Below are 113,068 nucleotides of genomic sequence, written 5' to 3'. Positions count from 1 at the left end.
TTTTAGAGGCAGAGTCTGGCTATGTTGCCCAGGCTGGCCTTGAACTCCTGGGCTCAAGCAATCCTCGTGTCTTGACCTTGACCTCACAAAATGCTGGGATTACAGGTGCGAGCCACTGCATCTGGTGAATTAAGCCTTTTTTATATACTCAACTCTGAGGTATTCTGTTCATACCAATATGTTCCTTTGTATCTTCTTGCCATAGCACGTTGTAACATCCTTTTGTATCTCCTTTCAAATGTCAAATAAATACATTGTGTATATAGTAGTAAAGGATGTTGATTGGCTTGAAAGCAACTATGAAGTTCTTGTTGATATAGAAGACAAAAAGACAATTTTAAAATAACATCCTGGGCCAGGCTCTGTGACTCATGCCTGTAATCTCAACACTTTGGGAGGCCAAGGAGGGAGGATCACTTGAGGCCAGGAGTTTGAGATCAGCCTGGGCAACATAATGACACCCTGTATCCAAAAAATTGTGGTGGCATGCACCCATAGTCCTAGCTACTTGGGAGACTGAGGTGGGAGGATCACTTGAGCCCAGGAGTCTGATGTTACAATGAGCTATGATTGCGCCACTACACTCTGCTTAGGAGACAGAGGGAGACTTGTCTCTTTAAAAAATAAAGAACACTATGTTCATTAAACATTAATCTTACTGATTGTGATTTTTTGTTTGTTTTTTTGAGACGGAGTCTTGCTCTGTTGCCCAGGGTGGAGTGCAATGGCGTGATCTTGGCTCACTGCAACCTCCACCTCCCAGGTTCAAGTGATTCTCCTGCTTTAGCCTCCCAAGTAGCTGTGATATTTCAGCTAATTTTTTCATTTTTACTGGAGATGGCGTTTCGCCATGTTGGCCAGGCTGGTCTCGAATTCCTGACCTCATGTGGTCTGCCTGCCTCGGCCTCCCAAAGTGCTGGGATTACAGGCATTGAGCCACTGTGCCTGGCCTGATTATGATTTTTTAAAGTCCCCCCCCAAATTATTGTTTGTGCAATAAATGGCAAAAAAACATTCTAAGAAAACAGTAGTCTTAAAAGTTGATACGGTGTCAGAATTGTAACAGTCCTTATTTTAAGAGAGAGGGTCTTGGCTGAAAAACCTTTTTAGAAAAAATTGCTCCCTACAAAAAAGGAGGCCTTTTCTACCTTTTCTCACATTTGTTTCTTTTTATAGGAGGCATTTGAGAAGACCAAACCTCTTCCAAGTTAAGCTTTTTTTTTTTTTGGGACGAAGTGTAGTGGCGTGATCTCGGCTCACTGCAACCTCCGCCCCCCGGGTTCAAGTGATTCTCCTGCCTCAGCCTCTAGAGTAGCTAGGATTACAGGGGTCCACCACCACACCTGGCTAATTTTTGTATTTTTAGTAGAGACGGGGTTTCACCATGTTGGCCAGGCTGGTCTCGAACTCCTGACCTCAGGTGACCCACCTGCTTCGGCCTCCCAAAGTGCTGGGATTAAAGGTGTGAGCCACTGCGCCCGGCCGTTTTTTTTTTTGTTGTTTGTTTGTTTTGAGACAGTCTCTCACTCCAGGTTGGAGTGCAGTGACACTATCTCGGCTCACTGCAAACTCTGCCTCCCAAGGTCAAATGAGTCTCCTGCCTCAGCCTCCCAGTAGCTGGAATTACAGGCGCATACCACCATGCATAGCTAATTTTTTGTATTTTTAGTAGAGACGGGGTTTCACCATGCTAGCCTTGAACTCCTGACCTCGTGATCCGCCTGCCTCGGCCTCCCAAAGTGCTGGGATTACAGACATGAGCCACCATGCCTGCCAAATTTTTGTATTTTCAGTAGAGATGGGGTTTTGCCATGTTAGCCAGGCTGGTCTCAAACTCCTGACCTCAGGTGATCCACTCGCCTCGGCCTCCCAAAGTGCTGGGATTACAGGTGTGAGTCACTACACTCAGTAGATTTTTAACAGCGCTGAGAGACCACTCCAAGAAAGCAGAGAAATAATAGTTCTATTCTCAGTTGTCAAACAGCAAACAAAAAACCCTTGGCTGGAGGGTGGTGGCTCACCCCTGTAATCCCAGCACTTTGGGAGGCTGAGGTGGGTGGATCACTTGAGGCCAGGAGTTCAAGACCAACCTGGGCAACATGGCGCAACCCTGTCTTAACTAAAAATACAAACATTAGCCAGGCATCATGGCGCGTGCCTGTTAATTCCAGCTGCTCGAGAGGCTGAGGCATGAGAATTACTTGAACCTGGGAGGTGGAGGTTGCAGTGAGCCGAGATCCCACCACTGCACTCCAGCCTGGGTGACAGAGTGAGACTTTGTACTTATTTTCAGGTAATGTAATGGGAAAAAAGAATTTATTATTTATATGAATATTAGTTCTTTATTGAGAATCAGAAATATTTTAAATTTACTAAATTCAGAGGTAGTCATGGCCTCTCCCCAATAAACTTTACAGTCTTAGACAATTTGTGCATTTTAATAAATTCTTAGTTATAGTATTAAAGAAAGTGGCTGGGCGCGGGGGCTCACGCCTGTAATCCCAGCACTTTGGGAGACCCAGGCAGAGGCAGGCAGATCATGAGGTCAGGAGATCGAGACCATCCTGGCTAACACGGTGAAACCCCGTCTCTACTAAAAATACAAAAAATTAGCCGGGTGTGGTGGCAGGCACCGGTAGTCCCAGGTACTCAGGAGGCTGAGGCAGGAGAATCGCTTCAACCTGGGAGGCAGAGGTTGCAGGGAGCCGAGATCACGGCACTGCACTCCAGCCTGGCCGTTAGGGCGAGACTCCGTCTCAAAAAAAAAAAAAAAAGAAAAAAGTTACCAGGAAAACTGGTAAAGTCAGCTATAAAACATCTATAAAAGGCTATGGAGTAGTTCATATGCAAACGTATGATAAAATGGTGAGCAATACTGTACAGTATCTGCTTATTAGTTGATATAATGTAAAGTCTGTAACAAACCCAAACTTCTACTTTAGCTACAGTACTGTGGGCTTTCAATGCTCTTTAACTAGTCTGGTCATCCTAATTTTCTCCCCCTTCCCCCTTCTAAAGTCATGAGGAAAATATAAAGGATCTATCATAAAATATACATCAACTGTATTGTTACCATATAGAATAACAACCAGACTTCTCAATAAGCAACTTATCTGTTGCAATAAAACAATATACTATGCTTATCTTTCTGGATTCCCCAGGAAGAGATACTTCCAATCTAACATCAGATATTTTTACTTTCTAAACAGAGCTAACTTACACCATTTTTAGAAACAGATCACAAATGCAAATTTTCTTCTGGAACAAAACATAACATTGATTTCTTGGAAAGACTTTTGGAAATGTTGAGAAAAAGCTTTTAACATTTCTGATACATCCAACAGTTCAAGTCTGAATGTAATTAAATTAAGCATCCAAATCAACACTGTCATTTATCTGCAGGGACTTAATGTTTTTCTAAAATGCTCTTTGCCATTTAGATTGTCATGTCAATATTTACCAACATTTGAGTAGGTATACTCTTTAAGAAGGTATATTATACTGCCTTCAAAATAGTTATTACCTGAGTGTTAACTATCTTTCCTCCACCTGAACAAGCACCAAAAATGTAGCATCTCTTACCACTGTTTCTAACAGTCACAGAATCACCGTTCAGCGGCGGCGGGGGGCGGGGGGGGGATGTCTCCATTTTACAGATAAACTGAATGTGTGGTGGATTTGAATCCAGGGCTTCTGAGTGTGTGGTGGATTTGAATCCAGGGCTTCTGCCTTTTTTTCTTTTTTGAGACGGAGGTTCGCTCTGTCACCCAGGCTGGAGTGCAGTGCAGTGATGTGATCTTGGCTCACTGCAACCTCCGCCTTCTGGGTTCAGGCGATTTCTCCTGCCTCAGCCTCCCAAGTAGCTGAGATTACAGGTGCCTGCCACCACACCCGGCTAATTTTTGTAGTTTTTTTTAGTAGAGATGGGGTTTCACCATGTTGGCCAGGCTGGTCTCGAGCTCCTGACCTCAAGTGATCCGCCTGCCTCAGCCTCCCAAAGTGCTGGGATTACAAGCATGAGCCACCGTGCCTGACTGCTGCTTTCTAAATATGATTTCACTCCCACATTTTTCTCCCATCATGAAAGTGTGTATCAGGTTGGTTTCTCTATAAAAGGAATTATAGCTGAACTAGACCTGGAGGAGCATAACCACCAGCCCAAGAGGGAGGGGAAAAGCAGGAAAGGTGTTGGGCAGGGAGGTGGTTTGCGTACCTGGTTTGACCACAGTTAGAATACCATGATTGTGTTTTGTTAGTCTTTAAATGATTTTGAGTCTGATACTAAATTCTGATTTTAAAAACATTATTTCAGCAAGAGATTTACATTAAGGCTCATGAACTAATTCAGATTTTAGTTTGTGTCCCTTCAAAAATTGCTATCTTAGAAAAGTTAGAATTCAATGCCCAGTTGAAAAATTGCTTGGGGCTTGATAGCAAATCAAGTTTCATCTTACATTCTTTTATTTGTAATATACCAAAGTCATTTTTGCAATATTATATTATGTACTTTCAAGTATATAATTACTGCTTTAAATAAAAATGATCAAGATATTCAGATTATTATGAGATTTTTTTTGGTTATCTATTGCTGCTGCACAAATTACCAGATTTTATAAGTGGTTTAAAGAAGCCTCCAAATTTTGTTTATATCAACATGTATGATTTTGTGCATGTAGAATAAGCTTGGCATAGAAATGGCCTAAATGCTCCTGTAGCTCTTCATTCCTTTGTGGTTCTCACTCTCCATGCCAGTATGTTTCATTTCTAGATCCCATAGAACTTTCAATTGAAAGTAAGAACCAAGGCAACTCACTTTCCATGAGTAATACACCACACTTCTAGAAATCGGCCTATATTACTATCACACTGGGGATTAAGAAAAAAAAGAGAAAGAAGGATGGGAAGGGGAGGGAAGGGGAGGGGAGGGGAGGAAAGAAGAAAAGGAAGGGAAGGGGAGGGAAAGGGAGAGAAGGGGAGGAGAGGGAAAGAAAGGAGGGAGGAAAGTAGGAAGAGGAGAAGGAAGGAAGGAAGGGAGGAAATTGGGAAGAGGAGAAGGAAGGAAGGAAGGAAGGAAGGAAATCGCTCACCAGAGTTGCTATTTTTTTTTCTTTTCTGTTTAGTGCTTTACCCCTTAATTCTTATAGGTAACGGTTTAATACAGGGTAACTCTCATAGTAGAGAACTTGAGAAGCATTAGTACTTCAAATTGAGTCCTAATGGTAAAATTTTTTTCTGATAAAAAAAGGTAGTTTGTAGTGCTGTTAAGAGGTAATATAATACCTTTACTACCAACCTTAGGATCAATTCAAGGTCCAGTAAAAGGAATGTATCTGGAATTCTTGATTATAGACATGAAAACACTCTTCTGTCAGTGTTCATAGTGAGCTGGAGGTTGCCTACACATAAGACCTAGCTTCATAAAATGACTCAAAGCCCTAGGCAGTTTCTGGGAAGACTGGGAGTAGCGGTCTCCTGGCACCCCTTGTTCATTCATTCATTCATTCAGTACCTACTATGTGCTAGGCTTTGAGGATATAACAATGAATTTTTCAAACAAATTAAATAGACCTTGGCCTCAAAGAGCTCACATTCTACTAGAGAAGGCACACATGGAAGCAGAAGATTATAATACAATGTTGTAAATCCAATACTAGAGATAACCAGTTTATTTTGGGGAGCAAACAGAAAGGGTCCCTAACCCCAGACTGCCTGCGAAGAGGTGGAATGGAATTGAATGGGATTATGGTCAGCCAAGGCTTCCTAGTGGAGCTGCTACCTGAACTGAGTTTTAAGAGGGGTAGGAAAGAAAAAATGTAGTGGGTCATAATAGCATTCCAGATACAGGGGACACAAACAGCTCTGCGTTTAGGAACTACAGCCAGTTGTTGACTTTTGTTTCAAGTGGCTCCTCTTCCCCAGTGCTGTGTGGAGGATGGACTGAAGAGGAGAAGGCTGGGAGCAAGGGACCAGTAAAGCTGTTGCAGCAGTGCAGGTGAGCTATGAGGCCTCAACGCTGCAGTGTTGACAACCATGGAGAGCAGAGAGCAGAATTCATCGATATTTATCAGCACCAGTTTTTTTTTTTTTAAGACAGAGTCTCACTTCTTCACCCAGGCTGGAGTACAATGGCACAATCGCGGCTCACTGCAACCTCTGCCTCCCGGGTTCAAGTGAGTCTCCTGCCTCAGCCTTCCCAGTAGCTGGGATTACAGGCACACACCACCAGGCCCGACTAATTTTTTTTTTTTTTTTTTTTTTTTTTTTTTTTTTTTAGTAGAGATGGGGTTTCACCATGTTGGCCAGGCTGGTCTCGAGCTCCTGACCTCAAGTGATCTGCCTGCCTTGGCCTCCCAAAATGCTGGGATTACAGGCATGAGCCACCATGCCCGGCCAACACCAACCTTTAGTTACTTGCTGAATACACGGGATTAAGGAGGAAGAGAAAGTATCAAGGATGACTCCCAGGTTCCTAGCTTGGTGGTCCAAGTAATTGAGAGAGAGAATGCAGCAGGAGCAGCTCTAGGGGGAACAGGATGAGTATCTCCACATGATGGGTTTGAGGTACCTGTGAGTCACATCCAGTTGGATGTGTCCTGGGGGCAGTGGGACATGAGTCTGAAGCTCAGGCAAGAGGCTAGAGTTACATGTTTGGAGTCATCAGCCTAATGGAGGACTGTGGCATCCAGGTGCCAAAAGCTAGGGAAACTTGGCTCTGGAGGGAGAGGGGCTTACTTAATTGACCTGTATGCTTTGAACCTCTATAGAGACACAATCTTACCCCTTCAGACCTGTATTTTCTTGGGCCACTAAGATGTGGTTACATATTCTCTCTCACATCTCCTAGAACGTTTGCAAAACAATTCCCAGTCCTATGATCATTTCTCCCTTCTTCTGAGAATTATATATGGCACTTAATATCTATTCACATATAGCACTCATGGTGAGGTGTTTGTTTTGTTTTGTTTTGTTTTTTGAGACAGAGTCTTACTCTGTTGCCCAAGCTGGAGTACAACGGCGCTGTCTCGGCTCACTGCAACCTCCACCTCTAGGGTTCAAGCGATTATCCTGTCTCAGCCTCCCAAAAGGCTGCAATTACAGTTGCCCACCACCACGCCCTGCTAATATTTAGTAGAGACAGGGTTTCACCATGTTGGTCAGGCTGGTTTTGAACTCCTGACCTCAGGGTGATCCGCCCACCTTGGCCTCCCAAAGTGCTGGGATTACAAGGTGTGAGCCACTGCTCCTGGCCTTATGGTGAAGTCTTGTATGTAGAAGATCAATAAATGTTCATCTTCATTTGCTTATATTCATCTGGTTTTCTGTATACAAAATGATCTTCTTTTTGCAGGCATTTTTTTGCTTTTCAAGTTTTAACTTCTTACGCATTTTAAGACTACTTCAAGATTAATTTCAGTGTAAATGAGCAGTATTTGTTAGGTAAGTGTCTTCCATTCATCGTCAAGACTGAATCATTCTTTTCATTATCACCACATATTGCTTATTGTGGAATTTGGAAACATCCATTTCTCTTCTTCAGGAAGATGATGGAGTTTCTCCAGTCAAGGTCCCACTAGAGTGAGTTAGGGTTGCAGTAACCTGCAATGAGCAATCCCTGATTCCAGGTGGTGATGTGGGTTGAGTTTCACATTTTACTTTATTTGAAGAATATGTGCAAAAGACTCACTAAAAATAAGAACAAACTAGGCTTTGTTGCAGCTGAGTGGTCTGGCAAATTTCTGTATAGAGGAATCATTGGGCATGAAGGATTTGATACTGGGATAGAATCCAATTGCCCTTGGAATGGAAGTAGAATATCCTTTTTAAGAGCACTGAAGTTCTGGGATTTCTCTGGAATAATCACCTTTGTGAGGTGTGGATCATATCCAGGGACTGTAATCTGAGAAAAAACAAGAGACAATTATATGAGTGACTTAAGATGTTTTGTGGTGCCCACACTGAAAACACTGATATCCACCACTAAAATGCAGCCTTTGTGCAATGCATGTAACAATCTGCCAGACCTCTGGGCCAGCAACAGATTTGGTCCTGCAGGCTGAGTTATCCAATGCCTGTTGACAGAGACCAGCGTTGTGAATGCTGTTGCCAAGAATTACAAAATGAAATAAGGACAGATGGGTACTTTATCTGGCAATGTAAGTCAAGAGAAGGAAGCAGCAGATGTTTCTGCCACCATCCTTTTCATGGGGCACAAGGGTAAAGAGTTAACTGTTTCCCTTTGTCCCAAGTGTGTATTTAACATCCTCCTTGGATATCAAGATTATTTACAAGTAGAATTATTTTCTCAACTTACTAATTTCTTTTCAGCTGACCTACAAGCCTATTGCTTCCTTTAAAAGCTTTTCTTTCTTTCTTTTCTTTTTTCTTCTTTTTTTTTTGAGATAGAGTCTTGCTCTGTCACCCAGCCTGGAGTACAGTGGCTCAATCTTGGCTCATTGCAACCTCTGCCTCCCGGGTTCAAGTGATTCTCCTACCTCAGCCTCCCATGTAGCTGGGATCACAGGCGCATACCAGGTAATTTTTTGTATTTTTAGTAGAGACGGGGTTTCACCACGTTGGCCAGGCTGGTCTTGAACTCCTGACCTCAAGTGATCCACCTGCCTCTCAGCCTCCCAAAGTGCTGAGATTACAGTCATGAGCCACCACACCCACCCTCCTTTAAAAGCTTTGATTTTACCTGGTTTTGTTCATATCAGCCTGAATCTTTGGTTAGGGTTTTTTTTGTTTTTTGTTTTTTTTTTAGTGGAGGAAATGATCAGGACAAGACAAATGCTAAACTAACTAACTACAGGCAATGTCTACTGGGAAATGCTTTTATTATATATGGTGGAGAAGGGAAAAAATGGGGAATGACATTTACATAACCACTCATTGGTATGTATTTTACACATTCATTTCAATGTCCAGAGTCTTACCTTCAAATATTGTCCTAGAACTATTATCTAGAGTCAATGTGTACTGTGTTAGTCTAACTAATGGGAAATGAACAATTCATAACTTTATTCTAAAGTTGTGGCTTATTTATGAGGTTGCATACAAGTAATTAGATTCACTACAGGGAAAATCATATTTTTAAATAGAATAGAAACATCACAGTAAATAGGAGAAAAATAAAGGGCCTTTTTAGACAAAGATTCACAGTGAGTTCAGATTTTTCAAGCTCTATCCATTTTCTCGGCAGGAGTAGAAATTCCTAAAAGGATTAGCAATTGATAAGCCTCACATCTAGGCACCTTGGGGAGAACCCATGGAGCATGGAGGCTCTGAATTCTATAGTTTTATAAACTAAAAACCATGTTTTTTCCATGATGTCCTCAGGATGAAATAATAAAATACCAACTCAGTTTTCACTACAGAAGAGACGACTACCTTCTCCCAGGATTAGCTCTATATAGAATGACTGCTATGGTTGGCATGAGACCCACTAAGCAAAATAGAAGAATCCTGAATTTCTCAGAGAAATTCACATCAAAGAGAAAGACGCAAAATCTGGCCAACTATATCAATACTTATTCATTTAGTTCTTTCACATAAATCCACTCAGGCTCAAATTAGTCCATGCCTTCCTGTCTTAGGATAAAATGACTCAGAAATATATATTTTATGGAATTAAAGACTGAAATTTTACTTGCATCGATTGAAAAAAGGGCTGCAAAATATGTTTATCATTTGCTGAATATAGTGTCAAAATTTGTGGATCAGATTTCACTTATAAAATGAATTCTAAGGAACTTTTCCCAATTCATTTTTTATAGTAGAAAGTGTATGCCATGGAATGGGTGTTATATCGTATCCCAGGAAACTATAAACTACCTTTGCTACATTGCTTATTCTTTATTATTAATCAGGTTACATTTTAATCATAAAACATATCACAAGAAATAGGATTTGGCTTCTATTTTTAAAAAATTGCCATCAGGGAAAACATATGAATTTTTCTGTTTTTTTTCGTATAGTTTCCACCTCTTCCACCTCCTGCCAATTCCAAGTCTGACACTATCCTTTCTTTCTGTCTTGATGGATCTACTTTTGAACTTCCTAGACTTACTTTGGATTCCTTCTGGGTTAATAAGTATTATGAGTTCTATAATATTTTAATAACAATAACTAGCATTGCATACTTACATTTATTATATAGGACCCAGGCAAGAGAAGAAGATAATACTCTCCATATTTGTTGGTTCTATAGGGGCAGATATGTTTTCTGTCTTGGACTTCCACAATTACATTGGGTAATGGATTTCCATTCTGATCAAAAACTTGACCCTTTACACCTGCAAGACAAAAATAAAATTAAATATTAATACCATATTTTATGGCATATAAAAATTATTATAAATAAGAACAATATATGCAATATTTATTAGCTTACTCAATGTTGTGAGTTAATATTAAGTGTTAGAGAGGGAAAAGAAAACTTATTTTTGATGTAACTTAAAATAGTCAAAATTACTAATCTTGGCTGGGTGCGGTGGCTCACTCCTGTAATCCCAGCACTTTGGGAGGCCAAGGTGGGTGGATCACGAAGTCAGGAGATCGAGACCATCCTGGCTAACACAGTGAAACCCCGTCTCTACTAAAAATACAAAAAAAAATTAGCCAGGCGTGGTGGTGGGCGCCTGTAGTCCCAGCTACTTGGGAGGCTGAGGCAGGAGAATGGCGTGAACCCGGCAGGTGGAGCTTGCAGTGAGCTGAGATCACGCCACTGCACTCCAGCATGGGTGACAAAGTGAAACTCTGTCTCAAAAAGAAAAAAAAAAATTACTAATCTGATTTATAGCTTAAATTTGTTTGTTGTTGAATAGCCCATTTATATTAGTACATATTATCACAGTGAGAGAACACAGATGACAACCTAAGATCCATTCCTGTCACTTCCAAGTTATTTACTCAATCACCAAACTGTACTACAAGCATTGGTGGATTCCATAAAATCCTAAATAAAAATGGTGTCAATGTATTAGTTACAACAAAATTATTTACATGTGCAAGGGACTCAATAGTTTTGTCTTGTAATCCAACTACATGGGAAGCAAAATTATAATCACAAGGCTTCTTGGAAGCATGGAATCGATTGACCAGTAACAACAGCCAATATTTATTGAGCACTTAGTATATTTCAGGCTCTGTACTAACTGCTAAATGTGCATTTTCGCATTAAATTCTCATATCAGCTGTGTCATCAATTATTATCATGATTTTACAGATGAAAAAAACTAAGGCTCTGGCTTATTAAAATAACTTCCTCAAACTCACACAGCCAACGAAGTGGACCAGCCTAGCCATCAACCCATGATAGTCTCGAGAGCCCCTCTCAAAATTTCAGGAGTACAATTTTTAAAAGGCCATTTATATTTTAAGACCTTTCTTATTTTAGATCCTACATGTCACATCTGGTTTGTTTACTCCAGCGTCAAATCATATTACCTTAAGGTGAAGCTGCCTAAGTCCCCAATAACATAAATGAGAATGAAGAGCTACAATAACAAGATGATCTTGAACTCTCCCCAAACAGTTCAAATAATAATTATTTATTAGGGCAGAAAAATATGAGGCACACGTAACAGTTTCCCCCCAGAAACGGTTAAAGTGAAAAATAAAAATTTTGGCATTTAGCAAAACAATGTTTATCTTGAACTTCAACAAACTTCTGTCTGACCTAGGTTGCCTTTTATTATACTTTCTGTCCTATTTAATTCCTGACTCTTCATTTTTTGTCTCCTGAGGAGGAAAATGCCATATTTCCTTCTCCCTTTCTCTATACAACTATGTAAACTTCTATTTTCACGTCGTGTGTTCCTCTTTGGCCTCTCTTTTTTAAACACAGTTCCATTTATATTTATTCCTACTGCTTGATACATATCCTTTTGATGTTTAGGTAGTACCCAATCATAAATTGGTAATAATTTGGTAACCTGATTATGCATTTATTCCTTGGGTTTCAGTGGCATTATTTTGCTTTATTTAATTAATTTACATTTTGTAGAGATGGGGTTTCACCATGTTGCCCAGGCTTGTCTTGAACTCCTGGGCTCAAGCAATCCACCTGCCTAAGCTTCCCAAAGTGCTGGGATTACAGGTGTGAGGCACCACACTCAGCCTCAGTGGCATTATTTTGAAGAGCTATTTACACTGTGCTCCCCTTAGGAGGTCCTTTGATATGTGATAAATATAGCGTATACCCATCATCATAGCTTGGTGTGACAGAAAGAACCTAGTCAGGTTTTGATTTGAATTCTAGTTCTCAAGTCACTAAACATTCCCAAGCCTCAATTTTATCACCTATGAAATGGGGATAATATACCACCACCCAGGATGGTTGTGAAGATTAAATGTAAGTAACACAGAAAAGGAAGATCAACAAACATTAATTCTTTCTTTCCTTTCTTCTTCTTTTTTTTTTTTTTTAGATAGAGTCTTGCTCTGTCACCCAGGCTGGAGTGCAGTGGTGTGATCAGGGCTTACTGCAGCCTTGACTTCCCATGCTCAAGCAGTCCTCCCACCTCAGCCTCCCAAGTAGGTGGGACCACAAGCATATACCACCACACCTGGCTAATTTTTGTATTTTTTTGTAGAGGTGGGGTTTCGCCATGTTGCACAGGCTAGTCTTGAACTCCTGAGCTCACATGATCTACCTTGGCCTCCCAAAGTGCTGGAGTGCTGGGATTATAGGTGTGAGCCACCAGGCCTGGCTTTTTTTCCTTTCCTCTTATTTGGATTAAGAAAAACTATGCGGTGTGGCGGGGGGAGAATATATTAGATGAATTTCTGGAGTCTTAATTCAACTTTATTCCACAAAGCAGGAATATGTGAGGGAAGAAGCTATGCATATTATTTCCTTCTCCAGGGCTCTGAGCTAGTTTACAGTCTTCCTGCCACTTAGAAAATCCATGCGTTTCAGCAAGGTAACTTGTGCTGGATGGTGTTGTGTCTATTGGCATCTTTTGTATTTTTCGTTGACTTCCCCCAAACCAACCAAATCGAAGAAAATCAAGTGCATAAAAAATGAAGCAGAGCTATCATTGAAACTGACATTACACAATTTTTTGGTTTTTTTTTGAGATGGAGTTTTGCTGTTGTTGCCCAGGCTGCAATGGTGCGATCTCAGCTCACCGCAACCTCCGCCTCCTGGGTTTAAGCAATCTCCTGCCTCAGCCTCCTAAGTGGCTGGGATTACAGGCATGCGCCACCACGCCCATCTTATTTCGTATTTTTAGTAGAGACAGGGTTTCTCCATGTTGGTCAGGCTGGTCTTGAACTCCTGACCTCAAATGACCCGCCCGCCTCAGCCTCCCAAAGTGCTGGGATTACAGGCGTGAGCCATCGCGCCCGGCTAACATTACACCATTCTTTAACATTGGAGATAATGTTGAAATAGAATTCAGGGTACTAGTAATGAGTAGTTGGCAGAAGACACCAAAAAAAAAAAAAAAAAGTCATGGTACCCTTTAAAAAAAGGCAGCAAATTTCTTCTTGGCTAGAAGCAGTTACACTTTAATAGAACAGATTTGACTTTTTTGACAGTCACATGACGGTGATTTTGGACGGCCTCAGGGACTTGAACAACACCTATGTATCAGTGTGTGCTGCAGCTGAATCAAGGCTCCAGTCAACCTGCGGTCTGCCTACCCTCAAAGATAGAAAAAGGAAGAAAAATTTGCATTTGGAGAAATGTCTGAAAGTCTTCATATTCCAGTTTGACCCTCATTCATCATCCCCTAATAACCCAAAGATTCACTTTCTTTTTTTTTGAATTGAAGTCTCCCTCTGTTGCCCAGGCTGGAGCACAGTGGCACCAGTTCGGCTCACTGCAACTTTCATCTCCCGGGTTCAAGCAATTCTCCTGCCTCAGCACCCCAAGTAGCTTGGATTACAGGTGCCCACCACCACACCTGGCTAACTTTTGTATTTTTAGTAGAGATGGGTTTCACCACGTTGGCCAGGATGGTCTCGAACTCCTGATCTCAAGTGATCCGCCCACCTTGGCCTCCCAAAGTGCTGGGATTACAGGCCCAAAGACTCACTTTCATATGACTCTTACCTAAACCTAAAGATGGTTCTTCCAGCTATGGAAGCCTGGGGTATGTGAATATCACTGTTACTGGGCAAATACAGACCATGCTTATGTGTGGAATTTATATTCAAAGGAAAACCCTTCCCACCAGCCAAATAAAAGCGTGCTTTAGCTTGTATATGTCTTTACAATATTTTGTCTACATACCACCAAACCTTTCACTTAAGAGGGAAGTAATTGTTTTACCAGAAAATGTGATTTATTTCTATATGCTGAAGTTGAAACATTGAAAAAAAGACTGGTAGACCCTAAGAGACGCAGAGAGAGCCAACACTATATTTAAAAAAAAAAAAAGGAAAATTTGAAAAACGCTCAGATACAATACAAATGAGAAGACATAAAATCTGAGACATAAATTCTGTGGCCAGATGGGGAGATACATGGGAGAAATGTAAAGCTCTTTTTCCCTTGGAAATGGATTAGAGCTTCATGAATGAAAAGTCTTGGCTGGGCAAGAACTAGAATTCTGCATCTGTTGGCCACGATTGGAGTCGGAGCTGGGACAGTACTTAGGAGACTGCTTGTTTGTGCCCATGTCCCCACTGCATGGTCACAGTTGCCTCCTATTTTGGATGTGATGACAGATCCACATCTGTGGCCCACAGGCTTCTGGAACTCAGCACATACCAGATTCTTTTATGCCCAGGTTGCTTAGGTTTCTGGATGCTGTGAGCCATTCCCTTGCTCTCTGGGTTCAGATCTGCTTTGAGGAGTCCAGGGGAAAGACAGGGCCGCAGCAGGCAGGTAACACCGTGTCTGGCTCATCTTTGCTTCTCCTCAGAGACAGGGACAAGCAAGACATTTTAAGCCTCTAGAATTCAGACTTGCCCTCCTTTGCTACCTTGGTTTTAATGTCTGACGACACCCTCATCTCAACTAGAACCTAGTAAATCATCCTCTAAGCAGGACAACACGGCACCAAGGGGCCCGAGTTTCAGTTGAGGTCTGCAGTGACTTCTAATTGAAAGAATAACACCACTGAAGCCTTAGAACAGGCTGGTGGGAGGCAAGGCTGATGCTACGACTCTCAACTTTCTGTTGACTACACTGAGATTCAGACAAGTGCTTGCTCAAGATTGCAAACATCTCCAGATGACAAAACAGCTTGGGCTCTACCTAAGCCTCTACCCTCTTGGCAAGGCCCTTCCACTAAAGCAGAAGGCCTTTCCTTCCCAGACAAGGTGGCTCAAAGACTTCCAGATGGGTCAAAACCTCAGAAACTCAGAAGCATCCTAGCAATTGGTAAAATAGAACCAGTAAATGCAATGCAGTTTGACAAATATCAATAATGTCTTCAAACCAGAGCAATACCAATAAAGGGGTGTTTGCTGCCATTCTTCACAAACAAAATATTCATTAGTTTCTTATTGGGCACTAGTAGGGAGAGAACCTTTCTATTAAGTAGTAATAACCACACTGTATTGGTATTTTGAAATATGGTTTCATTATTAAACCATGTTATGCATCTGTCTTAAACCACAAGGGGGCAGGGTTGATGTGCCAATATATGTATTTTTTGAGTGAGTTACTTGCATCTGATTATAGAGACAGGCAGACAAACATTCTTTGTAAAACCTAGTGCAAATGGGCTGGGCATGGTGGCTCATGCCTGTAATCCCAGCACTTTGGGAGGCCAAGGCCGGCGGATCACCTGAGGTCAGGAGTTCAAGACCAGCCTGGCCAATATGGCGAAACCCTGTCTCTTCAAAAATACAAAATTAGCCGGGCATGATGGTGGGTGCCTGTAATTCCAGCAAATTGGGAGGCTGAGTGGGAGAATCACATGAACCCGGGAGGCGGAGGTTACAGTGAGCCGAGATCATCACACCATTGCACTCCAGCCTAGATGACAGAGCAAGACTCCGTCTCCAAACAAACAAACAAAACCTAGTGCAAATGGACTGGTAAGCCTTCCAAATTATTAAAAATAATAACAATAGGTATGCTGCAATTTGTATTGCCCTTTCCCTGGCAATATTACATCAACATGATACTTCAAAGCCCACCTTAATTCAGTGCTTGGTAAATAATCTTTACAGCCAGATTGAGGTTCTGAAAATAGTAGTGCAGTTACATAGAGCATATTTGATGTTCACTTGCATGCCCATACCCATGTTGATACTGGTGAAGAATGAATTTCAGAAAAGAATAGGCAAAGCCAGTCACGGTGGCTCGCACCTGGGATCCCAGCACTTTGGGAGGCTGAGGCAGAAGGATCGCTTGAGTCCAGGAGTTTGGGACTCACCTGGACAACATAGCAAGATTCTGTCTCTATACAAAATTTTTTAAAAAATTAGCTGGACGTGGTGGTGTGCACCTGTAGTCCTACTTACTTGGGAGGCTGAGGCAGAAGGATCACTTGAGCCCAGGAGTTCAAGGTTACAGTGGGCAATGACTGCACCACTGTACTCCAGCCTGGGTGACAGTGAGACCCTGTCTCTAAAATAATGATAATGATAATAATAGTAATAGATTAACAAACTACAGGATCAACAGAGGTAGAAATACAATAGAAATGTTAGATTAATACGTGACATGCCTCATGAGGAAAATCTAGTGGAGAAAGAATTACCAGAATACTAAGCAAGAGAGAACCCAAGACAATGTCTGATGACATAATGAAGAAGGTAAAAGTCCCAATAATAAATTTATAATCTTTATTAAGATGCTGGTGAGAAAGAACGATATTTCATAACATCCCCTATCATAGGGAGTCAACCTAGTCCATGAACGACTCAGCCAGTTAGACATAGCCCTGTGAGTTTACCAGTAATCTTTGTGTACTTCTCTTCAGGTCAGGGGATGGAGGCTGGGGATACAGGTATGAAAGAGGGCAGGGGCATCCCTTTCAGGGATGTGTGGCCAAGGAAGGGTCCTAATCATCCTTGCACTCAGCCCTCTGGCCCTGTGCTACCTTCCCTCATCCTTCTCCATCTTCTTTGTAGCAGGAGGAAAGCTTTGCTGTGAATCATGCAGAAAATTCCAGGAATTATGCAATTACGCAGTAGGTCCATGCAGCAAACTTTTTCAGCACACACACACACACACACACACACTCTCTCTCTCTCTCTCTCTCTCTTTCTCTCTCTCTTTCTCTCTCTCTCTCTCGCTCTCTATGTGGTATCATAGCTATTATGCCAATTCCTGATATGTTTCTCTCCCCAAGCCATTCCGAATGGAGAAAGATAACTTCACCTCTGTAAATATAGAAGAGGCTTCCACACCTTGCCCAAAGAGACACCACCTGGTTAATAAACTTGAACTGTACAAGATTCCATCATCATCTCAAGCAGTGTGTTTCTCTAGTGCAATGGCTTTCTAAGTATAGCCGCTGGACCAGCAGTATCAGCATCACGTGGTAAGGTGGTTCAAACAGAAACTCCGGGTTGGGGCCTGGCAATCTGTTTTAGCAAGCGCTCCTGGTGAGTCCGCTGCACATTTGAAAGCTACCACTCTCTGCCACATTTAGTCTGTCTATCTGTGATAAGGGCCAGCCAGCCTTCAGCAAACAGGCTGGCAAGATTCCTAGCACCAGGACATCTGGCAGAGTTCAGAGGTGAGAGGGGTTGAAGGTAATGGTGCTAGCTCACCATCCCAATTCTGGAAAAAATGCAAAGTGGTATGTCCAGTGTTCTCAGGGTCCTTGGTACTGCACGGTGAGTGACAAGCAAACATAGTATTTTTCTAAATGGGAGATAATGTAACAGAGTAGCAGCTTGTTTTCCTGATATTTGGCCAGATTTCTAGATCATTCAACATATAAAATTAGGGGGACTCTGGATGTTTGTTTGTTTGTTTGTTTGTTTTTGAGATGGAGTCTTACTCTGTCACCTAGGCTGGAGTACAGTGGCACCATCTCGGCTCCTCGGCAGAGGGAGCAACCTCCACTTCCCGAGTTCAAGTGATTCTCCTGCCTCAGCCTCCCAAGTAGCTGGGACTACAGGCGTGAGCCACCATGCCTGGCTAATTATTGTATTTTCAGTAGAGATGAGGTTTTGCCTTGTTGGCCAGGCTGGTCTCGAACTCCTGACCTCAGATGATACACCTGCCTCGGCCTCCCAAAGTGCTGGGATTACAGGCGTGAGCCACCATGGCTGGCTGGTACTCTGGATTTTTATACCCTCATATGAAAGGAACATGCATCATGCTTCCTTTTCTATGAATGAGTGGGCACTGCATTTCTCACACACTGCAGATACTCATGCAGAGAGAATTCTTAACCATCAGATCTGGCACTGAAATGAGGCTATAACTACAAAGCATAAATAAAGGCTTGCATTTACTCAACCCAGAGGTCTTGCTAGATGCTCTATTTTGCATTAATAGGGAATTAATAAGAAGATTTTACAAACCTAGGTGCACCTGCTTTATATATTCAATTAACGAGGCTTTGTTATTATTCCAAAAGGATGGAAGCTTCTCCTCACGAGGATATTTACAGCATGACAGCTCCAACGTAATTTCAAAACACTGGGCCCAGATGTAGTTGTAATCTTGCATTCCACCTAAACACAAGCATATTTAATTTTTGTTAGGGTCTAAAACTGGAGTGGAGCCAAGTATCACGTGCCTTGGGGACAAGTGAATCAGACAGCTACATGTAAACAGGAAAAGATGAATTTGACATATTAGCTTGTAAAATCAGGGCTTGACATTCTATTACCCAGGCATGACTAGACAATCCTAAATATTCCCATATGGGTAACTGGATCAGAGCTGACTGAAGTTCAACTGCGCATCCAAATTAAGTGAGGGGTGAAGGAAGGGTCCTTTTTTGTTTTTATTTTTTGAAATCTTACATTACAAAAATGATTCTTTGAATTTCATTTCTTTCTTAAATTACATTTTAAATGGATATAAGCTAGAATAAGATTCCTTTAAAAATATTTCTACAAATCATTTATAAATACACTTACTAAGTAAAGCTAAGCACACTAATTTGGGGGAATCATGGCCACCATTCACTATTGCCAGGTACCATATGAAGTGCTTTGTATCAGCTCATTTAATCCTCACAGCAATTGCCCCTGCTTTACAGATGAGGAAACGTGATCACAGATATTAAAGAAAAGTGTCCAGGGGTTTCGGCCAGTAAATGACAGACACTGGAGTGCAGGCCACCTTCCGCCAGCAGCTGTGGGCTTCCCCAATATGCCAGAGTGCTCCTGGGGATCAAAGAAAGAATGCTGCACTGCCTCTCAGAGGTGAAAGGCCCGGCCCCCCGTGGAGCCCAGGCTGCCACTGCTCATGCTGACTTTCCAGTTCTCTCCTCTGGTCCCCTACTTTCAAAGGGTTATAATCATTTCATACTTTCTTTTTCTTTTTTTCCTTTTTATTTTTTTGAGACAGAGTTTCACTCTTGTTGCCCAGGCTGGAGTGCAATGGTGTGATCTCAGCCCACTGCAACCTCCATCTCCCAGGTTCAAGTGATTCTCCTGCCTCAGCCTCCCAAGTAGCTGGGATTACAGGCATGTGCCAACACGCCCAGCTAATTTTGTATTTTTAGTAGAGACAGGGTTTCTTCACGTTGGTCAGGTTGTTCTCGAACTCCCGACCTCAAGTGATCCACCCGCCTCAGCCTCCCAAAGTGCTGGGATTACAGGTGTGAGCCACCGTGCCTGGCTTTTTTTTTTTTTTTTTTTTTTTAATAGAGATATGGTCTCACTCCATCACTCAGGCTGGAATGCAGTGGTGCAATCACAGCTCACTGTAGCTTCAAACTTCTGGGCTGAAGTGATCCTCCTGCCTCAGCCTCCCAAGTAGCTGAGACTACAGATGTGTGCCACCACACCTGGCTATTTTTGCTTGTTTGTTTTGAGACAGGGTCTTGCTCTGTCGCCCAGGCTGGAGTGCAGTGGCACAAACACAGATCACTGCAACCTCGATCTCCTGAGCTCAAGTGATCCTCCTGCCTCAGCCTCCCAAGTAGTTGGGACTACAGATGTGCACCATCACACCCGGCTAATTTTTTATTTTTTGGTAGAGATGAGGTTTTGCCATGTTGCGGAGACTAGTAATTTTTTAAAAATTTTTTGTGGAGATGGAGTCTTCCTATGTTGCCCAGGCTGGTCTCAAGCCCCAGGCTTTAAGTGATCCTTGTGGCTTGGCCTCCCAAAGTGCTGGGATTATAGGCATGAGCCACTGTGCCTGGCTTTCATTTTACATTTTCTAAGATGCAACAATTTTTTTTTTTTTTGAGACGGAGTCTTGCTTTGTCGCCCAGGCTGGAGTGCAGTGGCGCAATCTCGGCTCACTGCAAGCTCAACCTCCCATGTTCACGCCATTCTCCTGCTTCAGCCTCCCGAGTAGCTGGGACTACAGGCGCCCGCCACCACACCTGGCTAATTTTTTGTATTTTTAGTAGAGACGGGGTTTCACCGTGTTAGCCAATTTTTTTTTTTTTTTTTTTTTTTGAGATGGAGTCTTGCTCTGTCACACAGGCTGGAGCACAGTGGCACGATCTCAGCTCACTGTAACCTCTGCCTCCTGGGTTCAAGCAATTCTCATGCCTCAGCCTCCCAAGTAGCTGGGACTACAGGCGTGCACCACCATGCCCGGCTAATGTTTTTTATTTTGGTAGAGACAGGGTTTCACCATGTTGCCCAGATTGGTCTTGAACTCCTGAGCTCGGGCAATGTGCCCACCTTGGCCTCCCAAAGTGCTGGGATTACAGGTGTGAGCTGCTGCACCTGGCCTAAGATGCAACATATTTTATATTTTAATATCTCTGAATTGGGATGTGTCTTAAACATTTTATGGCTAAAACGTCATGTCTTTAGTTTAACTGAAAATATTTTCTTTTCTTTCTTGGTGGTACACTGGGTTTTATGATCAACAGTATCTTGGATTTGATGAAATATAGTAACTTTTAAGGAAGTCGTTTCTGACATTTTAATTTGTTACACTTGATATCTGCCCAATAAAATACGTATTCTCAGTTTCATCAGGATATTTTGGAAGTACTGAAGTAGAAAAAAATTTTAGGCCAGGTACTGTGGCTCATGCCTGTAATCCAAACACTCTGGGAGGCCAAGGTGGGAGGCTTGCTTGAGGCTACGAGTTCAAAACCAGCCTGGACAACATGACAAGACCCCATATCTAAAAATGAAATAAAAATAAAAAAGCCTTTTTCTTTAAAAAAAAATTTAATGGCAAGAAAGCGGTCAAAATATGATATAAAAATATTATTTAAATATTAAGCAATATCTATGTAGGCTAATATGTAGGCCCAGATTCCAGCCAGGAAGAATTTCTCTGGCCTATTTCCTTTACTTACCTTGCAGGTTTTGTATTTCTCTCTGACCTCATTTTCACCAAGAAATAGTAGAAGGAAAAAGAAGAGAGGAAAAAAAACAAGACAAAGCCTGTGGCTGGATATGTCTCAGGTGGAAAAAATTTAAATAGCAAAACAGGCGTGCATTACAGATCCCTAGCAAATAACCAGGACTGAGAATGCCAAGCGTAGAGGGTGCAGTTCTGGATAAGGCGGGTCAGGCCTGGCCAACAAAACATCCAGGCCAGGCCAGGCATATTCTTCTGGGCTCCTCAAGGCAGCTGACTTCACCTGTTTTTTGTCTGAGAAGGATACACAGCTCACACACAGGCACGCTTGGGAACAATTCCCAGCAGCAACCGTTTCTAATTTCCTACACATCTGGATTTGCCTTCGAAAGTTAGACAGTGAACATGAAGCTGCCACTGGACAGGATGGGCCCTTTCTTAGCTACAAATCGTGGAGAGCAGGGACGATGCAGAAGTCCTAAGGTAGGAGAGGGGCTGTATCTTGGACACGAGAGAGAGGTTTGGAATGCTGCCTGGACCTGCTGCCTATCAGTTGTGGTCTATGCTTATTTATATTACCTGGAAAACTGACAGAGAGCCACCCAGGCATAAAAATACCAGCTTGTGCAAGATTACCTGAAAGCCTGTGCATCCAAAGTGACAATTAGGGAAGGCACCTTTGGAAGTGGCCTGTATGCAGAAATGCATGCTGCAGCTTGCTATTGGCGGGGTCAGGCTAACGAGTCTAAAAGGGAATGTTTTCCCCTGAGGCATGGAAATCCAGTTCCAGTCCACCGTCTCTCCTCCTGTCCCTCCACCCTAGTCCCTCCTACCCCGCGTTTCTGTTTATATTATTCCCTCTAATAAGAATATCTCTCCTTCCATGTTGCCTACATGGCAATCTCATCCTGTCCCTTACCCGGCTGTCTTATTCCAAGAGTGGAGAACTGGGGGCCCTCCTCCCACTGTATCCTGTCTGAAGAGCTCTTTTGTTGAGCTCACAAAATGGCTTTAAAATCATGATACTTCGTGTACAAATTCAGCTTCTTTTTACAAACTGCAGGATCTGGCAGTATTGGCTCCCCAAGGCTGCATGGCAATAATTAGCTAGATCTAGTGGCAGCTGTCCCTGTTAGATGGGATGTAAGCATCATATTTCTCCAAGCTCTTCACTACTCCCTATTGTATTTTGGCTCTGTGCACCCTTGGGGTACACTGTACCTTCTCTAAATCTGTTTTTATTCTAATTACACTGCTATCACAATTACTTATCTGCGTGTCTGTCTCCCCTATTCAACTCCAGGGTGAGGTGTGTGTCTTGTTCATCTTTCAGTTCCTGGCTCACAGTAGGCAGACACAGAATAAGTACCCGAATGAATGAAGAAGGCCCTTGGTAATGAGGAATATGTCTGAGCATCTCTCAATCAGTCAGTCATCTCCACTGCTCTTATGACATTAGCTGATAAGGACAGAGGGAAGGGCCTATTGTGCCTAAAGTTCTTTTAACAACTGCTGGATCAAAATAAACCAGCTGGCACTTCTGGGTGAAGGCAGTAAGGCGAATGGAAGAAATGAAGAGAAACTCACCTTGGAGTGGATACCAAGAGTATCCATTTGTAACACCATTAGGAAAGTTCATTTTGTTTTTACACTCATCTCCTTTCTTCATGTTGGGATTTCTTGAAGCATAGGTATGTGCAAGATATTGAAAAACATCGTCATCAGGCGTTAAGCTTCGGGAGTATAATGCCCCAGTTGCTGCATTTAAAAGATGAACCAAGACCTTTAAACCGACTTTAGAGTAAGAGGAAACACAAACGCCATATTAGCAAAGACATGATCATAGCACACACACATGCTCCAATTTCCCTAGAGAGAAATCCTTCATCCACCTCCTCTATTCTTCTTTCTACTTTATAATAAATATATGCAAGGTGATAGCCCCCAAATAAGTCAGATACAAATCCAAACTCCTATTTCAGCTTAAAAATTAAGTGTCCTCTTAGTCACTCTTGCTAATTTCTGGAGGTAAGGACAATTTCGTTAGGTATTATAGGGGTGAATAAAACTACTGTAATATTTTGGGTCCTCATCCCACAGAGTTTTAAGAAGAGTCAACAATTATTGTTCATATGTGATTAGCAAAAAAAAAGTGAGTTGTTCCAGTTTTATGTTATTTTAGCCATGTTGTCTCTTGTCAGAGAATCAAAATCTATTTAGATCGTATTTTCTAGAATCTAAATTTCACTAATTCACTGATGCATGTCCAGCTGTGGGTTGTCAGTTCAGCCACACTGCCCATCTGCTGTTGAAGAATTACAGGAAGGGTGGCTAGAGTCGGGAACATGAAGCTCTTTTCACCCTGCCAGAGAAGTTAAGCGGGGAAGGGAGAGCTGATCCTCATCCAGAGGCAGAGAGTTTTCAGCCCCACTCTGGACTTAAGAAGCCAGAACCGGGCCCGCACCTGCTTACCTTGAACACCATTATCAAATGGGTAACTGGCCACGAGGGCACCACCATGGAGGTTTGCAGAGAGGACAAACGTCTCTGTTTTCAGCCACTTCATGACTGCCACAGTTTCAGGCTGCCTTGAGACATTATTATATTCAAAAGCATCGGGGAAATTTCGATTCAAGTCATACTGGTTATAATTTTCCCTTTAAAAGAAAGAATATTTTAGGGCTTATTGATAGGGCATGAGAGAGTGGATTCTTACAACGTCTTGCCCTTTGGTTTAGGCTCCAGGTGTCTTTCCAAATGTGAGTATGGGTGTGGTGGATGGCTGCCCTGGTGGCCTGCCATGACCCACACCTGGCACTTACACCCCATGGCATCCCCTCCCTTGTGATCTGCTCTCACCAATGAGATACTAGCTATCGTGATGCAAGCAGAGGTTTGATAAGTGTTTGTATTTTGGGACTTCTGCTCTTAGATGCTCCCTTTTAGGACCCTGAGATCCCAATGGTTGCCACGTGGGGAGTCCATGGAGAGTTCATGGCTCCAGGTAAATTGTCTCAGAAAGACCAGAGCTGAGCCCCAGACCTGTGGCACAGAGAGTAGCCATCCTGCTCTGCCCTGCCCAAATTCCTGACCTACGGAATCAACAGTAAATAAAAAGGCTGTTGCTTTAAGTCGCTAATTTTGGGGTGGTTCGTTAAGTAGCAACTGATAACAAACAACAGTAAACACATTACACAAAAGTATTTGTGAAACGTGGAACAGCCATGTTTAAATTTGCTAGAAAAACTTAAAATTGGAGGGAATCAAGTGGTGAGATTTTGTTCAGCTTTGGTAAAGCAAACACATACATGTAAATTGTATACATATGAATGTATATTAGACATCTGAGAAATTCCAAACCTCCCAAGGCAGCTTGAAACAAAATCAACTGTTTAAATCAGAGCTCCTTCAAGACCAGCTCTTGGTTATGGTTAGTTCTTGGACTACTGGCCTAATAAATCAACCAGTCATTACCAAGGGCCTGGGTGCTCTGCCAGGCACTGGGGATCTAACAACAACAAACACAACGGACAGGATTCCTGCCTGCAGGTAGCTTGCAGTGTAGTGGGGAGAGAGACACAAAGCAAGAAATTAGATATTAAAAGTTGTGCTCTGACACTAAAGTGCCAGGTGATCTGAGAGTTTATCAGGGGATCTAGTGTATGACAGGTCGGGAGAGTCTTGGAGGAAATGCTATTTAGGCAGGGGGAGGAAATGGTGTGTGTAAAACGCTGAGGTGAGAAAGCACCTGGTAGTTCCATGAAGGAGGCCTAGAGGAGAAGAGCCAGGGGAGGGAGAGGGAGTGGCAAATGAAGATGGAGAGGCTAGCTGGGCACCGGTGCAAAGTAGTCTTATTTGCATTTCTTCCTGCAAGCCGGGGGCAGCCCTGATGTGCCTTGAGCTTTGGCATATCAGCGACATGACACCGGCTCTGAGGGCCCTCACCATGACACATCTCCTCTTGCCAAGGCCAACAGGTGCCTGTCGGGGGCCTTTGTGTTGTGTTGTTTGTTTTCAAGTAAAGGTAGACCAGCCCCTCTTTACCTTCCGATGCTGTAATAACAGTCAGGCTTTTTGACGGCTTCGAATCCATCTGGGTTCATGGAAGGCATGATGTGTATCCGGGTACTATTGATCAGATTTGTGATTTCAGGGTCTTTGCCATCACTGGTTACGAGATAGTCAATCAGATGGAGCAGCAGCTCCCGCCCAACAGTCTATATGTGTTAAAGAGAAAAGAGGACATTATTAGGTCAGAGGCAATAAGGAAAGCACTCCCTACAGTACGAATCCCCCAGTAGGGGTCGCTACACATGATATCTCAGACCCAAACTAGTTTTTAAGACCACTCTTTCTCAAGCATGCTTATGCTCTGCCAAGTGGCAATCAGGTGGCGATCAGTCATGGGGTGTGCTGAAAAATGCTAGTAAGAGTGAAAGTACCTATTTGCAAATAGTTTATACATTGCAAAAACGAATTAGAGTGGAATAATGCTGCTGCTGCGTCTGCTGCTGCTGCTTCTTCCTTTTTTTTTTTTGAGACAGTCTCAACTCAGTCACCCAGGCTGGAGTGCAGTGGCGCGATCTTGGCTCATTGCAACCTCTGCCTCCTGGGTTCAAGCGATTCTCTTGCCTCAGCTTCCTGGGTAGCTGGGATTACAGGCACTTGCCACCACGCCCAGCTAATTTTTGTATTTTTAGTAGAGACAGGGTTTCACTACGTTGGCCAGGCTGGTCTCGAACTCCTAACCTCTAGTGATCCACCTGCTTCAGACTCCCAAAGTGCTGGGATTACAGGCATGAGACACTGCGCCTGGCCGGAATAATGATTCTTATTATAACATTTTTCATTTGGTTGCCTTCCAAAGTATGTTCTGGAGTGGTAGAGCAAGAGGTCGAGTTACAGAGAAGCACAGGAATCACGTATTTCCATGAGAATGCATGTGCATTGTGCATATGAAGCTTATCATGTATGTATTGGTGGATAACAGACTTAAAATCATCGCATTGTAGATTTTTTTTTTTTTTTAAGACAGAGTCTCGCTATGTTGCTAAGGCTGGCTTCCAACTCCTGAGAAACTTCATATCATTATCACTTTTCTAGATATATATTTCTAATATACATTAAGTAAAAGCATGACTATTAAAATGTTAAAAACTGTCATATCCACCTAAATTAGCTTACATATCAGTAAGGCCTGGGAAACTGAAGGCTTGTGAGAGATCTTGCTTTATAATTCCTCCCCAGGAGAGAGATTCGTTATTTTTCTTATTTAAAAAAAGTAATTTAAATGTCAGCCTTATCATAGGAAGATCTGCTTAGACTACATAAGTTCTCCCTATCATTCTAGGTTCAAGGAATCTGCTTCAGAAGAATGGATGCTGTTGAGGGGTTAGTAAATGAGAACTCAGAGGCAGCAGGAGAGAAAATCAGGAGGGTGCTGCCGGCACATTCATGTAGACACTGTGCAAGAAAAGATTTCATGGAGCCTCAGAAGAATTTCCAGTCATGATTTCACTGTAGGACTTCAACATTGTGACAAAGGATAAGTGAACCTTGGATGACCACTTCTCACTTGATTCCCTCACTGGCACATAAAGAGACCACATTTTAAACATTTGTTATCCTAATGAACATAGAATAATTGAAATTGGGACTAAGAAAATTTGGGGCTGGTGGCAGTGGCTCATGCCTGTAATCTCAGCACTTTGGGAGGCTAAGGCAGAGCCCAGGAGTTTGAGACCAGCCTGGGCAATGTAGCGAGATCCCATCACTACATAAAATAAGAAATCAGCCAGGCATGGTGACACAGACCTGTGGCCCCAACTACTCAGGAGGCTGAGGTAGGAGGATCGCTTGTGCTGCCCAGGAGGTTGAGGCAGCAGTGAGAAGGGATCGCACCACTGCTTTCCACCATGGGTGACAGAGTGAGACCCTGTCTCAAAAAGAAAAAAAAAAAAGAAAGAAATAAAATTTGAGATATATGAATTATAGATTCAGAGGCAACCATAAAATTTAGAGTCAGATTATGTCCAATCCTGACTTCAACTTTTTATCCTACTCATTTTTTATCTTCCTCTTCCACTACCTTGATTTTTTTTTGAGACAGAGTCTCACTCTGTCACCCAGGCTGGAGTGCAGTGGCACCGTGTTGGCTCACTGCAACCTCCGTCTCCTGGATTCAAGCAATTCTCCTGCCTCACCCTCCCAAGTAGCTGAGATTACAGGTGCCCACCAGCATGTCTGGCTAATTTTGATATTTTTAGTAGAGACAGGGTTTCACCATGTTGGCCAGGCTGGTCTCAAACTCCTGACCTCAGGTGATCTGCCCGCCTCAGCCTCCCAAAGTGCTGGGATTACAGGTGTGAGCCACTGCGCCTGGCCAGATTTTTGTTTTTATAGTCAAAATTGTCACTGGAAAAAGTCCTTACAAGCTAATAACCAAAAAAGTCACTCATACCCCTACACTGGGTTCCAATTTTAAGATATAATAGGTTTTTGAAGGTCCAGCACCTTTGGAAGTAACCTCAATGAGCTACTTATGACCTGCCCTAAAGCCAGCAGGGAGGAGCTGGTAACATAAAACTGTGACAGTAACTTTAAATGTGAAAAGGGGCCGGGCATGGAGGCTCACACCTGTAATCCCAGCACTTTGGGAGGCCAAGGTGGGTAGATCACCCGAAGTCAGGAGTTGGAGACCAGCCTGGCCAACATGGTGAAACCCCATCTCTACTAAAAATACAAAAATTAGCTGGGCGTGGTGGTGGGTGCCTGTAATCCCCACTACTCAGGAGGCTGAGACACAAGAATCGCTTGAACCTAGGAGGCGGAGGTTGCAATGAGCCGAGATCGCGCCACCAGCTTGGGTGACAGAGTGAGACACCATCTCAAAAAAAAAACCAAAAAAATGTGAAAAAGATAGTTGGTTTAAGAAGCTTTCTCAGAAGGGTTTGGGAAGGAATAGGTACAGGAAGGTGAGGAGGAAGTGACCAGGAGTCACATAGTTCCTTAAATGCCTAAATGCTGGTTAGAGGCCATAGTATGGTTCAGTCGGCAAAAATCCCTGGCCTATCTGAGTCCCAAGTCAAGAACAGAGAGGAAGTGATATCAGAATCCCCATGTGACTCTAAATGTGAATTTGTCTCTTAGCTATCTGAACCATACATTCTCCAGCATGCAAACAATCAAGACACGAGTTGGCAATGAAATTCACCCAACCGAAAGAAAGTGAAAAGGAAGAGTAAAGAAGCCATGATTAGGAGGCTAGGTTGAGTTGGTATTCTGTTAGATACAGAATTAGATTAAGCAGTCTTGGTAGTATGGGTACAGAACAAAATATAAAAGTTGAGGCCAGGCACGGTGGCTCATGCCTGTAATCCTAGCACTTTGGGAGGCTGAGGTGGGCAGATCACCTGAGGTCAGGAGTTCGAGACCAGCCTAGCCAACATGGTGAAACCTCGTCTCTCCTAAAAATACAAAAATTAGCCAGGCATGGTGGTAGGCACCTGTAGTCCCAGCTACTCGGGAGGCTGAGGCAGGAGAATCACTTGAACCCGGGAAGCAGAGGTTGCAGTGAGCTAAGATTGTGCCATTGCACTCCATCCAGCCTGGGCGACAGAGCAGGACTCCACCTCAAAAAAAAAGGTTGAGGGAGAAATTTTCAAAGTGTTAATTACTTCACATTTCATAGTAAGGGGTCATAAAATACTATCAAAAGTTAAAATAAATTCATATAAAATGTCTACAATTTCAAAGTTTTTAATAATCTTTTTTCTTAACTTTAGAAAAATCTGATCATCAAGCTGGGTGCGGTGGCTCATTCCTATAATCCCAGCACTTTGGGAGGCTGAGGCAGGCAGATCGCCTGAGGTCGGGAGTTCGAGACCAGCCTGGCCAGCATGGTGAAACCCTGTCTCTACTAAAAATATAAAAATTAGCCAGGTGTAGTGGCGGGTGCCTGTAATCCCAGCTACTCGGGAGGCTGAGGCAGGAGAATCGCTTGAACCTGGGAGTTGGAGGTTGCAGTGAGCCAAGATTATACCACTGCACTCCAGCCTGGGCAACAGCAAGACTCCGTTTCAAAAAAAAAAAAAAAAAAAAGAAAGACGAATGTGATAATCAATTTCTTATTTTGAGAAAGTATCAATTTCACCAATTATTTTAGTTTCACTTCAGTTTTATTCTTCCGTTAATTCAAATAAAATAAAATTTCATACAATATAACATATGACACATTTTATTTTATATTCTTTTAATTCCTCTCATTCTCTTACTACAGAAATACATAGATGTCTAGAATGATGTCTGGCAAATATTAATGATGGCTATTTCTGGGTACAGTATTCTGAATGATTTTTATTTCCTCTTATTCTTTTTAAATTAAAGAAAACCTATGTCATTTTTACAAAAATAATAAAATCATGATTCTTTCAGGGAAACAAATATGTAACCAAAGTATTTTCTGTGTGTCTCAATAGCCCACAACAGACCGCAAGTTCTCAATTGCAAGGGTAAATAAAAATCTTGAAAATAAGATAAAGAACCAACTTAGCGTCAGATAATTTTTAAAGGCTGAGGTAAACAGATGAAATTTCAGAGGCAGTTAAACAAAATCCTCCTTTCTTTTTGGGCCATCTTTTCCTGCCTCTGTAACAGCACAGATTTATGCCAAATATTATTCAAATTAATTCTTCCCAACCTTAATATAAATGTTTCAAACACTCATTCATGTTTTATGTATAAACCTCCCTTCATTGGAAATTAAGTCTTTGACAGGAAACCCTGGAGAATCCAAATTTTAAAAAAGAATGTGTTCAAAAGAGTCTCCAATTGCCCAGGCGGCCTTTCACCCAGCATGCTGGCTTCCTTCCTGTGAGAGCACAGACTTCAGGGAGAAGCCCTCATGAAGAAACAGGGGCCTGACGGACACACCGGCCTCCGGAGACTCTCACTCCATCTCCTTCATCCGGTGGTTAAAATGGCAATCACCCAGAAAGCAGAAAACACATTCTCTATCAGCTGCAGTTCAATTCAGTCAAGTTGGAATTTGCCACACAGATACAAATGAGTGTTCTGGTTCTTCACAGAACGTTTATTAAAAAAAATAGAAAAAAATTTTTGAAGGAACAATCCACAACCCAGGCAGTGTTGTGTGGTGTGTGTGTGCGCGTGTGTGTGTGTGTGTGTGTGTGTGAGAGAGAGAGAGAGAGAGAGAATCTTCAGCTATCCTAACAATGGAATCTGTTTTTGAAATGCTACCCTGTGATGCAGCTTCTGTGGGGAATGTCATCGGGCTGTGGGGCTCCACAGTGGTGTGTGTGTTACAGATTTAAGTTATTTGTCTGACCTGCCTAGCTAATCCTTCTTCTTCAAATATCAGCCTAAACATGACATTTATCTAGCATACTTTTCTTGGCCTCCCAAGTCTGGGTTCACCATGACACCTGTGTTATCTAATGCGCGTCACACACGTTACAATCACTTGGCTGACCTTGACCGACCTCCCTTTCTCCAACTCCACCATCGAAACCCCGAAGTCAGGGACCCTCACGGTTTTTCTCTGTATCCCTGTGTTCTTGGTGTAGCTTGTCCAGCTCCTGGTATATCACGTATTCAATAAATAATTGCTAAAAAACTACTGTTGAAAATTCATTATAAGGTCAAGACTATCCTGAGGAAGAACTTTCTGAAATTCACATGAGGACTTAAGGTGCTTTGTAAGGGGAGATGTACAAATGATCAAGCTATTTTATCTGAAGGATTTTTAAATACCGAACAAATTTTATAGAGGTACACGCTAACAATTCTGCTCATGACAGGGACTCGGGATATCTGGTCACCCTGGCTCAGCCTCACCAAAAAGTTAATTAATTTAAAACATGCTTAAAATGAATTAGACATTTCACCTGGAAAACAATGAGCTCTGCCTAAATCAAAAAAGAAAATTTAATTATGCAAACCACATAGTGTTACTGAGGACATTTTGCTATCACCTGGGATAGTGGTAGAAAAAGGAGCTTGGGAAGTGGCATTTAGAAAGACAAGCTTTAACGTTGTGTTTTGGTTTAATGATAAGTTGGGAACCTCTACTGCATGTTGATTATACATCCCAGATTTTCCAGAACGGCCATAATTTCAGATACTGTGTCCCACTGTCTGTGTAAACCATTAAAATACCCCCTAAGTAAAACATCTAGACATGCAAACTACATCTCATAAACTGTCTCTTATACCTAGAAGGCATGTGAAAATCATTTATCCTTTATCTCTTTATTTTTAGGTTGACAAATATGGCCACTATTACCCAGGGAATGTTTTTTCTTTTCAACCTATATTTCTGGAATACAGTAAACTATAAACCAATGCTGCAATCGTAAAATTCTAAATGTGATGTGAATTTTTCAAAAGTGAAACTGCCTTTGCAAAAATCATAACAGTGAGAAAATTATGGCAGTGAAAGAGATCTGATGAAACCAACTCCATCTTGCGTCTAACCTTCAAGCTGTCCTTGTTCATTCCTGGGCATAGGCTAAACTAACACAGTTCATAGTTTAACTTTGAAACAAACATGATAATAGCCTTTTCCTGAATGTAGGACTAACGAATTAGCCACAAGATTAGAAATTATGGCTTAGGGGTTATGCAGCCAGAGGCCACAAGATTCCAAGCCTCCCCAATTGCTCGGAGGGATAATATCACTATTGTAAAACCTAAGATACTTTTTAGACCCTGCACTGGATGGATCTGCTGGCACCACCCACATCGATAAACTGGCTCATCTGGTCTTGTGGCCCCCACCCAGGAACTGACTCAGCACAAGAGGACAGCTTTGACACCCTATGATTTCGTCTCCGACCTGACCAATCACCACACCCCACTGTCTCTCTCCCAACCCACAAAATTATCCTTAAAAACTCCCAGTCTCTGAATTTTTGGGGAGACTGACTTGAGTAATAATAAAACTCTGGTCTCCTGTTCAGTTGGCTTTGCATGAATTAAACTCTTTCTCTATCGCAATTCCCCTGTCTTGATAAATCTGCTCTATCTGGGCAACAGGCAAAATGAACCTGTTGGGCAGTTACAAAAGCCCATATTAAGTCTATCTTAGTAAAAATACTTCATTGCTCTTTAAGAAATTAAAGCTTAAAAAAATTCCTACCCCCCACCTCCCAAAAAAGCAGAATTGCAATTTAGGCTGGGTGCAATGGCTCAAGCCTGTGATCTCAACACTTTGGAAGGCCAAGGCCAGAGGATCGCTTGAGACCAGGAGCTTGGGAACAGCCTGGGCAACACTGTGGGACCCCAGCTCTACAAAAAATAAAAAACTTAGCCTGGTGTGGTGGCACACACCTCTAGACCTAGCTATGTGGGAGGCTGAGGCAGGAGGACTGCTTGGACCCAGGTGTTTGAGGTTACAGTGAGCCATGATCACACCAATGCATTCTAGCCTGGGTTACAGAGCGAGATCCCAACTCTAAAATAAAAAATAATTGCAATTTAGTTAAATTATTTTACAAGCATATTCAACAGTTACTCCTACAGTACAGTATTTAAGACAATTGGCCCTGAGGTCAAGGAAACCTGGGTTTGAACCCAGGCTCTGACCTATGATACTTTGCTTAATGTTACTAGGGTTGGCTTAAAACTCTAGGCACTCAATTCTTTTTTTTAAGACAGGGTCTTGCTTTGTCACCCAGGCTGAAGTACAGTGGTGTGATCATGGCTCACTGCAGCCTCGACCTCCCAGGCTCAAGCAATCCTTCCACCTCAGCCTCCTGAGTAGCTGGGACCACAGGTATGCACCACCCCACCTGGCTAATTAAAAATTTTTTTTTTACAGACAAGGTCTTACTATGTTTCCCAGGCTAGTCTTGAACTCCTGGCCTCAAGCAATCTCCCCAGCTTGACCTCCCAAAGTGATGGAATTATAAGTATGAGCCACCATGCCTGGCCTGGGCACCCAATTCTTTAAGCACACAGTCATGCCTTGCTTCAATATTTCCATTAGGCAAGAATTAAAGATGTCTTACCAACCTAGAGATTACCCAAGAAAAGTATTTTTTCTGCAAAATTTGAAAAACATGGGATAGAAGATAAGCACAAAACAAAGAGTAGGGAGGGCTGGGGAAGACTTTCCCAGGCTTCTCTTCTGCATCCACATTTAGGCTGAGGATGTTAGATGCTCCTGGTTTCAGGGCATGGTCCCAGTTTTCAGTATAGCTCTGATTTTAGAGTATTGGTTATAGTTTACTACACAGCAAGCCAGGAGCAGAATGAGGTGATGGGGGAAGGTGAGGAGACAAGGATCCTGTTCCCAGGCAATCTGAATATCTGTAGCATACGGGAATGGCAGAGAACCCCATTCAGCCTGCACTGGCATCAACCCTTCCAATTAAAAAAAAAAAAAGATTCAACTGTAGGTATGCCAAGTGATGTCAATTAGGAGCTTGCGTAAATTAAACCTAGAATTGAGGCTTCAATCCAACATGCCAATATGTGTGCAAATAATGTGTGTGCCTGGATGAATCAGAAAAACACCTACTAGTCTTATTAAAATGAGAAAGAACCCCAGAAATGTTTCTCCCATGCTGCTCCGAAAAATGAATAAACATCGATGACAAAGGCTCACCATGAGTGCTTTGTCTGTTAGCTCCCCAGCAGTTAAGGAGAGAGAAGTGAAGAGTAGGGGAAAGAAAGGGACAGGTAGGTGACTGTCCCTCTAAGAGCTTGCTACTCTTTTACATAACAGCAAGCCCAAATCCTCTCACCAAATGGTGCTGGAACAACTTAGTATCCATCCAAGTGAAATTAATTTGAGATAGGTCATAGATCTATACTTAATAACGAAAACCATAAAACAGAACATTTTAAAAACAGAGAAGAAGAGAGTGAAAGAGTGGATCCACAGCTGGGCAAGCCTTGGTGTTCAGGCTCTGGGTTCCCACAGCTGGTGACCAAGCACAAACCTGGGCCCCCTTCATGGTACATGGGACTAATAAACATGCCTTCTGCAGAGGTGATCCAAAGAAATGAGGCCTAAAAAGCACTTATTGTCATCTGTGCTCCATAAATGTTAGCTATTGTTATTATTTTCTTGTAAAGCACTGTTTGAGGAGGCAACTTGCCAGCCTGATTACTGTGACATAGTGAGCCTGTGCCATAGAAAGCATGTGAGACAATGGAAGGTCACTGAAGACAAGAAAAATATCTACAGTATGAGCCATGATCCCAGTAGAACAATGACCTTTGCAAGAATAAGAGAATACGTGAAATTCATGCAAAATGAGGAGTGAGTTTAACTTTACTTATTTTGTAACAATACTTGGCTGAAAATGGGCCATTTTAAGTTGATTTTGCTACCCAGAGTTTGCTTTTGGCATTCCTGAGTGTAGCCAGGTGAATTAGCGTGAACCCTCAGCATCAATCAAATGAACCTATTGTCACAACTCCTAAGATGTGTATTAGCCCCATTAAATTCAACAAACCTTTAGACTTAATTTCCAGTTTGAAGTAAAGACAGGGACTAGAGGTACAACTGCAATGATACTATAAAGAAGCAAACCAAAAATCCAGAATATGTGGCATTCTACAGGGTAGACAACTGATTGGGCTCTTTATCAAGTCTAGTATCATAATAAAAAGATACTGGATTAAATGAGATCCAAGAGATCCAACATATCCACTAAATGTGATGCATGGGCCAGGACTGGATCCTGATTTGGGTAATTTTAGAGACATCTGAGGACAATTGGAGAAACTAGAAAGTGGGGGATAAGATAAAGATAGGATAAAGATTTATTGGTACAAAAAGGTAGCCAGTATTACTTAAAAGTGTTGCAAATAGCATAGTCTCTTTTGGTAAAAGTGCATGCACACACAAATATCTGGAAAAACAAATAAGAAATTAGGAGCACTAATTTTGGAAGGTCACTATACAATGTTTTGTTTATACTTTTTATAACACGAACATATGTTGATTTTGTAATAATTTTTTTTTTTTTTTTTTTTTTGAGACAGTCTCACTCTGTCGCCCAGGCTGGAGTGCAGTGGCGCAATCTCGGCTCACTGCAACCTCTGCCTTCTGGGTTCAAGTGATTCTCCTGCCTTAGCCTCCCAAGTAGCTGGGATTACAGGCGCCCACCACTGCGCCCAGCTAATTTTTGTATTTTTAGTAGAGACAGGGTTTCACAATGTTGGCCAGGCTGGTCTTGAACTCCTAAACTCAAGTGATCCACCCACCTCAGCCTCCCAAAATGCTGGGATTACAGGTGTGAGCCACCACACCCGGCCTACTGTTTTTTGTTTGTTTGTTTGTTTTGTTTTTTTAACATTTTAGTTTCAGGGGTACAAGTGCAGATTGGTTCTACAGGTAAATTTTGTGTTGTGGGGATTTGGTGTATGGATTATTTCATCACCCAGGTAATAAGCATGGTATCTAATAGGTAGGTTTTTGATCCTCACCCTCCTCCCACCCTCCATCCTCAAGTAGGCGCTGCTATCTATTCCCTTCTTTGTGCCCATGTGTATTCAATGTTTAGTTCCTGCTTACAAGTGAGAATACATGGTGTTTGATTTTCTGTTCCTGTGTTAGTTCACTTAGGATAAGGTGAAAAGTGCATGATCTCGTTCTTTTTTTATGGCTGCATAGTATTCCATGATGTATATGTACCATGTTTTCTTTATCCAGTCTACCATTGATGGGCATCTAGACTAACCCTATGTCTTTGCTATTGGGAATAGTGCTGCAATGAACATATGTGTGCATATGTCTTTATGGCAGAACAATTTATATTCCTTTGGGTATATATTGGGATTGCTGGGTTGAATCGCAGTTCTGTTTCAAGTTCTTTGAGCAATCGCCACACTGCTTTCCACAGTGGAGGAACTAATTTACATTCCCACCAGCAGTGTATAAGTGATCCCTTTTCTCTGCAGCCTCATCAGCATCTGCTATTTTTTGACTTTTTATTAATAGCCATTCTGACTGGTATGAGATGATATCTCATTGTGGTTTTTGATTTGCATTTCTCTGATGATTAGTGTTGTTAGACACTTTTTCATATGCTTTTTGGCCACCAGACAATTTCTAATTTAAAAAAAGGCCCAATTCTAAAACAAGGCATAAATAAGTAAAATAAAAATACATGGGGGAAAACGGCAGGAGTAATCAGCAGAGCTGTCTCCCTGATGCAGCTGATGCTCCCTGTCATCTAGCCATGGTATTAAGTGTGGAAACACACACACACACACACACACACACACACACAGTGGGGGTGGGGTCCCATTTTAAAAATAGTGTGGCCAATTCTGTCCACCCTGCCACTCAGTGTGTATGTGTTCCCTGCTGGGATTCTCCACCTAAGGTCCATAAACTCCTAGGTAATCCACAGACCCTGAAGTCAGGTCAAATTTATAACAGAATAGCGAGGAATACATCCAAAAAAGGTTAAAAATCACTGCCCTAAAATGTTAGCTCTGTTGCTTCTTGAAATTGCTTTCAATTTTAAAAGATCTATGGGAGGAAAAAGGGGGTTGTTAGATCCTGTATTCAGAAGGACTTCTCTGCTCCAATGTTAAGCCATCACTTTCTTCAGCTCCTAGCGGCATGGGGAGGGCAGAATAGGTAAGGTCTCAAATTCAGAATAATAAATTTCTTACTAGCCCCACAGAGCTCCCAGACATTGCCACAAGCTGGGTCACATAAGGGGGTAAAAGTGCTTCAGATTCCCACCCCAAAATACACTGGGACTTTTCCCCGCTGCCTAGTCTCAGCCCTCAGCATTTCTCAAAGAATCAGAGTGCACTAGCGAGCCCTGATTTGAACGATACACCAACTACCCAGATAGTAAGATGCCAGAAATTTAGGAAAGTGCATGGAACGAATAAACAAATTTAGGGGTAGGTGACGGAAAGGACTCTTGCTTATCTTTGGGAGTTTCAGTTCTGAGGACTAATTTCTGAGTAGATGGCTGGAACCTCTGAAATGCCAGCAATAAATAAACTAGTAAAGACAATGAATGCCGTATGTCTCTTGTTACAAATGCATTCTGAGTCGGGCGCAGTGGCTCACACCTGTAATCCCAGCACTTTGGGAGGCGGAGGCAGGCGGATCACCTGAGGTCAGGGGTTCGGGACTAGCTTGGCCAAAATGGTGAAAACCCGTCTCTACTAAAAAAAAAAAAAATACAAAAAAAATGGCCGGGCACGGTGGCTCACGCTTGTAATCCCAGCACTTTGGGAGGCCGAGGCAGGCAGATCACGAGGTTAGGAGATCGAGACCACGCTGAAACCCCGTCTCTACTAAAAATACAAAAAATTAGCCGGGCGTGGTGGCGGGCGCCTGTAGTCCCAGCTACTCGGAGAGGCTGAGGCAGGAGAATGGCGTGAACCCGGGAGGCGGAGCTTGCAGTGAGCTGAGATCGCGCCACTGCACTCCAGCCTGGGCGACAGAGCAAGACTCCGTCTCAAAAAAAAAAAAAAAAAAATTAGCTGGGCATAGTGGTGCACGCCTGTAGTCCCAACTACTCAGGAGGTGGAGGCAGGAGAATTGCTTGAACTTTGTAGGTGGAAACCACCCGTGATACTCAAAAAGTCACAGATGGACTAAACTTGCACCTACCCCAAAATTGGGTTCAAAGACTTATTCCTTTGCTAGGGGCATGTGCTTGCATCTTAGCTGCAGCTGCAAGAAGTATCCTCTCTCAGCAGGACAGGTTGGGCAGCATGCCTGGCAAGGGCAGGCGGAGTGTACCATGAAGGGTAGATCCAGTTCCTGTAGAGACTGGGGAAGGCTAAGCCAGAACAGGAAGCTCAGCATTGATTAGAGCATGCCACTCGTACTACTGCAAATCCAGGAGTGTTTTAACAAGTCAGCAGGTAGTACTTATTGGAATATGCATGTAAATGAGAAAGTCCCTAAAGTTATAAGTTGTGTTTTACAGGGTAATATCCATATTACTGTGCAAAGTTTCCTTACTGTGATGGCTGGGGACTGTTTGATTGCTCAGTTTTATAGAGTCCTGGTAAACAGAAAATATTTCAGTTGTCATGGTCTCAAAATATTCTGAGGAAGCAGGGTGAGAAACAGAGGTGAACATCTTCAACTGCCTGGCAAGAATGGCTGGGTAGGTAACCGTGGTAAATGGTATTTTGTAGAACCTAAAAATAAAAGTAGAGTTTATCCCTGCTAAGTTGGAAAAGAGGCAAGATATTATTAAGCAATTTAAAATTGTGTTTTGTTTTAGTTTTTTGTTGTTGTTGTTGTTTGTTTTTTTTTTTTGTATTTTTTGATTATTATTATACTTTAAGTTTTAGGGTACATGTGACGAGTTTTTGTTTTTTTTTGAGATGGAGTCTCACTCTGTCGCCTAGGCTGGAGAGCAGTGGCATGATCTTGGCTCACTGCAGCCTCCACCTCCTGGGTTCAAGCAATTCTCCTGCCTCAGCCTCCCGACTAGCTGAGATTACAGGTACACACCACCACACCTGGCTAATTTTTTGTATTTTTAGTAGAGACAAGGTTTCACCATGTTGGCCAGGCTGGTCTTGAACTACTGACCTCAAGTGATCTGCCTGTCTTGGTCTCCCAAAGTGCTGGGATTATAGGCGTGAGCCACACTGCACCCAGCCAAGTGTTTGTTGAATGGTGAGTAGGAGAGAATCCTAAGTGTGATTGTCTAAACTGGAGCACTGAAGACACTGAGTATTAGATTTAAGAGAGAGTAACAAAAGCATTTGAAAAGCCAGATCTCAGGAATTTGGGTAGTTATTTGGGAGTTTCTGATGGTTGTGGGTTCGGATACAATACAGCTCCTTTGCTGGGTCACCTTCATGCTGACCAGGAGGTGGGAAAACTCAACCCAGAAAGGAGATGCGGGGATTGGCTGGCAGAAGTTCAGGGCTGGGGAACTGTTGCTCTTCTGGCCCCAAACACAAAACAAGCTCCACCTACTCTGACAGGGTGCTGGGTACACAACCATACAGCTGTGGTGGTTGTTGGACCCTGATTCCTTAACTTCCCACAGGCCTCACAGGAAGACCTCTCTGGGCCTTCCTTCTTTGCTACAATGCATGCTGGAGACTTCTCTAAGCTTCCTCGGTAGCATTTATACAGAGCTCAAGAGACCCTAGGGGAAGCTTCTCTGGTGACATTTCAGAAATTCAAGCCACATACATACCTCATCTCCATGCATATTTGCCACGTATTTGAACTCTGGAATCCCAATTCTGTGTTCCTTTGGAAACCGCCCCACAACAAGAACCCACAGGTTTCTACCTTTACAGGAAAAGAAGAAAAGATGGAAAAGTAAGTTGTCTCTTAAAATGACAAATGAACTCTGGTGAGACTAGGAAACAGGATGCTGCTTCCCCCACCTGATCGCCTGTTTCACGGTGACTTAAGTTTGTATGACTAACATCTCTGTGCTTAAAACACTCATCGTTTACTGCCAGAATTTATGGAAACCCTTTCAATTCAGCACAAATATTCCACTTATTATTTTAGAATGTGATTTTTAAAAGCTGAAGACTTATTAGGCAATGTAGATGTTACTCTTCTAAAATGTGTATATACTTTACCCTGAGATCCTGGAGTCTTTGAGATCCTGGGGCCCCCTAGGATCTTGTTAATTCATACAATTATATAAAGTTAAATTATAGTTGATGGTTGACTGGGAGGGTGTCATAACTCGCAGTACAAGGAAAGAGAAAAAACAACAGCAATAAAAGTAACTCAGGGCCAGGCGCGGTGACTCATGCCTGTAATCCCAGCACTTTGGGAGGCCGAGGTGGGCGGATCACGAGGTCAGGAGATCGAGACCATCCTGGCTAACACAGTGAAACCCTGTCTCTACTAAATATACAAAAAATTAGCCGGGCATAGTGGCGGGCGCCTGTAGTCCCAGCTACTCGGGAGGCTGAGGCAGGAGAATGGCGTGAACCCGGAAGGCGGAGCTTGCAGTGAGCCGAGATTGCGCCACTGCACTCCAGCCTGGGCGACAGAGCGAGACTCCGTCTCAAAAAATATAAATAAGTAAAATAAATAAATAAATAAAATTAAAAAAAAAACTAACTCGGGAGATTATTTTTAAAGTAGGAGATCCTGAATTCTGTATTTAAATGCTGATGTGACACAGCCCCTTGGGAGTCCTTGATATGTGTGAGTCCTGTCAGGTGAACTGGGAACCACAACCCAAAGAAAGCATCTAAGTCTTAGCTGTGTGTGATTTGGACAAGAAAGGGCAGAGACGAAAGCTCACTGAGGATTTGCTTTGTGCAGATATGATGTGTGCTGCTCTGGCTCAGGTAATCTCAAGTAATCCTTTGTCATGACCCACTGAGACGGATATTTAACCAAAATTTACAAATGAAAAAACTGATCTTCAAAAATATTAAGTAAAGGGCTTAAGCCAATCAGAGGCTGTGATTTGAGCCCCTGAGCCAAGAACTGAACTCTGGTCTATTTGACTTCAATTCTAGTGCTCCTCCCACTAACAAAAACTGCTTGTCTTTTAAGAGGCTTGGTTTTCTAACCGGTAAAAATGACGAAGTCCCTTTCAATTTTAAAACTGTCTGGCACTTTTAATACAGTTTACCTTAGAGATGTGGGTATGTTTGATATCCGTCATGTGTGTACAAAGTTTAAATATCTGTAATAATTAAGCCTCTGTGGAATTTAAGAGCCCAGGAGAGGAATTTCACAGCAACCAATGGGCAAATGTTGAGCAGGTTTCTGCAGAATTTCAGATCTAGCTCTTTAAATCAGGAGTGCCACAGACTGGGGAGCATGCAATTGCCATCAGGGACTCAGGGAACAGCAGATACTGGGCTTGTTATTTTCAACATTTATTAATAATTTATTATAACAATATTTTATGGAAATTTGTCATAAGGTGATGCTTCAAATTTAACTGCAGGAATTCTCAGAAAACACCCGCAAAATGCAGTTTATATGATTTATGTCCCCTGTTCAGTGCAGAATTCTTATTCATACATCTATTTAATGAATACTACTATATCCAGGCACTGAACGTGGGTCAGATTGCACAAATAAGCCACATGCTCTATGCCCAATGAATTTCTGATCTATCGGAGAATAGCAACACACACGCATATACTAGAGTGTGACATATCATAGATGTGTGTGTAGTTTACTGTTGTGGGCATAGAATAAAAAAAGAAATTTTTTTCCAAGGAGGGGGCCGATGAAAAGCCTTACAGATGTAGGGTTTTACAGATGATGCCTCTACACAAGGTTCTGAAGAGTGATTCCGAGTTTGCCATGTGGACAAGTACACTACATCTGGTGATTCCCCATCAGAAGCATTTGATTAACTAATTTCATTAACCTTCCATTCCCCAACGCTGTCAATTCTTTGTTGTCTGGAGCTTTACTTCTACAAAGTTACCATTTTCATATGAAACAAGGAACTTTTCATGAGCGAGCTGTTGTACCTGGCTTTTAAAGTTTGTTTCTGAGGAATTCTTTTGTGTTAATTAATTATACAGAATATGATCTAGTTCTCTTACAAGCAAGGAAAAAATTCAGTATCATCTCAATATAATATTTATCAATAGTTATTTATAACTATGCATCTGCAAGCTGGCCTATTACATAAAAGATAATATAAGATGACATAAACCTGACTTGATATGGATATCCAATATTATTTAAAGAAGGAGGGAAATCACACTGATAAAAATCTAAGTGAAGAAGTACTTTGATGAGTAACTCAATCTCAATTTTAGCACGAGTGGCCCCTAAGTGAACTGCAAGATAAGAATCTTACCTTGAACAACCTCAATGACATAGTCTGAGAATGAAAACCAACCAACAGACCCGAAGAAAACTATTCTTTGGAATGACAGGCCTCTTGAAGGGTTTTAACTGCCCTCTCCAACTTACTGGCTATCTCTGGCCTAGACCAGAGCAAATGCACAAAGGACAAACTATTTACTTTTTACAACCTGACTGTCAGAGTAAGTAAGAGTAATCTAAACAAGGTTTTGTTTTTGTTTTTGTTTTAAATCAAAGTTAGAAAGACCACCTTTATTCCCAAAAGTTCCTGCTATAACAGGTATTCTAAAGAGTTCTGAAGTACTCAGCCCCTCTCTCTCCACCATAAAGTAAATGAAGTTTGGATTCCAGATATTTCAGTATCTATATTCAGCAATTCACGCAGGGTTTAACACAAATTCTGGGGCTGTGACATGGGTGCACAACTAGGTTTGCTTGGAGGATCAGGAAAAGTTTTACAGTTTAGAAGCGTTCGCTAAGATCTCTAAGACAAGAAAGCAGACAAGTGCTACAAAATACTACAGGAGTTCTTGAGAAAGTAGAAGGAGAAGCTTGGAAAATTAAGTATAGCTTCGACAGGCAGAAATAGGTGAGGTGTCTTTCCCACATCAGAGGCACCTGGGATCCTTGTAAAAGTGCCAATTCCTGAGCCCCAGTCTCAATGAAACTCTTGGGGTAAAGCGTGAAACTGGCATTTAACAAGTTCCTTTGGTGACTGGGAGGCTCATTAAAGTTTGAAAGTTGCTGAGACGGAGGTAGGAAAATGTCCAGACAGACTTGAGAGGTAGTTGATATTTAGGTACACTCATTTCATTTTACATATAATCGTGAACATGTTTATATGTTAAGAAATATACTTCTAATCCACCTTTTTAAATGGCTGATTAATATTTTATTATATGAATGCACTACCATTTATTCAATCAATTTTCTATTGTTAGGTGTCCAATGATAAGTAATTTTATGTAAATTACAGCATGTTCACTAAAATTACGTACAGAATTTATAACATTAAAATATTTTATAATGTGGAAAAAGAATGCAAAATTATATAATTACAACCATGTAAAACAGACTTTCTTTTAAAAACCTATAGCTTCGTAGCATATAAAGCCTTAAATTAAGTAATGGATGAGGCCAGGTATGGTGGCTTATGCCAATAATCCCAGCACTTTGGGAGGCTGAGGTGGGAGGATCACTTGAGGCCAGGAGTTTAAGATCAGCCTGGGCAACATAGTATGATGCCATCTCTATAAAAGCTTTAAAAATTAGCTGGGTGTGGTGGCATGTGTCTGTAATCCTAGCTACGCAGTGTAAGATTCTCCCTGGGGCCTGAAAGCTTAAGGAGATGAATAACTCCTCCCTTCTCAGGCCCAGTCCCAAGGCTCAAGGCCACTTGCGACAGCAGCGTGTGTCAGCAAGATAGCAGAAGCAGGAAGAGAGCCGGCAGGAAGACACCTACCCTGGACGAAGCCATGTACCCCTGAAGATCGAGGAAACAGGCCATCTGGGTACAACATAGCAGTTACGTCAGACTAGGACACTTCCTGTTTACAGGAGACTATAAAACCTCTGCCCTGTCCTCACTTGGGGCTGATGCCATTTTAGGCCTCACCCCGCCTGTACCCAGGTGCTCATTAAAACAGCACGTTGCTCCACACTGCCTCGTGTTGTCTGTTGGCACACTCTCAGGGTTCCAACCAATACAAGAACCTTATGTTCAGGAGGCTGAGGTGCAAGGATCCCTTGATCCCAGGAGTTGGAGGTTACAGTGAATTATGATTGTGCCACTGCACTCCAGCCTGGGACACAGCGAGACCTGTCTCTTAAAAAATTAATAATAATGAATGCATCCCTACAGGATTGAAAATGGCACACTGTCAGGGATAAGAGGCTAAATGATAGGATGATAAAGCCGAGTAATTATTTTCACCTTTCCATCTTTCCAGTTTTTTAAATTAAAAAAAAAATACCAAACCCTATCATTCATTAAGTGCAGATATTATGTGCCAGGCACTCACCTAAGCACTTAATGTTATCTGATCTTCACAACATCTGTGAGGTGTATGATAGCCACAATGTATAGTTGAGGAAATTTAAGTGGCAGAAACAGGGTTCAAATCCAAGTCTGTCTGATTCCAAAATCTGTACAATTCTGAGGATCTAAGGCTGCCTCAATGTCCCTGAAAGTACTAGACAGGCCAAAGCCAACCCCACTCTGGGGAAAAAGTCCCCAGGCAGTTTTTTTAGCATCATGTTGCTATGGTTTGCTCCTGGAGCAAGACTGGGCTTTCTTCCTGGCTGTGACTGATTACAGAACAAGACAACTGAATCCGAGGCTATCCTACTGGGACATTCCACATTGGGTGTTAATGTCACAACTCCATCAGACTATCTCTATGTGGAGAGTCTCAATGGGACATGCCTAGGGAGAAGCAGAGACCTTGGGTGGCCCAGTCACTGGGACAAAGCTGCAGTGATGTGAAGCACATTCCAGTTTTTCGTGAGGCTTGTGTGTTTGGTCTGATACATAAAGTTCTGGTACACAGAGTAACAGATCAGCTGGTTTCCCAGGCTTGCATGTTTCTCTGTGTATCCTTACAAGTCACCTTTGACCTAAGTCCAAGCTTGAGAGAGTTTCCTCAGTGAACTGAGTTTCAGTTTCTTCCACGTAAGTGGGAAAAACAGCCTTATTGGCAAGGCTGCTGTAAGGCTGCACTGTAGTGTGAGTTCCTTTTATCTTCCCTAACAATGATCCAAAGATCTGACATCAATTTCACGTATGCACATTCCCACTATACCCCACACACAAGAAGTTTATCACACGCAGCACGCAAAGCCCACATTAAATAATGAGTGAATCCACAGAAGAGTTGAAAATCACATATTATTTAGGTCAGTTTAAACACTCAGTCTCCAAAGTTCACACACCCTCTGTACTTGAAGGAGAGGAAGAGGTACCTGGCTAAGTGGTTTATTACAAACAAAACAAATGGAGGTTAATAAACAAAACAGAGACAAAAGGCATGGGCGAAGTTTCCAGACTAGCTATGCTTCCATTTTATTATTCACGGCTCAAAGCATTTTACGTATATTCACTCATTTAACCCTAATAGCCACAAGTGGTAGATATAGGGTTATCCTTTCACACACAAGTCAACAGTCTTTGGGAACTTCATAAGGCAGAGGTTCTCAAAGTGTGGTCACGGGACCAAGTGTATGAGTATCACCTGGAAACTGGTTAGAACTGCACATCCTTGCGTTCCACCCTGGATGTGCTGAATGAGAAACTCTGGGGTTGGGGAACAGTAATCTGTGTTTTTTTTTTTTTTTTTTTGAGGCGGAGTCTCGCTTCGTTGCTTTGTCCCCAGGCTGGAGTGCAGTAGAGCAATCGTGGCTCACTGCAGCCTCCACTTCCTGGGTTCAAACGACTCTCATGTCTCAGTCTCCAGAGTAGCTGGGACTACAGATGTGCGCCTCCATGGCCAACTAATTTTTGTATTTTTAGTAGAGCTGGGGTTTCGCCATGTTGGCCAGGCTGGTCTCGAACTCCTGACCTCAAGTGATCTGCCCACCTTGGCCTCCCAAAGTGCTGGGATTACAGGCGTGAGCCACTTCATGTGGCTGGAAATCTATGTTTTAATAAGCTCTCCAGGTGATTCCCAGTCACCTGAAAGCTTAAGAACCACTGTAACAAAGGACAAGACCGGGTAGTCTATCTGTGGAGTTCCTGCTCTGTTCTTAAGCACTATGTTGCACTGCTAATCACCTCAGAGATGGAAAATGGAAAACATCAAAGAAAAAAATCAAAGAAAAACAAAAGAAATGTGAGCATGCAAGGCAAGCTTGCTGTGTACTGGCTTCTGTTGTTGAGGTTATTGTCTGTCTCCCCTCTGGGGAGAACTGGAAATGGAAGGAGGGAGTCGAGGGGCACAATGAGGATGAAGTGATGGCTATTGTTTGCTGCCTTGGTTTTGTTTGATTAGCTGGTACATCCCAAACTGCTCTCCATTTAAGGACTACAGGTGAGCCTTCGTCACTTTGCCCCAGAGCTGTGGAATGTGGAGTAGCTGCACTTCTGGGATGAGGCTGCTAGGTGTTCTCCCTGCACTCAGTTTCAATGCTAGTCAGCAAATAGGCTAAGAAAGTAGGGTAGGTAGGCCGGGCATGGTGGCTCACACCTGTAATCCCAGCACTTTGGGAGGCCGAGGCAGGCGGATCACCTGAGGTTGGGAGTTTGAGACCAGCCTGACTAACATGGCGAAACCCTGACTCTATTAAAAATACAAAATTAGCTAGGTGTGGTGGTACATGCCTATAATCCCAGCTACTCGGGAGGCTGAGGCTGGAGAATCCCTTGAACCCAGGAGGCGGAGGTTGCACCATTGCACTTCAGCCTGGGCAACAAGAGCAAAACTCTGTCTCAAAACAAACAAACAAAAAAACAAACCGAAAACAAAGTAGGGTAGGCATGTTCTCACTCCTAAGTGGGAGTTCAACAATGAGAACACATGGACACAGGGAGGGGGAACATCACTCACTGGGGCCTGTTGGAGGGTTGGGGGCAAGGGAAGGAGAGCATTAGGACAAATACCTAATGCATGCGGGGCTTAACACCTAGATGACAGGTTGATAAAGTGTAGCAAACCACCATGGCACATGTATACCTACGTAAGAAACCTGCATGTTCTGCACACGTATCCCAGAACTTAAAGTAAAATTTTAAAAAAAAATGACAAAAAAAAAAAAAAAAAAGAAAGTAGGGTGGCTGGAGTGGCAAGGGAAGGAAAGACATGGACAAAATCCATTTGCACCATACACACCCTGTCTCTGGGACACGCACCTTTTTTCATGGCAAACCACCTGGCATGCACTACGGTTTCTGTAGAGTTTCAGGTTTGGGCCAGTCCACATGAACACTCAGTCTGTTTCTGAACTTGCAAAGCTGAGAGCCTATACAGATGTGATGCCCTCTAGCCTGCCCCAGGTCAGCCACAGGATCCCAGTGAAGCTTAACTTTCATATTCTGTGTAGTGGGCTGGGAATTCCTGACTTTGTTTATGGACATGGGAACCTGTCAAGGAAGGGTCTCAGGGAGTCAGGTGTCCCAGGGGTCTTATGCTGCTGTGATAAGAGTAAGTGCTCTATTCTGCTCTGAAGTAATGAAGGGGCTGGGCTATTTCTTCTGCCTAGGTCAATTCTAAAATCTACTTAGAGCCATGAGTTTTGCAGTTCAGTTTAATATGGGAGTGAGAGGAACACAGGAGGCTTCCCTGTTCAGGCATCCCAAAGTGGAACAAGAAATAGGCAGGCATTTGACTCCAACTTCTGCTGCACTGGAATTTCCCATTGCACAGATTCTGGTGTGGGGTCTGAAATGAGGCCACCTGCTGTGTGAGTATAACCTTGGGCCTTGTTGAGGTTGTGGGACTCAGTGGTCCCCAGGGGTTCTGCGTGGATCTGGGAACCATGTCCCCTGCACTTTTCTCTCTGGCCCACCTCTTTGGGCCCAGCATTCCTGGCTCTTCTAACTGATCGCCTGGACAAGGAAGCTTTACTCAGTGGAGTATGCTAACCCTGCGATGGCACTCTGAGGGTAGGGTGTGGAGTGCTGGTTGTTACCAGGGACTACCTCATGCTCAGCAGTCTTCACAGCTGTCTTGTCCTCCACCCCACCCCTTGGCTGCACCACCACCACCACTGCCACCATATACACCCTCGTCACTCTCTAATCCTGCGTCATCTTTCTTCACAACTTTTTCACTCTTTGAGATTGTATATTTGTTTATCTATATACTGTCTGTCTCACCAAAATGTAACCCACAAGGGCACTGCCTGGTGTGTTCGCCATTTTATTTAGGTTGCTGGTTTTGTTCACTGCTAACCTAACAGTGCCTGGCACACAGTAGGTTTCAATTAGTATCTACTGTAACATTTCAAAAATTATTGGTGTATCTCCAGGACTACTTTTTCTTGATAAATATTGGCACATAACATCCAGATTCTTCCCCTGGGCATTCAGGGCCCTCCATCACCTGCCCTCCACCCGAATTTCCCACTACCTGCTAACACAAATGCGTCCACAGGAGGCGGGTTCCTTTCTGCACCCTAGTGTCCTAGGCACAGCCCCACCTTATTTTTGTTGTTTTAGCTTAAAATGGCTTCATTGGATTTTCTGCCTTTTAAAATCCTCTGAGTTCCACAGAATCCTGGTTCTAAGAAGTTTCCCCAGGCTGCTCTGACTCACCTAGGTTTTTCTCTCTTCAGAATATTTCTATAAAGTGGCATCCTAAGATTTGTCACTGTGAAGCATTCTGCCCTGAAGTTAGTTTTCTAAGGGTGTCGCGGCCAGGTGCGGTGGCTCATGCCTGTAATCCCAGCACTTTGGAAGGCTGAGGAGGGCAGATCACTTGTGGTCAGGAGGTTGCAGTGAGCCAAGATCGCGCCGCTGCACTCCAGCCTGGGTGACAGAGCGAGACTGAGTCTCAAAAAAAAAGAAAAAAAAAGTTTCACGTGGCCAAGTCTTGACTTCATAAAAATATTGTCATATTTTCCTTTTGCTCCCCTGCTGTGTCTACCAGGTAAATCATGGCCATTCCCCAAGGCCCAGGTCATCTTCCTAGTAAAGACCTCAGTGGTGGGTTGTATTATTGGTTGCCCAACATCTGGTGCCCTGATGAACTCAGGCATATCATGTGACCTGCTCTGGCCAGTGAAATGTGGGCAGAAATGATATATACCACTTCTGGGCAGAGCTTTAAGGGCCAATGCATGATTTGCCATCTCCTTTCCCTCTGACATAAGACAGGCAATGATTGGATAGAGGGTGCTCTGTCAGCTTCGGTCCTAGAGGGAAGGTGACAGGGAGCAGAGTCACAACTGTTCAATAACGGACATATGAGTGACATCTAAATCTTTATTTTTCTGTTATAAGCCATAGCAATTTGTGGGTCTTCTATTTATGCAGTACAGTCCAGTCCTTTTCATATGACACTGCTTCCATAACCAACCCAAACCAAAATGACTTTCCCTCTAGTGAATGTTCATTATACTTACTGCTGATACCTGTGCTTTTTCAGATAGGCGTTCCCAGAACCATAAAATTTTGTGGAGGTGGCCCAGAAGTAAAGAAAGCTTAGAAAATATGTTTTAGGCCAGACACAGTGGCTCATGCCAGTAATCCCAGCACTTTGGGAGGCCGAGGCAGGTGGACCATTTGAGGTCAGGAGTTCTCTGCAAAAACTACAAAAATTGGCTGGGTGTGGCGGTGTGCCATGAAGACACTCATCTCTATTTCTGACATCACTTTCACGCTTTGACAAAATGAAATCCAAATGGAAACATGCTGTTGAGTAAACTTTCCTTTGTTTGGGTGATTGATCAAATGTGAACTGGATCCCATGGCTCTAACTGCTTTTCCTTCAATGACTCCCCATGGCACTGAGATGGCACCTGATCCCCTCAGCATGCACACCAGACCTCTTGGGATCTGTCTTCTTCCTGCCTTGAGTTTCCCACCCCAATCCCATACACCAGGCCCTAGCCATTCTTCATTATGTGTAGTTCCCAAAGGAGGTAACTCCCTGCCTTGACACCTTTAATACCTGCTCTTTCTTCTGCATGGATAGTCCTTAGCCCACTCCATCAAAGCGGCCAACCTCCCCTTGCCTTTTCAAGGCTCAGCTAAAAGTCTCCTGCCATCCAACACCTTCCTGATCCTTCTGCTCAGCTCCATCCCCTACCACCCTAAGTTAGATGCTTCCTTTGAACTTTCATAGATAGTACCCCTGCAACCCCTCTCGTATCATTTATTGAAACCAAAGGTTTCCCTGCGAGCAAGGGATTTTGTATCTCTGTGCTTGCAAAATCTAGTGTAGTGTCTGGCATATACATAGCAAATGATTGATAAATGTTTGCTGAGTGAATGGATGATTGGATAAATTAACAAACAAACCTGAGGAAGTTCACTTGGAATCCGAGTCACCTCTGGTCCAGGGATTAGATGAAACTGTTTTCCCGTATTGATGGAAAAGTCCGTGGCTAGTCTATGAGGTGCCATCTTGGGTGGGCTCTGGAAAGAACCCAATTTTCTAGATCAAATCAAGAGTCAATGGACCTTATTGGAATATTTCCATGCAAGAAAGTGCCAAGATCCAAACCAAATGTCTGGTTTTAAGTTAGATTCTTCCAACATTATGGGGAGATAGAGTTGCATTTGCTTACACGTTCATCCCCATAGTATTAAAGTTTTGATATTACACCAAAGAAATGTAGATGTTAGGTTCCATTTCATTTCTTCCCGAATAGGTGAATGGGGAGGTTGGGGAATTTCAGTTCCTAAATTAGGGACAGTTACTTTTTTAATTGAAAAAAAAACAGAGGAAAAATCTGAAGCTGCATTGGGTTGCAATAAATTCTTTTTTTTTCCTTCAAGACAGTCAAGACTCCCAGAGAAACAGAACAGCTTGTCTCATTAATCACTAACCATCAACAAAAAACAGGAAGACGGTAGGAAATTCCTCTGCCTTTCTCCTCTTGCAACCCCACCTTCTCTATTCCTCCCACTCCATTCCCAGGTCAGAGGCTCATAAACCTGTCCTGCTTCCTCTAAACATTTAAATTTTTAACCTATAAATTATAAGACATTTTTAAGAATGGAGTTTTAAAAACTGGACATAATTATCATGCCTCAATCATTATAATTCTTCCATGTTCCCCTCTAGGTTTTTTTTTTTTTTTTTTTTTTCCCTTCATATAGCTACAGGGAACTTGTTTTTAAATCCCCAAAGTGAAAACCTCTAGGGACCTCATACTATAAAAAGCTGAGAACTTCCCTTTTTGGTCCCTTGGGGAAGAGGTCAAACATAATCAGATCATCTTTTTGAAGGGCAATTCAGCTGTAATAAGAGCGAGATCGAGCATTATCTTAAAGTACACATGAATACTTAAAGAGATTTCTTGGCTAAGGCGGGCAGATCACGAGGTCAGGAGTTCGAGAGCAGCCTGGCCAATATGGTGAAACCTCGTCTCTACTAAAGATACAAAAAATTAGCTGGGCATGGTGGTGTGTGCCTGTAATCCCAGCTACTCAGGAGGCTGGGGCAGGAGAATCGCCTGAACCCCGAGGCAGAGGTTGCAGTGAGTGGAGATTGTGCCATTGCACTCCAGCCTGGGCGACAGGGCGAGACTCCGTTTCAAAAAAAACCAAAAAAAGGCACAATCATTACAACTAGCACTATACAGTTATTGTCCATTTGAGGTTTCTCTTTTTACAGTATGTCATGGACATTCTGGTTCAGTGTTGAGGTTTGGTTTCTTCCTGCCCTATTGGTCTCACTCTGTCAGCCAGGCAGGAATGCAGTGGTGCAATCATGGCTCACTATAGCCTTGACCTCCCAGGGCTCAAGTCAGCCACCTCAGCCTCCTGAGTAGCTGGGACTACAAGCATGGACCACTATGCCTGGCTAATTTGTGTATTTTTTTTTGTAGAGATGGGGTTTTGCCATGCTGTCTAGGCTGGTCTTGAAATCCTGAGCTCAAGCAATCTACCGACCTCAGCCTCCCAATATGTTAGGATTATGGGCATGAGTCACTGTGCCTGGCCTGGTGTTTTTATTTCTTATGAGTGCCTGCAGGTGTCACAGAGCTGTAATTTAAGAAGAGGTTAATTCAGATCCCTTTTGACCCCAGAAAAGACAGTTTGTTGGAGGTCTGCACAGCCCTATTGTCTATTTATTGCTACCATAAGAACTCATCCTTTAGTGGCAAGGAATAATGGCAATTAATTTACTAGTTTCCCCATAAGCTACTGTGGAGAAGAAAGGCTTTTCTTTCAGTCATCCTACTTCCTCAGTTTTACCCTAAAAAGCTCTCATTCTAAAGTGAAGCAAGTGAGAGTCCAGAGTGAAGGATGCTCAGCTCCCAATAGCAGGAGAGGCCTTGAAGTTACCAAAATTAGGTTCCCTAACCGGGACATTTGGTGGATTAACAAAGGTGGACTACTTCTCACTAGTATCACTGTTTTGAGATTTAAATCTCAAAAATAGATCAGTAGTTTAGTAAAGACATCAAAACCAGCATTTGAGCAGCACATCATCTGCCTGAACACAGCATGTGAGATGAGATGATATACAGTATCCTCTTCAGGGCATCTGACATAACGATGAAATGTGCAGGTTCCAGAATCAAAGTGTCAGGGCTAAAACCCAGCTCTGTCACTTACTAGCCATGTGGTATTGGGCAAATTGCTTAATCCCTCTAAATGAATCAGTTTCCTCATCCATATTATGGGATTAACGGTACTTACCCTCATGGGGTTGTTGTGCTATCTCATTTAATTCTTACAAGCTTTAAAATAGTGCCAGAAACATTGTAAGCACGTGTTTGTTTGAGGCCTCAGGTGTACAAATTGGCTGATGACAAACTACTGGCCCTAGCAGATGATGTAGCATCAGACCAATTAAAGAGAAATTTTCAATATAAACAGTGTACATAACATAGGGATAGACTGCCAAATTGTTATGCCAAGAGACAGCAGAAATGTATGTGCCAGAAGATCTGCACATCAGGTCAAATAGACCAACATTCACTGAAGTTAAAAAGAAAATTGGAGTGTGGATTCAGAAAGTGGAAGGGGCTATTTTGAGAGAACATGTCCTTCAAAACGTATTAGCACAAAAACTGTCACAAACATTCACACCACCAAGCATCAGGTAAATTACCTTTTCAACTCCAAGGACTGAATCTCATTCAGAATTCCCAGGCCCTAACAGCAGAGAACAGTGCTGAACTGGGAAGCCACATGTTGCCATGAGGGCAGGGCAGAAAGCCAAGTCACCTCTCTTAACTGTGTTGAATCATTAACCATAAACACATCTTTCACAACATTTTCTTACATGGCCTGTTCCCAAAATTATTGAGGACATCGCGTAGGTTTTGACTGTCTCAATGTTAATGAGACTGGAAAGCATGATAAGAATTTCCAGTCTGGTGCTGTCATGGAGAGACTCCAACTCATCACTGTAAGAGGGCAAGCCAAGAGCTTGTAGACAAGGAAATGGTTCATTAGGAATCAACCAATGACATAAAATTGGTTCAAATGAATCGGTCAATGCCAAAAAAAGGCAGGGGAACTGTCCTAGATTGTGAGACTGCAGACGATGGGTGAGCCTTGCTTGATTTGATTCTGGGAACTACTGGAGAACTTTAAAAATGCAGCATGTTGTTGGATATTACTGAGTTATTATTATTTTTAGTTTAATAATGATGTGTCATGATTAGGCAGGAAGAAGTCATGCTTAGGAGATGCATATTGGTGTTTTTTGGGATGATGTGACATGCCATTTATCACTTCTAATGGTTCAGTAAAATCAATAGATGGAGCTCATGAGAGAGATAAAGCAAATGTGGCAAAATATTAACAACTGGTGGATGTATATGAAAAATGTGTGGGTGCTTATTTTACTATTTTTGTATTTTTTTCTATAGGACTGAACATTTTCTCAATAAAAAGCTGGAGGGATCAAGAGAATGAAAAGGTAAGCCACAGACTTGGAGAAAATGTTTGCAAAAGACACGTCTGATGAAAGAGTTATCCAAAATACAGAAAAACTCTGAAAACCCAACAATAAGAAAATAAACAACCCAATTAAAAAATGGACAAAAGATGGAAACAGCAGGCATTTCACCAAAGAAGATAAACAGAGGGCAAATAAGCATATGAAAAGATGTCATCGTATGTCACATCATATGTCATCAGGGAAAGGCAAATTAAAACAACAATGAGATATCAATGCTTTCCTATTAGAATGGCAAAAATTCAGAACACTGACAACACCAAATACTGGCAAGGATGTGGAGCAACAGGAACTCTCATTCATTGCTGGTGGGAATGCAAAATGGCCAATTTGGAAAGCAGTTTGCAAGTGTCTTACAAAGTAAACCTACTCTTACCATAAGATCCAGCAAACAAGCTCCTTGTTATTTAACAAAATAAACTGAAAACTTATGTCCATATAAAAACTATAGAGCTATTTACATTTTTATTTATCATTGCCAAAACTTGAAAGGAACCAAGAGGTCCTTCAGTAGGTGAGGGGATAAATAAACTGTGGTACACTCAGACAATGGAGTATGAGTTAGTGTTGAAAAGAAATGATCTATCAAGCCATGAAGATACATGGAGGAAACTTAAATGCATATTACTAAGTGAAAGAAGCCAATCTGAAAAGGCTATACTATATGAGTCCAAGCATGTGACATTTTGGAACAGGCGAAATTATGGAGACAATAAAAAGATCAGTGGTTGCCAAAGGCTAGTGAGGAGGGAGGGATGAAAAGATGGCACATAGGGTATTTAGGGCAGTGAAACTCCTCTGTATGATACTACAATGGTAGATGCATGTCATTATACATTTGTCCAAACCCCTACTTCAGTGTAGGTTTATTAGTTGTAACAAATGTACCACTCTGGTGGGGGATATTGATCATGGGAGAGGCTATGCACGTGTGGGGATAGGGACAAGGAGTATGTGGGAAATCTCTGTACCTTCCTCTCAATTTTGCTTTAGATAATTTTGCTTTTGGGTACTGGTTCTTGGGTTTTAAGTGAATATTTATATTTGTATTGACTTTGCCACATTAGGTACAGCAAATTTGCTCTAAAACTGCTCTAAGAAAATAAAATCTTAAAAAAAAGCTGGTGAGGAGGGAAAGGTTTGAAAAAGGTAAAGGTAAGAAACTATGCCCCCATGCACTGGCTCCTGTGGCTTGTAAGGGTGGGATTTAGGAGCCAGAGAGGTCAGGTTGTTCACCTGAAAGGTGAAGCCACCTGGAGGGAGAATGGAAGCCCCAAGGTGAGGAATTCACAAGCTGCTTCTCTCTGATGAAAACACAGAGCTATACTAACCATATTAGAAAGGGGTTAAGAAATTAGTATGTAAACTCTCCAAAACCTGTTCAAGCACATTAGCTTTATTAAACCTCTCTATTTGGAAAAAAAATCATTTGAAAATTTTTATTACAACTAGCAGAAGTTATAAAAATAGTTTAAAATCATACGATTTATGGGATCATTGAGACTTCTGGTCACTCAGTCATTAATCTAGCAAAGGCCAAGTGATTAACATAAGAATAAGCAGTCAGTAAAGTTTGGGTGTTGGGCAAGTTTAATCATAACCTCCATGTTTTCCTCAGGATTGGACTTTGGATGGAGTGAAGGGGAAGGAATATAAATGTTCGGACTTACTCAGTCTCAGTTAGATCACCACTCCCCTTCAGTCTCTGGGTAGAACAGAGCAAGTAGCAGAAGTATTACAGGAGAAGAAGGGGAAAGAGGAGAGGGAAGGGGAGAGGGGAGGGGACGGCACAAGGGCTGGGAAGGAGAGTATCAGAAAGAGGCACCTGTGTGTCACCCAGCCTGGGAATGCCAACTGAGGAGCTCTACTTTACTTAATATGCATCAATGCAGGACCAAACCTTTGTTGCTTTAAGAATCCTTTCAATTTATCCTTTAACAAAATCATAACACATACTTGATAAATGAGAAGCTACACGACAATCACTCAACCTTTTTCCAAGGAGAGGTAAATATGAGATTTGTTTACCTTTTTGTTTCTATTCATTTTTAAGATAGCCAAGGAGAATATGAGCATACTATCATTCTACATAATTTAAACCATGAGTGGGTACTAATTAATTTCTGTAGCAAGGTACCATGTGAAATTTGCTGTACCTGCTGTTGCAAAGTCAATACAAATATAAATATTTTACTTTAAAAAACTCCCAAGAACTAGTACCCGAGTATTCCACACACTGAAATACCATGCCTCAAGAAATTATCAACAGATTTCTTTAGCTTATCAAAGCACTTGGCAATGATGCTCTGAGCAGACCCATTAACAATGATCACTAATTGAGGGGCATAATAAGGGGATCTGCTTTAGAAATCTCTATTGGTTTTGGACTTTTCCAGTGTTTCACTGAGATTTGGGGTATTAGGATAGCAGAGGGGTGGCATATTTAAGTGATGTCATAATCATGGAATCAGAGGAAAAACTCAAAGATTTAGGGAAATCATACCTGCTTAAAATACTGATATTTTACATAATTTCCAAAGTGCTTTATCATCTAACCTTCAACAGAAACACCATGAGATAAGTAAGGCAGGTATTATTATCCTCATTTTACAAATGACGAGATGGGCTCAGACAGCCTGGGCTTTGAACTGTGTTTTTGTTTGTTTTACTCTAAGATTAATGTTTCTCCAAAGTAAAACAGACCTTCTTCTATTACTACCTCAGAGGCAACTGATGTTTACCTTTTTTAGAATAAAGAACTTGAGACATCTCACTCCCAAAATAAAGTAAGAGCTTCATCTCCCATGTCCCTCTCCCCACCCTACAAAAGTGACAAAAAGTCACAATTAACAAGTTGCTTCTCCAGTAGATGAGCATTATTTAGACTCATCGATGAGAAGATGCTTTCTGGAAGTTGTAAGTTTATTTTCTTTTGTATCTATAAGAGCTTTGAGACATTAACTGCCTACAATGTTATTGTTAACAAACGTTGGTAACAAAGTCAGCGTTACCTGCAAGTAGGCCTACATGCTCACAAAGAAACTTGAACCTATTTTGGGAGTTGCTAAATTTCTCAAGCTGTGCGTTTACAGTTGGCTGATCACATGTTTTTTCCTGAGCTGAAGACAGTAGCTTTAATAAAGCCATCTTTCTCTTTTTTTCCCCCTTTGGAACTATTGAAGTCTCAGTCAATAATGCCCTCTCATTCTGTACAATTAACTTGCATCTCAGATCAGCCCCTACCTTAAAATGTAAGTTGAGAAATGCCCATTTCAGAAGCAGCATGAGGAAATGAAGCTGTTAATAAGCCATTTGAGTTTACCCATTCATTAAAGCACATCTTATCTTGATCTTACTTTGTATATTTTAAATTAATAATTTATGCTCTGCCAGTTTCACAAAGGACATGAGGCACATTGCTCACTGGCAAACTATTCTCAAGAAAGAGTGGGCCAGGTGCCATATTCAGAGGCCTAGAACTGATTTCATGCACATAAATATACAAGCCAGGCCTCCCACCCTCTGTCTCTCCTTCCCTCCATCCATCTCTCCGTCCCTTTGTCCTTCCCTCCCTCCCTTTCTCTCATTCTTTCTTTCTTTTGACTGGGTCTTGCTCTGTTGCCCAGGCTGGAATGCAGTAGTGTGAACATGGCTCACTGCAGCCTGGAACTCCTGGACTCAGGTGATCCTCCCGCCTTGCCCTCTCATGTAGCTGGGGCCACAGGCATGCGCCACTATACCTGGCTAATGTTTTGTAGATACAGGGTCTCACTTTGTTGTCCAGGCTGGTCCTAAACTCCTGGTTTCAAGTGATCCCACCGCCTTGGCCCTTCAAAGCACTGGGATTACAGGTGTGAACCACCATGCTTGGCAAGTCAGGTCTCTTGAAAGGAATCTACTTTTGCATAGGCTATGACACAGAAACCTTGGTAGAAAGTCCAAATAATTATAAGAAGCCATTCCAGAGACACTCTTGACTATAACAGATACCGTCTCATAATGGATTGATGTATCCCTAGCTCATCTCAAGTCTGCTGGGACAATCACAACTCTGTGCCCATCATTTGCAGTACATGGTAGCCAGCTTTGTCCTTTCTGACAATGTGCATCTATTTACCTCAATTGATTGAGATTAAGAAATTGGTAGACACGGACCTTACTCAAGTTACTTAATTTTACCACAGAGTCAAATGGTTGGGCTTCAGGATGAGGCAGATTCTTAGGGGAAGATGGCAACAAGATTAGCCAAGGTTTTCACATTGCTCAATACATCAGCAATGCTGAGCAACAGAATTGCTAATATCTTCAGACATGCCCAACCACCATTCAGAATTAGATGAGCTCTTGAAGACCAACCATAAGGGTACTGTTCAAGCCACTCTCTCCATTTAACACACAGAGAGGTGGGCACAAGATCACACAACAGAGACCCAGTGAGAAAGCAGAAGGCAGTCTGAACCACAGCCTGGCACGTGGGTGGAAGGGGAAGAAGAGAGAGGGGAGGATGCTCATAGTGATTCAGTCATACGTGAATGACTCCTGTCTAATAAACATAAACCTAAGTAGAATAGAGCCAGGCCTGGCATTTTTAAGCTGTGCATTAAAATACAGAAAAGTGGTTTTTTTTGGGGGGATGGAGTTTCATTTTTGTCGCTCACGCTGGAGTGCAATGGTGTGATCCTGGCTCACTGCAACCTCTGCCTCCTGGGTTCATACTATTCTCCTGCCTCAGTCTTCTGAGTAGCTGGAATTACAGGCACGCACCACCACGCCTGGCTAATTTTTGTATTTTTAGTAGAGATGGGGGTTTCACCATGTTGGCCAGGCTGTTCTCGAACTCCTGACCTCAGGTGATCCACCCGCCTCAGCCTCCCAAAGTGCTGGGATTACAGGCGTGAACTACCACACCCTGCCAAAATACAGAAACATTTTAAAACATCTCTCACGATATGCATGAGAAGGATTCAGAGAAATCTTTTTTTTCTCTCTCTCTTTTTTTTTTTAAACAGGGTCTCACTCTGTCACCCATACTGCAGTGCAGTGATGTGATCTCAGCTCACCACTGCCTCCACCTCCTGGGCTCAAAGAATCCTCCCACATCAGCCCCCTGAGTAGCTGGGACTACAGGCACACACCACCATACCCAGCTAATTTTTGTGCGTTTTGTAAAGACAGGGTCTCGCTATGTTGCCCAGGCTGGTCTTGAACTCCTGGGCTCAAGTGATTCACTCACCTCACCCTCCCAAAATGCTAGGATTCCAAGCATGAGCCACTGTACCTGGCCAACAGAAATCTTGTCGTAGGTATTTTATATAGTGTTTTTACATTTTTGTGCATTAAAAAAAATCATGGATACATGTAAGATATAGCCTTGCTTCTTGGTGAGTAGGTCTACACAAACCTACCCACAAAGGCAGAGGGAACTAAGAGGCTTAAGAAAGAGGCTGATAAATCCAGTTCTTCAGAAAAAAACATTTAATAGGGACTTAAAAATAGAAGTGATGTCTTGGGCTGCTCCAGAAAGTGAGTCCCTGTGTCCACCCACCAGAAATGATCCTTTATATGGCAAGTGTTTAGAGTAAAGACAGCTGGTCACGTCTCAGATCCCCCTGGGGAACACTGGTGACCACTGGGGAAGTCAGATAAGCATGTTTATGAGGGGTTATCTGTGCTACAGGCATTGTTTCTTGGCCTTGCTGCAGGAACACCTTGGCATGCAGGACTCAAGCATCGGTCATGGTGGTGGTTTCGCTTCAAGATGGTGTTACCCTTGCAGTGCACCAGGCTGTTTTCCTACCAACCCAATGTGTGAGCCTGGTCATTCTCAAGTCATTCTTTTGCTCTACTTATAGAGTCCTATTGATGCCCAGTATTAAGCACATCAACAGCAGACCAGGTCTGCAGCTTTGCTATGTTCTTACAGGTATATCTTCAGATGACCTGCAGCAGAATTACCTGAGGTATTTGTAAAAAACTGCAAACTCCTGAGCCCCATCCAGAATGGGAATCTTGAGGCGTGAGTTCAGGAGTCTGCATTTTTCACAAATACCTCAGCTGACTCTAATTCATGCCATGAAGAAAAAACTCTTTAGTGAAATAACAATATACATAGAATACTGTACATTGAATCCAGTACGATGAATACATGGAATACAATATGCAGAGAAAGCTATATGCTGAAGAGCTCACTGTGGTTTTTTTTTTTTTTTTTTTTTTTTTTTTTTTTGAGATGAAGTGTCACCCAGGCTGGAGTACAGTGGCATGATCTTGGTTCGCTGCAGCCTCTGCCTCCTGGGTTCAGGTGATTCTCAAGCCTCAGCCTCCCGAGTAGCTGGGATTACAGGTATCTGCCATCACACCTGGCTAATTGTTTTGTATTTTTAGTAGAGACGGGGTTTCACCAAGCTGGTCTTGAACTCCTGACTTCAAATGATCTGCCCGCCTCAGCCTCCCAAAGTGCTGGGATTACAGGCGCCACTGTGGATTTTCATAAACTAAACACACGCTTGTGTAGACAGCAGCCTCGAAGCACCCTTGTGCCTATTTCTAGGCACTGTCCCCCATGGTGGATCCATGCATACTGTTGTATAAATGTAAATCATTCATTCTCAGGACTGCATAGTATTCCGTCAGGGAATGTGAACCAAATTAAGAACCCTGCCTTCCAGAATTAAGCCTAAACAGACCTAATCCCTGCATGAACACACCACATCTTATACCTGAAGGCACCCTTCTCCGTTTTTGACTCCATGGCTAACGTTTGCCAGGAACTATAGAGCTCACACTGTGACTGAGGTCAGAGGGCTGGGTGAGTGTGCTGCTTGCACCAGAGCAGTGGCTCTGTTGTTCGACTTTAAAGAGGCTCCTTCTAGCATGGTCTGATAACCAGTGAGGTGTCGTATCTTTTCCTAACATAGGTTTTTCAACCTTGCCTCATGAAGGCTCCTCAGAGTGTAATTCTTTCCTGAACACTGCAGTTGCTGAAATAACCAATTTGGAGGCAACATTATTAGGGTGATTCTGTGAACATTATTAGGGTGATTCAAGCTAGACAACTTGAGTCCAAATCCCAATGCTGCCAGTGCTTGTGGGACTATGGGCAACTTATTTAACTCTCTGGAGCCTCAGTTTCCTCATGTGTAAAAGGAGGCTTATAATAGTACCTCATAGGGTTGTCACAAGCAGTGAAGGACCACTTAGAACGACATGCATAGTAAACAAACGTATGTGTTTGATAGATGCACTGGAACTTCTGAACCCATGAGTGCAACACAGACACTAAGGGGTCATGTGGTTTTAATGCCAAGGGAAGAAAAGTAGTGCAGTGATTTGGGGTAGGTTAGCCCAGCGGCTCCCACTCCACCTGCCTTTAAAGAATCATCTACAGAAGGCTTGTACATTTGTAGCCATATTTCTGCCACACAACATTCTCTTTCCAGAATCTAAGAAGTGTTAATTAACATGCCTACACATAGTCATCCACTTTTGCTAACCTTTGCTAGCCAGAATGAAAATACATCATTAATCCAGGGCTGGGCGGTTATTTATTTATTTATTTTTGAGATGGAGTCTCACTCTGTTGCCCAAGCTGGAGTGCGGTGGCACCATCTGGGCTCACTGCAACCTCCGCCTCCCGGATTTAAGTGATTCTCCTGCTTCAGCTTCCCAAGTAGCTGGGATTGCAGGCTCCTGCCACCACGCCGGACTAATTTCTGTATTTTCAGTAGAGACGAGGTTTCACCATGTTGGCCAGGCTGGTCATCAACTCCTGACAGGTGATTCGCCTGCCTAGGCCTCTCAAAGTACTGGGAATACAGGAGTAAGCCATGCACCAGCCTGGGTTATTTATTTATTTTTTTTTTTTTGAGACGGAGTCTCGCTCTGTCACCTAGGCTGGAGTGCAGTGGCGTAATCTCGGCTCACTGCAAGCTCCGCCTCCTGGGTTCACGCCATTCTCCTGCCTCAGCCTCTCCGAGTAGCTGGGACTACAGGCGCCCGCCACCACGCCCGGCTAATTTTTTGTATTTTTAGTAGAGACGGGGTTTCACCATGGTCTCGATCTCCTGACCTCGTGATCCGCCCGCCTCGGCCTCCCAAAGTGCTGGGATTACAAGCGTGAGCCACCGTGCCCGGCCCAGCCTGGGTTATTTTTAAATGGGCTATTATCTCAAACTCATTTTTGTACCAGATGAGGGATTAAAAATTCTACTACAAGTAGAAACACTGAAGAATCCCTTCTCTGATTCATTCCGGCTTGTCTTCTAGTTCTTGCAAAGCTGTGACATTTCATGTATTTTATGTATTTCCTAAGGTGCTGTAGGTACCAGGATACAAGGCCAGCCCGGGGCTATTCTTTCTGCTGTGTCTCTACCTACAGTCATTATGACCTGAATCCACTCCACAGAACACAGCATTTTTTTTTTTTTTCCTCATCACTTTCTCTTTTCTCTGGAGGTATCTGCTAAAATTGCAAACTCTTGGGCCCATCCAGAGTAGACATTCACTTTCTGAGTGTCTCTTCAAACTCCTCATGGCTCTTTCTGCTTACCAAAGTCATACATACTTTTTAAAAATTTGAGCGCTCAAAAATATATACTGTCAGACATGAAATCTATCTACATACCACTCTATTCCCCAAAATAGATTCCAGATGGAGTTAGGTGCTAAATGTAAAAACTAAAACCATAAAAATATTGAAAAGGGTATAGAATATATTTACGACCTTGGGGGAAAGAGGGCCTTTTTAAGTGAGGCATGGAACATAAAAGCATAAAGAAAAGGACTGACGAATATGACCTCATAAAAATTAAAAACTTCTGTAAGGCCAAAGATACTGAAAATGGAGCTTAAAAGACAAGCCACAGAAGAGGTGAAAATATTTGCCACACACATAACAAAGCATGAATAAATAGAAAAACAGGCAAATGGCATGAGGAAATAGAAATGACCAATAGAGTTGAACAGAAGTTCCACAGGGGCAGGGGTTTGTGTTTGTTCATCTGGGGCAGTACCTCAATGTTTATCTAATGATGAATTAATGTGAAAACATGTTCATTCTGATTTTCAATCATGTAAATGCTACTAATTATTAATTAGAGATAGGTTCTCACTCTGTCACCCAGGCTAGAGTACAGTGGTGGGACCATGGCCCTGGGTTCAAGCAATCATCCAGCCTCGGTGTCCTGGGTAGCTGGAATGACAGGAATGCACCATCATGCCTGGCTAGTTTTTAAAAAATTTTCGGTAGAGATGGGGTCTTGCTATGTTGCCCAGGCTAGTCTTGAACTCCCAGACCTGGCCTCAAACAATCCTCCCATCTTGACCTCCTAAGTCGCTGGAACTGTAGGTGTGTACCACCATGCTCAGTGAAAATGCAACTTAAAATGGAAATTTTTTTTCACCCATTAGAATGGGAAAAAATTAGTGTTGGTTAGGATGTGGGGAAATACACATACTCATGTGGGGCTGGGAGTGTAAATAATACATCCTCTTGTAGGGTAATCTGTCAGTATCCATCAAGCACAAAAATGCATGTACTTTTTATGCACACATATGTTTATTGCGGCACTATTCACAATAGCAAAGACTTGGAACCAACCCAAATGTCCATCAATGATAGACTGGATTAAGAAAATGTGGCACATATGTACCATGGAATACTATTCAGCCATAAAAAAGGATGAGTTCATGTCCTTTGCAGGGACATGGATGAAGCTGGAAACCATCATTCTCAGCAAACTATCAGAAGATCAGAAAACCAAACACTGCATGTTCTCACTCATAAGTAGGAGTTGAACAACGAGAACACATGGACACAGGGAGGGAAACATCACACAATGGGGCCTGTCGGGGGGTGGGAGGGCTACAGGAGGGATAACATTAGGAGAAACGCCTAATGTAGGTGACGGGTTGATGGGTGTAGCAAACCACCATGGCACATGTATACCTATGTAACAAACCTGCCCGTTCTACACATGTAACCCAGAACTTAAAGTATAATAACAATAATAATAATAATAATGAAGAAGAAGAAGAAGAGGAGGAAGAAGAGCATCATGAATGAAAGAAAGAAACTTGGGGAAAAAAAATGCATGTACTTTTTGATTTAGCAGTGCCTACCTTGGGAAATTATGGAGCTAATGTGCTTGTTTAACGGTATCTATTGCAGCATTCTTCGAAATATCTAAAAGTTATAAATGACCTAAAGACTCATCAATATGCAAATGACTAAATAAACTAAGATAAAATTATACCACAGAATAGTTTGAAACAGTTAAAAAAATGAGGTATCTCTATATGTACTAACCTCTAACACACGTAAGTGAAAAAGCCAAGTTGCATAATGACATTTACAAGAGTGTTACTCATAAGACAAAACTGTGGACGCGTGCATACAGCATATAGAAATGCACATCAACTGTTTTTTACTTCACAAAATATTCTGGACATCTTCCCATGTCAAAACATATAAATCTACCTAATTCTTTAATAAAGGTTGTAAAATACTCCTTTGACTGGGTTTGGCATAATCTGACCAATTCTCTATGGAAGAATGTATGGGTTTTAAAAAATATCTTTATTGAGACATTATTTGCATACTATACAATCCACTCAGTTTAAGTATACAAGTCACTAGTTTCTTAAACTATTTTTTTAAAATATGGCAAAACACATATAACAAAATTTGTTATTTAACCATTCTAAGTGTACAACTCAGTGGCACTAACTAGATGACTGTATCATTTCATTTTTTTACTATTATAAGAAATGCTGCAAATACAATGCTGTATATCCTCATATATACTTTGTGCAAATGATTCCATAAGATAGAAAGCTCTCATCTGTGATGGCCCAACGATACTGATAAAAACGGGTTGGTCTTTTTCCTAAGATAACTACATTATCGTTAAATATGATTTTTAAACCTGTAAAAGACACGGAGGAATTTCCCAAGCAAATTTAGAAGTTGAAAAAAAAATACCTTGTTTTTCTCTGTTCATTCACATTGTCGAGTATATAACTATAAGCTAATTAAAGTGAAGGATGATTTGCTATATGGCATCTGGGCATAAATATGCTAGATGTCAGTATGTTATTTGATATCTGACTTTAACCTGAGTCTTTTTGGCCAAACACACCACAAGCAGTTGGATCTTATACAGAAAGACAAGGCTTCAACGTTAGTTCAGGTTTCCTAATCTGGACCTCAGAGTCTCTTTGGAGAGTGACCTCTGGCAATTCATTTAATCCTAGGGCCTCAGGTTCCTTTTCTATAAAATAGAGGCTCTGTCCAGGATGCTATAACTTGTATGGCCCAGGTCCCAAAGTGTGCTGGCAGGAACAAGGTCAGCCCAAACTGCAGCTGTGGCTGGAGCCAAGCTCTCTAGACTTGAAGCTCCAGTCCTGAATCTACCAGGTACTTGCTTTGTGGCCTTAGGCAAGTTACTTAACCACTGGCAAGTCAGTCTCTAAAGCTGTAAATTGGTATTTACCTCATAGGGTGTTGTGTAGATTCATTGAGATACAGTAGGAACATTGCCTAGCCCTGTGCCTGACATCAAAGATGCCTCAATAAACGGTAGTTTGAGGGTTTTAAACACAAAGCATATGGCAGGGCCACGCTTCAAGGCTGCCAAATATCACAATTTATGTAACAGCAGTAAGAGTAGCATATACTTCTACAGCACTTATGTGCCAATCATATTCTGAGCACTTTATGTTTATTAACTTATTTAGCCCTCTCGACAACCTATGAGGTAGAACTATTATTTCTATTTTACAAAATAGGAACTAGGGTAAGACAGTAGTTCAAGATTACAGCCACTGAACAGCCGAACCAGGATTTGAACCCAGGCAATCTGTGTTCTTCGGGCTCTATGTTCTCAACTATTATTAAACAGTCTTATTATAGTGTTGCAGCTCTTTTAAAATTTGTCTAATAGGCTTTCTGGTTTTTGCTGGAAAGCCCCCCAAAGGGAAAAAATAAGTTGTCTTATTATTATTATTATTTTGAGACAGAGTTTTGCGCTTGTCGCCTAGGCTGGAGTGCAATAGCACGATCTCAGCTCACTGCAACCTCCACCTCCTGGGTTCAAGCAATTCTCCTGCCTCAGCCTCCTAAGTAGCTGGGATTACAGGCATGCGCCACCACACTCGGCTAATTTTGTATTTTTAGTAGAGATGGGGCTTCACCATGTTGGCCAGGCTGGTCGAACTCCTGACCTCAGGTGATCTGCCTGCCTTGGCCTCCCAAAGTGGTGGGATTACAGGTGTGAGCCACCATGCCTGCCTGTCTCATTATTGTTTATAAATATTTGTGTATTTGTGAGTATGGGCATAAATGGGGAATTTTTCCCTATTCTGATAGCTCAATTTCAATGCCTGATACCAACATCTTTTTCATATCAAGTTTTAAAAAATTAAGATGACTTTGCCAAACACTTCATTTGGACCCTACCGTCTAACTTAGAAACCTATATCTAAAATGACGGCCAGATGATAACTTGGTATAAAGGCTATGTAAAAAGAGGGAGTATAAGAAAATGCGTTATTAAACTCCTTGTTGGTCACTTATGACTTCTAAGATCACACCATGACCTATGAGCCCACTGAGTTTTGGAACTCAAACTCCAGGAGAGTTGCCTTCTCATACTGGCACACTCTACTCCTTTAACTTACTCTAAATTGAATGGTTTCTCACTAGACTGCGTGTACCTTTACAGCAGCTCATAATTTGTCCCTTAGAGGAAATACAGTTTGGACTGCTGATTGAGCAAGCCTCAGAGTTTTGGCAGCCTGGGATTCTGTTAATTTAGCAGATGTAAAAGCTTATTTTGTTTTCCTCCATTAATACACTTCTATCTCCATCTCCAGCACACAGGGAAAAGCCTTCCCCTCTGTAGCAAGGATCCCAGTGGTGAGGACTGATGTAGTTACTTGCATGACCCGATCACTTCACTCCCAGGATGCACAGGAGCTGAGGCTGCTAGGGGCAGGGTCAAGTGTCCCTACATGGCACCACCATCTCCTCCCGGATGTTAAGGAGCTGGGTAGATGCTGTCCTGCCAATCAGCCTTGTTGTTGTCTAGTGTACAGTCTTCCTCCAGGGGTGCTGCAGTCTTAGCACCTGAGGTATCTCAGTCTCTGCTCACTGGAAAGTCCAAAGTTCCTGATGACCAGATTCTGCCCCCTACTGTCCCCTACCCTCTCATTCACCTTGTCCCTCAATGAAGTCTGAATCTCAGCTGTGAAGAAGGAGGCTCCCGAATACAGGCAAATCAGTAGAGGTGGTTAAGGGTTTCTGGGCATTTTGAGATAGTTAAGAGTAACTCTGTCTGCCTGGAGCATAGTAAGGATGTGGGTGTGGGGAGGGCCAACAGTGGGATCTTTTGCCTAACACCCACGTGATCCACCAAGATACTCTGTTGCTTACACAAGCTCCTGGTATTTGGCTTGATATATAGAATATATTTAATGTTTTCTAACAGACGCAGTTTTGATCAGTTTCAGAGGGCTCAGAACCTTTGCAAAGGATCATGTGTACCTCAACTAGATGTAGTTGATGGGGACTCAAACTCCTTGGCAACCCCAGAGAGCCTAGCACATTCACCTGCAGAGGGCACATCCTCGGTTTATTCTTGCAAAGGTTCCTGGTCAATGTGGCAGACTTCAGGCTACTCACTGCTGGTAGTGGAACCTTTATTCCTATAAAATCCCACGTGGAAACCCAGTGTAAAAAGTTAATCCATCTTAGCATTTGTTTTCCAGAGTATGATGGTAACAACTCCTATGAAGATGCGGGGAATTACATCAAGAGCCAGTTCCTTGACCTCAGTATGCAAAAAGGTATCAAAAGAATTTACAGTCACATGACCTGTGCTACAGATACATAGAATGTCAAATTTGTGTTTGATGCAGCTACAGATATTATTATCAAAGAAAACCTCAAAGACTGTGGCCTCTTCAAATCCTCACCATTCCATTCCTCAGGTATAAATGCTATAAACAGGCTTGGAATCTGGGTAATTACAAATAGAAAATTATAGTCAGTATACCATGGCCTGAAGAATGAATCCATTCTTTGGAGATGGAGTATGCATGACTGCAACTGTGTTTCATACATTCTTTTCAAAGTGGGATAGCTAGTGAAGCTTACAGAGCACAGGGCCAGTCATTAGAAGACCCCTGCCCCGCCCCCACCCCCAGGTTCCAGTACTGGTTTTCCAATTTAATACAAAAGTCTGAATACTTAAAAAAACTTATCACAGAGTTTTTATATAATTTAAAAGAGGAAAATGTGTAAAGAGCCTAGCACAGTGCATGGCACATAAAGGTGTTCAATAATCAGCAGTGGCATTGCTTTCATTTTCCCATTCTCTTTGCTGCGCTTGAATGGCTTGCCTAGAAAATGAGACCAGGATACGTTCCCTGTCAAGTTCCTGCTCATGCACACAGCTGTTACACACTACCTCAAATATAAGTGGTTATAATTAATAATAATTACAATTTTCCAAAATTATGTTTAAATCTAGGTGTCTGTTCCTTGATACTCTGGCAGTTTTCTTTACATTCTGAATAATTAATGTTTGTCAGTTTCTGTGTTCGGTTGGCATTCATAGAATCAGCTGCTCTGGTTTAAGGAATGCATCCCCAAGCGGTCCTCTGTCTCCTCACCTATTGAAGTGGCCTAGGTCACCTCCACAGAAGCCTCCAGGCTCTAGAGACCAGGTTCTAGAGACTGGAAGAAATGGGGTTTTGAATCCTGACAGACCTGGGTTTGAATTCCCAGCTCTGCTCCTTCCTAGCTAAGTAGTCTCAGGCAAGTCACTTTTTTTCTGAGCCTCAGTTTCCTATCTGTAAAACAGGGATAATACTACCTAATTCACAGGGTTGGTGTCAGGATTTAAAATAATGTGGATAAGTAGCTAGTACACAGTAAAACATTCAATAAAGTATACAACTTTTATTACTGATCCCCAAATACCTCTTTTTATTGTGGCTTTTATTTTCTTTTTTTAGATAGCTTCCCAAGGACAGTGAACAGAATGTCCTATGGAAACATAGTTCCCATGGGGCTACAAATATTGCCAATTTTAGTGAGAAATTACGTGAGTCAAAATACTTTCCCTATGTATCACTGTTCTTTGAACAATCTATTTTTTTCTTTTAAACCACAATGACAAAAGCCTTCTAAAACTTTGTGGTTTCCAGTGGGCACAAATTAAGGGAACTTAGATGCTAAGATACATTAGAAATCGTCATCAAATTCTTATCCTTGTCTGTATGTACAAGGGAAGTCTCATCTCCTTGGCACACAAGGCTTCTTGCAGCACAGTCCCAACATGTCCTCGCTGGACTGCTCCTGCCACCCAAGCACAGCATGTGTTTTTCCCAGTCGCTTTACCTGGAACTCCTACCACCTCCATCTCTCTGCCTGGTAATATCCAAACCTTTGTTCAAATGTCAGCTTCCCTGATAAGCCTTTCTCAACTTTACCAAGCACCCTGTAGGCCAGCTTACAAAGCATCCCTACACTGCACTGTTGACTGTAATGAACAAAGCCCCATTACAGTGCTTTTCCCATTATGGCAATTGGGTGTTAGGCCCACTGCCCTAGTTCATAAAGGGTAAGACCCGGCTCTGTCCTTCTTTGCATCCCCTTACAAAAGTTCTGGTAGACAGTAGGAACTCAATGAATATTTGTTGAATGAATACATAAATTGCTAAAAGACAGATTTGGGTTACTGAACCAAATCTATCACCTACCAAGATATCATTTTGGGACATCAATTTCTTCATCTGTAAAATCTATTTGCTCTTGCCTATAAAATGGGAATGTAAGTAACTTATCACAGAGTTTTTAAATAGCTTAAAGGACGAAAATGTGTAAAGGGCCTAGCACAGTGCATGGCACATAAAGATGTTCAATAATCAGCAGTGGCATTGCTTTCATTTTCCCATTCTCTTTGCTCCTCTTGAATGGCTTGCCTAGAAAATGAGACCAGGTTATGTTCCCTCTGATGTTCCTGCTCATGCATACAGCTGTTACATACTACCTCAAATATAAGTGGTTGTAATTCATAATAATTATAATATTCCAAAATTATGTTTAAATCTAGGTATCTGTTCCTTAATACTCTGGCATTTCTCTTTACATTCTGAATAATTAATGCTTGTCAGTTTCTGTATAGGTTGGCATTCACAGAATTTGTCTCCAAAATTGCTGATTAAAAACAAATCATTCCTTTCTGTGTGATCTGTGCTCTGTTGAAGGCAAAAGAGAAAAGAAACTACATATAATCACCATTGAAACATTTCTAATAAGTTTTAGACATAAGAATAAATTCACTTGAAGGTTTAAATGAACAATTCCATTCAATTATGGCATTCAAATAAAAACTTTTCACACTGATAACTCTCAGGGATTGTTATTATTTTTACACATTTAATATTACATTTTGTGGTGCTCTGGTTTATTTACCCTGGTGTGTTTGTATTTTCTCACTACTTTTTGTTCCAGAAATGACTGTTGCACCAAATTTCTTAAAGAGAATCTCTGGGCTGGGCACGGAGGTGCATGCCTGTAATCCCAGCACTTTGGGAGGCTGAGGCAGGCAGATCACAAGGTCAGGAGTTCGAGCCTGGACAACATGGTGAAACCCCGTCTCTACTATAAATACAAAAATTAGCTGGGCGTGGTGGCACATGCCTGTAATCCCAGCTACTCGGGGGCTGAGGCAGGAGAATCGCTTGAACTAGGGAAGCGGAGGTTGCAGTGAGCTGAGATCGCACCACTGCACTCCAGCCTGGGTGACAGAGCGAGATTCTTGTCTCAAAAAAAAAGAGAGAGAGAGAGAGAGACAGACAGAATCTCTGTTGCAATGCAAAACTAATTGTAAAATTATCAGAAATTTTTCAATCAAGAAAACAAATCTGTCATTTTCCTATCAAGCAAAAACCCTTAGGATTATATCTCCCCATGGATGAAGCAAAACATGTTTAACAGCCTGTATAAGGTCCTCCATAATCTACCCCATACTCACCTTCTCCTTTCTCCCCTCCAGCCACACTGAACTTCTTTTGCTCCTCAAAGTCAATGTTCTCCTTCACCTCCAGGCCTTTGAACATGCTATTTATTGCCTTGCCTTTCCCTTTTCACCTGGATGATCTCTCTTTATCCTTGGGGTCTCAGCCATGAGACCTCTGTCATATTCTCGCACACAGCTAATGACATCTGCGTTTATTGGATTGTCATCTCCTTCAGGGCAGGTGCCATGTCTAACTTCTTTACCCCTATAGTCTCATGCTAGCACGTGCCATGAACTATATTAGGCATTCAATAAATGTTTACTAAATAAGTGGAATGAATCTATCTGGAGAGAAATATAATTTCACTAACTATATTTTGGGATATAGAAATTAACTTTATGGCTCTCAGTTTTGACTTTCACCTGCATTCAACATTAACCATGACCTCTAGAGGAAAGAGTTAACATAGCCAGCATGTTTTACTCAGTTCTTGCTTGTCTTTGGGAACACCTGCAGTCATAGCAATGACCCTGACCCAAATCTTGAGCACTAAACTCCCTGAAATGCTCACTAGTTAGTTATGTTATTTTTGTGCCCTCAAGGCAGTGGTCAAAATATATCAAGACAGTATCATTGTTTAAAGTTAACGTGAAGATTCCTGATGCATCCTAGTACCTAGTTTGGGGTCTGCATCCTGGCTGGTTACATAGCTACACGACCAGCTCCCTTGACCAGCTCTGAACTCCTAAGGCTTGAGTGGGCTTTCCTGGGTGGAGGCATTCTGCATATGTCTCTGCAGTTTACAGCTGGAGAGAAACATGCATTCCTGAGAAACAGGAATGGAATCCCTACAGACAGAGGACAAGAAAGCCTACTTCGACTTCTCTAGTTTTGCCACCATATATCTGTATCCTGCTGTTCCTGCACCATACCCTTTGCTGTAATAAATCTTAGCCTTGAATATGATTTTATATTGAGTTGTGAGTGAGTCCTTCCAGCAAATCACTAGTAGGTGGTCACGGCACCCCCCAAAACATCCTCCTTCTTGAGCCGCTCCCCTTTTTGACATCTGTGACACCACTCTTAGTTTTCCTTCTACCTCATTACTGATTTTTTTCCCATCCCCATTCTGGGCTCCTCTACTCTATCAGACTAACTGTGTGAGGGTGCTATAGCTTGATTCTGGCCTTCTTTTCTTTATCTCTACTCTCTTGCTAGATTACTTTATTAGTCCCACAGGTTTCAATACCATCTCGATGTTGATGACTCCCAACTTGCTTTCTGCAGCCAAACTTCTCTCTTGAGCTCCACTTATATACCCAACTGTCTCCACTGGATACCTCCTGAGGAGTTCACAATTTCTAAAGAAAATGTCTGAATCAGAGCTCTTGATTTCATCCCAAATCTGTCCTCTTCCAGTTTTGTCCATCTAACATAAGAACACTTCATACACTCAGTCGAGCACAAAACCTAAGCATCATCCTTGATTTTCCTCTTCTGCTCACACACCTTCCTCCAGTCCAATCCAATCCAATCCAATCCAACCCAACCCAACCCATTAGCAAGTACTCTTGGTTTTATTTCCAAAACAGATTTCCAGTCCTTTCACTTCCCTCCATTCCTAACAGGGCATCTTAATCCAAATCACCATCATCAACATTTGCCAGGATTACTGTAACTGGATTATTCTCCCTGCTTCTATTCTGGCCATTTCCTGTATTCAGTAGCTAAAGTTATCTTTCTGAAACCCACATCAGATTACATCACTCTCTTCTTAAAACCCTTCAATGGTTTCCCATTATTCTCAGAACAGAATTCAAACGCTCCACTTTAGAATTGGCTTAGAAGGCACTCTATGTTCTGTCCCCTGCGTACCTTCCAACTTCCTTAAAGACCACTTTCCCCTTGCTCACTTGGCTCCAGCCACCCTGGTCTCACTTCTATTCTACCCTTTCCACCTCGAGGCCTTTGCACATCACTTGCACTTTGTGCACTTTGTAATCAGGCTATAAGATCTAGCTGATTGTCACCTTTCAGATCTCCGCTTCAACCTACCATCTTTTCAGGCAAGCCTCCTGTCATTCTTTCCATACAACATTCTCTCAAACAGTAACTGCTAGGTTTTAGGCACTGAAAATACAGTGACAAGCAGGATAGGCTCCTTGCCTTCATGGAACCTATGTTCCACAGTAACTGTCACTCTCCATTACGTTAAACTATGTATTTGCTTCATAGCAATGATCAAAATCTGAACTTGCCTTGTTTTTTGTTTGCCTCCCTCACTAGCACATGTAAGAAACATCAGAGCAGAGATGCTCTTTGCTCAAGACTCTGTCGCTAGCCTAATACAGTGCCTGGCACACACAGACTGGGATTTACTTCCAAGCAAGAATTATTTGACCAAAGAGCTCTCAGTGTAAAAAACGTTTGGAAGTTCTGCAATTGACTGACATGGTGTTATGCTAGAACTGTATGCCATAGAGTTTGAAAATACATTTTGTACACTTAGAAGTACATGTTCTTCAAACTCGAAAGATGGCCAAGTCCAACTAAAAAGTTCGTTAAGGCTGGAATGTGGCATTTCCCAATTTATCTTTCTGTTTCTTCATAAATTGAAAGGAACTTACAGTAACAAGTGACAAACCAGCTAGGCTTATCTCTACCACACTAAGATTATTCATCTGAGTCCCAAACAGCAATGGAAAAAATTACATGTCTGCCTCGATTGAACAATCTTTATCTGAAATTTAACTGTGCACATTTAGTATTATTAGTAAGGTGTGAATAGTTTGGATATTTGTTCCCCCAAATTTCATGCTGAAATGTCTTCCCCCATGTTAGAGGTGGAGCCTGGTGGGAGACGTTTGGGTCATGGGAGTGGATCTCTCATGGCTTGGTGTTGTCCTCACAATAATGAGTGAGTTCTCATGAGATCTGGTTGTTTAAAAGTGTGTGGCACCTCCCACCCCCTCTTTCCCTTGTTTCTGCTTTCACCATGTGACGTGCCTGGTCCTGCTTCACCTTCTGCCATGAGTAAAAGCCTCCTGATGCCTCCCTAGAAACTGAGCAGATGCTGGGGCCACACTTGTGCAGCCTGCAGAACGCTTAGCCAATTAAACCTCTTTTCTTTATAAATTACCCAGTATTTCTTTCTAGCAACCCAAGAACAGCCTAACACAAGCTGTAAATAAATCTCTCTAATTAAACAATGGGAAAACTGCTGTAGAATCGCCACATGTTAAATGACCCTACGCTTCCCACATGTCTCCAGGTGTCTACGTTGTCATAAGAGTGACTATCCCCTGTGAAAAGGATTTTAACGAGTGGGCTCAACCGAGTCATCAACAATGGACAAGGGAATAAATATTTAACAAGGACTAAAAATTAAGGTGAAACTACCTTCAACAGTTCATCTGTGTATTTCCAAAACTGTGCCCTTCTGGACCACTCACAGCAAGAATAGTCAGACATATCATCTGCCTTCACCTAAAATGAGTACAACATTTCTGAGTATGGAGGGGGGAAAAGACACTTAAAATGGAAGGGTTTCATATCTCTGCTTAAGTTTTTTGTTTGTTTGTTTGTTTTTTTAGACAGAGACTCACTGTCACCCAGGCTAGAGTACAGTGGCACAGTCTCGGCTCACTGTAACCTCCACCTCCTGGGTTCAAGTGATTTTCCTGCCTCAGGCTCCAGAGTAGCTGGGATTACAGGTGCGCACCACCACACCTGGCTAATTTTTTTGCATTTTTTTAGTACACATGGGGTTTTGCCATGTTGGCCAGGCTGGTCTCAAACTCCTGGCCTCAAGTGATTGGCCTGCCTTGGCCTCCCAAAGTGCTGGGATTACAGGCCTGAGCCACTGTGCCTGGCCCCTGCTTACCTCTTTGGGGAAAAAAGGCCTTCTTCACATGATCCCTCCCACCTTCTTTTCTTTGTCAAAATTCTATGACAGACCCTTGAATTATTCCTGGACTGTTCAAATAAAGCCAGAGGCATTTATTTAAACACTTATTTTTTTTTTTTTTTTGAGAGAGAGTCTTGCTCTGTCACCCAGGCTGTAGTGCAGTGGTGCGATCTCGGCTCTCAGCTCACTACAACCTCCACCTTCTGGGTTCAAGCGATTCTCTTGCCCCAGCCTACCAGGTCGCTGGAATTACAGGCACCTGCCACCATGCCCGGCTAATTTTTATATTTTTAGTGGAGATGGGTTTCACCATGTTGGCCAGGCTGGTCTCGCACTCCTGGCCTCAAGTGATCCACCCACCTCAGCCTCCCAAAGTGCTGGAGTTACAGGTGTGAGCCACTGCAACCAGCCTAAACACTTCTTAATGAAGGCAGGGGTGAGGGTGATGGTGGTAGACCTCCTATAATTACTCTTTTCTTATTACATGTTTGGTCAGTGTTTTAGGAGGCTGAAGGCAAGGGGTAGGGGTAGACCCATTTTAGGCTAGCCAGTGAATAATTCAACTGTGTCCTTTACTGCCTGAAAGTCCCTAACTTCTCTGAGGCTTTCTCCCACATGCCAGTGACTTATCTTGAACTGGGGCGTAATTGTGGTCCCCTAATTCTACCTCTCTAAGTTATCATATTATTTATTACTAATATAAAACTAATTTTAACAAAAGTTTATAAGAAAACAATGCCATTTTCTTGAGGGACTGAAGTACTTACATACAATGTAGGTAACTATATAAAAGTATATAAAGTTACATATAATATATGTAACAATATAAAAGTATATCTAAAAATGCACATCCTATATACTTACGTATTATTTAATATACTACATACAATATATTTACATTCATGTTTCATTTAATAAGCATATAATAACTCTTCATCTTTGTCCCTGAGAGTATCTGTTACATGTAATAAGCACATCTTAGTGCCTAGGATACAAAGCTGAACAAAGCCTTGTCCTTGGCCTCTATGTGCACATAGAGTTACTGGAAGATGCTCAAGAGGAGAAGAGGTGTGGAAGGAGATTCTGACTCTGCCCAGGGGAATAGAAAAAGGCTTCCTGGAGTAAGCAACATTTTGAACTAAGTTTCAATTAACCTAATGAATGACCAAATGTAACATTTATTCATGCTCTAAAAACATGATGTTATGCTAAATTTCACCTGCCTATATTTGTATATGTGCGTGTGCATTATGTGGGAAAGGAGGCTTAGTTATGTGTTTGAATAACTGTCAATTCATGTTACTTTAGTTGTGATTTTTAAGTGTGGTTCTAGTTTTCACAGATTCGCATCAGAATAATTTAAAAACTGGATAAGCAACTAATTGAAAGTTCTTTAAACAAACAGAAGGATTACTTAATTAGCTTCTCCTGAATTCCATGATAGGCTAAAGACGGGAGTAGTAAGCACTATCATTACTGCCTTTGTATCCCCATCGTCAAGGTAGTTATCTTCAACTCTGGGTAAGTGCATGATTACTCTGTGAAGCCAGCTCCAAGGCAATTTGTTTGAAGTTGGCAGCATTTTTTTTTTTTTTTGATGCAGTGGAGATTAAGCCCTCCAGCTGAGCTTGACAAAGGTATGTATGTGAAAGGTCACATTAGAAAATGTGTGTTTTTAAAACCTGTGACAGGCAGCAGTCCTCAGAAAACAGAGATGAGAAACATTTTTAATGTGCATTTTGTGTCTGTTTTAACACAAATTCAAATTAGGACTTACTAACCTCTTCACAAACTACTATACAGTATTACATTTAATTGCTAGGAAGAATGTCAATTGTTTGAAATCACTAGATAGAAGTGTTTTTTGTTTGTTTGTTTGTTTGTTTGTTTTAAAGAGACAGACTCTCGCTGTGTTGCCCAGGTTGGAGTGCAGTGGCTGTTCACAGGTGCGATCATAGTGCAGTACAGCCTCAAACTCCTGGGTTCAAGTGATCCTCCTCTGTAAGCCTCCCAAGTAGCTGGGACTACAGGACCAAGCCTAGCTCCAAACAGGAAGATTTGACTACATTTGACTTAGTCTCCTTCCCTTAACCCAAATGCTTGTTGTATTTGATATAATGTGTGTGTGTGTGGTTTTTTGTTTTTTGGTTTTTTTGAGTAATTTCACTTTAAGGTTTTTTTTTTTTTTTTTTAACATCTTACTTTCTTACTTTGCACTCTTAGAGAAAGGGGTGTTCTAAACACACAAACTGAAAGGAGGAATCAGGGCTAATGGCAGTTATCACATCTCAACTCTAGATACTGCTGTCACCACAGTGTTACCGTCAGACACACATGTTCAGGGATTAAGAACAGAAACTAAGCACCTTTTGGATGCTGGCTACATGAACTTGAAGTGGATCCTTATCAGCTCTCTTTGTGCTTTTACATTAATAGCTCTTAACCCTATCAGATGATGCCTCTTATTTTCATATCCAATATTTTGCAACTTCTGTTTTATTATGCTGGCATACAATTCTAACACATTTACATACATAATTTCAAAAGATCAATATAGTGTTCAAACTATATAAAGCAGAAATAAAAAAGAATGCAATTTACATAAAATATGGTATCCATATGCAAAAACTTGGGTACTCCACTAGAAGACAAAGAAGTCACATGCTTGTATCTATACTTGAGAGTCACCGTGAACATATAGATTACAAATGCAGATTGATTTGGCTCTTTGTTCACTGTTGTCAGGATTCTCTGAATATGAAATATCTCTCAGTCACGTTGAGAGCAAAACAAAATATAATTTCCCCTCAATTTACATATAGTGGCATCCCTGAAAAGTTCAGTATATATTAAAACTGGGGGAGGGGGAAATATTTTATATTTGTATATAAAACAGATTTTGGTTTTAGGCTCAGATAATTGTAAGCTCATCTTACCCTATGGAGGACATTAGAAAACTGTGGGCGGAGGGCACAGTGGCTCATTCCTGTAATCCTAGCACTATGAGAGGCTGAGGCAGGAGGATCACTTGAGCTCAGGAGTTCGAGACCAGCCTGGGCAACATAGTGAGACCCCTGTCTCTACTGAAAAAAGAAAACACCTAAAATTGTGGGGAACAATGTAAGCATGACAAGATAAGTGATAGGAGGGGCGCGGTGGCTCACGCCTATAATCCCAGCACTTTGGGAGGCTGAGACAGGCAGATTATGAGGTCAGGAGTTCGAGACCAGCCTGGTCAACATGGTAAAACCCTATCTCTACTAAAAATACAAAAATTAGTCAGGTGTGATGGTGGGCGCCTGTAATTCTAGCTACTCAGGAGGTTGAGGCAGGAGCATTGCTTGAACCCAGGAGGCGGAGTGAGCTGACATTGTGACACTGCACTCCAGCCTGGGCGACAGAGCGAGACTCCGTATAAAAAAAAAAAAGAAAAAGGCAATGTCTTTAGGAAACCCTGAATGTTTCAAGAATAAGAATAAGGCTGATAGCTGATAAATGTCTCAGAAAGGGACCCTGCGTATTATGTTAAAGGGGAAAGGCTTACTAAGCCCATATAACTTTAAATCACAAACATGTATATTATAGCTGAAGTTCCTAGATTTTAGTGGTTTTCTTCATATTCATCCTCAATATGTCAGTATTTGCATCACAATAGGAATTTTACACAGGTTCTCAAGCAAACTGGTTTTACGAGCATATTTGGGAAATGAGCAGAGTGTGACGGATGATCAAGTGTTGTGCCAAAATTTTATATACAATGCTCTTTTCTGAGGGTAAATCACCGGCTAAAATCTATCCAGTTGAGGGCAAGTGATCATGAGAGATCTGTGTATGTGAACACAGTACTTTCCTCTTAGGAGCAAGAATCTTAACCAATGTTAGGGAGATTTCTGAACATCTGAAATGGTATAGGTATCCTAGTAGAGAAATTCAGTAAATGTCTGTTGATTATGGGAAGGTGAGAGTTCTTAGGGAAAGAGGCAAAAGAAATAAATTCTCCCTCATACTTAAAACATAACAATGAGAAATGCATACTACAGTCATCTTTCAAAGCACTAATGACAGTATTGATTTATGACTAGTGTAAGTTTTAGAAGAGTTGTTTTATTTTTCTTAATATGCATTTCCCAAGAGATTATAAATCAACACAATCTTTTTGGAAGGCAATTTGGTATATATATCAAATACTTAAAACGGCTTTAGACTTAGTGATTTCCTTTTTGGGTATGTATTCATAATAATAATAATAGCAGCTTTTACATAGCACTTACTATGTGCCAGGAATTATTCTAAAGACCCATGGTCACATAGCTACAAAACTGAGAATCCAGAATTTGAACTTGGGCACAGTGGTTCCAAAGCCTGTGCTCAGATTTTTGCTGTCTCAGCTACAAGGATGTTCACTATAGCATTGATCATAACAGCAAAAGTTTAGAAACAAACTAAATATTCACCAGTGGGGCATAAGTTAAACAATAATATATCTATTGACAGGACACAAGCCAGAAATTAAAAATCAAGTTTTAGAGATAACATGTTTGCATGGACAAACAAAATAAGATATTTGACTCAGGGGGGTAAAAAGGCTCAAAACTGTATAGTATGATTCCAGTCTACTAAATGTTTCCTTTGGATGGTGAGATTTTAATTTTCTTTTTGGTGCTTTGTTGTATGATCCAAATTTTCTAAATGAACTAGAATTCCTCTTGTACGCAGGAAAAAATTAATAATAACAAATTGCACTCTATAGCAGCACAGTCTGATCAAAATATGATGCAAGTCATATACATAATTTTAATCTTCTACTAGTTACAATAATGTAAAAAGAAACAGGTGAAATTAATTTTTATTTATATATTTATATATTTTTGAGATGGGGGTCTCACCCTGTCACCCAGGTTAGAGTGCAGTGGCACAATTACAATCTTGGTTCACTGCAACCTCCACCTCCCAAGCTCAAGCACTCATCCCACCTCAGCCTCCCAAGTAGCTATGATGACAGGCATATGCCACCATGCCCAGCTAATTTTTTATATTTTTGGTAGAGATGGGGTTTTGCCATGTTGCCCTGGCAGGTCTCAAACTCCTGAGCTCGGGCGATCCACTTGCCTCAGCCTCCCAAAGTGCTGGGATTACAGGTGTGAGCCACTGCTCTTGGCCTTGAAATTAATTAAAAAATATATTTCTTATATAACATATCTAAAATATTATCATTTCAACACGTAATCAATATAAAACATTATTTGTGAAATATTTTCCTTTTTTGTATTAAGTCTTCAAAGTCACTTTCTAGCACACCTCAGTTTGGTCTAGTCATATTTCAAGTCCTCAATTGCTTAGTGGCTAATGGCTACTGAATTGAGCAGCTCTAGATCCTTGGTAGAGCTATACCTTCAGGTCAAATGTGCCCAAACCATGGTCCTAAAACCCTCTACTAATGACCTCAACTTCCATGGAATCATCCCCATCTGTGTCAAGCTGCTTTTTAAAAGAGAATAGAGAGGTGCTTGGGAAATAGGCAGATCTGAGTTTGAATCTTCTAACACTTAGCTATGTTATCTTCAGCAAGTTAATTAACCTCTCTGTGCCTCATTTTACCTGTTTCGTAAATGAGGATAATGACTACTTTGAGTTGCTGAGATCAAAATAATGTATTAAACTATCGACTACATGGAAAGTACTTGATAACAGAGACTACTAAATTTGACTGGCTTTAAAAAATCTCTAATAATATTATCACTAGTAAGGAAGGTGTTATTATCCTGCCTACTGTATTCAGATACAATGATGATTAGACTTAGCAGGAGGCAAGAAGGGATACTTTTTTTTTTTTTGAGACAGGGTCTTGCTCTGTAGGCCAGGCTGGAGTACAGTGGCACGATCATAGCCCACTGCAGCCTTGAACTCCCAGGCTCAAGTGATTCTCCTGCCTCAGCTTCCCAAGTAGCTGGGACCACAGGCATGCACCATTATGCCTGGTTAATTAAATTTTTTTTTTTTTAAAGAAATGGAGTCTCCCATGTTGCCCAGGCTGGTCTCCTGAAGTGCTGGGATTATAGACATGAGCCACCACACCCAGCCAATGCAAGATTCTTAAAATAGATGGTAGGAAATCTCATTTAAAATGGCCCTTTGGGGTTTTGTATGTAGCAGAGCAGCTCTTTCATTGCTATCTATTGAAAGTCAGCCCTCAACACAAGGGTTCATTTTTTAAAAAAATAATAAAATGTTCCTAAACTAATTTTGGGGTGTGTGTGGAGAGACTACCCTGAGAAATTCACAGTAAATACATTTGTATTTGAAAATGGGCTACCTAATGGCAGGGAATGAATGACACACACCTTTGTTTGCCTCCCATGGCTTTTGCTCAGCAAATATTCAATCCATTAAATAAATAGATATAGATTATTGATTATGTGCCAGGCGTCCTTCTAGACAAAGGGGTTGGGGCAAAAAATGGGAGGTGTTTCCTTAATTGAATGGAGGATTGAATGAACGAACTGATGAACACTGTACCTTTTCTGATTTTTCTGAACTAAGTCATCAGTACTTTTTTGCTTCTCTTGTTTCACCCAAGATTTTCTTTACTGTGTCGCTAGGCAGTGGGATTTCCTTCGAAAGGCTCAACTGAAATATGGTCTACTATGGCTGAAGCTGGGTATAGATGTGCTTAACTTTTGTGTGGATCTTAAAAGTTTCAAAATAAAAAAGTTTTTTAAAATCACCAATAATAATAGAAGGTAATTATCATAACAGGTACCAATGGTTTTATAGCATCCCTGTTTATAACAGAGTTAACCAAAAACTATACAGATGCTTAAAGAGGTGAACGACTAAGAAAATTCACATAATCAAGAGGATAAAATACTATACAGCAATGAATTCACATCTACCGACTTTGTCAATTCATGGAAATATCTAAGGAAATAACATGAAATGAAAAAACAAGCAGAATATAATCCACAATTACAACAAAGAAAATAAGTGATATGCATATATTTACATAGGCATATCACATATAAGTTTTTACAAAAACTAAACATGTATTTGGTTACGTAGGAATATTACTTTCCCTTCTGGGTAAGACTGCCCACATTAATACATGTAATATAAATAAATAAATAAATAACACGTGTATAATAAATTCTGTTTTATTTTCTTCTATTTTGAGATGGAGTTTCGCTCTTATCGCCCAGGCTGGAGTGCAGTGGCATGATCTTGGCTCACTGCAACCTCTGCCTCCTGGATTCATGCTATTCTCCTGCCTCAGCCTCCCTAGTAGTGGGAACCACAGGTGCACACCACCATGCCTGGCTAATTTTTTGTATTTTTAGTAGAGACAATGTTTCATCATGTTGGCCAGGCTGGTCTCAAATTCCTGACCTCAGGTGATCCTCCCGCCTCGGTCTCCCAAGGTGCTGGGATTACAGGTGTGAGTCACTGGGCCTGGTCATAAATTCTGTTTTCTAAGCAAACTTATCTTACATCAGAGGGCAGAATGGTTAGGGAAAATATCTAGTGAAAAAGACCACCAACAAAGGAGCACCATCTCTCAACTGTCACACTAATGTGCAGTGACACTTTGGCAACTGACTCCCAGTTACTGGCATACAGTTTAATCTACCAGTTGGAGCCAAATGGCAGATTTGGGATTTTTCTTAATCCAAGTTATTATTCAGAACAACATATTCAACACAAATATTTAACCACTAGTGTCAGATTTTATTTTTACATGATAACTCCTCAAGCCTTTAACGACGGGAGTGCATACAAGGTAAAATTAAAAAAAAATTAAGCCTGCTGACTTTCACTGTGATTGTGGTTTGATATCATGCAGGATAGATCACAATTGCTGATTCATATTAGGAAAGAGAGCCCCCAACTGTCACAAGCACACTGTGTTTGAAAATACAAAACCTTACCAAATCACTTAGTACTTCAAATTAACAACATCCTCATCATCTTGTGGTTGAAATGATGACTGAACAATAACTCAAGCTAGTTGTGTTCTATATATTTTTTAATTAATATAATTAGTATTCCTAGATCTTTTTAAATTGCTCTACTCTAGCCCTAGGGAAAAATGATTTCAGAAGGCTGAATACGTATGCTGATTCAAGATATGATTTCTCACACACCCAACCTCTATAATTTTGGATTATAGAGCAAATAGAGTAATTCTGGCACCAACTCTTTGGCAATGCTGTTTAAAAACAAAGTTACTATTACACACAGCCCAGGATATTGACTTTGCATTGCACATAAATACATTTATATAATACTTTAACATAGAAGCCATAGCCTTGATTTTTTTTGAAAAACGATTAAGAATATGGTAATTATGAGACTCTCAATTGACTCAAAAGCTCAGAGCTAAAATCCAGGAGGAGTTTGAACACACCTTACAAAAAGTTGAGATCCAAAGTGCATAAAATTTATGAAACTTTTGATTTAAGGACTAAGTTTTCTGGTAACCTCTTTGGGAACATTAGGATAATAAAAGACGATTAATTAATAATGATATCTCAGCCGGGCACGGTGGCTTACATCTGTAATCCCAGCACTTTGGGAGGCCAAAGCAGGAGGATCACAAGGTCAGGAGTTCGAGACCAGCCTGGCCAATATGGTGAAACCCCATCTCTACTAAAAATACAAAAAAATTAGCCAGGCGTGGTGGCGCATTCCTGTAATCCCAGCTACTCGGGAGACTGAGGCAAGAGAATTGCTTGAACTCGGGAGGCCGGAGATTGCAGTGAGCCGAGATCACGCCACTGCACTCCAGCCTGGGCAACAGAGTGAGACTCCGACTCAAAAAAAAAAAAAAAAGAAAGAAAGAAAGAAAAAAGAAATAACGATATCTGATCAAATTATTTGCCTTGGCTGGATGGGTGCCAGTCCTGGCTATAAAATTCACCATCTGGGAGACCTTGAACAAATTATTTAATTTATCTGATTCAAACTTGCTGTCTATAAAAATGAAAATAACTTTATGTAGTTTCTAACTTAGAACAATAAATTATTAATGATAAATATGAAAATGCTGGGAAGAGTTTCAATCACTACTAATATATATTCATTATCTAGCATTGTCTTCTTCAAATGGATACATTTTAAAAACAGCCTTTAATCATAGAACTACTTTTTTGCATAACTTTAAGCCATAGGGCTAATTATACACGACGCAAATCTAACCAACAGAACCGTACTACTTAGATTAAAAGAAACTTCCAGAAATGATAGTTTTGCATAACTTTAAATAAAAGGCTAATTACATATGACACAGAAATCTTACCAACAAAACTGCATTATTTCAGTTTAAAAGAGACACGAAGAAATGACATTAACAATCCAAGTCATATATAAAGAAGCCCACACAAAGGGGAACTGAAACGGATAAACGGACTTACTTGGGAGTTTATCTTGAAAAGGAACTAAAACACACATCCCAAATAAGACAGAACTCCAATAATGGAAAGGACTCAGTGACACTGAATTACAATGGACAAGTCCAGTAAAATTCAGTTCTTCCTACTATTCCTCCCAACAAAAGCAGAAAACAACCAACACGCACGGTACCGGTTGACCTGTTCTGTGCCACTCAGAGTGGGTGCGTGGAAGGGCAGACAGGAAGCTGGGGCATATTTAATGAATACTGAAAGGGAGGACTGAGGGTTTGGCAAAGTGTGAATGAGACGGACCCTACCTTTCACAGATTTCCCAATACTGTGTAAGTGAGTGATAGAACTGTAGTTTTGGGCAACAGTCTTCAAAAACGCTTCCATCCCTTCCTGGTGGTGGTAGTTGAAATCCAGCGCAGCTACCAAAGGCAGCAACAGCTCTAGCCAGAGGCACGGGAAGTCCATGTTCTAGAGATGAATAAAAATAAGAACCTGAGAACACATGAGGGCAGGCGGGGGCATCACCAGCTACGTCTCGGCACTCCGGTCTCAGGGTCTCCCGACACTGACGCTCCCTGCCTCCTAAGGAGGCAAAGGCTGGAAGCAACACCTTCGGGAGTGAGCCGTGCAACCAGAGACCGGGAGCACGGGCAGCCTCGGTGCCCTCGACCCAGCCGCCCGCGCCTCCCTCTCCTCCTCCTCCTGGCGCCTCCGCCGTCCGGCAGCTGCCGCAGCTGCGCCCGTCCCCGAGCACCCCCAGTCTCACCAGGTCCCAGGCGCGCACCTCTACCCACCCGCGGCCGCCCGGCGGGGACGGGTGTTATAGCCCGGTCAGAGGGCGGGCGCGACCGGGCCCCGCCCCCGGACGTCCCTCCGGCCCACTCCGGAGCCGCGCGGGTGCCTCCCGGGCGGGGCCTCAGCCGCCTTCGCACCTAGGAGAGACGGCGCCCGCGCGGTGCGCCCTTTCGTGGCGCGGCTGCTGGTGCCGGCGGGCGGGCGGCTGAGCGGGCCGGAGGGCTGCGGGCATGGAGTCGCCGCTTGCGGACAGTCTTTGCTGGAGCCCCAGGTTAGAAGTGTGTCCTCGCCTCGGCCACGGCTGTAGCCTGGGCAGCCACAGGGCGCTCCACTGAGGGACACTCTCTGTGGCAGGCTGCAGCCACTTGGGAGCCGTTTAGGGCTCGGCGGATTTCCTGCGGTTGGCGGTGCCGGGGCCCACCTGGAGCCGAGACGCGTCCAGAGTCCTGGGTGCCCTGAGCCCCGCGCGGGCTCCTGCGGGACGGGCGGCGTCGGCCCCGGCAGAGCGAGCCAAGCTCCCAGCGGTGCCAAGCTGCCCAGCGAGGCTAAGCAATCACGGGGCTTCAAGAAAGAACGCGCGCGTGTGTGGAAGTTTTAAATGCCACGAAGTGCAGAGTGCAGGACATTTTCCGACAAATTTACATAGTGGGTGGGATTTGTGTAAATTAGAATTCAATTTAAAACTGGAAGTCACATCGAAGAAGGCAGGACCACTGTTGTAAATCTGATGCTTCCTCCACCTGCACCTGAGTCTTAGGCCAATTCCAGGTCTCTCGTCCTAAAATGCTCCTTTCTGGAAAGATGGCATGGTCTCTGCACCAGAGAGAACGAAGGCTTCACTTAAACCTGAGAGGTGGTTAGTGGCACGGGCCAACCCTCTCTACCTCTCTAAAAGATTCATTCTCATTCATTCTCTCTCTCTCCCTCTCCTCCCCTTCCCCCTCTCTCCCCCTCTCTCCCGGATTGTAAGTAACCGTGTCAGGGTATTGGGGGCCTGTGTCAAGGTGCGGAGAATACAAAAAGTTTGAAAACCACTGATTTCAGATAACATTCCTCTTTTACAGACTAAAAATACGGATGCAAGCCCCCGACTAATTGAATAGAATTTTTCTCGTGGAGGCCCAAGAAAGTGTATTTTTAAAGAGGACCTTGAATGAATCTAATGTGCCTTCAAGAGCTGAGAACCGTTAGAATCCCTGCCCCTTTTTTCTTACAGATACAGATACTTTTCCTAGAATTGAACACTCAGGACTCCCTGAGACTTCCTGTGATTCTGCCGCAGCATAGAAGAGTGGTTTAAGAACTGAGGCACTCTGTCCTTGCGATAGTTTGCTGAGAATGATGGTTTCCAGCTTCATCCATCCTTTTTTATGGCCGCATAGTATTCCATGGTGTATATGTGCCACAGTTGTGCACATGTACCCTAGAACTTAAAGTATATATAAAGAAAAAAAAGAACTGAGGCGCTCATGGGATGAGTGCCAATTCTTGCTCTGATACTCAGTGGCTGTGTCGACTCTCTGTGCCTTATTTTCTGGTGTGTAAAGTGGAAGTCTTAATTGTACCTACCTAAATAAGGTTGGCAGGCACATTGTAAGAACTGTGCAAAGCGTTTATTAAATAAATAAACCAGCTTAATTCATAACTCTTTAAGGGGAATTTTCCAAGAGTTGGAAATTTTTAAAAATTTTTTTATTTATTTCCTTATTTATTTTTTGAGATGGAGTCTCAATTCTGTTGCCCAGTCTGGAGTGCAATGGCGTGATCTCGGCTCACTGCAACCTCCGCCTCTCAGGTTCAAGCAATTCTCCTGCCTCAGCCTACCGAGTAGCTGGGATTACAGGCACCTGCCACCACACCCGGCTAATTTTTGTATTTTTAGTAGAGACGGGGTTTCACCATGTTGGCCAGGCTGGTCTGGAACTCCTGACCTCAGGCGGTCTGCCTGCCTCGGCCTCCCAAATTGCTGGGATTATGGGTGTGAGCCACTGTGCCCGGCCATCTTTTTTTTTTTTTCCTTTTTTTTCTTAAAGAGAAGTTGTTTTATTATTTGTTTGTTTGTTTGTTTGTTTTGAGATACAGTCTCACTCTGTTGCCCAGGCTTGAGTGCAGTGGTGCAATCTCAGCTCACTGCAGCCTCTGCCTTTCAGGTTCAAGCGATTCTTGTGTTTCAGCCTCTAACGTACCTGGGATTACAGGCATGCATCGCCACGCCTACGTAACTTTTGTATTTTTACACCACACATGCCTAACTTTTGCATTTTTAGTAGAGACCAGGTTTCACCATGTTGGCCAGGCTAGTCTTGAACTCCTGGCCTCAAGTGATCCTTCTCCCTCAGCCTCCCAAAGTGCTGGGATTACATGAGTGAGCCATCTCGCCCGGCCTAAGAGTTGGAAAGTCTTAGTATGACATTGTAGAGTCTTTGAGTAGGTTTTTGTTTGTTTGTTTGTTTGTTTGTTTTTAAATTGTGCAGTAGTCACTATGCTAAATGTTATTTCCACTGGATGGGTTGAAGAAGTTTCCCTTTCATTGTTGTTCATTGACTAAGAGGTCTGAGAGGAGGGGGACTGGAGCTTGAGAAGATTAAATTTAGGCAAAGTTACTCTAGGAATGGGAAAGGGAACTGGGTGGGAACAAAGTGAAGGCTTGCTGATGTACGTTAGAAATCCTGTCTTTTTAAGAGAAGTATGTGGACACTATCTGATTTCCTGCAGGGTGCTGTGGCTGGAGAAATGGTGGCTTCGTCAATACTAGAATGGAGATTGCCAGGATTGTTGTTCTGGAAAAACAGAGATGAGCTATAGCTGAAATTGCTGCCATTGGGGTTCACACTAGGTAGGAAGGGAAGCAACTTCAGGAAGGAGTCAGAGAATGGAGGTAGGGGGTACAGAGGACTGAATGCTGAAGGTTTAGGAGATAGTAACTCAGAATGCAGGCCAGGGACAGCACTGGCATCACCTGGGAGCTTGTTGGAAATGTAGAATCTGTCACACCACTCCAAACCTACTGAATCAGAACACACATTTTAATAAGATTTCCAGATGATGTATATGTACATACAAGTTTAAGGTGCACTGGTCGAGAGAGAAAAAAGATTTAGTGTATGAAAGATAACAGCAAAATAAAAGGTTAGCCTAATAGAGTAAAATACTGAAGTTTAGAGATTTTAGAGGTGATCTTCTTTCTTTTTTTTTTTTTTTTTTTTTTTTTTTTTTTTTTTTTTTTTGAGACAGAGTCTCACTCTGTCGCCCAGGCTGGAGTGCAGTGGCACAATTTTAGCTCACTGCAACCTCCACCTCCCGGGTTCAAGCAATTCTCCTTCCTCAGCCTCCTGAGTAGCTGGGATTACAGGTGCCCGCCACCACGCCTGGCTAATTTTTGTATTTTTAGTAGAGACGGGGTTTTACCACGTTGGCCAGGATGGTCTCGAACTCCTGGCCTCAAGTTATCTGCCTGCCTCGGCCTCCCAAAGTGCTGGGATTACAGGTGTGAGCCACCAGGCCTGGATCTAGAGGTGATCTTTCCAAGCATGGCGCCATTAAAGGTAAAACCATAATAAAAAGGCTAATAATTTGAAAACATACAAATGTATGACTTCTGTACAGAAAACCTTATAAAGGTTATAAGAAGAAAGGTTTAAATCAGGTTATGAGAAAAATTACAAACTGGAAGAAGGAATTAATAGCTCTTACAAAATAAAGAATGAGCAAAGGAGATTAATAAGCAGTTCATAAAAGCAGTAACACAAATAGCTAATAAATATAATAAAGGTTACCAACCCGGTAAGCAATCAAAGAATTACAAGTTAAAAGGGTAAAGTAATACTTTGTTTTGCTTATCACAAAGCAAGATTAAAAAGATTGACAATACCTGGAAGTAGACAGGATCTCAGGAAATGACATTTATGCTGTTTCAATGGTATTCTAAATTGATACAATCTTTCTGGAGGGAAATCTGGGAATATTCTGACATCAAAATTTTATATGTGCCATTCCTTGCTAGAAATTTATGCTATAGAAGTAATTTGAAGATGTGTTGAGTTTGTATGTGTTAGGAGCTTCATAAGCGCTGCTGCTTTAAATTGTGGCAAAGTAGATAAAACCTAAATGTCAAACAATAGCAGATTGGTTAGATCAATGGTTCTCAACTTGAGGCAGTATTGCCCACAGCAGACATTTGGCAATATCTTGAGACATTTTTGATTGTCATAACTAGGGATGGGAGCTACTGGCATCTAGCACTGATACAGAGGGCAGGGAGGCATTAAATATCCTTCAGTGCACAACACAGCCTCCCACAACAAAGAATTATTCAGCCCAAAATGTCAATAGTGCTGAAGTTGAGACACCCTGGGTTAAAAATATTATAGCTGTACAATTAATTGTTTTTCAGCCATAATAATGCCAGTGTAGATCTGCATTTATTCACTTGGAAAGATAAATTGTTCAGGCAAGAAGCAGATAATAAAAGTATAATGAATAGTAAGATCTCATTTAGATAAAGCAAACAAAATAAAAACTATTCCCAGCAATGTGTTTCTAAGGTTACCAACATGCTGAGTGCTAATCCACGAGTTGCAATGTTTTAATTTTCTTTTTTGCATCTTTCTGTATTTTCTGAAAAGTTTTTCCAGCAAACGTGCATTGCTTTTTTAAATTGGAAAAACAATGAAGGCATTTTAATTTAAAAGCAAAGCAGAGGAAAAATCACAAAAGTATTAGAGAGGACCAATGACTAATTCTGAATGAAAACAGGATCAAAATGTCTTAGAGTGAATTACAAAAGTGAAGAGGAGGTAAAGATCACTGGAAATGGGAAATTAAGGAATGAAAAAGCCAGAGTGTTGGATCGGTTCTGTTTAAGGACTCTGAATTTCCCTAAGATAGTAGCAGGAATTGGGACAGAGGGAATAACTATAGTCAGGGGCTAAGTACCTCAATAGATGTCAACAAGAATGAGAACAGTATAACTAGACTTTGTGACTTTCAAACTTTTTTCTTTTGAAAGTGTCACAAGAAAATCTGAACAAGATAAAAGAAAAATTTTAAACTTACATATTTTACATACCTAGAAACAACCATTCTTAAAACACATTTAGGGGTGGGGCAAGGTAGTCCCAGCTACTGAGGAGGCTGGGACAGGAGGATTGCTTGAGCCCAGGGGTTTGAGGTTGCAGTGAGCCGTGATCGCACTGCACTCCATTCTGGGTGACAGAATGAGACTCTGTCTTAAAAAAAAAACCCAAAACCCCAAAACAATCAAACAAACACACACACATTTAGGTATTAATCAGCACCCTAATGTGGCACATTTGTTTCTGATGTTTATTATACACAGCACATCTATAAACATTCTCAGAGCTAAACCTTTGAGCACGTCCTTACCTCCTCAGGATCATTTCTTAGACATGTAATTGCTAGGTTAAAAAGCATGTACACTTTTAACACTTAAAATATTTGGCCAAGTTAGATTCCTATAAAATGTCAAATGTATAATTTTTAAAATGTTAAAAAGTATTCTCATACAAATATAGAGTAAGCACAGGTCAAGTTTTAATTTTAACTTATTAATGAGGAAACCAGCAGGATAACAAAACCAGTTCAAAGAAAGACATGAGAATATATGTGTGTATATACACACACACACACGTGTATCTATATGTGTACATATATTATGTATATCTATTTATATATGTATATACATATAAATATGTGTATATATATACATAGATATGTACATATATCTGTAAGTATATAGATATTATATAAATATATCTGTAAGTATACATATAGATATTATGTACATAATATCTATATATGTATACACATGTATCTATGTATATACATTTACTATGTACATATATCTATAATAATATATAAATAATATATGTATATGTTATGTATATATGTATATATACATCCCATAATGTATATGATGTCTATACTTATAGTATGTATATTATGTACATATATACATATAGTATATGTATTATGTGTACACATACCTATATACATATAGTATGTATATTATGTATATACATACTGTATATAATATACATATATAAATATACATCCTATATATATACATAAATATATAAAAAATACTAAAATCATTCTACATTATTGCTAAATTAGATATAAATCTGATTAATGTCTTACAGGGTGATAAACCATAATGTTTGGTGCTATCTTTACAGAGCAGAAATTATTTTCATCTGTGCAGGACAGAAATTATATCTCCATTGGACAAAAATATAGCATCTCACCAATTTTCTGCAAGCTAACATTTGAATTTACAGTTGTAAAATGTGCAAATCTGTAATAACGAGTCAGGATTCAATTCACCTTAGATGGACTGGTTAGGCAATGCCTGACATGAAAACAAATTATGCAATCATATTTTGCTTTCCAAGTTTTGGAAATTTTTTTCTGACCAAAGGTCATTCTAATTTACAGTCCTCACTGGTGATAATGTGAAAATGCCTGTTTGGCCCCTCATGATTACTATTATCTCTTTTAAAAATGTTTGCCAATTTCATAGATAAAAATGAAATCTCATAATTTTAAGTTTTAGTATTAATGTGACTGAACATTTCTCTCATAGTCTTATTGAACATTTTCTTCTTTTAAAAAATAGTCTATTAATAGCTTTTGCTCATTTTTCTGGTTGTGTATTAGTTTTTTCTTTCTGGATTCATAGTTTTTTGACATATTCTTACAAAGTTTATTCTTAAATTATAAATTAATTTATATTTTCTTCTATTTTTATTTCTTTGGTATTTTTATTTTTTCATTTTTCTTCTTTCATCTCATTTTTTAAAATTAATTTTTTTAGAGCAGTTTGAGGTTTGCAGAAAAATTGAACAGAAAGTATAGGGTTCCCATATACCCTTTTCCTGACCTACCCACATACACAGTTTCCCCTATTATTAACATCTTGCATTAGTGTGTCACATCTGTTAAAACTGATAAGCCAATATTGATACATTATTATTAACTAAATCCATAGTTTACATTGCATATGCTATGAGTTTTGACTAATGTATAATGGCATGTATCCAACATTACAGTATCATACAGAATAATTTCATGGCCCTATTGATCCCCTGTGCTCCACCTATTCATCCCTCCCTCCCTCCCCCAGATTTATATTTTTAGTCCACTTGGAATTTATTTTCATCTAGTATGTGAACTATGTGTTAATTGTGTGAAGACATTGTTCTGTCAGGACAGATTCCAATCCTTAGCCCCTACCTACGAAAGGTTCTCCTGAAGTGTATATGCCCAGAGCACCAGGCTGGGCAACACATCCTTCTTATTACCAACTGGGGCTTTGGTCTCCAAACGTTTGAGTAGGACCACCATCCAAATGAGAAGGGCTGGAGGATTTGGCACTGTGAGGTTCCTCTTGCTTAGATGAGACACTGAGACTTTTAGCAGTTCTCAATGAAACAAGAAGAGAACACCTTAACATGTTGAAATTGGGTTGCAAATTGTTCTTTAGAGTAAAAGATGGCCCTTTATTCTGAGATCATGTCCTTCCTATATTTTTTAAATTACTGTGGTATAAAACATATAAAATTACCACCTTAACTATTTCTTTTTTTTTTTTTTTTTTTTTTTTTGAGACGGAGTCTCGCTCTTGCCCAGGCTAGAGTGCAGTGGCGTGATCTCGGCTCACTGCAGGCTCCGCCCCCCGGGGTTCATGCCATTCTCCTGCCTCAGCCTCCTGCGTAGCTGGGACTACAGGCGCCCGCCACCTCGCCCGGCTAATTTTTTGTATTTTTAGTAGAGACGGGGTTTCACCATGTTAGCCAGGATGGTCTCGGTCTCCTGACCTCGTGATCCGCCCGCCTCGGCCTCCCAAAGTGCTGGGATTACAGGCATGAGCCACCACGCCCGGCCCATCTTAACTATTTCTAAGTGTACAGTGCAGTTGTGTTAACTCTATGCGCACTATTGTGCAATAGAGCTCTAGAACTCTTTCAAACCTTGCAAAACTGAAACTCCATACCCACTGAACAACAACTCACCTTTTCTCTCTCTCTCCTGCTGCTGGCTACCACCATTCTTTCTAAGAGTCTGACTAGTTTAGATTCCTAATATAAGTGGAATCATGCAATATTTGTCTTTTTGTGACTGGCTTATTTCTGTTCCATTGGTCAATTTGTCTGTTTTTGTGCTGCAGAAGCAATTTGAAGATGTGCTGAGTATGTGTGTGTGTGTGTATATATATATATATATATATATGTTGGGAGCTTCATAAGTGCTGCTGCTTTAAATTGTGACAAAGTAGATACAACCTAAATGTCAAACAATAGCAGATTGGTTAGATCAGTGGCTCCTAACCGGGGGCAGTATTGCCCTCAGAAGACATTGGGTACTATCTTGAGACATTTTTGATTGCCATGACTAGGGGTGTGTGCTACTGGCATCTAGTACTGATACAGGGGACAGGGAGGCTGGTTTTATTGTTTACTTTTTGTATTATTTATTTATTTATTTATTTGAGACATAGCCTTGCTCTGTTGCCCAGGCTGGAGTGCAGTGGCATGATCTCGGCTCACTGCAACCTCTGCCTTCCGGGTTTAAGCAAGTCTCCTGTTACAGCCTCCCAAGTAGCTGGGAGGGTTTAAGCAAGTCTCCTGTCACAGCCTCCAAAGTAGCTGGGACTATAGGTGCATGCTACCCTGCCCAGCTAATTTTTGTAGTTTTAGTACAGATGGGGTTTCACCATATTGGTCAGGCTGGTCTCGAACTCCTGACCTCAGGTGATCCACCCACCTCGGCCTCCCAAAGTGCTGGGATTACAGGTGTGAGCCACTGTGCCCAGCTGAGGCTGTTTTGCTTTTTGCAGCTTTGTAATATGTTTTGAAGTCAGAAAGTCTGATGCCTCCAGGTTTGTTTTTCTTTCTCAAGATTATTTTGGTTACTTTGGGTACTTTGAGATTCCATTTGAAGTTTAGAATTTCTTTTTCTGTTTCTGCAAAGGAATACCATTGGGATTTTGAGAGGGATTGCATTAAATATGTAGTTTACTTTGGCTAGTATGGCACTTTTAACAATATTAAATCTTTTAATCCATGAACACAGCATGTCTTTCTGTTTATTTGTGTTTTCCTTATAGCTTTTTGTTGTTGTTTTGTTGTTGCTAACATATGTTTGCATGAGTGTGTGTATATGTATGAGAGAGTTTTAATAGTTATTAAGGCAGTTTAATGACTGTTTTTAGTAGTTGGTAGTTGTTTTCTTAAGTCCACACGTTTCTTAAGTCCACATTTAGAAAAATGTTGCTGAATGCTATGTTTCCCATTTTGGGGACTTTGTGGGTGAGGTGATAGTTTTACTTGACTATTGCATTTCAGTGTCAAGAACACATTGGCCTAGATTTTAGAAGAAAGTAAGGCTTGTTGAAAGCAGTCAGGGGGTCTTCTAACTCTTCTTACCCAAGTGTAAACCTTAATAGATGTTACCACTCTAATATCAAGAAAATCTGAACCTCAAGGAGGTGCATTAAGAAAAAGTAAGGGGAAAGGGCATTTGCTAAAAAAAAAAACTTTATTTTCCTACTAAGGATCCATCTCCTAGCGAATGTCAATATAATGAGTACTTACTATGTGGATACAGATAAACAAATTTCAAATCCCAATTCCATGACTATCTAAACTTGAGCAAATCACTTAACTCCCCTCAGCCTCTGTCTTCTCATCTATAAAATCTTGTCTATAAAATTGGGAAAATCATAGTATGTACCTCATAGGGTTATTAAATGAAATAATATATGCAACAGTGCTTAAAACAGTACCTCGTAAGGTAAAATATGAATAAGTGTCACCTATTATTATTTTAACTCCACACCAACTCATCAATTCATCAAACATTTAAATAGCACCTATTCCTCTGCTCATTCCACTGTTACAACTGTCAATAACAATAGCTTACACTTACTACATTTTGTGCCAGGTATTGCTGACTTTTTTTTTTTTTTTTTGAGACAAGGTCTGGCTCTGTTGCCCAGGCTGGAGTGCAGTGGCATGATCACAGCTCACTGTAGCCTTAACCTGCCAGGCTTAAGTAATCCTCCCACCTGAGCCTCCCGGGTAGCTGGGACTACAGGTGTGTACCACCACGCATGGCTATTTTTTGTGTATTTTTTGTAGATACGGGGTCTCACCATGTTGCCCAGGCTGGTCTCAAACTCCTGGCCTCAAGTGATCTGCCTGCCTAGGCCTCCCAAAATGTTGGTATTACAGGAGTGAGACACCACACCTGGCCTAATGACTTCCTTAAAAGCCTAGTTGCCCCAATTTTGGTATAGATTTTCTCATTTAATTCTTACAACATTTTTATGAGTTAGATGCTGTTATTATCCCTGTTTTACAGATGAGGAATGTTGGGAGAGGCAGTTCATTGTGAGCCCTGAGTGTCCCTGCATATTCTTCCTGGGTACGCCAAGATTGCAAGACTCTGACAGCTATTTCTCACGGTTATATTTGCCACAAGCAGCCTTGCAGTAAGGCAACATCTTACTCTAAGACAAAGAATAGACTGCTTTCTGCTTACTATAAAAGAAGTGAATTTCGGCTGGGTGCAGTGGCTCATGTCTGTAATCCCAGCACTTTGGGAGGCTGAGGCAGGTGGATTACGAGGTCAGGAGATTGAGACCATCCTGGCCAACATGGTGAAACTCCATCTCTATTAAAAATACAAAAATTAGCTGGGTGTGGTGGTGTACACCTGTAGTCCCAGCTACTTGAGTGGCTGAGGCAGGAGAATTGCTTGAACCCGGGAGGCGGAGGTTGCAGTGAGCCAAGATTGTGCCACTGCCCTCCAGCCTAGTGACAGAGGGAGACTAAGTCTAAAAAAGAAAAAAAAAAGAAGTGAATTTCCAAGCTCAGTGTTTCTCAGCATGCACCTGGCCCCTCCACATTGCCCCTGCAGAACTTGCAGAGCAGGAGCAACCAATGAACATGCCATCCATGTGGCTTGCTTGTGCAATGCATTATAAAGTCATCTGTCTCTGACCCGGGAGTCTCACGTCTTCTGCCAGCATCTATGAAGCCTTAACTGGCTAGCTTATTATCTTGCAAGTAGGGTAAAATTGCAGACCCTGACAAAGAATTAGCCTGTTTAGTTGACAGTATTCCTACTGGATTCCAAGATCTGCAAGATGAAGAACTTATCTGTCTTCTTCACTCTTGTATTTGGAGAACAGAGCAGAGTGCCAGATGTACAGCAGGGATTTAATGAATACTTGTTGAATAAAAATGTCAGATGATGCATTAAGTGATTTACATGTGAATCTAATGCAATCCTTATAACAACCCTGAAAGGTAAGAATTAAATATCTTTTTACAGATAAGGAAAATGAGCCTCAGAGAGCTTAAATAACTTGTCCGTGGTCACACAGCTAGAAAATCGTACAGTTAGGTTTGAAACCTAGTCTTGTCAAACTTTAAAGCCTGTTGCTCAGAAATAACTCACCCAATAAGGTAAAACTTATTTTACGTTATTTTGTTGTTTTTTGTTTGTTTGTTTGTTTTGAGACAGGGTCTGGCTCTGTTGCCCAGGCTGGAGTGCAGTGGCATGATCACAGCTCACTGTAGCCTTAACCTCCCAGGCTTAAGTAATCCTCCCACCTGAGCCTCCCTGGTAGCTGGGACTACAGGTGTGTACCACCACGCATGGCTATTTTTTGTGTATTTTTTGTAGATACAGGGTCTCACCATGTTGCCCAGGCTGGTCTCGAACTCCTGGCCTCAAGTGATCTGCCTGCCTAGGCCTTAAAGACACATTTTCTTGAAATTTCACATGTAGACTATAATGCCTTATACTAATGCTGCTCAATGATTCTTTCTATTGTCTGCTGCTTCTCATGTATCTGAGGGAGTTTGGGTATTTATCTTAAGCTGGGATCTCCTGGTACCTCGCCCAGTACTAAACCTACCTCCTTCAAAGTAGCTCACCCAGCTCAGATCAGTACCCCCAGCAAAACTGGATTTGTTTGTTTTTGATAAAAACAAAAAAAGAAAGTGACCTTGCAATTCTTCAGAATGGAAAGATTGCTATTTATAGCTAGAGATAAGAAAATTGTTAGTGAAAAGCTGGATGGTTTTTGTTAAGGTCCAAGATGATCCTTTCCCTAAACTACCACGGGGTGATGTCTAAACAGTGGGACTCAGAGATTGAAAGAATTTATCTCAACTCAAGCACTCTCTGTCTAAAACAAGGACTCTGTAGTCTTGGCTGTGCATCTTTTAAAAATTGTTCCTTTATTTTTTTATTAGTAGACTTTGTTTTTTAGAACTGTACGTCTTTTTAATAAGCATTTCTCTAGAAATTGTGGCTGTGTTTTCTGTTTGTTATGCAAGTTGTCTATCAAAAACCAAACAGAGTAGTTCTTTTATTTTGGATGTGCAACTGTAAATACATTAGTATTCCTTTGAGAGATTTAGAAAGGATTTGTATATACATTTGCGTTCATGAAAAATTTCTGAATCCTAGAATTTTTCATGGCACAAAGAAAGAAAAGGACTAAAAAAATGCTATCTAAATAATCAAAAAGCGCACCATAGGAAGAATATAAAAATACACAGCAATGACTATAAAATCATGCACCGTTATCACACTATTGTCCCTTGTTGGCACTATGTCACTGTGAGAGTAAACCTATTTCTGCTTTACCCCACTCTCTGATTTTTAATTATTCACTCATTTCCTTATGAATTATTTATTGTTTACTCTGTGTCAGGCACTGCACTAGCTCCTAGGGAATACAACTGTAAACAAGACGGAACAAATCTCTGCCCTTGGGTAGCTTACATTCTACGAGAGCCAAAAATCTCCACTAAAGAATTTCATATGTTCAAAGAAACCTGTGATCTTTCTTGGGGGGCTGGCATAATATTACTTTCTGCTTCTTGTGTCTTATCCCCTAGTGGTTTGTACCACATTCTGTACTGCATAGCATGACCTTCTTAGCTTCACATTCTATCTACTGTTGGTGAAGCAAAATTAAAATGTAATCAGATCAAAGTTTGACACTCCAGTATGCCCTAACACATCAGCTGAGAAACAATGTCAGGAAAAATCTAAACATTTGAAATTAATTTCAGTTCAGGAAGACACCCCAAATAGAGTGAGTGAAGCATCAAATGGTGTCATTTTTTGTTTCCCCCATGGCATCTAGGTCAGTGCTCAGTGCATGCTTGCTGATTTATAAGTGTTATTCTAGGAAGAATACAGCATCAAGAGATTATAGGTAATAACTAAAATAGTAAATTATTAAAAGCAAGATCTGTGGAACCACACCATCTTAGTTTAAACCCCAGCTCTGTCACTTACTGTGTGCCCTGAGCAAGTCACTGTACCTCTTGGTGCATTCATGTCCTTCTCTGTAAACTGGGCTAACTCATGGTATTGATGATCTTAGAGGATTATAGTGACCTTACAGGGTTGCATCTATTAAATGAGTTAACATATACAATGAGTTTAGAACAAACAGTGTCTGGCGTGTTATAAATGCTTTATAAGTCCCAAGCTGAATTCATTTTTATTCTTATTACCATCTAGTGAAGATGAACAAGACAGAAAGGGATACAACAGATAGTATATGTTTATATTTATCTTATTTATTTTCACATCCCAGCTCCTTCCAACATATTTCCAATAGTGGAATAAACCTTTATCAATGATAAATTTGTCATAATTTACAATTACAAAGCAATTGTTACAATAGTGACTTTTTCTCTTAAACTCATGGTCTTTGAGTGCAAAAGTAATGCTTACTTTTCCTACTATACTTTGTTTATATTATAGATTTGCAAGAAAGCTTCTTGGCTCTAATAAGGCCGGTTTCCAAAGCAAAGACAGTCCTATTTAGCTGCATTTAATCTGGATTGTGTGATATCAAACAATCTGACATAATAACAGATGAAAGTCATACTCTTCTCTCTTAGGAAACAATATACTTACTGAAATTTATTTCTTTTCTAGCTTTGTTTCAAATGTCGAGAAAACTATTTTTGGATTTTTTTTAAAAAAACTGTATATTTGAGAAAGAATCTGCCATCTTTGTTAATACTCTGTACCTGTAGCAGAAAGAAAGGCGGGGGGAGTGTGGGAAGAAGGGAAAAATGTATATATAGCAGAGTGACAAAGAGACTGTTTGAAGATAGTTAATAATTTGTAAGTTCATCTAATCATTTACTTTTCAATGACCCTTTTGAAAACAGCATACATCATATCTATTCAACAATGACCTCTGGAAAGTCAAATTATAAATATACTCAGACAATAGCCAAACAAATTATTTTGTCTCCCCATGACTCATGATTAATTGGTTCATTCATTCTTTCTGTTAATAATTATTTAATGAATATCTAATAATATGCTAAGCACTGTGAATACCATGGTGTAAAAGAGAAACATAGTCCTCACTTTGATAGAGTTCATATTGTATTGGGAAAGATGATACAGAGATAAGCAGTCACTCAGTTGCCATTTTGATGCATATTACAGAAAGAAAATTACAGGATATTATGAGACATACTATCAGAACGTGCTTACTCTTTTTTCTTTTTAGAAACAGTTTCTTGCTCTGTTGCCCAGGCTGGAGTGCAGTGGTATAATCATAGCTCACTGAAGCCTTGAACTTCTGGGCTCAAGCAATCCTCCCATGTCAGCCTTCCAAGCAGTTGGGACTACAGACACATGCCACAACACCCAGCTAATTTATTTTTTGTAGATATGGGGCCTCACTTTGTTGCACAGGATGGTCTCAAACTCTTGGCTTCAAGTCATCCTCCCAGCTCAGCCTCCCAAAATACAGGGATGATAGGCATGAGACACCATGCCTGGCTCCTTCATCTTGTTTTTTATTTTTTTAAATTGCAATAAAGAAATGACAAGGCAGCAGAGCAGAAAGACTGGAGTTACCACTCAAATCAGTCTTTCTGAGAACTCAGAGGTTAGGATTTTTAAAGATAGTTTGGTGGGAAGGGGACTAGGTAATGGGTACTGCTGATTAGTTGGGAAAAAAATCATAGGGGTGTGGAAAACTGTCCCAATGAGCTGAGTCTGCCTCTGGGTGGGGGCCACAGGACCAGTTGAGTCATGAGTCATGAGTTCAGGTAGGATCAGTTGATGGCCAGAATACAAAAATCTGAAAAACATCTCAAAAGACCAATCTTAAGTTCCACAGTAGTGTTGTTATCTATAAGAGCAATTGGGGAAGTCACAAATCTTGTGACCTCTGGCCACATGACTCCTGAGCAGTAAGGGATTATAAAACTGTACCTATACTTTAGCAGAATTCAGGCCCCACCAATAACCCTAATCTTGTGGCCTTTCGTTAGTTTTCACTCTCTAAGCAAGGAAGAGATTAGTTTTAGGGAGGGACTATTATCATCCTTGCTTCCAGCTGAAACTATAAACTAAATCCCTCCCATGGTTAGCTCGGTGTGCCCCCAGGAATTAGCAAAGACAGCCAGCCTGTGAGACTAGAAGCAAGATGGAGTCAGCCATGTTAGACTTTTCTTGCTGTCATAATCTTTGCAAAAGTAGTTTCAGTTCCCTCCCTTGTGCTTCAGCACACCTCAATCCTGAGGTGTGAGCTGGGGAGATGGGAAAAGGCTGACAACTGCTCTAGCTTCTTCCTGTTGACAGGGGATATAGTTGGGGCAAGTGTTGCCTCCAAGTTAAGAGGAGTGAAACCATTTTGCAGCTGTCTGTATGTATTCCCAGGTGCCTTGTTGGGTTCCCCAATGTTGGTATAACAAAAACATTAGTATTCTTATCCACATCATTAGTATAGCACTTAAGAGAACAGTAAACTACAAGAGACCTAATGCAAGGTGTGAACCTCTTAGCTTCAGGAGTCCTTGCAGAACTGATCTGAAGCCTTGAGGGATTCAGGTGAATATCCCCAAGAACCAATCAGATATGAGTCATTAGTATAGGCTCAAAAACAATGGACAAGGCTATAATTTTTTTCTTTTCTTTCTTCTTTTCTTTTCTTTTTTTTTTTTTTGAGACAGGGTCTCACTCTGTTGCCTAGGCTGGAGTGCAGTGGCATGATCAGAGCTCACTGAAGCCTTGACCTCTGGGGCTCAAGCGATCCTGCCATCTCAGCCTCCCAAGTAGCTGGGACTACAGGTGTGCGCCACCACACCCAGCTAATTTTTAAATAATTTTTTGTAGAGATGGGGTCTCTGTATGTTGCCCAGGCTGGTCTTGAACTTCTGGGCTCAAGTGATTCATCCTCCTGCCTCGGCCTCTCAAAATGTTGGGATTACAGGTGTAAGCCACTGTGCTCAGCCAAGGCTAGAATCTAATAACAGGCATGCTACAGGTTTTTTTTGAAACATAATTTTTCCCTCTCCAGTTTTCCATTTTTACCAAAGACAAATCATAGCAGGACCAATTTATTTGCAAAATAAGCTTTGGTTTTATTTATACTAGGCCTAATTGTTTGCATGAAACATAACATGAATAATTATTTGCTATATAGGCCTTTTTAAAAAATTGGCTTTGCTGGATCTTTTTTTAATAAGGAATCTCAGATTAGACCTTTTAAAAGCATCTTGAGCCCAGCCAAAGATTTATTTGTGCCTGCAGATACCTGTATGAATTGAATGAATTCCTCATTTCTAGAGGTACCAAAATAACTTGGGATTCCTAGGCCTACCAGAAAGGGACATTTTTACTTACCACAGGTTGGGAACCCTGTAAAAACAAGGTGGCCAGTTTTTCCAAGGGGTTTTTATGGGCTCTGTAGCTCAACCTCAATTCCTCAAAGCAGTCTGAAAAGTCTGAAAACGTGTCATTCCAGTGAAAGCCTTGGTAAAATAACTAGTGTCTCTAAAAGTGTCCTGTTACAAAAGAAAACAGATGCTTACTGAACTTATGCAAATAGCTATACTACCATAAATTAAGTATACTTACAGATAGTTTCCAAATTACAGAGAAATAAGGTAGAGAGAAAGAAATGTGCTCCAAATTTTGCTTACTGGAGTGTATTTTACTCAGTTGTTAAAAGCTGTAAATAGCTCCAAATAAAAAAGTTTTCTTAACTCTGAAAAACACAAAGAATAAGCAACGTTTTAAGCAAAAAATCATAAAAAGATTATTTTGGTCTTCTGTTTGCTCAGTCCATGCAAGTAACTCCTGTTCTGCTCAATATTCACGAACACATAAGCTCTCCAGGAAAGTCCTAGAAGTTTTTCCCTCTATTCCAGTAGCACAACCTCCAAAGTCATCAGAAACCTGCATTCAAGAGCACAGAAGGTGCTCATTGAGTTGAAATGGGGTTAAGTGGAGTTCAAAAAACCTTCCAGAATATGGATCTGTTTAAGCTATAACTTGAAGGATGAAGAAATAGAAAGTCCAGGCAGAGGAAATAGTATGTTTTATTTTACATATTCATGTAGTTTTTATCATGTATCTTTGCACACATTAGAAATAATTTTGAGGCTGGGTGTAATGGCTCATGCCTGTAATTCCAGCACTTTGGGAGGCCAAGACGCGTAGATCACCTGAGGTCAGGAGTTCAAGACCAGCCTGGCCAACATGGCAAAACCACATCTCTACTAAAAATATGAAAAATAGCCAGGCGTGGTGGCATGCACCTGTAATCCCAGCTACTCAGGAGGCTGAGGAAGGAGAATCACTTGAACCTGGGAGGCAGAGCTTGCAGTGAGCCGAGATCACACCATTGCACTCCAGCCTGGGCAACAGAGTAAGACTCTGTCTCAAAAAAAAAAAGGGAATAATTTTTATATAATGACTAATTTTATTTATTATTATTTTTTTGAGACAGGGTCTTGTTCTGTTTCCCAGGCTGGAATGCAGTTGCACAATCAGGGCTGACTGCAACCTTGACTTCCCAGGCTTAAGGGCTCCTACTGCCTCAGCCCCCAAAGTAGCTGGGACTACAGGTGTGTGCCACCATGGCCAGCTTTTTTTTATTTTTATTTTTTATTTTAGTAGAGACGAGGTCTTGCTAGTTGCCCAGTCTGGAAATTTGGTTTTTATGAAAATTTATACTAATGTCATAATTTCAACCCATTTCCAGCATCCCCACTCACCAAACAGCTCTAATAGCTGTTCCCCATCCCAAAGCAAACTCTCAAGATCCAAAATAGTCTTAACAAACAAACAAATAAGACCCAAATCTTAAGGACTTTGAGCTTTGCCAAGATAGGCTTTTATCTAACTCCTATTGGGAATGATATTCAGGCTACAGATGAGTTATTTTAGTTCTGCCTTTCCAGAGTCAACAGAAACACTGAAGCTTAAGTTTTCTAATTGTCCCCTTGATCTATTCCCTCGAGCACCCTGGATTTTATTATCTGACTATAATAGCTAGAATATGGGGTCAGATAAGTACTGGTAACAATTTATTTTTTGGAGTTTATATTGAAAGTGTGAAGCTATCTGTTTTATGACCTTAAATTATCATTCGTGAGGAAGATGGAAGAGAGATGAGGGCCTGAGGGGGTAGGCATTAGGGAAATGAGAATTTTTGACATGAGAGACTGACATGAAAAAGTAACCCCAAAATATTCAGGTAATAAAACCAATGCATTATTGATTGGCCCATCAGATTATGTGTTGTTTAGTTTCTGTCTTTTAGAGTATATAGGGAGTTGGGAAGGCTTTGGGGTTTTTGCAGGGAGGGTAGGGAGGAGGTCCCTCTACTCCATTTATCATCTCTCTTGAACTGCAGAATTGGGTTTTAAAATCCAAGTTAGTGCAACCCCCAGTCAGAATGAAGCTTGGTTGCCTGCATATAGCAACAAAGTTAGGAGGAAATAGTCTCAATGATTAGACTCTCATCATCTCAGTAATAAGAGAAATTGCAATTAAGGGTAATTCAGTAAGGATTTGGAAGCCTGAAATTGCTCCAGAAGTAAAAAGTCTTGCTAGACTCCTGCATCTTTTGGTTCAGGGGCCATTTATTGCTGCCACACAACCCAGTAAGCATGCCAATGTATACTATGGCTAAATATGATGCTCTAACCTTGGACCATTGCTCAGTAGCCAGTGGCAGATTGGAGCGGAGGTAAAAGTACTCATAACTTGGTGCCCCACAGTTATTTGTGGGAATACGTATTTCCTCCACTAAATGGTAAGCTCCCTGAGGACACAAAATATACTTTATTAATTCCTTTATCCTCCATCAGGCCTATCAAGTATTTTGTATGTATTAGAAACTATTTTTGTTGTTAGAAGTACAGATTCTGGGCTCACACCTGTAATCCCAGCACTTTGGGAGGCTGAGGTGGGTGGATCACTTGAGTCTAGAAGTTCAAGACCAGCCTAGCCAACGTGGTGAAAGCTCATCTCTACAAAAAATACAAAAATTAATTGGGCATGGTGGCGCACACCTGTGGTCCCAGCTACTCAGGGGGCTGAGGCAAGAGGCTCGCTTGAGCCCGGGAGGTCAAGGCTGCAGTAAGCTGTGATTGTGCCGCAGCACTTTAGTCTAAGCAACAGAGCAAAACCCCGTCTCAGAAATAAGTAAATAAATTAAAAAGTACAGATTCTGGAGCCCAGTAGATAAGGATTCAAATTCTGAGTGCCAAGGTGACTGTGGTTTGGTGTTTAAAGTTGTAATTAGGAATTCATTACTTACCACCTTCATCCTCTTCCTGGCATTAACTCGTGTAAGCTTCAGTTTCTTCTTTAGAAATGTGGATAATTGATAGCACCTACCTCATAAGGATGTTGGGAGGGTTAAATGAGATTGTTCACATAAAGCACTCAACAATGTGTCTGGCATTCAGTAAATGTTGCTATTATCAATGGAGGTTGTGCAGTAGGTTTTCAAGGAAGGTGTATTAGGTTGTTGAATTATGGATCAAGCTGGTGGTGCACAAGCAAGTGAACACAGTTGAGGTACAGCAATGGAAAATTGCAGGTGAAGCTGGCTTCAGAACGACGTGCCCAGGGACTCAAATGATGGCACCCAGACTTGGTTTCTCTCATTTCATAATCTAGTGTTGCATTCACTGTATTTGCTCCATTCTCAGACAGCCTCTCCTCTCCAGGTCAAGACCTGGAAGAGCCTGCTTCCCTTGAAGTCAAATCAAAGCTTCAGCTAGGTCTTGTTGGCTTGCATTGGGTGAATGAAGATTATGCACCTGTGCCTGAGCCACCCTGTGAGGCCAGAGGATGCAGTGTGCTTGGGCCTTGTTCATGTGCTCATGCCTGGAGTGAGGGGGCAGACAGCCACGCCTAAACCATATTGACTAAGAGTGGAGGCAGGGCTGGTTCCTTAGAGGGAAATTAAGGTGCATGTTCTAAAAGAAGGTGAATAACTGCTGTGTAGAAAAAGGTTTTGAAAGGTGGTAAATAGTTAATATAAAGTAGTATTGATGCTTCAAGAAGATATACCACTAAGGTGTATCTTCATTCACCCAATGCCAACAGGGTATTGAAAAAGGTAGGAAATAATTAATATACTACATTATGTTATATATTAGTGTTATAAATCTTGGATTTCAAGAAATGGAAATCTTATTTTGTAATTTGTAACAGTAAAGCAAGTAGGAGAGAAAGGGAAATAGATTTATATTGTGTCAATTTAGCTAAACTGGAACTGGGTTTCCCTGAATTTTTTTCCCAGCATGGTTGTGGATTGATTGGGCCACAGCAGAAGCTTTGTCCAAGATTTGGAAGGTAGGAGTTAGGTGCCTATTCTTTTTATGCTCAGAAGGTCAGTCCAGGGCATTAGAGCCACTGTAGCTCACACACATTCTTGCTTCTCTGCTGGCTCACCTGATAGGCATGGGACAGCAGCTGGGTCCACCAGCTCTTACAGATCCTGCCAGATTGCTCCTTCAGCTTCCGAGACCCACAGGCCAGGTGCGTATTTACTCCTGACTAAGGTGCCGCTGTTCTGCAAAGTGATCCTCACGTGGAAGTGGTAGGCCCAGAGGTAGGGAGAGACCATCATGGGTTCCAGTCTGTCTGGAGGCCCAGCTCATTTCCACAGGCTCCAGTTTGTCTTTACCTTCTCCAACTTCATGTCCATCTTTCCTTGCCAACTACCTTCCCTGCAGACTGCAGACACAAGCACCGGGTGCAGAAGCCATAGCATAGAGCTTTTATTGATCTCCCACAATTGCATAAGGTCTAATCCTTAAAACAAATCCATTAGTCTATATCACTCCTAGTGGTTCTGCTTCTCTGATTGAATTTTGGAACATAGAATGAAACATACGGACTTTAAAGTCTGACAGCCTGGCTGTGCCACTTACAACTGTGTGATCTTGGGAAACTCACTCAACCTCTCCGAGCCTTACTTTACTCAAGTGTTAAATGAGAACACTAATCCTTTCCTTTTAGGATTGTTGTGATATAATAAATAAAAATCACTTAACAATGCGCAAACTTCAACAGCATTCAACAATGTTTTTGGGACTTTCAGGTTCTGGGAATACATTGAAGAACAAGGCAAGCATATCCCTGACCTGATCATGCTTAGGGCTTAGCTGGGGATACAGGCAAGTTAACCAGAGTGTGGTAAGTACAGTGTGGTAAGTATTCCTACAAGGAAAAGAAGGAGTAGGATGGGAGGACTAGCTTCATCTTGGTGGTAAATAGGGGAGAGAAGTATGTCAAGGAAGGATTCCCAGAGGAAGTGGCATCTACACTGAGCCCCAGGGACAGATGGGAATCTTCTGTCGTTTCAGGAAGAGGGTATTGTGTGTGCAAAGCTGATAGGCAAGGGAAAGCCTGGAGGTTCTCATCATCGTTAGGGTTCATATTGCAGATGCCAAGTGCTGGCCATGCCAGCCCCCGCCACCAGCGAGCGGGTCGTATGTACAGAGCAGGGAGGAGGCATGGAAACTGGGAGGTGGCAGAGCCCAGGGAGCAGAGCAACCAGGAGCCTGGAGGCCTCATGGAACCACCTAGACTGGCTGTGAGCACACCCTGGACTGGGAATGGAAATATAAGGCTATTTTAGGGCAGTGTTCTAGCAAGTAAACATGACTTCCTAAGAAGAGGAAAAGGAGGAACGGCAGAAAGAAAGGAGCCAGATGCCACGAGTTACACAATGTGCCAGTGAAGGCCATGGGGAACCATGTGAGGGGAGGGCGGAAGCTGCAATCCGTGGGTGGGTTTTTGCTGAACTGGAGTTTCCTCTCTCCTCTCTGGGATATGTTGTGCTATGCCATGTTGTGCTATGGCATTTGAGATTATCTGGGGGCCAGAAGGACTTCATATCCAAGTAATAATAAGGGTATATCTTCTTGAAGCATCAATGCTACTTAAAGATTGCCTTTTTGGGGGAAAGCCTATCTTATTTTAAAAATGTATCTAATAGATATTTCATAGAACAGAATGCAAATATGTTTTGGGTTTTTCCTTAGGATAAAATATGGGCCTTCAAAGAAATGCCTCCACTGGGGAGAGCTGTTCCCTGCTCTTCCCTTAGACCCAGGTTAGCCAGTACGAGGTTACTTTGTTCTGGCATTGAGAGTACTTGGCCAGAGAAAGAGAAGTTTAAAGCCCAGGTGAGAGTCTAGCCTGAACTTTCTTTTCTCTGAAGGCTATGTCTTGCCAGCCCCCCATCTCCAGGACTGGCTACATGATCTGTGGGACCCAATGCAAAATGAAATTATTAAAAATTTCAAGATGGGGACAGCAGTGCACTAAAAGCATGGGGCCCTTCTAAACAGAGGGCTCTGAGTGATCGGGTAAGCCGCACACCTATGAAGCTGGCTCTGCCCACCTCCCTCCCCTCATCCCAGCACATTCTGGGACATTTCTGAGGTACAGCACCAGCTGAAGAGAGAAGAGATAGAGACTTTCCCCTCGTATGTCCTATTTATAATCTTTTCATGCCTCCCACAGGGTCTCTGTCTTCTCCAGATTGTTGGGAAGATGGAGGACAGGGCATGATTCCATGGAGGTTTCATTTTGTTGATTAGTTCTGCAGATGTCTTTGATGCCTGCCTGAGTTTCTTCACAGAAGTAAGTAGAAAGAGAAACCCTTTGTGGCCAACAATGTATCCCTCCCCTGTGCCTACAGGTGGATCTGGAGAACATGAGGCTTGAGCTCTGTTGCCTATGTTATACCCTGGCCTATCTGTGTGATTCTGGCTAAGGGTGAATGGTAGAATATTTTCATCCAAAATTTACAGGTGACCTAACCAAAATCGCTATTTCCCAAGAAGGTAATATCAGGCCAGGAAGGCAGGTACTGGCTCATAGAGAACAGCCTTCCCTGTAAGTTATAACTGTGGGAGCCAGCACAGGACATTCATACCCATTGCTCCTACGGAATACTTGGCTTGATACTAGAAAGGAGCTCAAGGTAGTACACTTCACGTGCCCTGGTAATGGTGAGCCTCCTTCAGCAGGTATGTTTTTTCTCTTTTTTTTTTTTAAGCAGGAATGGAAGAACCCAAGGATCTCCTTTTGTGGTTAAAAATCTTACAGAAGCAGTCCTTTATTTCCGTGCGTGGAATATTCTTCCTCTTGACTCTTCTGTTGGAATTCTATCTAGCTTTCAGGGCCTATTTCAGAAGCCACAATCTCCTTAATAATCTTTTCTGACAGTCCTATATCCCGGTATTTATTTTTTCCTTATTTTGTAACATCTTCTAAGATGTTTATTCCATAATTTACTAAATACCTACTATGTACTCGATATACTTATCATTCTCTGTTTTGAATTCATTTATTCATTCACAAACATTGCTCCGTGAGTGCCTTCTTTGCCCAGGTGCTGTGTAACAGTGGCAATCCAGACAAGCTCAGTCCCTGCCCTGATGGTGGTGCAGCCTGGAGGCAGAGAGAGTTCTTGTTGGTGACAAGGGCTACTTGTGACTCATCTGTGTGTCTCCTTCAGTGGCAGGCACAGCCTCTTCTGTTTACTATCCGCTCAATAAAAATATTCGTTGAATTAAATGGGACATGATATGATTCCAGTTGCACTTTGTGACAAGTGAAATAAAAGTCTGTCACAATTCTAGACAAATGTTTTGCTAGTTGTGGGATGGGTTATAATATAAATGCCTTCACCACAGAAGTCATTGCTGTGTGTTTATGGTGGCTTTGTCAGCATTACAACATAGAAATGCATCAGGCGTGAGTTATTCCCAGCCAGATTTTCTATTTTTGTTAGGCTTTTTTTTTTACAATTGCTTTTATTAGTTATTCCTTCATGATGTCTTGGAGAGCCACCCCATAAAGTTATTCATGCTGGTTAATTTAGGAGCTCCTCCATGGCATTTCAAGATTTACCAGCTATGTAAGTGGTGATAAAAATGTCATGAAATGTTTTTGTTGTGTATTTTCTCTGTGCCACATCATTTAGAAAAAAAAATAAAAACTTTTAAGAACATCATATGCAGCTAGTCTAGCATGACTTTGGGGGTATTGCCCAACCTGAAAGCGTATGACATACATTCCTTCAGTCCCCTCACTCTGTTCCCATCTCTCTGAAACTGCCCTGTCAAGGTTGCCAAAGACCTCCAAGGAGCACATATTTTGTCTGCCTCTGTGGCAGCCTCTCATCAGTACTGGGCATAGTTTACACTCCCTCTCCTTGAAGCACTACCCACTCTTGGCTTCTGAGACACACACAGTCTGGATTTTTATCTCTCTCAGGCTCCTTTGCTGACTTCTCTCCTTCCCTAAGTGAGGGCCTTCTTGGCTCTTTGCCTTCTCTGTGTACCCCCCTCCTTAGATAATCTCATCCAGCCCCTTGGCTTTAACTCCCATCTATGTGCCAGTGACCCCTGATTTAAATTTTCATTCCTGACCTCTCCTCTGTGCCCCAGATTGACATATCTCAATGCTCACTTGACATTTCTACTTGGATGTTTAATAGGCCTCTCAAACTCAACATTTTAAAAAAGCAATTTTTTTTTTAGCTTTCTTAGGTAGTGTGTGTTTATATTTTGGCTTCTGATCATGAGAAATGCAAACTACTGCCATCTAATTTTCAAACAGTGATACCACCTTACATTACAGTTGAAAAGTACAGATGAAAAGTCCCCGCATCCAGACACAGGTGCCTGCAGCAGAAGCCATATGCAGTACGTCTGGTCCAGCCACAGCCTCACATGGAGCCAGCACCTGTGCCAGTGCCTGGAGCTGCCTGCCCTGCAGTAGCAGCCGACATGCCTGGCTGTGTGCAGTGACTGGACCCTGTGCTTGCTTGCCCACACACCCCTTGCTGCTCCACACCTGGCTTATGTTTGGCAGGTGTGGAATCCGGGCCAGTAGCACAAGCTGAGCACAGCCTGCAGGGCCGAGTGGGCAGAACGAGCCCAGCAGGCCCAAGTAAAACTCAGGCAAAGGTGCCGCCAGCCACAGAGGCTTCCAGCTGGAAAAGTGACATCCCTAAGGATCCCAGGACACTGACACCTACTCGCTTAGTGATTGTGGATATAATTTTAAATCTTTACGAAGCTCATTTAAAAAAAATTTGTAAAACAAAGTACTTAGCATGCTGCTTGGTGCATAGTAGAAGTCCAGTCAATGGAAGCTTAGAGATGCCAGGACCACAGAACCGTGGGTGTCACAGCCCTGGGTTCAGGAGCCCCCAGGTCTGTGCTCCCCAAAGGGCCGCAGCTCTTCTCTTCTTCTTGTCACTTACAACATGGTGAGTGTGTGGGGGGGCATGTTTCAGCCCTGTTTGTGTTATACCTCTTTTAGTCCTGCCATTTGGTGGGTCCTGAGTTCTTGTGCTGCATCCAGAAAGAATGAGGTACTCAAACAACCGGAGGATGAGCAAGGGAGAGAGGAGCTTCACTGAGAGGCAGAACAGTTCTTGAGGAGACCCGAAGTGGGTAGCTCCTATCCGCAGACAGGTTGTCTTGAGGTCTGTGCAGCCCTCAGCTGAGAGGAGACCCAGAGCAGGTAGCTCCTCTCCTCAGGCAGGTCGTCCCATGTCTGCCTGAGTCTGGCTGAGTCTGGGGTTTTTACAGGCTTTAGAGGGGAGGAAGTGTGTATGGATTGGTCCATGGGTGGCCATGGGTGGCCATGGGTGTCCATGAAAAAGCACCATAAGTTCTCATTCCAGTCTGCAGAACTGAAAGCCCAGCCCCCAGGCTTCAGGCTGTCCCTAGCTTGGAGGTGGGGCTTCACTGGGTACCTGCCCCTTTCCACCCAGGAGCCTGTCTGCCTCCTGCCACCATCAACCTGCCCTCCATGCACCCACAGTGCCCAGGCTGTTCCTGCTAAGGGGCTCCTGCAGGCCTACACTGCTTCCCATGCTCGTCAGTGCCCCAAGTGTGGAGGGGTCCTAGATAGCAGGGTGCTGGCATGTCAGTGCCTCAGAGCACGCACACTTGGCCAAGTCGTGTCAGCACCCAGGTTTGGCCACAGTTTGCTCCAAAATCAGAGCAGGTGCCAGGAGCAGGGAGAGGCCAGACAGTGGGACCAGTCACCTCTGAGCCTGCAGGGGCAGGGGGAATTCCTGGGCCCCAAGAGTGCAGGGATGCCAGGGTCTGTAGCCAGGGCTGGGCAGCTGCAGCTGCACCCAGGAGGGTAGGGATCCCATCCCTCCAACTTGGAAGGGTCTGCTCCCAGCTCCCACTGGCTCCATGGAGCCCGCTGCCCCAGCCACGCCTCCCCCACTACAGCTGGCACTATGGCAGCAGCCACTCCACACAGACCACTGCTGCCATCACCAGCACTTGGATTCAAACCTAGATCTGTCTGACTCCCAAACCTGGACTCCTTGCACAAAATTACCTTGTTTAATCATCACAACCCATTGGCCGAAGGACCTGTGCTTGATTATCCCCATTTGCCCAGTAGAAAACAGACAGGTTAATGATTTGCTCCACATCATAGAACAAGTTATCAGGAGTCAAGGTTAGAACCTTCCTTCCCACTCCTCCGTGTTTTTTCAGAGCACCAAATCACAGTTCACATGTTATGTTGTAAAAGCTCTATTAATGGCAGTTCCATTTTACTTATGGATAGACATAAAATTTGATTTCTGAGAATCTTAAACATTGCAATAAATATGGCTTAGCTTCAGCACAGGTCTGGTAAATTCCTGTTTGTTCCATTTCACCTATGAATCAGGTACTGTTTCTACCCCTTTATTGGTTCCAGAATCCTCTCACAAGTCCTATGAACAATGGTGCTAATAACATAAGGGCACAAACACCCTCCTCGGCCTTTATCCTGTCTTTGGCTGCCCTGACGCCATCACCAGACAATCAGCAGAGCACCCCGAGGAAGGGTAGACATCATCTCATCTGGGTTTTATTCCTTTGTTTGTAAAATCGTAAAGAGATTGTATCATAAAAATCCAGCAAGAAGGTCTCATGTCCTTGAATCCCACTATTCAAAGCAGGTTCCCAGAGGAGAGTATCATTTTATGTCCTGGCAAAAAGGTCTCTTCTTCTTGAAGCTGCTGACATGGTATCCTCAAACCCGTATTCCAGAAATGGTGTCTATGATGTGCTGTGACCAAGCAGTGATTCTCAGAAAAAAAAAAAAAAAGTGGTCATGGACACAGCTCTCTGGTGATTCTTTATTCAGCTAAGGGAGCACCATACTGTTCCTTTAGCAGCATCTCCACGATTCAAATTCGCTTCTGAGCTCCCTGTCTTAAGAATGTGCTGGCAAAAGTTTCCAAAATGCAGTTGAGAAATACAGCTCCAGTGACTGAAATCTTGCCTTCTTCAATGAGCTCTGTACAATTTGGATTTTCCACACTTTCCCAGAAGACAGACTTTTCCTTCCTAAATGCATACTGTGTCCACATAAGGCAATGACTCCATATAACCATGTTTCTTTCTTGAGGATTGAGCCATGACTCCTCTTTTAACTGGATGTTAGGTACTAAAAAGGGGATTATTATCATTATTATTATTATTTATACTGTAAGTTCTAGGGTACATGTGCACAACGTGCAGGTTTGTTACATAGGTATATATGTGCCATGTTGATTTGCTGCACCCATCAACTCATCATTTACGTTAGGTATTTCTCCTAATGCTGTACCTCCCCCCAGCCACCCATCCCCTGACAGACCCTGGTGTGTGTTCCCCACCCTGTGTCCAAGTGTTCTCATTGTTCAGTTCCCACCTATGAATGAGAACATGCGGTGTTTGGTTTTCTGTCCTTGTGATAGTTTGCTGAGAATGATAGTTTCCAGCTTCATCCGTGTCCCTGCAAAGGACAAGAACTCATCCTTTTTATGGCTGTGAAGTATTC

General features: G+C 41.8%; 1 protein-coding gene and 1 non-coding gene across 2 annotated transcripts; one reads left to right on the top strand and one right to left on the bottom strand.

Moving 5' to 3' along the window:
- Positions 1 to 4,617: 4,617 nt before the first annotated feature.
- Positions 4,618 to 84,894, bottom strand: CPM (carboxypeptidase M). Its single transcript, XM_030820010.1, has 9 exons — positions 84,843 to 84,894; positions 84,382 to 84,544; positions 39,550 to 39,647; positions 25,418 to 25,590; positions 23,846 to 24,030; positions 22,961 to 23,131; positions 18,445 to 18,597; positions 10,144 to 10,292; positions 4,618 to 7,897 (listed from the first exon to the last, which is right to left on the bottom strand). The coding sequence occupies exons 2-9, from the start codon at positions 84,539 to 84,541 to the stop codon at positions 7,655 to 7,657; spliced, it is 1,332 nt and encodes a 443-aa protein (XP_030675870.1). The 5' UTR covers positions 84,542 to 84,544; positions 84,843 to 84,894; the 3' UTR covers positions 4,618 to 7,654.
- Positions 65,652 to 65,713, top strand: LOC115837116. The gene has a single exon (XR_004032150.1). It is a non-coding gene; the product is annotated as a U7 small nuclear RNA (small nuclear RNA).
- Positions 84,895 to 113,068: the final 28,174 nt, after the last annotated feature.

This window comes from Nomascus leucogenys, chromosome 10 (genome assembly GCF_006542625.1).
Source record: "Nomascus leucogenys isolate Asia chromosome 10, Asia_NLE_v1, whole genome shotgun sequence".
NCBI lineage: Eukaryota > Metazoa > Chordata > Mammalia > Primates > Hylobatidae > Nomascus > Nomascus leucogenys.
This window is presented reverse-complemented; position numbering and strand designations above follow the sequence as displayed.

Coding starts and splice junctions, on each gene's coding strand:
- CPM (XM_030820010.1), bottom strand. CDS start 84,541: ATGGACTTCCCGTGCCTCTGGCTAGAGCTGTTGCTGCCTTTGGTAGCT. Junction 23,132..23,845: donor ATTTGATAATGGTGTTCAAG/GTAAGCAGGTGC, acceptor TTTTAAATGCAG/CAACTGGGGCATTATACTCC. Junction 10,293..18,444: donor TATAAAGCAGGTGCACCTAG/GTTTGTAAAATC, acceptor TTTGTCTTGCAG/GTGTAAAGGGTCAAGTTTTT.